This window comes from Hirundo rustica, chromosome 16 (assembly GCF_015227805.2).
Source record: "Hirundo rustica isolate bHirRus1 chromosome 16, bHirRus1.pri.v3, whole genome shotgun sequence".
Taxonomy (NCBI): domain Eukaryota; kingdom Metazoa; phylum Chordata; class Aves; order Passeriformes; family Hirundinidae; genus Hirundo; species Hirundo rustica.
In genome coordinates, this window is record NC_053465.1 from 8,884,918 (window position 1) to 8,994,459 (window position 109,542).

The 109,542-nt window shown below is 51.1% G+C and overlaps 4 protein-coding genes across 4 annotated transcripts; 3 read left to right on the forward strand and 1 right to left on the reverse strand.

The window, feature by feature from the left end:
- Window positions 1-18,729: 18,729 nt before the first annotated feature.
- CCN5 (cellular communication network factor 5) lies at window positions 18,730-24,019 on the forward strand. The gene is made up of 5 exons (XM_040080117.2): window positions 18,730-18,807; window positions 20,897-21,113; window positions 21,739-21,990; window positions 22,187-22,368; window positions 22,895-24,019. Exons 1-5 carry the CDS (start codon window positions 18,748-18,750, stop codon window positions 22,916-22,918), a joined length of 735 nt encoding a protein of 244 aa, XP_039936051.1. The 5' UTR covers window positions 18,730-18,747; the 3' UTR covers window positions 22,919-24,019.
- A 4,042-nt stretch (window positions 24,020-28,061) lies between these two features.
- LOC120760187 (P2Y purinoceptor 1-like) lies at window positions 28,062-29,265 on the forward strand. The gene has a single exon (XM_040080168.2). It carries the CDS (start codon window positions 28,062-28,064, stop codon window positions 29,109-29,111), a length of 1,050 nt encoding a protein of 349 aa, XP_039936102.1. The 3' UTR covers window positions 29,112-29,265.
- A 14,599-nt stretch (window positions 29,266-43,864) lies between these two features.
- Window positions 43,865-49,854, forward strand: KCNK15 (potassium two pore domain channel subfamily K member 15). The gene is made up of 2 exons (XM_040080102.2): window positions 43,865-44,156; window positions 47,535-49,854. Exons 1-2 carry the CDS (start codon window positions 43,874-43,876, stop codon window positions 48,446-48,448), a joined length of 1,197 nt encoding a protein of 398 aa, XP_039936036.1. The 5' UTR covers window positions 43,865-43,873; the 3' UTR covers window positions 48,449-49,854.
- Window positions 49,855-55,997: 6,143 nt separating this feature from the next.
- On the reverse strand, window positions 55,998-108,452 carry RIMS4 (regulating synaptic membrane exocytosis 4). The gene is made up of 6 exons (XM_040080104.2): window positions 108,156-108,452; window positions 76,905-77,046; window positions 62,462-62,574; window positions 61,719-61,820; window positions 61,329-61,468; window positions 55,998-59,442 (listed from the first exon to the last, which is right to left on the reverse strand). The coding sequence occupies exons 1-6, from the start codon at window positions 108,250-108,252 to the stop codon at window positions 59,224-59,226; spliced, it is 813 nt and encodes a 270-aa protein (XP_039936038.1). The 5' UTR covers window positions 108,253-108,452; the 3' UTR covers window positions 55,998-59,223.
- Between the last annotated feature and the right edge of the window lie 1,090 nt (window positions 108,453-109,542).

The window sequence follows — 109,542 nt, forward strand, 5'->3', positions numbered from 1 at the left end:
AGCTGGTATTTCCAAAACCACCGCAGAGTCAAGGACCAGGTTCAGTTCTGCATGACAGGAGTTCACCTGCCCAGGTGAGGCCAACCCCAGAGCACAGGCCGGGTCTGCAGGGAGACAAAAGTCACTATATCAATGAAAAATACTATTGTTGCTTGCTCTGGTGCGTAAGCAGAGAAAGCGCTTGGGGCTGTAGTTGTGAACACTACTACAAATGGTTGCAAAATAAAGTTTCCTCGTCTCCTTCCCCAGCTGTGTTTACTCCAGATGGACACTGTTTGTGGAAGCTGGCAGCAGGGGATTAGCTACACTGAGCTCTTCTTGTGGGGATGGGGAAGGCTGGGTGCTCCTCCAGCCCTGTGCTGTCACAGCCAGGTGACAACAAACAGCCAGGAGAGCGAGCAGCTCTGAAAGCAGGGGCTGCAGGCTGGTGCTGGCACTGCTTAGGGAGTGCAGGACATGCCACAGGCTCACTGCTCCACAGGGAAATGTCACTGGCCTCCCTTGTCACTCCTCCCCAGCTTTGCCATGAGAGCAGAGATGGAATTTCTGCCCCAAAGCCAAGTAGGCATTGAGAAAACAGTAGTTTTTCAGCTCAGATCTCAAGGTTATTTGGGTATGTGAGCTGCAGTGGGAATAGCTCAGGGCTTGGCTGGTGTGGAAGGTTCGTCAACATGTTCTCTTTTATTAAATACAACTTTTCAGGGATGCCCTGACCGCATCCATGCTGTACAGGCAAAACCTATTAGCCACAGCCAGCAGGCAGAAATATTATTTACAAAACAGTGACTGGCATGGGAAAGTGTTCATTAGCTGCCAAATATGGGGCCAGCACCACTCAGGGCTTCCAGGAGACTGAGGGGTGGAGCAGAACGAACCATGCTTATGAAAAACCAGCAGGAATAAACAGAATGTATTTTAAAACCATTTCAAGCTTCCAAAGCTTTGAAATTGCTGAATTTGGAAACCACACCCCTCCCCTCTCTGGGTGTGCATAGATTATCTGGGCACAAAAAAATTGTCCAGGCAGCATACAAATTAGCCACTGGGTGTGAAACTGCCTCTGAGCAAGGAGAGCTCTGGCTCACATGGACCATTTCACCTGCATGTTGCGGGTTTTTTTTTTTTAGCCACCTGAAAACCCATCTATTTTGCATAGATAATGACTCACAGCATCACATATTTGAGGTCTGACTTGTGGTTCAAAGCAATTACAAGATAAATTGTCCTGGTGTGAGTAGACAGTGCTTTCAAAGCATCTTTTGTGGGCACAGCCCTGCTCGGTGTGTCAGGTACACTGGGAAGACAGAGGTCAATTAGAGCATTTATTAGAGATTAGAGGAAATTACAAGGTAAAAAAAAATAGCCTGCAGGTAATTTTCTGCTGGGAGGAGAGTTGATAGCAAAGGTCAGAGAGAGGTAAATGGAGCTGAACTGGCCCCATCGACTGGGAATGGTGCAGTAAGGGTTTTTTGATGGGTTTTTTTTTTTCTGCTTAGCAAATACACGTGTGCTGCAGACTCAGCTCTTTCCAGGAGTGTCAGCACAGTGCATTCATTGGACACAAGTGTGTTGCAGAGCCTTAGAAACACGGCTTGGGCTGATTTTAATTGACCTGACCCTGATCCACTTTATCTATCTTTACCACTGGCTTAATCGGGTGGTTGCAATAGCTGCTGTGCTGTTGGTATTAAATCTGTGTTTCCCTATGGGAACACCACATCTCTCTGCAGCCAGGAGGCTCAAGAAGAACAAATCTGTCTTTTAATGGTGAATTCCCACTTGGGAAACCAGAGGGGCACAAACAGGACCCTGTCTGGACAAGCACCAGGATGCTCTGGAGACATCCTGGAGGAAGGCAACTGCTCCTCTGCACATGTGTCTGTTCCCTGAGGTTAATTGTTTATCTTTTGTATTTTTAGGGAAAATTTCAGGCAGCAAAGTAGGGGTAAAACTGATCTTGGAAGCTATCCCAATGCTTATTTCCCAGGAGCTATATTTAAACCTGTTCCCTTTCTCTTGCCCCCAGAAGTTAATACCAGCTGTGTGTCAGGGTTGCTGACACCTGAAAACAGCTTTCCAAAAATAATAAGAAGTGTGTTTATGCTGGGCTTAGATCTTAAAAAAGGCACTTTTCTATTTTGGTTTGGGGTTTTTTTTGTTGGTTTGTTGGGTTTTTGTTGGGGTTTTGGGTTTGTTTGTTTGTTGGTTTTTTGGTTTTTTGGTTGGTTTTTTTTTTTTTTAACCAGATATCAGCATCTTACTTCAGCCCATTCTAAGTGGCTAATGGAGGAAAATGTGTTTAATTAATTGTATCAGCATAAATGCCACTGTCATGTATAAATATGACAAAATGCTGTATTGGTCGACTTTGCCAGATGTGACATTCTCAGCCCAAACATCCATTGCTTCTGCAAAATTTTTCGTTTTGAGACAAAGCCTTAACTCATCTCAGCAATTCCCATTTAATTTCTGCAGCTTCCCTGCAGGGCAGGGAAAACCTCTGCCCCTGGGTGAGCCATCACTGGAGTCACTGTGGGAACTCAGCTGTGTCCCATTTGGCTCCTGCTGGGCATCACGGGACTCTGTGGCCAATGGGAAGGGCAAAAACCCCACTGAGGATCCCCCCTGCTCCCCAAAGGAACTTCATTCCCCTCTGCTCTCAAAGGAGCTGGAAGCAGACACAACTCTGGTCTCCAACAGCAGAAGCAGATCCTGCATTACCCCCTGGTCTCAGGCAGACTTTCTCCCAGCTCTCCATCAGCAGGGAGTGGGTGCTGGGCTTTCCCTAAGGATATTCATGCAGCTGCAGGGCCAAGAAAGTCAGAGAAAATAGACAGGGAGCAAGCAGCTCCTCAGAGGGCTGATGACACTTCAGAGGCACCACTGGGCAGATCCCTCTGAGGGGCTCACATGGAGAACACACCCCTCACACCCCTAACACAACACCAGCCTGAAAACCTATGCAGCAGAACCGCCCTGGGACACACCTCAGGGAAGGGGTGAGGCTGCCCTGTAAGCACTTCCCCATTTGGAGGCATTTTTAAACAGCACAGAAATTCACACCCAGCTGATGATATGCCCAGCGTGGGCACAGCCCAGGGCACAGCCACAGGCAGAGACATGTGGGCTGCTGCAATCCTGCTGCACTCATCCCCTAACCAGATTAGGGCTGTAACACAGGTTTGCACCCGGCATCATGAATTTCAACCTATTCTGAGCATCTCCTGGACAAAAAGGCTACGTGAAATGAGCTGGGGGGGAGTTGGACTGCTCCAGACCCCACCAGACAAGTATGCCGTGCCCCAAGATTGGTAGAGACACAGATTTGGAAGAGATAAAGCAGAGAGAAGGCAGAGAAACACAGCTCAGTGCTTTGGGCTGTGGGAAAGAGCAGTGGTCTGAGTCTGGCAGTGTTTCAGACTTGGAAATGCCTCCAAGGTCCACCCTGTGGGATGTCTAAGGACAAAGGCAGCACAGCAGTTTGGTGAGAGGAACACTCAGTCCCTGCAGTGCAGGGCAGCCTCACCTCAGCAGGGGCACCACCCTGCCCTCTGCTCTGCCTGCTTGCTCAGCCTTTGTCACTGTTAAAATCCGGTGTTCAAGTTCCAGAACAAGGGCATTATCATCGCAATTGGGAGCAGGGTTCACCTTGCCAGACAGCTCAGCTTCTCCTGGGCTCTTGGGCTCTGGCTGCCCTTGGATTCCTCTTGTGGGTAAAGACAAGGAGCCAACTCCACCCGATGGAAAGATGTGGCCCTGTTCCTCTTGTGCCAGTGCTGTCAAGAGGAGCTGAGAGAAACCTGAGCCAGCCACAGCGGCGGAAACAAAAACTTCACCAGGATGTGACCTCTGCCAAGGACAGACCAACATCATTTTATGCCAAGATCATCCTGAGGAGACCAAGAGATAAGGGCTGGATGGGTACCAGGCTTCCTTGGCCACGTGCACCCACCACTTTCACCACAATGGATGATGCCTCAGGCACTGGGGAAAGGTTTTATTCCCAGGGAATTACTGAACCCACTGCTGCTGGCAAGGCTGGAGCCACCTTACTTATGGTGGGGTGATACGAGGTTTCCCCCCTGCCTGGGTCAGTGCCCAGAGACCCCCACCACGCAGGACAGGGACCCTGCTGGTGCCTGCACACCAGGGGACTCCAGCCCAGGTGCACACCAGCCCCTTCCTGTCCTGACCCCAATTTTCACAAAGAGAAGCCCAGAGAGGAGAGCCAGGCGTGTTCCAGCGTATCCCAGAGGGTTCCACACCATGCTGGGAAGGTCTCCGTGCAGCTCGGTCTGATTTCCAGCAATCAGGACGTGGGGACATGTTCCTCTTTTGTGTTCCTTCAAAGAATAAACACATCTCTGGGTGTGGCAGAGCTGTGACTCAGCAACGCGGATCTGCCACCCTGTTTGCCCTCCTTGTTAACACCACACACCAACAGAAACAAGATTTGCACTCAGATTCACCCAGTCTGGCACAAAAAGCTCCTCCCGAGGGTCTTTAGCACCATCTCAAATGGTTCAGCTCGCCTGCAGATCGAAACCTCCACAGGAACAGCACTGCTGTGTCCGAGCTGTGGCTGGAACATGACCCCAGTGCCCCGCTGTGCCCTTCCTGTCCTCTTCCATGGAGCTGGGATAGCCCTTCTGGCCCTGAGCACCCTGCGCCCACAGCAGCCTATTGCTGGTGGGGAGGGGTGGAGGGAAGTGTTCCAGGCCCCATCCAGGACACATTCCCCCACACCCCTTCCTGCAGCACTGCTCTTGAGGGAATTCCACCTGCTCCAGCAGGGTCATTGAACAGGGCAATGCAGATGCAGCTCCCAGGCTGAGCACAAGCCCAGCTGTGACCAGCTAACACATATCTCTATTCAAGTCCACTTTTTGAACGAGGACCAAGGGACATGTGGGCTGACACCCCTGATTTTATCTCTGCAAGGCAGGCCCAGGGGAGCCAAGGCTTGTGCCGTTTTTCACGTATGCAAAGCTCCACAGCCCCAAACCCACGGTGCCCCTGAGCTCTTCCCCCCGTTATCCAGAGCTGTACGAGGAGCGGGTCTCCATCCTCACAGACAACTCACAGCTACATCCAGCGAAGGAGCTAGACCCGATGTCACACGGCGTTCCATGGCCAGGTGCTGCCTGGAAGTCGCAGAGTCACTGGGCAGAGCGGCAGGGATCCCCAAGGAAACCTCTGGCCAGGGTGCTGTCTGCACACCCAGCAGCTGTGGCCAGCAGGACAAGCTCCTCTGGCCCCAGAAGGGACTCTGATGCCCGGGGTTTAACAGCACATGTCACCCTGCGGGGCTGAGCTGTTCTCCAGCCCTCGGGGTAAGCAGGTAATTGGATTATCAGCACACGGCCAGACGCTGCTCCCCGGGCCACGGAAGGACAGAGAGGAGCTGAGGACAGCGTTTCTCAGGACTGCGGCGCCACAGGTCAGCACCATCCCTCCCATCCTCACTGCAATGGCACAAAGAAAAAGAAAGGGAAAATGCTTTTGCCAGGTCTGACCTCCTTAGACACAGTTTGGATGGGATGGAGCACCGGGGAACAGAAATGATCAGCATTATATTGCCCCCATCAGACTCTTTCTAATATCACAGCCTCGGCCCAGGCTGCTGCCGCAGCAGGAAACCCCAGATCTCCCCAGGTAAAACACAGCACATCCCCTGCCCAGGGGAATTTGGGAGCTTCCAGCTGAACCAAATGCTCTTCTCGCCTCCCCGCAGGGTGCCCAGACAGCACCTCCTGGAGCCTGGTTTGTTGGGTGGTGGATTCCCGCACACCCCAGGGATCCACAGGATCAGCTTTGTGCTTCCTCGGGGATTTTAGCTGAGCTCTCAGCCCTTCATCACACACTCGGTTTGGGTGGGACTGGGGGAAGAGGGGTGGCAGCAGGGCTGGTCAGCTGCTGCCAGGATGCAGGAGACACAGCTCACGCGTGGGGAGGTGCTCTCTGTGCATCCCTCAGTGCTGGGGAAAGGAGGGCATTTCATCCACTCAAAACCCCACCTCACCAGGGATTTAATGCTGGGTAATTCCACAGATACAGGCCCTGGCCAAGCCATCCTGCTCAGGCTGTAATGTTGGGCCAGAAAAGGGAGCAGCACAGACCCAGATGTGGCAGCCAGGTCCAGCCAAGAGCACAATGCAGCAACGCCACAGTGATGGGGTGGGTCCCAGGCCAAGCCAGGAAGTCAGTCTGGACATCAGGGCTAGGATCAGGTCCAGGAGCACCAGCAGGTCCAGAGCAATGGTGCAGGGATGACACCGAGGCAGGAAAACCGTCAACAGGGGGAAGTCAGCACAAAAGGACCCACGGCCAGGCACCACTGGGGCTGTACTGGAGCCCAGCATTGCCCCAGCACAGCCAGGAAGAGTCTGAGGCTCTGGGCTCAGCTTAAATACAGGTCCTGGGCCATGGGCATGGGGCAGGTGAGCTGGTCAGGGCCATGCAGCCCATGAGTGTTCTCAGAGCTCTGACACTTGCAGGTCACATCCTGCAAAGCAAAACTGGGGGATTGTCCCCACTCTGCCACCCTGACCCTGCAGAGCCCTTAAACCTGGCAGACAGCAGGGCTGGTCCTGGCATTGGTCCATTCCTGCTGCTGCTCCACCCTGCCTGCAGGTGATTTTGGTTCTGGAGCTGTTCTCCTGGCCAGATTTAGGATCTGAGGAGCAAAGCCGTAACTTAAATTGTCCTCCCTGATCCCAGCTCAAAGATGCCATCCCAGGATGTCCAGATCACTCATCCTGAAATGCAGTGAGGGTCTGGCTGATCCCAAGCACCCATATGAGTTGTTGACTCCTCAAACAGGGCTTGCTGAGCACCACCAGAAATACGAACACCGGGAGCTACTGCAGGTGAAAGGGAGAAGAAGCAGGGGGAGAAGAGCAACCAGATGTTCCCACATATCTCCCCAGTGCTGGCTCCTGGCAGGACTGGTACTACTGGGCTGTACTGGGGCTCTGCCTGGCACCTGTCATGGCAAAGGTGGCTGCAAGCCCCAGGACCAACTGGTCACAGCCTCTGCTTCAGAAAAAATGTTCAGAGAGAAATCAGTCTTCACTGTTTCGAGCTGGAATTTTCTGGAACATCTGGAGATGCTTTAATTTATCTAATCCAGGGCCCTGACCCAATTAATATTCTATAAGATATCCTAGAGCTCTTGTTTTGTTCAGTTATCAGCTTCAAGGGCAGCAGAAGAAATTGAAAACAGATTATCGGGAATAAAACAGCTTCAACTTTTAGGCAGCTGACTCTAGTGAAGTTGGCTTCGTTTCTAACCAGGCGTGATGCAAGACTGCCTAGAAAGATTTTTCCCCCCCCCAGTGGCAGCAGAAAGGATTTGCTTAAAAGCAAGAGGTGAGTATGGAGAGAGGCTCTGGTCCCGCTCACAGCTCCAGCACCCGCCGGCTCCGGCTGGGATGGAGCCGAGTGTGCCCAGCGAGGGGCACGGGGAGGCACCGCGGCTGCGGGGGCACTCGGGGAGCCCGCGGCGAGGCGTGGAGAGCTCCCGGTGAGCCCCAGCACGGCCGCCACGAGAGGGAGGCAGAGCCCGTGCGCTGCGGAGGGACCGGGGAGGAGGGATTGGGGGATGAGGGACCGGGGATGAGGGATTGGGGTGAGGGACTGGGGATGAGGGGTCGGCGATGAACGATTGGGGATGAGGGACTGAGGATGAGGGATTGGGGATGAGGAATCGGGGATGAGGGGTCGGGGCTGGGGGATTGGGGCTGCAGAATCGGGGATAAGGGATCAGAGCTAGGGGATTGGGGCTGTGGGACTGGGGATACAGGATCAGGGCAGGGGGATCGGGGATAAGGGATTGGGGCTGGGGAATTGGGGATAAGAGACTGGGGATGAGGGACTGGGGCTGCAGGACCGGGACTGCAGAACTGTGTATAAGGGATTGAGGTGAGAGACCAGGGCTGCAGGGCCGGGGATAAGGGATTGGGGCTGGGGGACTGGGGCTGTGGGACTGGGTATTAGGGATTGGGATTGCAGGGTTGGAGCTGTGGGACCGGGGCAGCACTGCCACAGACAGACCATGGGTCCTGTCCCTTGCCCTCCACCCCAGGAACCCTCAGTTTGTCTGCTCAACCTGGCCAGGTGAAGAGGCCAAGCACCTGAACATACAAGTTGTGGCTAAATCCTTCCCAAGGGCTGTTTTCTCCTCCTCGGATGCCGAGGCTCTGTCTCACTCCCAGCTCACATCAAGACATGGGTTGTGGGTAGGACACCTTGCAGGCCAGCAGCAGGACCAGGCAGAGAGGAACACCTGGGAAATCCCTGTGGTTGTGCTATCATCTGTAAATCCAGGGCTATCATCCCACCATGCGTGACAGAGGGACTGTCAGGCAGCTGCATTCAGCAGGGCAGGAGCTCGTGGGGATGGGCTGGCAGTCCCCACTGTCCACCCTGTGTCCATGGTTGTGCCTCACCCCCAGTTAACACCATGGCAGATTGCACCAGATGGGCTCAGAATCCCAGTCCTACCACAGGTTTGGTGCTCAGATGGGCCCCAAAAGCACAGTCAGGAATTCCCCAGTGAAGCCCATCATGGTCACGCTCTGTGAATGATTGGTCCCTTTGGATACTGCTGACACAACACTGCTGAAAACCTGAACACTCACTGCCAGCAGAGACTGGGCAGCTTCAGACTTGCCTGGTCAGGACGAGGCAGCTGAAAAACTGCAAAAGTGTGTGGACTTCCAGGGGCCAGAAATCTGCCAGGGCAAGGAAACCTCTAGGGGAGGGGAGGGAAACATGGGGAAGCTTCTTGTTGTTTTTAAAACCACATCATGCCAGGTTCAAGCACAGATTTACAGTGACATACAGGAGAACTGTCTCCTTGACACAAAAGTGGCCCAGACAGTGATTCACAATAGTCCAGTGACATTTTAAACACCTGATTTCCAGCAAAGAACAACTTGAGGTCAACCTTGGAAGTTGCCACATTGTGAAAAACATACTCCTTGCAAAAGTCAGCCTTTTGAGGGATGTTGTACGAGGGGTGGCACCTGGACATAGCGGAGCCGGTCCTCTGGCCCTGTCAGCATGCTCATGTGGCCAGGACAGTGCCAGCAGCACTCCAGGCCAATGCTTGGCTGCCTCATGGATTTCCAAGACAGACCAAAAGCCCAAGGCTGCCCTCTCTTCCCATTCACCAGCTCAGGAGAGAAATTGGGGGTGGCAGAGGAAAGAAAACCAGGCCAGAGGAGTCATTCATGCTCCCGCTCCCAGCTTTGGTGCATTCCAGGCAGTGTTACTACAAGGCAGCGTTTTGTGTGCTGCAATCTATCCGTACACACGCCTGCCTCTCATCCCCTGCCAGGGCTCGCTCTCCCGAGGCACCTCGGGCTGAGCCTGTAATAAATCAGGCAGAAGCCTCCATCCAAGACACGCATTCCCTGTGTTGCTCTGCTGAGAAATGAGTGCTGAGCTTTCCATCTGAACACCTGCAGCAAGCAGGCAGCCGCGCTGACCCGGGGTGCGGGATCGCCTCCCAAATTAAAGGCACGTTGCCCTTCAGACACTGTGAAACTGTGGCCAGTCTGATGTGCTCATGACGGGGATTTGGCTCCCACGCCTGATCCTCCAGGTTCTGGGAATCCTGGTGTGGCTCAAAGCTGAATTTGAATCCATCAGCCTCTGAATTCAGTGATGACCATTGCTCTGTAACGAGCTGGTGAGAGACTGGGAGCAAAACCCTCCCAATCAAAGGAGGCTGGGAGGGAGACCTGGGAACGGGTACAAGCTGTGCATGCTGGAGGGATGTGCCACAGGCACCTGGAGAAATATCTCCAGCAGAAGAGGTGGCAGCAGGGCGATTTTGCCCCGGGCTTCTGTGGTAGCAGCCTGGCAGATCCAGGGCAGGAGCACAGCTCTGACAGCCATGGGAGGAGCAGCAGCAGCACTGCCCGGAGCCCAGTGATGCTCTTGAGAAAGTCAGGGGAGTGACCAGAGCCAGGACACAGGGTGCAGCAGGTGGCCACACTCCCAGTGAGAGTGGCCGGTTCTGCAGCAGTGGGGTCAGTGCCGGTCCCTGCAGGGACAGTGGCTGGAGGTGGGGAGGGCACAGCCTGAAGCTCCCTGCGCTCCACAGAGGAGCACAGCCCCACTTGGGGAAGCTGGAGCCAAGGCCAAACTCGTCTGGCTTTGCTTTGCGCACCGCTGAGATCTTTCTTGGGTTTATTTTCATGCAGATCCCCAGAATGCAGAGACAGGCAGGAAAGTGAGAGCTGAAAGCAAACAGGAAAAAGGCAGGTTCTCTTCGTTTCTATTTTTAACACTGCAAACAACATTAATGTCATATTTAGGAAAAAAAAATATTCAGAATGTTTCCTGCCTCCCCTTTCAGTACCTTCAGCTATTTCCTTGCAGATGTTTCCAGGGGCCAGGGCTCAGAGGCAGGAGGAGCCAGGCTGGGCTCTCACCCTGCAGACAAGTCCTGGGAGAGGAAATTCAGCTCAAAGCAGGTGCCCGTGGTCCTGCATGGGGACAAGGAGGACAATCAAGGAGGACAAGGAGGCCGTGGAGGATGTGTCCGGGTCCAAGCAGAAGCTGTGTGACAATGCAGGACCTTTGAGCTGCCTCTCTGTGGGTTGTGGCACCTTTGGTCCCGACGCAGGAGGCACAAGGCAAGTGTAATGCAGGGGAAGGCACAGCAGCACTGGAAGGTCGGGGTTACGGGGGGAGGCTGCAGCAGCTAAGGCTGGAGGCACAACTCTGCCTCTCTGCAGGGACCCTGGGCTGAGCAGAGCATCCCTGGGTAAGCTGCTGGTCGAGGGACTGCCCTGCAGGAGAAGTTGTGCCACGAGTCTGTGGTGAACTGTGGCAGCAGCAAAGCGAGATCTCAAAGCTGGGGTCGCACACGGAGAGCGGCCAGTGTCCCCTGGAGTCAGAGCCTCTGCACTTGCCCCTTGTCCACTCGCTCGTGCCAGGCTGGCTTGGCTTCTCCTGCACAGCTCGGAGGATCTCCCCTCTGCTCCGACAGCCCTCGGCACATTGCCTCGCGCTCGAGGGCTGCGGTTTGCCAAGTGTTTGTGTTTAATCTTCCCACAGATGATCCAGAGCAGGATTTCTGGGTGGCAGGCCAGCAGGATGGCTTCTCCTGCGCGGGTGGCAGACCACAGCTCAGCAGGACCACAGGATTTGAATGTGGTCAGCTTCTGGCAGTGGAGAGGGCAGCCGAATGCCGGGGAAACGGCTCTGCTAACCCCAACCACGCTGTGCCACACGTGGTTTGCAGCAAAATCACGAACCAGCATTTCTCCATGTGGCCTAGGGAGCTCTCTGCCCTGGGAAGGACATGGGGATAATGCTGCAAGAGTATCATGGACAGCATACACAGCAGTGAAATCACCTCAGAACATTCTCTGCAGCCTGGGCCAGCGGGGAGGGCAGCGGAGCAGCCTGGCTGCCCCACGCACACACTGCTCTCCACACTCCAGTTGCTGCCCTGGTTACAGGGGCTGCAGGCTGCATTTTACTTGCTGGAGCTTGGTTCATGAGAGGAGCTGCCTTGTGAGATGCTCCTCCGGGGCTCTGGCTGACTCCAAACTGGCTGGGAGCAGCTCCTGGGACAAGCTGAGCCATAGCCAGGCTGCCATCACCAGCCTTGGATAACCAGGTGCAGACAGCCACATAAGGCTAACACTAAATAGAGATATATTTCTCTATATCACTCTCCAAAACCCTGCAGCAGGTGGAAACTCAGCCCAAAGGGTCTTTATTTGAAAGTAAAGGAGGGATGCCTCACAATTCCCAGCCCAGCCCATCTTTCTGGGGAAGAGCAGGACAAAAAAGAGACTGTAACAGCCATACCTCCCTTTCCTCCCCATGCCAGTGAAACCACCAGTTATGGGAGACCCCCATGCCCCAAGCACCTTTTCCCCAGCCTCAGCTTGCTTTCACAGGGGGAAATTCCTGCTGCCTTCATATGGCCACAGGCATCATTCAGAGGGACCTTCTGCAGGGCATCTTGGAATCACAGGATGGTTTGAGATGAAAGGGATCTTAAAAACCATCTCGTTCCCAATCACTTGCTACAGCCAGGGACACCTTTCACCAGACAAAGTTTCTCAAAGCCCCATCTAACCTGGCCTTGATCCCCAGGGATCTCCCAGGCTCCTCCTCCTGCTGTCTTTCTGTAGGTGTGTGTCCCGGGGACACAGCCCTGCCCCTCGGGGGGAAACAGATCTCCCAGGCAGGTGGACCCCACGCTTGGCACAGCTCGGGCTCAGGCAGCAGGAGGTGTGAGGACACCGTCCTCTCCAGCTGCGTCCCCCTGGTCCTGCAGTTCTCCGCCGCCTCCTCAGTGCCCACGCAGAGCCCCTGCCTGGGCTGTGCTGGGTTCCAGCCCACCAGAACCTCCCCACACTGTGGGAGCCACCCTGAGCCTGTAAGAGGCCAATCTTGGCTGTTGCTTTGTGGTCAGAGTGCAGAAGAAGCCCAGCCAAGCAGGCTGGTTGCTTTTCTTTAGACTCAGGGCCTGCATGAGGCGGTCCCCTCCCTGTTCCTTTGGGGGATTCTCATTTGGGGGCCACCAGGCTGCAATTAGCAAATCTCTGCTCTCCCACCTCCCACAGCACCAGGTCACTGTGCCCTGGGCAGCCCAAGAGCCAGGGGAGAGAGCACCCAGCCAAACACCTTTTACAAATCATTCTGCATAGTTCACATTCCCGGCTGGTTTATGAGCATTTTAGCTCCTCATATTGATCAGGGCTGGAGCCGAAGTAATTACATTAATCAGAAATAATTTCCCATGATTTTGAGTCACATTTGAGCTGGTGCCCAGCTCCTCTGCTCACCCCTCTGCTCTCTGCTCTCTGGTACATACTTTCCGGGCGACATCGCTGCTTCCATAACCAGAGTGAGTCCCAGAGGTTTGTTTTTCTCAGCTGGATCCCACACGCACTCTAAAGGTTTCAGTCGTGTCTTTATTGATTTGGCTGGGGAAAGGGACAAGTGGAAGTGGGTTTTGTGAGGTTCATGCTTGAGAAATGTCTCCAGATGTCTCTGGTATCAGGAGGGGGCAGAGGGAAGGGCTGGGGGCCTGGGACTCAGCAGTACATGGAGGCATCACTTGCTTTAGTTTTCCAGTCTTGCTCAGAAGATGGAGAGCAAGCCCAGCCATTGCTTTATTCCCTGGGGTAGAATTTAGAAGTGGGACTCACCTGCAAAGCCTTTGACTGAGTGCTGGGGAGAAGCAGCAGGTCCCCTTGCCGGGTGGCTCGGGTGGGGACCAGTCATTTGGGGTTCTCAAGTGCTGGGTGTGAAGGGTGAACTGGCAGCTCATCATTGCCCCCCAGCCCTGCTGCCCAGCATGCCCAAGGTCTGTGCTGGAAGCTCCTGCAGGAGCCAGGCTCCTTCCAGTCATCAAGGACGCTGAGGAATGCCCACTTCACTGCCTTTGGGAAGGTGCCAGCCACGACCAGGGGTCTGCAGAGCACCCACTGCAGACAGGCCAGCTGAAGAGAGCTGTCTGCCCCAGGTCACTGTCCCCTCCCCAGCACTGCCCTGTCCCCACATCTTGGATTCACCCTGAGCTGCTCCTGCTGCTGGCGAGCCAAGAGCAACCCTGGGGATGTGAAGGGCTGTGACATTTGGGAGCAGACACAGCCTGTGTCACCCAAACCTCTTCCAGCACCACACACTTCCCAGGCACAACACCAGCTGCCTCGTGCATGCAGCAGCTGCATCCTCAAAAGCCTCACCAGTCACAGGAAGCAGGGCTGGAAGGGAGCACACCAAACCCCTCTCTAGAGCAGAGCTGGCACAATTACAAGGTGAGTTTGGAGACACCTAGAAGCATCACTGGCTGCACCTCGGGGAGTGCCTCAGTTTGCAGGGAGGCATTGCATTCCTCTGTGATGCTGCAGGGGACATGGCAGCTGTGTGAGAACACACAGCACCCTCGAGCAAAACAAGAACTGAAGGAAAAACGTTGTCTATTTTAGCCTGAAACCACGAGTGAAAAATACAGATAGTCAAAAAAATGAGCAATTTGATCAGGAAACATGAGTGAGCCATCCAGCTCCATGGAAAATACAAAGGGTCTGTCAGTAACCACACAAGGTCAGGGTCTGGGGATTATGTCTTGTCTGGAAGATAAAACTTCCAGTGATGTTTTTTTAAAGAAGTTTATGTTTGATGATGTTTGATACTCAATAAACAAATAAACTCCCAGAGGATCACAATATTGAATATATGATGATTTCTGACATTGTTTTCCAGATAATAATGGAAAACCTCATCTGGCTGAAGTTTCCAAGCTTGTTTTACAAAAGTCTTATTCTTTGAGTTATCTGAATGTTTAACTTAGTGGGACAATTATGAATTGCTCTTGTCTGGACTGCAGGGAAAAAAAAAAAAACAAAAAACATACAAAAGTATTGTCCGGGGTTTGATGGGTTTGATCTTTCTCTGTTGTTCCTTCACAACAGCTGACGCAAGGCTGAAGTCTGAAGGATGAGCTCTCACTAGAGTTTTGGCTAAGCCAAGCCTTTTCTTGGTTGTGATCATCCATTTGCTCCTCATGTAATCACACAGCTCCTTCCTCTTGGCAATGTCGGACTTTGAGAGCAGAACCAGCCCCAAGCCCCATTTATCAGCGCTTCTTTCTAGTGAAACCCACCTAAAAGGGTCTGGGACACGGTGAAGGATCAAGTGTCCCCAGGCATGGTTCCTGTCTGCCTTGCTGGCCTTGCCACCGTGCCTGGGAGCCTGGAGGGGTCAGCTGGTCCCAGATGTAGCCAAGGTTCCTGATGCAGTTGCCTGACCATCAGAAACTGGACGGCAGCCCTGAATTCTTTTCTCACAAGTCACTTGGCCAGGCCCCAGATGGTAAATACTTTCAGTCCCTGTGTGCTGGCTCTGGGGGGGAAGCAGTGACCTCAAGGTAAAAGACTGCCTGGCCCATCCCTTGTCCCTCGGGGTGGCTGGTCCTCTCAGCCTGGCTCTGCTGTCCAGTTAAGGTGTGAGAACCAGAGGGAATAAAAATGCCCAGACAGGGGTGGAAGTAGCCATCACCACCTCTCTCGGCTCTTGCTGTTTGAAACTGGAGCCAGATTCATTCTGGGTAGGAAACAATTCTCCCATCCTGCCAAAAGCAGAGATATTTCAAAATTTCCCAAAGCCATGGTGTTTTCCAGACGTCTCATGAAAAACCTCCAGCAGCCACCCCAAAGTGTCCAACAGTCCAAGGAGACCTGAGGAATCTCCATTTCAGCGCAGGGCTCTTGGTTTTTCCAAGCTGGATGTGTGTCCAGCTCTCCACCAGTGCTGTCCACCCTCCCTGGGCAGCCCTGCTCCTCTGCAGTGGGATTTGAGCCAGGAGTGGCCAGGAGCAAAGGGAATGTTCTCCCCACTAAACCACGGAGCTGGGATCACCCTCAACCCACATTTCACTGCCAGGACATCCTCACTGCTCCCTGCCAGAAATGGACACGCAGGCCCTGCTCTGACTTCCCCAGCTCTAGGCAGGGTGCTTAACACATGATGTAAAGAAGGGGAGTCTCCTTTAGGAGAGGGAAAGGCATGAAGGGAGAATATGCTCAATATCCATCCCAGATGGATGCAATTTCAGCTGAGCAGGGTGTGCAAATGAGAGCTTTTCTGTGTTATTCACGATGTCACGTTAAAGCAGCAAACACATGAAAATCTCAGCTCTCTAAAATGTATATTCACTGGGGCAGGTCCTTCATTTCTATAGAAACAGCAAAGCTTGCCAGCAGCTAACTCAAAGGAGATGTATTCAGTTCCCTGTATCAAATATTTTCTTGCACAACTGACCAAAAAAAAAAAAAATATTATTTATTTATTTATTTATTTATTTATTTATTTATTTATAAAACCCCCCCCCCGAATCTTGACAATAATACCATGGAAACTACGGAGATAGACATATGGACTTAATTACTACCTCTGAAATCACATGTATGGTACAGAACACTTATAGGTGCTCCAGAGGGGAAGGGCTATTACTGGGTATTTATAAAGTGAACTGCTAATGTGCCATTCAGGTGCGGCTTTGCCCATCAAAACTGGTGCAGGGGCTGGATCCCTGTGCCAGGCTCTGCCTGCAGCCCCTGCAGTGCCAGCACAGCCACCTGGGCGGGCACGTGGCACCCAGAGAAGTGAGAGAAAAGCTGAAGCCCATGTCACTCATGGAGAATCCTCTTTGGGAAGGCAGATCATGGGAGACTTTGTGGGTGCCCCTCCAGCCAGCTCCACTGGGCACCCCCAAGACCCAGCGAGGTACCCGTGAGGATCGCCAATGCCATGGGAAGTGTGGGCAGCTTGCCGGGCATGGGATGCTGGGTTCGGCCCCGTCTGGCTGCTTGACTTGGAGCTGTTGACTTGACTCAGGCTTGACTCGGGCTCTCTGTCACTGCCTGAGCTCTGGCAGCTTCCTGGTGATGACCAACCATCACAGTGATGTCACCTTACTACTGCTATATCTCAGTGACGTCAGGTGTGGGGGGAAGCAAGGTCCCCTCTTGTTCAGAGCTGAGCAGAGAGAAAAGAAAGGAGCTGACCCCGTAGCCAGGACACATCAGGTGACAGGGGTTTAGTGTCCCGTTGGCTCCCCTGAGCCTCAGCCCGTCCTGCTGCCCCCTGAGACCTCACACACAGCTCTGTCAGCTGCTCCAAGGTCATTCACCGTGGGAAATGAGAGGCTTTTATTTCTGTTACCAGCACTGGCACCTGATTGTTAACTGGGAAATGAACTCAAGGCCATTAATCAGGAGTCCCTAATAAACACAAGACTGAAATAATTAATTGAACTGTCCGCATGTGGCAAGGCTGGATTGGCACTTTGGCTCTCCCAAGCCAGTCCCAGGATGTTCGGCTGAGCCGGGGCCAGTGGGAGGGCAGCGGCTGCGGAGCAGAAAGTGGAAATGAGAGGCGTCTCCAGCCTTCGCTATCAAACCCTGGGGCTTGTGAGCACCTGTCAGTGGGTGCTGATCCACCCCCTGCCAGTGAGTTCACAGCAATGCGCCGTCCTCATGCCTCCTCTGCCGCGGGCAGGCTGCCAGAGCAGATCCCTGACCTCCAGGCACGGCCTGGGTGATGCACGGAGCTGGGGCTGCAACATGCAGAGCGGAGGCTCCGGTGCTTGCATGAGTGACAGCAGCCTTTGGAAAGTGTCCTGGCATTCCCAGAAGCTGCCGTGAGCTCGTTAACAGCCTGACTGCAGCTAATGCAGCAAAGCCAAACGGAGATTTGGGGTGGTAATGTGAGAGATCAGCCTGCGCCCCTCCTGGCTCCACACCCTGCCTTCCAGGCTCTGGCAAGAGGGAGCTGGGGCCAGGACTGCTGCTCAGGTGACTGAGAGTTTCACAAAAGCAAAACAGAAGGGGAAAAGGCCAGAGGGAGAGATGGGGCATCACTCTTAGTTGTGTGGTTTTGGTGTTCATATAGCAGCCAGCAGCTCCTGTGAGTTTGCCAGCACAGAGCTGATAGCTGGCAGCAGCTCTCATCACTCCTCAGTGATACCGGGAGTCTGTGCAAGCCGCCAGGATCCATCCCTGCACAGGAGCAGTAGTCCTGGCCCCAGAACACATCCTGCAGGCAAGGGGCAGGGCTGCAGGAGAGGAGCCAGGCAGAGCTGCAGGACATCCTGCATCCTTATGCTCAGGCCTCTCCTTTGAGCTCTGGGCTCACAAATTGTCCTCTTTCATATCTTGTGATAAAATCTGGGGAATGGGAATATGGAGAAGTGGCTCTGTCTAGTGTAGGTCTTGAGGTGCTTAAGTTTGTCTTTCCTGAGAGCCAGCCTCACCTCCTCAGTCACAGGGGACAAGAGAAAAACTTGCACAGGGCACACTGAGAAAACATTGGGAGAATCGCTGAGCGCCTGCTTTTCTTCCCCAAACTTGGATTTCTAATTCTCACAGTTGATTAAGGGGATCATAATACTCCAGGGGCTGAATCTGCGTTTACAAAGCTTGAAAACAGCAGGGTCAGACTGCAGCCTTCTCTGCATTAGGTACCCAGGGCAATGCAACACGATATGCATCCAACCACCCCACCCCACCCCACCCCAGCAGCCTCCCCGGGTGGCCGCAGTCCCTCTCAGGATGAGGGTGATGTGGCAGCAGCACCATCACCACAGCACATCCATTTCCAGCTCCCTTGTGTGACTTACCCCTCTTCCACAGCCTGCTGTGCCCTGGGTGCAGCAGTAAATACAGAGGTGGGTGCCCTGTTGCTGCCTGGTCTGGGCATTGTCCCACAGCAGCAGCAGGGACAGTCCCACCAATCCCTTCAAATCCCACGAGGAAGATACCAGCTCTGCCTGGGCAGACCTTGATCAGTAGGATCAGCATGAACCTTCCCTCCCAGGCTAAGAGAAGGGAGCTGGATCATCCTGCCAGCCAGGTTCCCCATCCTCTCTGCCCTGCTCCTAAGGGACAGCACAGCATCCCTTCCCTTCGCTCCTCATCTCCGTGGACAGCAAATTCTCACCTTGAGAAGAGTGGAAATGGCAGCTGGAATGTGGGCTGGGAAAAAAAAAAAAAAAAAAAAAAAAGGCAGAAAGGAAAAAAAAAAAGAAAATCTTGAAGCTTGTCCAAACCTACTCATGTTTATATTGGAGCCTGTGAGTGACATCAGAGCAGGGAGAGTATAAACACCAGCAGGACCTACCCTGGGCTTTAAAACCTGCGAACACGGCGCTGCCTCCAAACTGCCTGGGGGGTGATGTGCTGAAGGGGCACGGGGGAGAGCATCATGGGGCTCCAGCTGGAGAAGCAGCTCCTCTTCCTCTCCCTCCTCTGCATTCTCTCCAAGGTAAGGGAGATGGGGCACCGTGGAGCACCCGGTTCTGGCAAGGTGTGTGCAGGAGGGTCTGGGTGTCACCACCAGCCCGGTGGCTGTCGCCGGCCAGCAGCCAGGCTGTGTGGATTCAGGGGGCAGAGCTGTGCTCGGGAGAGGTGTTTGAGATGAAGCAGCAGGGTCCGAGCGTTCCTGAGCCCAAAGCTCCGCGGTGCGGGTCCCAGGGGCACACAGGAATGCCAGCAATGCGCTGCTCGCTCGCCGTCCCTGCGGCTCTCCGGGCCCCGCCAGCCAGCGAGGAGCAGCTGGGCGGGAGCGGCTCCTGCAGCTCCTCCAGGCTCCTCCAGGCTCCTCCAGGCTCCTCCATCCCCGCCCAGGCTCCCGAGGCTGGGGCCAAGCCACGAGCACCAGCCCTGGCATTACTCAGCTCTCCCCACTTCTCGGAACACTCACACCAAGCCATTGCCTCCGATGGGATTTGGGTTGTTGTAGAGATTTTTTTTTTTTTTTAATCTTGGACTCCGTGTGAAAATATTTGCCTGTGCAGAGAACAGGAATGTTAAAAAATTCGGGGCATCTCAGCTCCAAGTTCTAATTGCAGCTTGAATCCCCGAGCAGGGATGTCGTGGCAACGTCGTGCCTGTTTGACTCTTTTCCCAGAAAGTTCAGATCTCTGACAGGAGCCACATTGTCATCTGAAGACGAGTAAATTACAAGGAGCAGGGGGAAATGAATTTATGGCTTGGCTAATCTTTCTAAAACATCGATTTGTAATAGCAACCTCCTGAAAGATGAAAAATGCCTTTGGCTGCCTGGGTAAGCTGTAAGAGAGCAATGATTCTTGCCCCAGGTGCTAACGGGCGTCTGGAGAATCACCAAGGAGCATCGTGCTGCCAGCCCAAACCTGGCCACCACAGCCAGTCCTCGGTCCCTGCCACATTAATAATGCTGCTCACTGACAGAACTAGAACAAGACCCAAATTACCCAATCCATTGTGGATATATTTTAACTCCAGTTACTGGCACTGACACTTCTACAGCCCCACGAAAAGCATCTGAACTGCTGCAAATGGGGAACAGATAGAGCAGCAGCAGCTCCCCTCTCTGACTCATCGTGTCAGACCTGGTGCCACTGGGAGAAACTGAAAGAAGAAGAAAAATGGTATCTAAAACCTACATGGTCTGGCTGAACCCATCACTCTCCTGGCTTCAGACTGTGTGCAATTGCTCGGTCACATGTGACATGATGGGAGCTCAAGAGCTGCCTAAAATGAGCTGTTGGTGCCAGGGTGGGAGTGCAAGCAGGATGAGCTGAGGGTATAAACACCCACCTGGCCAGGTGAACTCGTGTGGGCACATCCCTGGCAGACAATTGGCTGAGCAGGCAAAGGGCTGCAGGGCACAGCCCTGCCAAAATGATTACTGAGGCTAGCCACGAGGGAAAACAGCTCCTATCTGTGCCTATCTCGGGGCTCCTCGCCCAGGAGGCCAGGCCAGGTGAGGATGCTGCAGCCAGGGACAAGCAGAGGATGCAGCTGGACCAGTGAGGAATGCAGTGAGGTCTGCCTGGCTTCAGATCCCACTGCTGGTGCAATGTCCTGTTTCTGGGCATGAATGAGAGCTCTTAAGACTGTTAGGAGTGAGGTGCTGTGCACTCACAATGTGAATTCAGTCCCTCGAAGCCACCTCTGCAGCTGGGCACAGCCTGCTGCCTTAAGGGCAGATGTGGGGGTGGGCTGCTTTCCCTCCCTCCCTCTCTCCCACCGGGCTGCTTGGGGCTGCTGACCTCATTAAATAACCACCACTGCTTGGGATGTTCACCTCGTAGCTCCATCCTCCTCCTGTACATTCAGAGCAGTGGCACACCAGAGTCCCCATCTTGCAGAGTGCTCTGAGCATCCTTGATTCCCTGTGGTTTTCCATAAGTACCCTTCAAAAGCAACAGTAGCTTTCCAGGATGCTCTGAGATATTCCCATGGATTCGCTGAGCCTCCCTCCACCAAAAATCTGCCCCCATGGCTGAGACAAACTTACCTGGCTGTCCCAGTGACAAAGCAGCTGTTAGCCAAGAAGCGCCTGTAAGGATTCAGCTTTGCCTCCACAGGTTTGTGCCCAGCTGTGCCGGAGACCGTGCTACTGCCCCTGGGTGCCACCCCGCTGCCCCCGCGGGTCCCCCCTGGTCCTGGATGGGTGTGGCTGCTGCAAGATCTGTGCCCGGCGCCTGGGAGAGCCCTGCGACTTCCTGCACGTCTGTGACCAGAGCCAGGGCCTCGTCTGCGACTACAGCTCAGCATCTGCAGGGACGGGAGGCACCTGCCACTGTGAGCACAGGGGTGCCCATTTCCCCCGGGGATACCCCCCCACACCAGCCCAGCACACAGCCCAGCTCCAGTCATCATCTCACATGGCTTCCCTGCAGCACCACCAGGGATGTGGTTAAGGCTAGGAAAGCAGCTTTCCTGAGGATGATGAATGCAGCTTGGCCATGGGGCTGTGCCCCATCTCCTGCCAGCTCTTGTGCTGCTTTCTGACTGAGAATTCAGGGTGGTTTCAGTGAGCACGAACAGGGGCGTCCCAAGGACACTGCAGTCACACAGCCAAGGCTGGAGCCTGGGGGTCCTGCAGAGAAATCTCAGAGAAGATTTTCCGAGCCTGGAAATCCTGAAGGCAGGGTCAGAGCCAAAGGGCAGGGGAGTTCTCACAGCCTGTGAGCCGTTGCTTTGACAAAACAGAGAGATGAGGAGAGAAGGCAGGGGAGGGGAGGAGGTCGGGTGATGATCGTGCTGCTGCACACCCATGTGTGCCCTGCACACCACTCAGTCACTTCTGGGGTCCCCCCACTTCAATCGCTTTGTTCAGCCCCACAGTCACCCCCAGCACTGCCCCCTGCCCTCCCCATCTCTCTGTCGCTCTGTCCCTGACACGCTGCCCGGCTGTCCCTTGCAGTTGAAGACGATGAGGAGGGCTGCGAGGTGAACGGCCGCCTCTATCGGGACGGGGAGGTTTTCCAGCCCAGCTGCAAGGTGCAGTGCCATTGCTTGGACGGGGGCTTCAACTGCATCCCGCTCTGCCAGGAGGATGTCCGGCTGCCCACCCCGGACTGCCCCTACCCCCGGCGTGTGGAGATCCCAGGGAAGTGCTGCCCGGAGTGGATCTGTGAAGCCCGGGACCAGCACCTCCTCCGGGATGCCCGGGCAGGTAAGATGCAGGGCAGCTTCAGGGAAGGGGTACCCACACAAGTCTGAAGGTGTTTCACCCCTTTCACCCCAGGCTGTGAAACACCAGCAGGAGACACCTCACGCGTTTCTCTGCCACGCTATGCCTGCAGCGCCACAGGGCAACTGCGCAGCACCTGCCTCCAGCCACCCTTTCCCCCTCATGTCCTTTCTTGCAGTGTCCCCACTGCTGCCATCCCCCTGCCAGGAGTGGGGCACGGAGTGGAGCGCCTGCTCGGCCACCTGCGGGCTGGGCTTTGCCACCCGCGTGTCCAACCAGAACCGCTACTGCCGGCTGGAGACCCAGAGGCGGCTCTGCATGCTCACACCCTGCCCGGCCCTGCCCGCAGCCTTCCCAGCGGTGAGTGAGGGCTGGGGGGAGCTGCTGCCCCTGGGGAACGCGTCTGACTGACAAAGGGAAGCGCCAGCCGACACGAGCCACGGGATCCCTCCTTACCTGTGGGCTCCCCATCAGCCCTCCTCAGCCATGGGCTGACCGGGTCACAGGGACACAGGAACCATCTCCCGAAACTTTGCTTGGAAAACAGCCGATGGCAGGTGCAGACCAGAATCCTGGGGTCTCTGGATGTCTGCATCCAGGAGCACTGTGGCTCCCACACAGGTGAGCTCGGCCATCCCTCCCTATGGCCGGAGATGGATTTGCAGCTCCTTCCTGGCTCCCTGGGCACACCCGGGAGGTGGTTCTGCCACTCCTTTATTAGCCTGGCACAATCCCAGTATGGACACAGAGCGAATCTGCCTTTCTGGCATGCAGGTGGCACTTCCTGCCCACTTCTTTCACTGCCACGTGTCCCTGCTCCGCAGCTGTGGGGGACACACCACCACCCCACTCCATCTCCCCACTGATCTCCATTCTGCCTTTCCAGAGGGGAAGAGGAAGTAATTTGTAGCTGCGCCCACCCTGGATTCACCCTGGAGCCAACACCTCATCCCAGCAAAGAGTCTGGCACACACCCATGGCACTGTGGTTATGGTGAAGATGGAGGATGTTTCCATTGGGAAAACAGAGAAGAAAGGATAGATTTTGGCTGCAAAGGAGGCTGGAAACAGAGAACAAGATCCCCGTGTCACCCCTCATCTGCCTCCTCTGTACACCTCGCTGCCCCAGAGGGTATTCCTAGGCAGCATTCCAAGTTCCTTAGGCTGAATGAAATGGGGAATGGGGAAATCCTGCTCCAAGCATAAACCCACCCAAGAAACCAGGAATTGTTTTCCTTTCCTGGATCAGTGGGGCTTCTGAACAGGTGATGCTGCTTCTCTGCCACACCACGCAGCTCCGCTTTGCAGGGACTTCAAGAGAGACCAGCACCTGAAAGCCAAAATCCCTGGAGGGAACCCTCATGCCCTGGCCCCCTAGGGAGGGAGCACATCATCAAGCTGCACCCCACAAGTCACTGCCACACCAGGCTGAGCTGCTCGGCCGTGCAGGAGCGCAGCCAGCCCACGGCACCCACCCTGCAGCCCAGCAGCCGCCTCCCCGGGCATGGGCAGCGCCCTCCTGATGGCAGCTCTCATCCCCCTTCCCCTCATCCCTCCAGAACAAACACGAGCCTTCCCGCTCTGCCTGGCCTCCTCCTCCTCCCCAAAGCGCTGGTGGTTTGGCAGAGCTTCGGCAAGCGAGGAGCTCAGACACCGGAGACTCCGCTGCGCAGCACCAGACATACCGCCTGCCATCCAAGCGCATTCCCCGCGAGCCGGGGCCGAGGGAGAAGCAGGAAAAGAAGGGAAAACAAATCTCAAAGATGAGTCGGGGCCGTCGTCCCGAAGGGCTGGAGCTGCTCCAGCCGTGCAGGAGTCGGCGCAGGAGAGCCGCTCGGCTGCTCTGCCTCTACTTTCTGCCGGTCAAAAGTCCTTTTGGGTGGTGGAAAATGAAACCCAAATGCCCTCTAACGGCCTCGCACAAACGCGCAGAGGGAAGGCGCGTTCCGCCGCGGGAAGGGCGGCTGGAAGGAGCAGCGGTTTGGGTGGCGTGTCCAGGGGAGAAACGGACTTTTTAGACGCATATTTCTAGAACTGAAAATAAAGATGTGCTCATCCAGGTGTGGAGCTTGTCTGTGCAGAGTGAGGCCAGCCCTGCTGCTCAGGGCCAGGTCGGTGGGTGCAGGGAAGTCCTGGCACAGGATGGGGCAGCTTGGAGGCACCTCAATTCAGGCTGCTTGGAGTAAGAGAAGGAAAAAGGAAAAAGGAAAAAAAAAAAAAAAAAAAAAAAAAAAAAAAAAAAAAAAAAAAAGTGAAGCAAAGCACTGAACACATTATTACAGTTTGTTATATTCGGGGTTAAACCCTTCACTCTTACCCAGCCATAAGCTCTGCTGATGGCACCAGCCCTGGCCACAGCCGTGCCCAGGTCTCCAACATTGGGATGTGCAGGAGGGCAGGGCAGGGCATGGCACGGGCTGCGCTGCTGCTGCATCTGCAGCCACAGGCACGGCCTCTTCTCAGCCTCCCAGAAACCAATGCCCAAACTCCCCTGTAGCTCATCCCTCCCACTGCCAGGCCCACGCTCCCTCCAGTTGCCCTGGACTGGGATTTCCCCAGCATGATCCATCCATCGGCACCTGACCGTGCTCCTGACCAGGGCAGATCTGGGGGTGAAGGGAAAAAAGCCCGAATGGCAGGGGCACCTCCTCTCTCCAGCCCAAGGAAAAGCCTCTCCAGCAGCAGCAGCAAAGGCAGCAGAGCCAAGGCAACTCACCCACTCCCTCAGGCCCTGCAAGAAACTGAAAATAAAATGAAAGTCAAGGATGCGGTTCAGTCACCTCTTGGGGGAAAAAAAAAAAAAAAAAAAAAAAAAGAGAGAGAAAGAAAAAAGGAAACTTCACTGCTCTTGCAGTAAAACATTGAAAACATTGCCTATAAAGAGAATTATTTACTGCAATCATCTGGTGCTCAGCCTGAATACAAATCATTAATTCTGTTTGATACGGGCACATGGTGAACCTCCAGCAGGCAGCAAATCGCAGAACAAACATCTTTGGTTGGCTTTTTTAGTTCTCTGGTGGCCATGCCAAACAAGGGGTGACCTAAAGCTCATGTAGACTTCAAAACTACCACGTTCCTCGACTAGCGTGGATAAAACACATTGTGGGTACTGAAGATCCTGATTTTAAGCCAGTTCTTGTTCAAGCATGTTGGGACTCAGCCACCAAGTCTGGGTGAGCTGCCAGGGCTGTCACACACTCCCAGATCCTGCCTAGCCACCTCTGGGTGATGCTAAAAATCAGAAGGTCACTTTTTAGCCAGAAACCTGCAATTCTCATCTGAAACAAATGACTCAACACACCTCTGCTATAATTATCTTTTTTTTCCCCTGCAGAATGTCTCCCTGATTCACTAAGCATCTAAATAATGAATTAATGATTCCAAATAAATCAGAGTTATTTTTCCCTATGAATACAGGGAAATCAACTCTTGCAATTTGATTGTCAGTCTCACAATATTTCCCTCTAAAGCCCTGCTACCCTGGAAACGTGGTTATTTGAGGCAATGACGCAGGGTCCTGGCTTTGCCTGCTCATGTGGGGCAACAGAGGAATATTCCACCCCATCCACAGGTAATGTGTAAAGATAAAAATCCCCAAACCAAAAGAAAATTCTCAAGGCATAAGGCCACATCTGCATACAGCCTGGGATCTGCTGCGATGAGCAGCAGAACACAGCTCATTTCTGTGCAAGCACACGCAGCAGCTGAAGGAAAACTGTCCTAGTGGATGAGTAAACAACATGCATCAGAATTTCTTTTCCAAGCCATTCTCATGACTGATGATTTTTAAATACACAGAGCTGGCGGAGAGAGGGCTGGATGAGCCCCTTATTAAGGCGAAACATTTTCAGAAACCAAGCGCAGGAATGCAGCGCTCAACTGGAAAAAAAAAAAAAAAAAAAAAAAAAATCAAGTAGATCAAATGGGTTTTTTATTTTTCCTGGAAACACATGATTCAGGTTATGCGCTTGCAGAGCTGTCTTGGCCCTGTGTTCTCATCCTGACATCAGCACTGCTGTTGCCTGCCAGAGCCAGGAGCCAGAGGGGAGTGTCCTCATGCAGGATGTTTGGGCAGAGCTGGCAGTAGCACCCGTACTGCGAGGGAAAACGTGGGTCAAGTGAACACCTCAAACACACAGGAGGCAGGCACAAGAGAAAAGCTCTGTGACTGCACCTCCAATGGGTCCAGGGAACGGGAGATGTGGAGGGCATGGAGCTCCAGGCATTCCTGGGCAGCTCTCCCCATGCCCTGCCCTGCTCCTCTCTTCCCATGGCAGGATGCACCAGCTCCAAGCTTTCATTCTCGGGACAGGGAAAGCTTTGTCTCCTTTGCTGAGAGCACCTCATGACCCTTCCCATGATCACAGAAGTCCTCCCAGCCAGCTGCTGTCTCTGCCTCAGCTTCCCCAAAGGTTGATGCTCTGCAACAGAGAACTGCTCCCAGTCTGTTCCTCTCCTCTCGCTGCCCTTCCACATTTCCACAGAGTTGTTCTGCAGGCGTCACCCCAAGCCCAGGCTGCAGGAGCAGCTGAAGTGCACAGAGGTGAAGGGAGCAGGAGCAGGGCAGGATGGAATCACTTCCCCGAGCGCACCCCCGTGGAGCCCCTCTGCCGCTGTCACTCCAGGAGCACAGACCCACCAGAGCCTCTGCAAACCGCAGCAAAGCCATGCCTTCGCCACATGGAAACAGCTTTTACACTTCATCTTTTCGGTGGCACACCCACAGTGGTGAGATTTTATTACACGGGCAGGAAATAACACACAACGTTTCCCACCGCGTATCTGCTCCAGCAAGCGCTTTCTAAAGTCTACAAACAACTGGCGCTCTCAACACGCAGCTCCCACCGCCCCACCGTGTCCCGCAGTGCCGTGCCCGAGCGCGGTCCAGCGGAGGTGTGCAGCTGCTCCCGAGGAGGGATGGATGCGCTGCCGGGATGGCTGGGCAGGACTCACCCTCCCTCCTCCTCCTCCCACCCCCTGCCCGGATTCAATTCCCGGAAAGCAGGCGGACGTGGCCCTTCCAGAGCCTAGCCTTTCACCTCTAGTCGTTTCCCCGAGGTTCTTTTCCTATGACTTATGGGGGTAAATCATCTCCCTGCTGATTGTTTCCTGTTAACTCCCGCACCTGCAGATGGAGTGATTTCTGGCCCCGTTTAGGCTGCTCAGCGGTGCGATCGGGGCTGCCCTTCCTCGGGGTCTGCTTTGGGGTGACCGGTTTTAGCTCTTGCCTCCGTTTCACAGTGTCTGGGTGTCCCACGGCCCCTGTGACAGCACAGGAGGGGCACAGCCCATCTCACGTCCTCCCTGCGCGGCTCCGGACCGCTCGAAGGAGGGACGGGGAAAGGGTTTTTGCGCTTGGGGAGGGAGATAGAAGCAGGCAGCAGGAGCGGCTGTAGGGAGGGGGCCGCTCTCGAGCAGGGCGCACTCTGCCTGTGCTCGGGCAGACAGCCTGGTACATCTCTGCCTGCTGGCACTGCCTGCGGCACCGGAGACGGCAGCCTGAGCCCCATGGAACGCTGCCGGTCTCCTCCTCACCTCTGCTCCCGGTATTCCTGAGCCTTTGAGCCAGGAAAAAGGGCTGTCAGGAATAGCAGGAAGGGCGGCTCATGGGGGTGCAGCCTTCCAGCCCCCGGTATGGAAAACTGGGAGGTTTCTCCTGACCGCGAGTGGGACAGAATAGAAACGGGCTGAAAGCTTTGGCTCCCCTCCTCAGGCATCCCCTCTGCCACCTCCCTGCCCTCCTGCTCCCTCCAGGCACTTTCAGCGCCCAAAATACCCGAGGGGCTGCGTGTCCTGGCGCCCGGCTCCGAGCGCCTCAAGCGGGCTGGGGGAGGCGCCGAGGGAGCGGCGGAAGCCGCTGCGCTGAGGCTGCTCTCGGCACATCCTCCCCGTGCCCCGGGGGAAAGTACAGCGCCCTGAAGTCCCGGGCCGGGCTCAGCAGGAGCAGAGAGGTGAGAGGAGCCGCAGCTTGTGCCAGGGGATTGCCGCGGGCACCGGCTCCTCCGAGCGGTGCCAGCCGCCGCCGCCCCGGGCAGCGCTGCCGCGGTCCCCATGGCCGCGGAGGCTCTCTCCACGTGGCCCGGCAACGGCAGTCGGGCTCCTTGTCCCGTGGATTCCGCCTTCGCCCAGCGCTTCCTGCCCGCCGTGTACCTGACCGTGATCCCCCTGGGGCTGCTGGGGAACGGGCTGGGGCTGTGGCACCTCTGCACGGGGCCCCGCGACGCTGCCCGCCAGTCCCTCAGCCTGCTGGTGGGCAACCTGGGGCTGGCTGACCTGCTCTACGTCAGCACGCTGCCCTTCCTCGTCAGCTACTACCTGCGAGGCAGAGTGTGGCTCTTCGGGCAGGCCTGGTGCCGCCTCACCCGCAGCCTCTTCCACCTCAACCTCTACGCCAGCATCGGCTTCCTCACCTGCATCAGCATCCACCGCTACCTGGGCATCGTGCACCCGCTGAGGGCGCGGGGCAGGTGCCAGGGCGCGGCCGCTTCCGTGTGGCTCAGCGTGGCGGTCTGGGCGTGGGTCCTTGCACAGATAGCTCCCGATCTCGCCTTCAGCAAGACGAATGACGCGGGGACGAGCTGCCATGACACGACAGGACACGAGCGCCTGGGCGTTTACCTGCCCTACACCTTTGCTGTCACCGTGACTGGGTTTGTCGTCCCCTTCCTCATCATCATCGGGTGTTACTGCCACGTGGTGGTAGTGCTCTGCAAGAACGACAGCGTGGAGCTCAGCCTCAGGAGGAGAAGCATCGGGCTGGTGATTCTCGTGATGGTTCTCTTTTCCATCTGCTTCCTCCCCTACCACGTCTTCAGAAACCTCAACTTGTTTTTTCGCTGGCAACCCCGAGGGTCGTGCACACAGGCTTCAAAGGATGTCTACGTTTCCTACCAGGTGACTCGGGGCCTGGCCAGCCTCAACAGTGCCCTCAACCCCCTGCTCTATGTGATTACCAGCAAAGACTGGAGGTCACGGGTGAGGAGCATCCGCCAAAGCGCCAGGTGGTGTCTGAGGCCACCCATCCAGCAGAAAACCTCCTGCCAAGAAACTGAGGAGAGGAACATCAGCCTTTGTACGGGGAAGGCTTCTAATGAGCTCTGACGTACCTGACACCCCCACTTCTGCCGCATCAGCTTGTGCTTGGCCCTGCCCTGGGGGGAGCCCCCCACCTTGGCACCTGCTTTGCAGAGATGGTGACAGAGATGGAGACCGTTTTGCCTACAGCACGCCTGGAGATAGGAAGAGATGATCACGTTTGCTCCAGTCCAAAGCGTTTCCCTGCAGGCTCTCGTGCAGCAGTCTGAGCTGGTTAGCATCCCATTGCTTCCCAGCTCCTCTATGGCTGAGGGATGGCAGGCGATGTCCCTCCACTGCATCCTCTCTAGTGCACATGGCTTTGAGACTGGATTCCCTCTTTCACCTAAGGAGAGGTCCTGTGCTGCAGAACAGCTGAGAGGGTGAAGTTTTGCAGCAGGGGGAGAGCTTTGGAAATGGAAATATTCATTTAAAAAATCAGATTTTAAGTGCCTTAGTAAGCTGTGCCAGTTCCTGGGTGACTGAGCTGTTTCACGATCTGTGGGATCCTCTACTGCCCACCTCCTTTGCAGAAGAAAAAGACATTTTTGGCATTACTCCCTCTCTTTTGGAAGAGCACATAGCAGAACTAACAAATGGGCATTTTAAAGTTTTTGGAGGCTGTTGGTTGGGGTTTTATTTTGGAAGGTGAATGGCTGCAGTAGCCTGTACTGCTTTCAGTGGGAAAATGCCAGGAGAGTTTGCAAATCTTCAGGTGGGTGCTTGTATCTTGCATCCAGCCTTGTGAGGGCATTAGCTATGACTTGTAGAAATCAGATGTGCAAATAAAAAGAGAAGCAGCACTGGTGTGATGGCCTGTAAAGGCAGGATGTGATGGCAAGAGCAGATTATTGTAATCACAGAGGGTGACAGATCTCTGCTTTGGGATGAGCAGAGGTTCCCAAGCAGTATTTTGGTTTTTGATCTTGGTGCTACCCACTACAAACAGCTCAAACATTTCAATTCAATAATGTCATTTGCAGCAGCTTTTGGAGCCCAGCTGTAGGAAGCGGACTGTGAGTTAAAATCAACCCTTTTCGGGGAAAGCACTGGCCCACGGACGGATGTTGTGCTGTTTCCCTGACATTTATCTGTGTCAGCTGTTCCTCACACAGACCCACCTTAGCTGGGCAGAGGAAGGAGCAGGGGTGGCTTTCAGCGCAGTTAATGTGCCTACAGTGCAAATAAACCCCTCATGCTTTCAGTTGTGAGTCGTCTGGCTTCTTTTAAAGCTTTATGGGAACCTGGGAGCCAGCTGGCCTGCGGGTTGGGGCAGGGGCCTGCCTGCTCAGGGAGTGGTGATGATCTTCCCAGTGCTCCGCAGACAGGGAACTGCTGGGAGACTGCAGGCAGGCGGTGGAGAGTCATCTGTGACAGGCACACACTGAGGAGTCTGCTCAGCACCAGTCAGGGGACCAGCAGAGCCTGAAGTGTCCAGCTCCCACCTCATCCAGAGGAAAACCAAAGATAAAGCATGAATTCACCAATGAAATCTTCTCTGTCTGACATTAGGATCAGACCTGGTCCCTGCTTCTTGCACACATGCTCCAGATCTGGGCTTCTCCAGAGCTCTGAACTCTTCTCCTTTCCTCAAAAAACACCCACGCCCCTGAAAGCTGTCCAGCTCTTTCATCTTCACACATGGGTCCTGTCTGAGATGCTGTAGCTCCCCACAGAACCAGCCTTGGCTCCCACAGCCCATGGGAGCTGTGACACCCTGCTGCTGCCCCCACTTTGGACAGGATTGAAGTAGAGCATCACTGCATGCTGGGGAGGGAGCGCTGTGTGGGATGTGCCAGCAAAGTCTGCTCTCACCCCCTGCCCAGGTGTGTCTTCTTGTCTTCTCCAGTGACCCCTCCCTTCACTTTTAATCATTTTAATTATGATTTAAAGATCTGTGTCTTAAGAAGCATCTCTGAGCCCCAGGGACAGCTGCAGGCATAAATCTGCACATTTTTCTGTGTTCTGAATCTGTCAAAGCAGCAAAAGCCAGTAAGGATCTGTGTGTTGGGCTGATGTCCGAGATATTTTGGGTGGGATTTTTAATTCTTTGTTAATCTATAACTTCACAGTCCCCTGGATTCTCAGACAGTGCTGCTTCCCATGTGAACTGGAGGGAATGAGCTCTTTCTCTTTATTAGGTGTGTGTGTAATTAAGGCTCAGCCCCTGGCACATGAGCCTCTTCACAGCTGGTGAGGGGGCAACAAAAGCACTCTCCTTCCTCCAGCCTCCTCTCCTCCATCCCTCCTTCCTTCCCTCTGCCAGGGAGGTTCCTTCCCTCCCAAAGAGCACCTGCTGTCCTCTGTGGGACATGCAGGTGTGTGGTCACCGCAGGGATCCTGCTCAAAACCTGTGGGCACTGCTCCCCCCTCAAAACCTCCCAGTGCTCTTTATCCCCTGGAACCAGAGGGTGGGACTGTCCCTGGAGCAACCAGCATGGGCAGCACCCAGTCTGCCCCAGGTCCCGCTTGTGGCAAAAGAACTTTTGGGAAAGGATAAACAGGCAGGGAAGGTGGGGAGCTGTCATAATCCTCCTTCCCCTTCTCCCAGCGCTCTGCCAGATGCTGGCAGGGCCACACACAAACATTTGCTGCTGGCAGGAAGGGGCCCGTGCCACTGTGCCACGGTTATCTCCTGAATCATCACCCCTTTTGGGCTCCTGGCTTATGACGAGTTGAACGTTTCTCTTTCCCTCCTTTGGCCATTGCCAGACTCTGAAGATGTCTAAAAGCGAGTGAGAGGAATCCCACCTGCACTCTCTGCTTTTCCCACAGCTTCTGTGGAACAGCAGCTTGGAGCAATGGTCTTGTCTGCAAAATCAAGCTGAAAGCAGATTTTTAACTCCTTTACCAAGATTAGACCCAACCGATAAATCAAACATGGTGGGAATTCTCCTCCTGACACTAATGAGATCAGGATCAAGCCTGGAAATTTGGCAGCATTTCTTGCTTCATTAAATAAACTGCTCTTGGTTGAGGATACGTTGCAAACACAGTCAAGATTTGTTATGTTACAGAGAACTTTGGAGCTGACAGCCCAGAGAAGGCAGTCAGGCAGAAATAACAGGCACACGTACAGACGCACAGATGTACAACCACTTTCTTCCTTCAAAATGCAGAACTGTGGGGTTTTTGGCATGCAAAACACTCCAGAAGAAGAAAATATTGCTATCAGCAACATCTAAATGCACAGAGCTCAACTCTGATTAATTCTTTATTTCATTTTGCACACATTAGCTGAAATCTGGCTCTGACTCAGTTCAGGGGTGTTGGTACGGCCAGTGGAGCCCCGATTGTTGAACAGCTGTGGATTGGCTGCTCTGTGCTGAGAACGTGGGCTCGTGCCTTGGTGTCAGAGACTTCCACAGCCCAGGAGAGTGGGAGCTGCTGCACACGAGGGCTGGGGGTGCTGGGGACATCACTGTGGGACTGAGATGGTGCAGAGGTCCCTGTTGGACAAACAGACCGCAGCCATAAGAGCCCTCAGGCCCAGGTGAGGTGTGAAGAGTGTGTGCAAATCTGGAGGAGAAGCAGCCAGAGCAGGAGGCTCCCGCAGGAATGGCTCCCCATTACTCCAGGCACTTGGCAGAAGGACTTTGGAGCAACTTCTACAGTGTGGTGGGAGGCTGCAGTGTGCACACAAAAAGGGATGAGTCACTCAGGTCACTAATGAAAGGTCACGGCATCCTCAGATTCTTTGAGAGGTATTTATTTCTTCGGCAAAACAATTTCATTGCTAGAGTACCTTTGGCTGCAGTGACAACAGACCTGACAGGTTATCTTATTTACCAAGGATATCGATCAGTCTGGGAAGGAATAGTAGATGCAATTATCCAGGTGAACTGGGAAAAAAAATGGTAAATTTACCTGCCACCGGGGTGCTGTTGGTGAATGCTTTAATGAAAGGGAAAAAGCCGAGTCTTTGTCTATACTACGTGGAGTGCTTTGGCATCCGAGGGACCAACAGCTTGTGCAGAAGAGAGCAAATCACAGAAATAGAACAACACTTAGCGTGCCTGTGTGAAGCCATCGGGCCGATAGTGCTCCTGCAGTGCGTGCAGTTATAAATAGGCGATGCCGTGCTGCGCGGGACCTGGGGAGCTGAGAGCTCCGCCCGCGCCCGACGCGCGTTGGTATGTGCGCTACAGAGCGGCTGCTGCTGCACCCTGCGGGCGCGGATTTGTCCTGGAGGACTCGCCGAGCCCAGGTATCGAAGAGTTGTGACGGTTTTTACGCCATTCCTTTGAATATCCCCCCTCAGCAAGCGCTCCTTTCCCCGGATCGCTGCTTGAGGCAGGCGCCAGCACGGGAGCGGGGCAGTGAGAAACCCTCAGGAGATGCTCAGTGCACCACGACCTGTGCTGCCTCCTCAGCATCCTGGAAGGAAGCTAGCATTTGAATTTCGCCCAACACCTCCACTCTGTCAGGAACAGGAGACACTCAGGTCCAATCTGGCTCCCTGAAGAGCCCTTCGTGCCAACGCACTGCCCAGCCAGCGTGAAATTCTTTTGCTTCTCTGGGCTTATGGGCAAAAAGTTTACCCTAAGGAGCATCAGAGAGCTCCCAAGCTTCCCAAAGGCACCACAACTCCTCCTTGGAGAGGAGCTTCCACGCTGTGCTCAGAACATCCAAGGACAGGAGACAGATTAACTCTGTCCTGGCTGCCTTTGCTCACATGTGGAGGTGCAGAGGTGCACATCTGTGCTCAGCAAAGGTGGGGAGAACCACCCAGCACAGCTCCCAGTCTGCTGTTACCAGCACAGGTCACCCTGCAGAACCTCCATGTCTTCAGCCAGGCGGTGAGGAGACAGTGCCATGGCAATGGGAAGCTGCTGGCACAGAGGAGAGCTCAGGGCTAGATTCACTGGTGGGGATGCCAAGAGCCAGGATTCTCACTGAATGAGGTGTTACTTGGTTTGGAGGCAAAATCCCCCTTTGAAAGTGCATGGTGCTGGTTGGCCACACAGTGCCATGCTGAGAGTCCAGAGGAGATGGGGATGGAGTTCCTTGGGGATGCAGCTCATCCATGACCCCAGGGCTATCCAAGACCCCAGCAGGTCTGCACTACCCATCATGAGATGCTGCAGCTTCCTCAGGGCTGTTGGAGGAAAGAAACTTTCTGTGTGCAAAGCTGAAACAACAGATCCATCCCTGTAACCAATATCCCACTGCACTGAGCTGGGATGTGGGAAAAGCTCTGGCAGGTGCCCCAGGGCAGACACCAGCAGCACAAGGGGCACAGTGAGGGAGAGGGGCTTCATGAGCTGAAATGTTATTTTCCTTTCCAGTGGGGCATGTAGAAGCAGAGGGTGGCGCAGAGGGTGGCTCAGAGGGTGGACAAAGCAGCAGGCTCAGCCTGGGAGTACAGGACACATCCTCTCCCGAAGGCAGAGCACAGGCATGAGTGCTGGACTTGCAGCCACGCCTGCCAATCCCAGCTTGGGGAAGTTCTCACTGCCTCCGTGGAGGGGGCTGTTGTTCACACGTGGTTCTCAAACCAGAAACCCCCAATGGCCATGCCCTGGGTCTGTGCCTGCTCCTGTGTGGAGATGCCCAAGGGATACCCAGAGCATCATCTCCTGTCACTGCTCAGCTCCTCAAGCTCCCACCTCAAGAGACACTCAAACAAAGGACCTAAAACTCAGTTAAATGTTTCAGATCACAGAGAAGCTTCTGGTTTATTTTCCCATTTACCTCAGGTGGTTTTCCTGCCTCCAAAAAAGCCTGTTGGTAATTTGATTCCCTCTGACTGATTCATGGCAGATCTGGCGTCCCAATGCCTGGAACAGCTGTGATCCCTGTGCCACCATATGCTGTGCCCCAGAGACACCACATAACCCCTGATCACGACTGGAAGAAAGGGCCAGGGCTGGAGCAGGGTGCCAAGCAGCTGGGCCAAGGGAACACGGGGACATTTTTGCATTTGCAGTTCAGAGAGGATGTGACTTATCTCTCCAGTTAGTCCTTCCGGAGAAAAGCCTGTAGAGAAACAACAGGACACTCTTTGTATATAAACAAGACTTAGTAAAATCTGCAGCTTTAAGGTGGAGGAAGAAATAAGTCCCTAACACGGTGCTTACACTGCAAGAGAAAACAACTATTTCATTTTGTTCTGCTGATTCCCCACTGGGGACCTGCTGTGCTCTCAGGCATGGGCAGCAGGAACGCTTTCACAGGGCATTTACAGCTCCCTTGGCCGGGAAATCTCTCGTGGCCCCAAACCCGGAGCCATTCTGGCCAGTGGAGTGTGGGACCAGCCACAGAGCATGGCCAGCAAGGGAAGAAAAATGAATCTTGGAGAAATCAAACCCTGCATTGAAATAAGCCGGTGCCCGGCTGGGAAGCTCAATCAACCTCTCAGCGCCGGTTCTCCAGAGGAAAACAGGAAAGGACATCTTGAGTTTTGCTAATAAATGCACTTTTCTCCAGCTGAAGTCTTGGGGCCGATTTGCTTCCTAGCGGGTTATTTTTAGCATCGAAAGGAGCCATTTGCTGTAAACTGTCTGCCCGGGAAGCGGAGCTCCGGGGGCCGCAGCCGGGACTGCGGCAGCGCCCGCACCACCGGCTCCGCGCCCCGGCTGCCGCACGGCCCCGGAGCGGGGCTCGGCTCCCCCCGGCCCGGGACCCAGCTCCACCTCCGTGCAGGCGGGCACCGGCGCTGCCTCCTGCCCCAGAGCCCACGGAGGGGGCACTTTGGGACGGGCGGTGCCGTGGGACCCGGTCAGCGCCCCCACGGTGCGGGCAGGCACCCGAGGGTGGCGCTGAGGTCACCCAGCGCTCCCGGCACACGGCGGGGCACAGCCCGTCCCTCTGCCGGGGCTGTCCCACGGGATCCCTGCAGCTCTCCGGGGCCTTTCCAAGCCTTGCAGTGCAGCGCTGCCGTGGCGTGGGCCGCCTCGCAGGACAGGGGCGAAGCTGTCACCGGGGGAACTCTCTTCACGTATTTGTAATTCCTTCCCAGAGCCTTTGTCCCCCGCCACCCCTGACCTTCCTGGCAGTCGCACGGGCTGTGATGCAGGGAAGTCATTTACAGCACGGTGATCTCCCACCCGTGGAGGAGCAGAGGCACGCCCGGACCCGACCCTGCTCTCTCTGTGGCTCTGCTCTCTCTGTGGCTCTGTTCTCTCTGTGGCTCTGTTCTCCCCGTGGCTCTGCTCTCTCCGTGGCTCTGCTCTCCTTGTGGCTCTGCTCTCCCTGTGGCTCTGCTCTCCCTGTGGCTCTGCTCTCCCTGTGGCTCTGCTCTCCCCGTGGCTCTGCTCTCCCTGTGGCTCTGCTCTCCTTGTGGCTCTGCTCTCCCTGTGGCTCTGCTCTCCCTGTGGCTCTGCTCTCCTTGTGGCTCTGCTCTCTCTGTGGCTCTGCTCTCCTTGTGGCTCTGCTCTCCCTGTGGCTCTGCTCTCCTTGTGGCTCTGCTCTCTCTGTGGCTCTGCTCTCCTTGTGGCTCTGCTCTCCTTGTGGCTCTGCTCTCCCTGTGGCTCTGCTCTCCCTGTGGCTCTGCTCTCTCTGTGGCTCTGCTCTCCCCGTGGCTCTGCTCTCCCCGTGGCTCTGCTCTCCTTGTGGCTCTGCTCTCCCCGTGGCTCTGCTCTCTCTGTGGCTCTGCTCTCCCTGTGGCTCTGCTCTCCTTGTGGCTCTGCTCTCCCCGTGGCTCTGCTCTCCCTGTGGCTCTGCTCTCCTTGTGGCTCTGCTCTCTCTGTGGCTCTGCTCTCCCTGTGGCTCTGCTCTCCCTGTGGCTCTGCTCTCCCTCTACCTCTGCTCTCCCCGTGGCTCTGCTCTCCCTGTGGCTCTGCTCTCCTTGTGGCTCTGCTCTCCCTGTGGCTCTGCTCTCCTTGTGGCTCTGCTCTCTCTGTGGCTCTGCTCTCCCTGTGGCTCTGCTCTCCCTGTGGCTCTGCTCTCTCTGTGGCTCTGCTCTCCCTGTGGCTCTGCTCTCTCTGTGGCTCTGCTCTCTCTGTGGCTCTGCTCTCCCTGTGGCTCTGCTCTCCCTGTGGCTCTGCTCTCTCTGTGGCTCTGCTCTCTCTGTGGCTCTGCTCTCTCTGTGGCTCTGCTCTCTCTGTGGCTCTGCTCTCCCTGTGGCTCTGCTCTCCCTGTGGCTCTGCTCTCTCTGTGGCTCTGCTCTCCCTGTGGCTCTGCTCTCTCTGTGGCTCTGCTCTCTCTGTGGCTCTGCTCTCTCTGTGGCTCTGCTCTCTCTGTGGCTCTGCTCTCTCTGTGGCTCTGCTCTCTCTGTGGCTCTGCTCTCCCTGTGGCTCTGCTCTCCCCGTGGCTCTGCTCTCTCTGTGGCTCTGCTCTCCCCGTGGCTCTGCTCTCTCTGTGGCTCTGCTCTCCCCGTGGCTCTGCTCTCTCTGTGGCTCTGCTCTCCCTGTGGCTCTGCTCTCCCCGTGGCTCTGCTCTCCCTCTACCTCTGCTCTCCCCGTGGCTCTGCTCTCCCCGTGGCTCTGCTCTCCTTGTGGCTCTGCTCTCCCCGTGGCTCTGCTCTCCTTGTGGCTCTGCTCTCCCCGTGGCTCTGCTCTCCCCGTGGCTCTGCTCTCCCTGTGGCTCTGCTCTCCTTGTGGCCCTGCTCCTGTGTTCGGTCTGTGGCAGCTCTTCTCCGGATTCACCTTGCCCAGAAGCAGGACCCTTCTCCACACACACTCCCAAAGCCTCTGTCCCTCATCACAGGGACCCAGGATCTCCTGGCAGTAACAGGTCCACTCTGGCACCGGCAGCAGCACCACAGAGCCTCCAGCCCCAAAACCCAATCCAAACTCGCTGACAGCTTTGATTTAACAGGCCCTCAGCAAATATTTCCACAAATTTTTAAGTAGAGGCATTGTGATTTTATCTTATTATCTTATAATTAAAGCCAAGATCCTCAAACAAAATAAAAGAACCAACTAAAGCACCCGAGATCAAGAACTTGCTGAAGCAGAGCAGCACCTTTCCCATTTGGTTGTGGTCCAGGAGCTTTATGGCAGGTACTTTGTGCCTGGCTGATGTTCAACTGACAGCTTTCCAAGCATATAAAAAACTTATTAGGCTGAAAATAGAGTTTGTGACCATAAACTGTCAGGAGTGCTGTCAGCATTTCCAGCCCAGGTCTGCTTTGTGTACAACCACTGGCAGATCAGGCTGCTGGGGGGAGTGGGGTGGGAGGATGGGGCTGCGTGTCCCCTCACAGAACCCATTCTGGATAGGAAGGGCAGTTGGGAAAGGCTTCCCGCTGAGTTCTGGGGTATTCGGAGGTGGCATGATGAGGTTTAGCATGGCTGGTACTGGGTAAGGTGGTTGAAGACAGTCACACATGGAACTGTGTCCAACCTGCTCTGGGGCTGGAAACCTGGAAGTCACATCCATGGGAGACCACGCGGAGGCAATCTGCATTTACAACCAGTTTACAGCCAATGCTTCATTAGTTCCCTTGCTGAGCTTCCACATCACAATGCAGAGCAAAGTGCCTGCAGCCATCCGAGCTACAAAGAGCCCAGGAGGGAGGCAGCAGGGATTCTCAGAGCCCAGGGAAAGCCGTGAAGTTCCTGAACCTGCAGTAACTCTGAGCATGGCCAAAAGGCAGATCCGAGGCAGCTCCAGCACGCAGGAGGATGTTTCACAGGATGATTTGTAGAGCCATGGGACAGGAGCAAACACTACCTCCGGCCTGGATGCACTCAGGGATGCTGTGTCTGCAGAGGAAGGCATTGCCACGGCCCTTCAGCAGAGAGGAGGGATGACTCCTGTGCCCAGCTCACGGTGCTGCCTGGCTGGGGCAGCCCGGCAGTGCCCGCAGTCTGCTGTGCTTTCAGGACATCATCTGGGCAGCTGCAGCTGGTTGTTATTCATACTCTGATACTGAATAGTTTTTACAAATTTACTAATACTCTGTGGCTTTGCTAAGCTATCTATAATCTAACTATTAATGGCATTAAAGCTAGAATAGCTGACGCTTTATCTAAGGCAAACAAAACCATCAGTTTGGTGTTTAAAAATAACCAAAAGAAGCAGGGTACATCAGGATGGTCCCCAAGCCCTCAGAGAGCTGGAGCACCTTGCAGCTGAAACCAGGGAAGGGGCTGGCACCTGGTGGGGCTTAGGATTGCCTCAAGCAGACCCACACAACTGGTCCCTGTTTAGTGCTTTTCGTCTGAGGCTGCTAAGCAGCTTTGCTTATTTCAATCCATTAGAACTAGAAAAGCTTTTTAATAAACTCCCTGCCAGCCTGGAATTAGTAGATGTGGGCCAATTAGACACATTAATTAGGCAGTGGTTTAAACACAGATGAGGTTTGACTTTGTTTACCAGCCTCAGAGGAAGCAGCTTCTCAAAGTTCACCTCCAAAGGATTGGGAAAAAAGACAAAATTGCTCCCAGTTGCAAGCGGCTCCCCACACAAACAGCACGTGGATTTACGTTTTATTTTCAGAGCTCCTGTTTTTCTTTGCCTCCCCATGCAATAAAAATGAGACATTTAATCTCATAATGCAACTTCTCACTGAAAATCAATGATAAAGTACATTATCTTGCCTGCCCTGAACCCACGGCTCCAGCTTGACCTTCCTCAAGCAGTGCGAAGTCTGGAGAAACACAAAAGCTGAGCCTTACGGTTTCCCAGCAGGGAAGTGTGAAATTTTCCCATGCCTCAGGAGGAACAGGACAGGATGACCCTCCACAGCAGCCCTCCGGCACAGTTTGGTGTCCCTCATGCCCTGTGATCACTGCAGGCAGGAAAAAGCAGTGTGTGAGCAGTGAGAAACAGAGCAGGCTGAATCCAGCCTGAATTTTGGAGCCTCCAGTCCCAGTCCAAACACACTTGTGGCTTGTTACACAGGAGGTTTCTCATTAGGGGATGGATGCTGTTACCCTTTTTCCTGCTGAGCAGCGTTTATTCTACAGGAGCCTCTGACCTGCAAGTGGAAGTGAAAGGAGAAATCAGTGACATCCCAATCTCTGTAACTCCCAGTGTAGCAGGGAAAAGCCATGTTGAGGGAAGACCCATGTCCCAAGACTCTGCAAGGTAAAGATTTCTTCTGGGGTCAGGAGATGACCTTGAAGCCAGCCAAGGTCAGGCCACCACAAGCCCCATAGAGAACAGGGCTAGCAGAAGGGAGCACTGAGAGCTGCTTATGGGGGAAATGCCACCCACAGACCCCTCCCTGTGTAGGCAGCACCTTGGGAAAGCCTTGCTGTGCCATCTCTGCCCGAGCACTGCTGGCTCTCATCACAACCATGCCTTTGGAAAGAAACTGTGCAGGATTTAGTTCATGATCGGCCGAGGTTGATGCTGCTCCTAAAGGAAACTGGGCAAACACCTTGTTGTCACCTGCTGGTGGAGAGCTTCTCCCAGGGCTTTCCATGCTGCAGCCTACAATGGCATGTTGGCCCAACATCTGCACAGAGCAGCTGGCTTTCAGTAACAGGCTACAGCATCAGCTTCGCCCTCCAAATATCACCCAGGGACCCCGGAATTTGACCCGCACTGGAGGCCTCAGAACCCCTCCTAAAAGACGTGTGACAGGCACACAGAAATGCAATCCTCGTAAGATCTCCTTCCTCTGTGATGGAGCCAACAGAAGCTCAGTTAGAAGCTCTGTCTCCAAGGTGGGAAGTCATTGCTGACCAGTGGAAAAGATCACCAGCAGCAGGTGAAGTGCATGCTCATGAGCAGGGAGCCCCACATGGCTCTGGGGCTGGAGGTTTGACAGAATCCCAGGCCCCGTTAGCAGGGCTGCAAACACACCCCGGAGGACACAAACCACACACATTCCTCCAGCAGAGGCTCCGCCACATGATTTAGGAGGCTGCAAGCCCTGCGATGTCGAGCGGCACGCCGGCAGCTTGTGCCGCTCCTGATGGATGCTGGAGTCTATTTTTTCTCCAATAACAACTTTCACTAATGGTGCTGGCACGGAGGCTCAGCAAGGAGGAGGGAAGTGGCAAGTGGCCAGGGTGAAAAAGAGTTCACAATTACAGTAGGAGAGGCCACTGTGTCCCTTGTGCTGGCCGTGGAAATGCTGAGGACAGGGATGGAAGGGGCTCTAGGGGGCTCATTGTGTCACCCCCTCCTTCAGGAGAGCGCCCACTGTACCCAGAGCATTTTCAGCAGACACCCAGACATCTGCTTATCTTATTTTTAAACTCCTCAAGTGACAGGGTGCCACAATCTCCCTCAGCAGTCTGTTCCAGTGTTTCACTGTCTTCATGGTTAAAAAGTTTTTCCTATGTCCAGTTCAAACCTTCATTGGTGCAACTAAATTCCAAAGCATCTTCTCCTCTCCAGAGAGAGAAACAAGATGGATGCAGAGGGATGTAAGCCTCATGGGTTTTTTTCACTTGTGTGCTTTATTCCCAGCCAAAAGAAGAAGAGTTTATTTTCCTGAAAGAGATGCTATCTCCTGCAACACACAACTCAGAAGTATCTTGCTATTTTTAAAAGTGAAGTATAGGAGTTACATAAAAGCTATGGTAACCAGGAATGAGAAACAGGGTCTTCAATTTGTGGGCTCTGCCTCCTACCACAGCTAATTTCCCTGCTCCTTGGGGCTGACCTGGGCTGTCCACAGCACAGCAGTGTAGAGAGGCTGAGCTCACTGCCCCCCACACCAGCACAGGGTGGACAGGCCCCAAATCCCCTGTGCCTGCAGCCTCTCACCAATGCGCCAAACAAAGCAGCAGAAACACTGAGTCTGTTTTTGTTCCTTTCTGCCCTCTTAAAACAGCACTGGACACAACAGGCCAGACTCTCTGCTCTGGTAACCACCTGGGAGAGGATGACACAGATAACGCAGACAGGTAACACAGCTAACACAGACAAATAACACAGATGACACAGATAGATAACACTGGTAACACAGATAACACTGGTAATACAGATAACATTGATAACAGACAACACATAACACAGATAACACAGATAACACAGATAACACAGTTAACGCAGACAAATAGCGCAGATGACACAGATAACACTGGTAACACTGATAACAGATAACATAGATAACATAGGGAACACAGATAACACAGATAACACAGTTAACGCAGACAAATAGCACAGATGACACAGATAGATAACACTGGTAACACAGATAACACTGGTAATACAGATAACATTGATAACAGACAACACATAACACAGATAACATAGATAACACAGCTAACGCAGACAAATAGCGCAGATGACACAGATAGATAACACTGGTAACACAGATAACAGATAACATAGACACAGATAACATAGATAACATGGCTAACACAGACAAATAGCACAGATGACACAGATAACACTGGTAACACAGATAACAGATAACATAGATAACATAGAGAACACAGATAACACAGATAACACAGTTAACGCAGACAAATAGCGCAGATGACACAGATAGATAACACTGGTAACACTGATAACAGATAACATAGATAACATAGGGAACACAGATAACACAGATAACACAGTTAACGCAGACAAATAGCACAGATGACACAGATAGATAACACTGGTAACACAGATAACAGATAACATAGATAACATAGGGAACACAGATAACACAGATAACACAGATAACACAGCTAACACAGACAAATAGCACAGATGACACAGATAGACAACACTGGTAACACTGATAACAGATAACATAGATAACATAGGGAACACAGATAACACAGATAACACAGTTAACGCAGACAAATAGCACAGATGACACAGATAACACTGGTAACACAGATAACAGATAACACAGATAACATAGGCAACGCAGATAACACAGTTAACACATTTACTACAGATAACACAACGCAGATACCATAGACAAAACAGATAGCACAATACAGATAGATGACACAGATAACATAGGTAGATTGCACAGGTAACACAAATAGATTACACAGTAGCACCACTAGCAGTGTTCCTCAGTGCCATGGGGGTGAAGTGGCCCAGAACTGGGCAGAGCAGCAGGAGCGAGGGCTGCCCGGGCAGGGATGATACCACAGGTGTTTCGGCACAGCCGCACAGCCCCAAAGGCCCCTGCTTTCGGGAGGGCAGGGAGAGAGGCTGTAGGCACGAGAAACTCCTCCAGCCTGAGAGCATCCCGGGGCAGCTTCGGAGAACGGGGCTGTTGCTGCTGTCACTGGCACGGGAATGAACCTTGGCCTCGCTAGGGCTCACCTGACAGCCGGGCGCTGCCCGGGGCTGCCAGGCAGGGAGGGCTCGGGGCACACCGGAGCAGCCTAGGTGTGCATGCGAGCTGGAAGCCGCAGGAGCCGGTGACCGGAGCAGGCAGGAACTGCTGCCCGGAGCTCGCAAGAGCCGGCGCCTGGGCTCGGTGCGCCGTGCGCAGTGAGGGGTGCGGGCTACGGGGTGAGCCGTGCGCGGTGCGGGGTATGGGGTGAGCCGTGCGCGGGTGGTGCGCGGTGCGGGGTGCGCGGTGCGGGGTGAGCCGTGCGCGGTGCGCTGGCGGTGCACGGCGCAGGGTGCGGGGTGCGGGTGCAGGGTGAGCCGTGCGCGGGCGGTGCGTGGTGCGCGGTGAGCCGTGCGCGGTGCGCGGTGCGGGGTGAGCCGTGCGCGGGCGGTGCGCGGTGCGGGGTGAGCCGCACGCAGTGCGCTGGCGGTGCACGGCGCAGGGTGCGGGGTGCGGGTGCAGGGTGCGGGGTGCGGGGTGAGCCGTGCGCGGTGCGGGGTGAGCCGTGCGCGGTGCGGGGTGAGCCGTGCGCGGTGCGCGGGCGGTGCGCGGGGGGCGGTGCGCGGTCGCGGGGGTGCGCGGGGGGCGGGCGGGGTGCGGGGGCGGCGGCGGGGCCATGCGGAGCCCGGGCTGAGCGCGGCGGCCGCCCCTCGCCATGAAGCGGCAGAACCTGCGCACGGCCGCGCTCATCCTCTGCATCTTCTCCTACCTGCTGGTGGGCGCCGCGGTCTTCGATGCGCTGGAGTCGGAGGCGGAGAGCGGCCGCAAGCGGCTGCTGGAGCAGAAGCGCGGGGAGCTGCGGAGGAAGTACCGCTTCTCCGCCGACGATTACCGGGAGCTGGAGCGGCTGGTGCTGCAGGCCGAGCCGCACCGCGCCGGTCGCCAGTGGAAGTTCGCCGGCTCCTTCTACTTCGCCATCACGGTCATCACCACCATCGGTGAGTGCGGGCAGCCCGGCCGGCGCGCCCGGCGTCCCTCTATCCCTGAGCCTCTGCACCCCGAGTTCCTCCATCCAACCTCCCTACACCCCGTGTCCCTCCATCCCCGCATCCCATGTCCCTCCATCCCCACGCTCCTGCATCCCACGTCTCTCTATCTCCATGTCCCTGCGCCCCATCCGTCTCCAGCCCCACACCTCCAGTCCCCCAGGGGACAGTCTGGGGGGTGGCCGCATGGCAGAGGCAGGTGCCACCCTTGGAAGGCTGGAACATCTCTTCGGGCCACCCCCGAGATGACCCTGTGGGGCTCGGCGGTGGGAGAGGCAACCCACGGTCAGGCTGGGGCCGCCCTGTCCCGGGGCTGCCGCTGTGGCTGGGCCCGCAAGACGCGCTATTGTCCCAGGGAGGCAGCAGCTTGCGGAGCTTCTGCGGGAACCCTTGGAGCAGGCAGCTGCCGAAGTTGGCAGGGTGCGGGAGGGCAGGGGTAGGGGCCGCGTCTGTGCCCTGTGCTGGCTGGTGAGCCGGGTGAGGAGCTGCGCGGGAATTGTTGGCTTCTTTGTTGGCTCAAAACTCTGGGTGTTTGGCCGTGTGAGAGCTGCTTCACGGAGCCAAGAGAGCCACAAGCCACTGCCCGCTGCTCTGCCTGCACAGAAACCTGCAGAGACAGCGGTGTCAGCCTGGAGGGGAGTGATTGAATCACATTAAACTCCCCCATAGACCCACTTATCCATGCTAGAGCCCAGTGCCTTGGTTTGTCCTCTTCAATTTTCCAAGAGAATGAAATTAAATTGAATGAGGATTGCCTTAAATTAGGTGAGATTAGCCACATGGGAGTTGAGCATTGTTTAATTAATCCACTTTGATTAATCCATGCACCCTTGGCATCCCGTGGGGGTAGACAGGGATCCTGTGCTTGTGTCACTGCTTGTGCTGGGATTTCAGTCAACAGATGTGTTTTGGAGGCAGAAATCCTGAGGCTAAATCTTGCCCTGGGACAGCCAGCAGCTGCCTCCTGTTCTCCAGGACAGGACTTTAGCCTTACAAAAGGGCTTGGGATGGGTGAAATAGCTCTGGTACCTGGAAACATCATCCCTCAGGACAAGGGTTGGAGGGATCAACTGCACTGTGTTACCAGAGGACAAGAGGTGGAAGAGGGACAGGTATCCTGCAGGCCTTGCCTGGGGTCTCCATCTGCTCCCATGGGATCAGTGTGGGGTTTGTGCAGCTGGGAATACACATGGTCAGCAAACCACGGTGAGCTCAGGGCATGGTTCAGGTCAGAGCCCAGCAGGAGGGAAAGATGAATGGCTTCAGCAAAAATCCCCATCATCACCTGACAGGTTATAGCTTCATTTACATGATTTTCTTGTTGGCTGTGACAAACAATGGTTGTGCTTATCACACACCCCGTGTGATAAATAATTTCAGCCCAGGTGCCATATTTCTCAAACGCTGACATGTTGGATCTTTTTATATTGAGCTGTGCTCCAAATCTCAGTTTTAATGTTATTGTAGCTGTGTTTACTCTTTCTAATTCCCTTTGTCATTTTGAAACCATCAGTCAAACACTCCTGCAACAGTCTCTCAGGGTATAACAATTGTTTTTCCACTTACTGCTCTTCTGGATCATTATATTTACATCCTCATTGCTGTCATTGTATTATCTCGTAGCCTGGGACTGGTGATTGCACTCGGTTATTAAGCTTGGATCTGACTGGGAGGTTTTGCCACTGCAGTCTCCTGTCTGCTCTCTATTACAGGAAATGTGGCATGCAGGCATTAAATTCATCATTTTTTTGTTGTGCGAATTTGTGAACGGGGAGAGCAATTAGAAGCTGGTCCCTTATTGCCTGCTCGCAGTTCAGAGCACAGCATGGTGGAGGGCAATGCTGTCCTCAGCCCCTCAACCCTGTCCCATGCAGGAGTTTCCTGGAGCAGGAGGGGTGCTCAGGAGCCCAGCTTATCCTCCTCTGGTCCTTCCATCACTGGGTGCAGCACCTTCCCCAAGTGTCCTGGAAATCCATGGGCAGCAAGGACTGAGGTGAAGCCAAGTCACAACGTAGAACAAGACTGGGGGGGTAACAAGAGGGTGTTCTCCCATGTTCTTCATGCAAAATTCACACAAATTCCTGCAGAAAGTGAAAATACAAATAGCTATTTGTGAAAGGCCTGGTAGCAGTGCAGGAAGGAGCCAGCAGTGCTCTGCAGGCGCCTTCAGAAGGGAAGTTTTAGGCCCTGGCAGTTTCTTGTGAAAGCAACTCAAAAGGCTGAGATGCCTTTGGATGCCTTTGGATGCTGTTACTCCCCACATCATGTGGCTCCCTTGCACTGAATTTGTTATTCATCCTCTGAGGTCAGGGGCCGTGGATTTCTGCTAAGCTGCTGTAATTGAGGTGGGCACAGGATCTGGAAGACTGCAGTGAGTACCTCACTGTGCCTCACAGTGTAATTGTGTGTGTCCTTGAGCCACAGCTCTGAAACTTGGGCCAAGGTGGAGAAATTAAATCTCAGAAGGCGTTCAAGGAGAACCTTGTCCTCCTGGAGCTCCTTGTTCCCAGGAAAAGGGCTGACAGGGCTGCAGTGCCGTAAATGCTCCCTACCCAGCATCTAAACAGCACAGCCCTGTTGGAACCCTGGACTCCCCAGCAGTCTGGTGGTGCTTTGGGTCTGTGTCTTAGTGACACTGTGTAAATCTGGAGCAGGTCTGCAGAAGTCCTTCCAGACTTAGCTGCTCCTGTGGGGACTGTCCCCATAGCACAGGGTTGCGGGGTCACTCTGGCTCCAGTCCAACAGGCCACAGAGCAAGTGCTCATAGAGCTGAAACTCAAATGTGCGTGTGACACTGGATGGCTTGGGAGGAGGAGGAGCAGGTGACAGGGGAGGTGGCAATGCCCCTGCAAGGGCAGCTGTGGATGGTCCTGGCTGGCTGTGTACTTCCCCACAGGGTGATGCGATGCTGTTGGTCTCAGCTCTTGCAGAGCCTCTGTTCCCCCCCTGGCTGTGGGGTTCAGGTTACCCTGCACACCTGGCACTGGCACAGCACCATGGCCTATGAATTATTCATGAGCTGCAGGAGGCTTGCAGACCCCAGTCCAGCTCTAGGCCTCCTCTCACCTCCGTGACACTGGAGGCTGTCAGGAGGGTACCTTCTCTCTTTAGAGGTCAAATGAGGTTCTGCCTACACGATACAGCAATGTGCTGTCATCCCAAAGGATGGGCATCCCATGGCTCCTTTAGCATTGCCTACAGTTCTGTTACTGAGTCATTTTCCATTCTTCCCCCCATTTTTCTACTGCTCCTCTTGGTCACAGGGCAGCCTTGCTGGAAACCCCAGTGAAGGCTTGACCCCACCCTTCCTCTTTCCGGTGTCCTTCACAGGTTATGGGCACGCTGCTCCGGGCACAGACGCTGGCAAAGTCTTCTGCATGTTCTACGCCATCCTGGGCATCCCCCTGACGCTGGTCATGTTCCAGAGCCTGGGGGAGCGCATGAACACCGTCGTGCGGCTGCTGCTCAAGAAGATCAAGAAGTGTCTGGGCATGAGGACGACCCACGTCTCCATGGAGAACATGGTCCTGGTGGGCTTTCTGTCCTGCATGGGCACCCTGTGCATCGGCGCCGCAGCCTTCTCTTATTTCGAGGGCTGGACTTTCTTCCATGCCTATTACTACTGCTTCATAACCTTGACCACTATTGGCTTTGGAGACTTTGTGGCCCTGCAGAAGAACGAGGCTTTGCAGAAGAAGCCCCCGTACGTGGCTTTCAGCTTCATGTACATCCTGGTGGGCCTGACCGTCATCGGCGCCTTCCTCAACCTGGTGGTGCTGCGGTTCCTGACGATGAACTCGGAGGACGAGCGGCGGGACGCCGAAGAGCGAGCCTCGCTGCGGAGGGCCCGCAACAACATCCACCTGACGCCAAAAGGGGACAGCCGCAGCAGCAATGCCATTTTTCTCCCCGCGGAGGACAGGACGAGCCAGATGAACCTGATCCCGCTGGTCCAGGAGGACGCGGAGAGGCAGCGGCGCCAGTCGGCCGCCTCGGCGGGCGCGGTGCCGTCCTTCTGCACGTGCCTGTGCTACAGACCCCAGGTGTGCGGCAGCCCGGCGCCCTCCCACCCCGAGACCCTCAGCTGCCACACCAACCCCGTGTACTACAACTCCATTTCCTACAAAATCGACGAGGTGTCCCTGAGCACGCGGGGTCAGACCGGCTCTTCCCCGGGGAGCACTTTGTCTTCCAACAGCCCTCGCTGCCGGCAGCACCCGCGGCTGCGGAGGAAATCCATCTAGGAGCACGTGCCGAGCCGTACTCGGCGCTCGAGTCTTACTACGGTGATAAATTAAGAACAGAGATGTCAGGTTCTTCTTACTCATTTCTTCTGTTCCCTCTCCCTCCCCCCCAGCAGGAGCCTCTAAATCCTGTCGGGAAATGATTCCTTTTTTGCAGGCACTGAATGACTTTGTTAGTTTTTCTTTGCTTTTTCCTCCCAAGTAGGTTCAAGCATTTGGGACTGGCAGGAGCTCTCCCCACCCTGATGTGAAGCCCAGTGAGCTGTAGGTTTGCTCTCCCACCTCCCTGCTCCCCAAAGGGTGCACTGCTGCCCTCCCACCCTGTAGAGCCTTGCCCGTGGCTGCTGCCAGCACACGACTCTTGCTCCATGGGCTGGGTTGCATTTCCTGAGAGCATCAAAAGCAAAGCTTTTGTGAGCAAGCCTTGCAGGGCTGGGGACCTTTAAATTGCCCCCTGGCACCAGGTGCAGGTAAGTCAGTGCCACACAGTTGGTTTGCAGCTGCTGGGTGGGCAGGGAGAGGTGGGCAGGAGGGAGTGGGCTGCAGTCCTGTAGCTCAGCACACAGCTTCATGGACGAACTTCATCTCCTGTGAGCAGTCCTCTGGGTCTGAGCTCAGGTTTGTGGCTGGCTCAGTGCTTTTGGAAGCTGGAGGCCCATGCACTCACCCACTTGCCCACCAGCACACCTCTCCCCTTATACCTCACTGCCACAGGCAGGTCCTCCTGGCTGAAATGGCTGGAGGGACACTGTGCCCAATTCCCAGGGGAAGCTGAACTCCTCCAGCCCAGCCCAGCCCAGCCCAGCCCCAGCTCTCCTCTGTGCTGAGCCCAGACTGTACTAAGGGCAGCCTCAGGGAGAGCCTTCCTGAGCTACACAAACCTGCAAAGGGCTTGGTCCTAAGGAGATTTTTTTTTTTCCCTCTTAGCTAAAATCACCCCTTCCTTCCCCACTTTTCCTCCAGCTGGCAACCCAGCAGCTGTGCCGGCTCCTCACCTCCTCCCAGCCCCTGTGAGCCCATGGGTTTGTGCTTGTTGCTGCTGGGGTTATCTGGGGTGGGGGTGGTCCCATCTCCACGTTCATCCCCGTGGGGGATGTGGTACCTGCACAGCCACACCTGGGCAGCTCTTTCCAGCTGCTCACCCCAGCGTGGCCTTTGTCCATTCTGTCTCATCTGCATGAAAGCAGAGCCCTGACAGTGGTAGGAGCTCTATTTTTTTTTTTTTTTCCTCCAATAAGGGACATTTTCACTCTCAGTTCTATCTAAAATACCCTGAGGGTGTTTTTGTGGAGAAATAGCCCCTTTTCCTGGTGGAGAAGGCATGCATTGGCAGGAGTTGCCAGCATTGGGAAGGTCTCAGGGCAGGCTTTGCTCTCTCCTCTTTTTGTTCTGGGTGGCAGCTTAATAAACGGTGAATCCATCCGGTGGTGGTTGATTATTTGTCACAAGGAGGAGCAAAGGGAAGTGTCCAAGCCCCAAACCCAGGCTGGCCAGCTGTGGGCAGGCTGCACACCTTGGGCACGCAGGCAGAGAGGAGGATGCAGGTGCTGCTGGGCTGCCACCAGGGGCTGGTTTGTGTCACCTTCACCTGGCTGCTCCCCAGGCCCTTTGGGGTGTGTGACATTCCAGGGGCTGGGAGGTCCAGCGACTGCCTCTCTTTGCACCAGTGGGCCCAGATCTGCACCAGCTGGGTGAGCCTTGCTTTGAAGAGAAAGGGGGAGGAGGGGGGGAACAAAGCAAGCTGTGAGTGTGGAAAACAGGCTTCAAAATGAGGCTTTCATCGGCTCCTCAGCTCCTCAGTGTGTCACTTCATGCTGATCCCACCAGCTCAGCCCTTTTGCTGAGCCACGTCCCATCCTCCCCACCCTCCCCACGGATTTCAGCCCAGGGTTCAGCTGTACTGTGCTGCCCTTTGCCATCAGAACTGAGCAGATGGAGATCTCTCCCTCTTTCCACGTTGAGCTTTGGACATCCTCCCAGTGGCCGGGACGGAGCTGCACCTCTCACCCTCATCCACTGTCATGGAAAGAAGCAAGTCTTCGGTTCCTGCTCAAGTCAGACCTGCATGGCATTGCCCTGGTGAAACCCACCTCTGGTGGAGCTGGAAGCAGAGGGAAACCTGAATCCAGAGGCTGAGCAAGCCTTGCCCTCTCCCTCTGGATCCAGCAGGGCACTGCCCAAGCTCAGTGGCTCCGTGGTTGTGTCACAGAGCCCACGGTGCAGCCGTGCAAAGGCACAGCCCGGCAGAGGCAGCAGGGCTGGCGGTGTCACCCCACACCCTGGAGGGCAGCGCTGGTGACGAGGGGACAGTGCAGAAAGTCAGCCACCTGCTCTGGCTGCTGCTGCTGCTGCTTCCACATGGCCTGAGCTTCCAGGCAGCACTGCTTGGCTGCTCAGTGACAGCCTGAGCCCCATCCTGCTTGGGAAGCTGGTGGTGGTCTGAGGGTGGGAGATGCTGGGCTGCCCCCGACACTCGAGAGAAACCCTTCTCCTCCTCCTCCTCCCGCTCCCATCACTGCTCACCCAGGGGCTGTAGCTGGGGCAGGTGAGAAGCTGCCCCTTGGTCTCCCTCTGATGACCTGCAGAGGGATTTGGAGGCAAGACAAAACATCTTTTAAGAAATTCGTACAGAACTATGACTTTGTGATCCCTCATTCCCACGGGAAAAGGACTCGCAGTAGCTCCCCAGAGAATGGTGCCTGTTCTCAGCACCACCACCACCTCCTCCAGCAGGATCCCCCAGACATTTCCCACCCCCCAGTCATCCGGGCAGCAGCTACACACCCAATAACATGAGGAGGGTCTCCTTTCCCTGGGGGTCCCCAGGCTCCCCTGCACCCACACTGGATGTTCCCAACAGCCTGGGCCAGGGGTAGTTTTCTTTCTGCCAGTAGAGTCTTCACCTCCAGGGTTTCAAATCACCCTTGAATGGCCAAGGCTGACCATGAAGGGTCTTAGAAAGAAAACAGCGGGAGCTTTAGACTGGGGTGGTGAGCAGAGCACAAGCGGGAGCAAGCTTGGCTCTGTGCCTGGAGATGCCCACGGCCAAATTACACCCAGAAGGGGCTCAGGGAAATGCAGGTTTGAAGCTGGGGCTGACTTTGGGAGCTGAGTGACAGCCCTTCCACGGAGCACTGGGACACAGCAGGCTGAGCTGCTCTCATTCCCTACAGGCACAAGGAGAAGGAAGGGTCCAGCTGAAATCCTAGGTCGAAGACAATGGTGGTGGCAACAGAGAGAACAGAGACACTCCACAGAAAACCTCCAACACACCGTAGGAAAAAAAAAAAGGTTTTATTATCACCATTATCAACGTTTTCATTAGCTTAACACTGAATTGTAAATCACTCAATCATTACATATTGTCTGAATAAAACCTACAGACAGGAAAAAAGTATAGCAGAATCCTCTCCTGACTACAGACGAGTGGCCGGCGTCCCACCGGCGCTGCCGGGACCGTGTCCCACCTTCCACCCACGGCAGCCCAGCACCTCGCCAGCCACTCGCCACCTGGGCAAGCAGGCTGCCCAGCCCCATTGCCTGTGACCCCTCCGGCTCCACAGAGATTACAGCTCACCAAATGATGTTAAAAAACCTCCAGGAAGTTTTGGAGAGGGTTACGGAGGCCAAAAAGAGCACATCTCAGCTGCCCCCACTCCTAGGGAAAAGCACGAGGAGCGCTGTAGCGCGCCTGCGAAGTTGCTGGGGTTTGTGGAGCAATTAATGAAGTAAAAAGGTTTAACCTGTGAAAGCAGATTTCCCTACAGTGGCCAGGCCCTGGCAGTGGGGAACAAGGCAGAGCTCAGCACGGTGGCAGAGTGGGGTGGGAGCAGGGATGGGCTGGGCTGGCCCCATCCCCGAGCAGAGGCCAGCTCTGCTGCACCGCCCCGGGCTCCGGCGGGCAGCGGGGATGGAGCTCAGTGCAAAGAGATGCCGTGGGCAGCCTCAGTCCCCTCGGGCTGGAATAAGGCCTCGTGTCGAGAGGGAAGTGGGGACCCATGCAGGGAGCAGAGGGTGCTGGGGAAAGCAAAGGGAAGGCGGAGGAAAGCTCGCTGGGAGCACCCCTTCTCCCTGGCCAGCACAGAGGCAGTTCCCGGTCTTCTCCTGGCCGTCAGTAATGGCACATCCCGCCTGCCTGGGCTGCTGAGCCCCTGCAGAACACCCCTGGCTCCTGCCAAGGATGGGAAAGGAAGCGGTTTGAATGGGCACGGGCATCCCTGGTGGGTGGCAGGCCATGGCAGTGCTGCGTGAGGGGGTCTCAGGGGAGGCACTGCACCCCCAGGATGCCCTTTCACCACGCAGGGAGCAGGAGAAAGACAATCCCAGTGTGCTGAGGCAGGGGAACATGCCTTAGGATTCACCCTCCAAACCTCACTTTCCCTGGTTCCAAAGCCAAAACCAGCTCCAGGTCAAGAAGATGGAATCACCAAAGTAGAGAACAGAGTGCAGCACTGGGTCACGAGCAACAGTCCCCAAGAAAAAAACTGCTGAAGGATGTGAAGCTCCAGGCAGGCATTTAGTGGAACCTGGAGTCCCAGTGGGCAGATACCCTGACATTTGGTGCCCAAACTACAAAAACCAGCTTCTGCAAAGCTTGTGGGATGGTTGCAGCAAGGTGTGCCTCAATCACTCCCTTGGCTGGTTCTGCTCCCACCGCGGCTCAGTGAGTGGAGCCCACGGCTGCCTGGGCACAGGGTGTGCCCACATGGCCAGACACAGCCCTTCCCTGCCCCTGCACCGGGGGTTCAGCCCATGTAACATGCCCAGAGTAAATGCCAAGGCTGTTCACGGACCTGGCCAGACTGGGATTAACAATACTGCTTTGGCTGCCGTTTTAGCTTCTGGAAATTCACAAAGGGAAAGTCCTTGGGTCATCGCCTCTGTTTGCTGGTGCTCTGGAAAGGGCTGGTGTGGGGTCCTTCTGTTTCAGCCACTAAAGTGCAAAGAACCGAATGCTATGAAGAAACTCTCCCCAGTTCCTCTCCTCCACCAGGATAAGAGCAGCCACCACGGGGAAGGGAGGGCAGAGGGTGCCTAAACTGTGGGAAGAGCCTGAGGTTCCCCAGGGATGAGCGTGATGCTGCTGTCGTGGGTGAGCAGCAGGGGATGGACATGAGGCTGCTTGGGACGTGGCCACTGAGCAGAGGAGTCTGGCAGTGAGAGCTGAAGCCACATTTTGAGAACACCTAATCACCTGCAAACTCCCCGTGGAATTACCGTGTCCACAGACCCACACCTTGGCTGGTGTGCACTGGGGTAAACACAAAAAGCCTTTCGCTGATCATCCTCTTTTCTAAATGCTTGGCTCAAACCTGGCAGCTGCAATTTCATTTTAGATGCTCCTTCCAGGTCACGATACATCCTGTACTCCTCCACTGATGGCACTTTGCATTTACTCATCTCTCTCTCTTCAAAGCATTTCATAAAACCCAGGAATTCTTCCAGCATTCCTTGGGGCTCCCAGCACCACTGGGACCTGCTGCCTGCAGAGCCAGCAGCCTGGCAATCTTGAGAACAACACAGACACACTGTGGGAAATGCTGGGAGGAATCCACAGGCAATGGACCGGGATGCTGTTTTGAAGCTCTTTTATTCTATGCACTGCATCAATGATGGAGCCGACTTAAAATCCAGTATCCTGACCCTGCCACTTTGGAAAAATCAGAGAGCCCAGAACTAGCACATTTCTGAGGAAAGGCACAGAACAGCCTGTGCCTGCTTTACACCTTGGTCCCCCGTGATCCCCTGCAAAGGTGCAACCTCTCTGCCTTGGGTGGAACTTTCCAACAAAATGGACAAATACCACCTATGAAATGGACAAAGTAACCCACAGAGCCTTTAAAGAAAAGCAGCTCAATCTGCTGCTCTGAAAAAACCCCTCCCTTTAGCCTGCCCCAGGCGTCTGAGGAAAATGGGCAGCTGTCAGGCAGAACTCAAGTGGCCCCAGAGTGCAAAGGCTTTTTTGCTTTATCAGGGCTACAATGGCAGTGGGAACCATTCTCGTCAAGTTACAAACACTAGATAGCCTAAGAAAAACAGGAGATTGAAACAGTCATGAAGTTTATACTGAAACTATTTTTTACCTCTGTAGTATGGAGTCACCTACAGCTGTTTCTTTCTTCAGCTAAGAGAGATCTCATGTCGATGGGCACAGACACTCACAGAGAAGTCTATAGGATGAATATATCTCACAAGGCAACAGCCCAGTCTTTGCTTTTTACAATCAAAGTTAATATGGATCTTTTTCAAAAGTGATGTTGCTGAGATTGAAGACAATTATAAACTGTATCAACAATATGTACTACAGCCTGCAAGTCACAATCTGTGCACACCCAATGGAATATATTATTGCTTGGTAGCCTATTAGACTTTGTTTATAAAAAGATTTTTATACAGAGTACAGGATTATGACAAAACTAGCTAAGTAGTTCTCATCTTGAAAATACAACATCGATTCTTTCAACAAAGTAGCTGAGAGTTAATGAACAATAACAAATATTTACTAATAATTTAATGGCCAGTTTGAACAGAATTTCTTATAGGACTCTTTTCTGGTGTTTATTTACATATGCCTCTTTTCTTTTGGAAAAAAGTTGATAAAATATAACAAGGAACATAGAAATCAAAAGAATGAGTAAACTTCATACCAAGAACATCAAACAGTTTTGAAAACACTAAATTATGTTACCTGTTAAAAAACATACATATCATTTTGTCTTTAAAGAAAAATATTTTTCCTGTTTTAAAATATTACCAACAGCATGTAATAAACTAACTTAAAATGAGTTTCATAAAAAAGTTGTCTTGCTGTCTAAACATTACTAAACATGCTTAGGTTGAGATTCTGTTAACTGCCTCAACATCTTAAAAACAGCTCCTTTACAGGAACTTGTGATATTCATACTCCAGAAGACCTGCAAATTTAGAACAGTACAATGATAAAGGATCTGGTAGCTAGGAACAATAAATATTTTTTTTTCATTCAAAGCAAATAATTCTGCAATGTCCTTTGACACAATCCATGGCCGAGAAACGCCGGCGCTGACCCTGCCCACAGCGCCTGCAGCGCAGAGGGATGCTCCAGCAGCTCCAGCTGCAGGATGAGGACCCATGGATTGAACTGCAGAGTCAGGACCTTGGCCATCCCAGCTGCGTTGGGGCAAAGGGAAAGAAACAGCAGGAGACCGGGAAAATATCGCATTTTTTCGCCTGAACAAACCACGGTCGTGGCTCCTTTTTGCTCAGAGCACAAAGAGGACAAAGCCACGTGCGAGGCTGCTCTCCCTGTGTGCGGGGGATTCCCACTGGGGAGAGATCATTCTGCTCTCAGCATCAGGATTTCTTTGCTTTCCATAATGCAGGTAACATTTAGGGATTGGCTCTCCACGCGTTTTTTTGGCCAGCAATGCTCCCATTACCTTGACAGTGCAGCAGTTCATGTATGAAGAACAAAGAATCAACCCTGAGTTGGGCAGGTATTTATTTCTCCTCGGTCTCATCCCTCATAATCATTCACCAATCAAAAAATACTGTGACACCTTTTTATTTATTTTATTTAAGTCTCCTGCTCTTTCTCTCTCCCTCCCCAATTGAAACCAACAGCAAGACTCAGGCACTGGAAAAGACTCAGCCAGGACTTGCAAAGGGGACAAAAGTTCACTTTTCAGCTGCTCATCACTATGGCAAAATGCTGCTTTATACACAACCACACTGGTAATCCCAACTCTCACATCACATCACCTTAGACAGAAACTGGCCAGCCAAATTTTTTTGGGGAAAAGTGGGTTAGGCTTTATAAAAATAGGCTATTCCAGACTTGTCTCGGATGCTACACTGAATTAAATCAATGGGCAACCAGAAGAGTTCTTTTTTGACTACACTACACCATGGCCAGTGCAGGAATCACGCGGATGAGTGAAGCAAGAATTTCAACTGCAGGGTACCGTGCAACTCCCCTGGCCTCACTCTGTGTCCCGTGGGCACCCGCAGAAGGGCTCCTGTGAGCCTGCTTTGGGAAGGAAGCTCACCTGCACTCGCCAGCTCACAGACTGTGCTGTGCTTGGCAGCCAGGGGTTGCAGTGTTCACTTACTGGGGAGAAGCAGGACTTGGAGTGAGTAAAACAAAAGCGAGAAGCACTGGACCACAGTCAACCACGTAAAAAATGCAGAAGAAAATAGGACGGAGCAGACTGTGAAACTGCCTCCAAATTACAGAATTGGAGATGTTGACAAAAATAACACAACTAGAACTTCTTTATTTTACCCTGACAGTGACCTTTCAGCATGATTAAAACCAGATGGAAGATAGTCCTCGGTGCTCAGGAGTCCTGTGGTAACTAAATTGATCATCACTGAGCCTGCAGAGCTTTCAGAGGGGGCAGGAAACAGAGACACTTTGCATCTGCCAGGCACACAGGAACCGAGCTTTTTGACAGACAGTCGTTAAACAAAGTTTTCTGGGGAAATATTTTTGGCATGTATAGTCTCTTACTCCCCATTAAAAACTGCAGAAACGCTGCATTCATCTTACTGGACGCAGGAAACTCAGGATTAACTTAGCTCTTACTGGTAGACAATGTCCAAGCTGAGTTCCAATACAAAGCTTTCGGCATAATTTAAGACAGAAGCCCTGCTGCCAGGTGTGCCATGTACCTGGAGCTCCCCACAGTCCTTTAAAAGTCATAGTTATTAAAAGATCCAGTGCTACAAACCACTAAATCTACCTAATCTATTCTAGTTCATACACATATTGTACAATATTGCCTAGTACTCACTACATACCAAGAGGAAAAGATGCCGACTTGAATTACAGTAAATGTGCTTCTTCTTCAAAAATAAAAATAAAAGAGAGAGCGCCACAACATAGTTTGACCAGCATGCAACAAACTTTCTTCAGCTAATATATAGAAATTGTCTAATACGATTAGAAAAAATAATTAGTGAGAGGCCAGAGACACATTGAATCAAGGAAATTAAGATATTTATCTGAAACGTTGAGGCTTTTGCCACTGAAGACTCAAAAACCTAGTCATTCTATGTCCCTCGTCCTCCTTCCCTTTCCTTTATATTATATAATTCTTTACAGATTATTGTAAGGCCTATATAATTTTTTGCATCTATCCTGTATTTTATCTCAAAATAATTTAAAATGCCACAGACAAGCTAGGACCAAAAGCAACCGCTTTTACCATCCACTCAACACTCATGCTTTTACTCTAAAAAAGCTGAGGTCCACATGCAGAAATAAATGCTCAGTATTTCTCTAGGACAGGCCAAGAATCTGCTCATTCCTACACGGGACACGGGACCTTCACTTTTGAACCACAAAGTAAAACACCTCCAAAAGCTTATTCTGGGACAGCAGTCATCAAATCCTCATTTAGGAACTAAGACAAAACCTAGCCAAAACAGAGCTATCAACAGAAAATCTTTGGAGATTCTCTGTGATTCTGGGTAATTCAATTGTCTGAAGGATCCAGCACACTTCCTCCGGCACGTGGCTCTGCTGGCAGCAGCTGCCAGAGCTCAGCAAATGTGCTTTACTCATTTAAGGAACAGAACACGTGTGCTGTGATCACTGTGTCATCACATTCCTCACCCACCACCTCTCTGCACTCTGGGGATCACGTCTCTTGCAGGACACTGGACAATGTCTGCGTAGTACCAACACTGCCTAAAGCTCCCCTCTCTCCACAAGGAAGGTCGTGGGCTCTCCAGCACCTTCTTCTCAGATGGCAAACTGAGGTTTCTTTCTCCTGCACCCCCAGAAGCCCTCATTTCCTCTCCCATGGCAGAATAAAACAGTCCTGTTTCAGGTCTGGGAAGGAAGGGCAGCATCTCCAGCAGATATGTACCAGTATCAAGGAGATGAGGGGAAAAAAGCAGGAGATGCAAGACATTGTGACAGAAGGATGCACAGCAACAAATAAGGGAGTCAGCAAATTGCAGAAATGTCTCATCTGACAATACAAAACACCTCAAGCTGCAAGTGTGATGTTCAGCTCCCACTTCTAGCGTTTTGGGGTTTTTTTCTGAGCAAAATTGCGGTTAATTAGCCTGCTAAACTCGAACTCTGTTTAAACTGTCTGCTCTAAGTAGGCGCTACTTGTTCTCCCACCAAGTATACTTCATCAGCAGTGTTAGACACGTAATGCAGTAAAGACACTTGCTGGTAATTTGGCACAGTTTGAAAACACAGCAATGACAGTGTTACAGCTAACATGACTCAGTGACAGGGAACTGATTCTAAAGAAAGAGTTGCAGATTTCTTTCTTCTTCTTCCTCTCAGAAAGAAAGGCATTACAAAAAGACCTAATGCTTCCTCTTAAACTTTCTGTTTCTGCTCTTTTCAGGCCGGACAACGAGCTCTAAATTTTTCAGGTACTTTCTCGTGAAAGAACTCATATCAGAAATTTCTAAGACGCACAGCTAAGAGAAATTCATTCCTTACTCCCCCCGAATTCTTTCGAATGCTGCAACTTTCCAGGGTTAATATTGATCTGAAACAAGGGTCCAAGAATGACAGCGAGAGAAGTGAAACAAGAGGTGTATGTCTAATTTGACAACTAGGACTCATGCCCCATGGCACCTCCTCCTCGGACAGAGAGGGCACGGCGCCCTCCCCCTCGTCTTCTGTCTAAGGTCACTGGTTTATCCTCCTCTTCCAGCTCCACAAGAACTGATTGAACATGCATTGCGCTTGAGGTCAGAGTTCCAGCAAACAAAACCTTGACAGCATGTTTAAAAAACAAAAGCAGTTCCCCCTTCCTTACTCACTAAGACCTGTCACAGCAGGGTCCCACTGTGCTCTCCAGGGAAAGCTGTGAGGACTGACGCAGGAGCGGGCCTGTAGTGGGATCTACCATCGAGGAAGTTGGGAAGAGCTTGTACCAGCCGATCGCTAAAGTTGACAAATCCAGTTCTTCCAGGAGAACCCTGGCGACTCCCATGAAGTGCTTGCGCTCCATGCGTCCATAGTTTCCCCAGACTATCACCTTAGGGACAAGAGGGGGGAGCACAGTTAATCCTCCAACTTTCACACTTCCTTGGGAAGCACAAGTCTGACCAATCCTTTGACTCATCCAACTTTCTGGAGCTTTACTACAGCCTGAGGAGACCAGAAATATTTACTCTACCAACAGGTGACGTGAAGCTCTGGCCGATGATATTACTTTTTTATTTTAAGCACGTGTTTACAAATCCTAATTTGTAATGTTATAGGATTTCCCCCGCCACGGAAAAAGAGGTGAATGTACATGTGGATAAGAAACCATTCTGCTGGGCAGGGGCAGCACCTGCACAGAGTATCCTCAGGGCCGCAGTCCAACACCTGCAGGTAAAATCTGGTCCTGGCATATGACTGGCCTCAAAAGGGGGCCAGGGGGGAAGGGCAGGAGGAGCTCCTGAGAAAAATAAACCAACAAAAAAAAGGTGGGCAACAACTTGGGCCAAAAGCCAACAGTTTGAGGAGAAGAGCACATTTTAACTTCTGCACACGGAGCTTGTGTCACAGGGCAGATGGAGAAGAGGCATGGCCACTCACCTGGAGGAAGGGCAGGAGCCAGGGACACCACACGAGGGGCACACGTGAGGGACGTGCGGGGCAGGCAGCACAGACACAGAGAAGGGCTCACAGACACAGAGGAAGGGCTAATGGAAGAGCTGGCAGAGGAGCAGGGAAAGCTGAATCACACTTACGACACAATGGAGACCAGTGGGTGGAAGAACAGATGCAGTGAGGGTCATGGGCTTAGGCATGCTGGAGGTCTGCACGTGGCCCCGTGGCCCTGTGTGGCTCAAGACAAAGGTGACGACTGACTGCAGAGTGAGTCCGTGTTCTGAAGAGGAGAGCATGAGCAGGACGGGTTATGATGACAATTAGTGATCTCTGGCTAATCCTGACAGCTTCTTTCCCTAGGCTCCTAACGACCACAGCACTACAATTTTCTGTAAAATGAGGTAGGGGGGACAATGAATGCCAATCAAAAACCAAAAATTCACACTCTAGGCCAGCAGGAGATGGAGCAAGCCACTGCACAAATCTGGTTTGGTGACATGGGCATCAGCAAGAAGCCAAGCTCCTCAGTCTATTTGTGGAATAAGTGCCTTTCCTGGCAGCAAGGCAGCAGGTAAGGAAACCCACAAAAGGCAAGAGCAGACCAAGCCAGGTCCCACTCCATTTCAGTCATAAACGTGAAGTCTTGTTGTATCAGGGGAAAATGCTTCTAATCAAGGTAAATGACGTAGAAGTCACTAAAGAAAAGGGTCCAGAGGGTTAGCTGATAATTCATACGGTGGTGGAGGTAAAGAATAGAAACTCATGGATTAATTACATTAGTATTGCAAATAGATTTTATCCAGGCTTTATTGGATGGAAATTATTTTTATATGATTTAACAATACAACTCACTCTTTGCTCTGGAAACATGGGGACAGAGTTGGAAATACGAGTATGGCAGAAAACATATGGCAGTAACAGAAAAGAGGCAGAAAAGGGTAGGATATGTGATGGCAAAGCAGAGTGCCCTGAATGGGTATAAACATGGAAGGCAACCCATGCTGCAAAATCAAAATCATGCAAAGCACCTACAGGTACCACCCATCTCCTAACTGGGTTGGAAAAACAAATCTAAAAAAATTAAAAATCAATCCTTTCCTTGTAAGCACTCATGGCACCTGGCAGGGTGTCAAATAATCATCAGCTTGAGTATGAAGAAAAAGGGATTCCTCTCCCTTTGTTAAGTTCAGATCGAGAGCATTTGGTTCCATGAAAACGTTGGCTTCTTCTCATCTATGTTAATTAACGAGCACGACAGGACTTAGCACCTCCCACGAGAGGTGGAAGAGAGAGAGGGGCAGAGCTGAGACTTGCTCATCTTACCTGTAATACTTTGCCCTGGGGACTCTCAGCAAACATTAACACCTGATTGTACAAAGGGTCCAACGACTTGCGAGCCACCTTTGTCTTCTTTTTCGCGATGCACACGCCATTCTCCAGCAGGTAAGCTTTGATGTAAGCAGCTGGAAAAAGAAACATGGCCAAATTTGAAGCAAAATCTTCGTGCTCACTTTAGAAAAGGCAGAGTGCCGTGTCTCAGGTGTTTCTAAAGAAGGCAGTTACAGGAGGGAAAAGATCTGCCCGAGCAGCCTTGTTTTCAAGCAGCACAGGCTGCTTAGTCCCGCCAGGTGAAAATTCGAATTTTTCCCTCCTCACAAGCATTGTGGGAGGCTGAGGCTCAGGGAAGTACTTTAAGAGATCAAAGCATCCTACCTGGCAGTGTTTTGGAGCCGGGTTTTGGTGTCAGTCCTCGAGCCTGAATGATATCCACTTCAAGCTGCCCATTTCGCTCTTGCAAGCCAATTTCTACGTCCCCTAAACCAAAGTGTCAAAATATATAGAAGACTTTCAAAATAATACATCCTCAGGTAACAAAAATGTTTAAAAAACAATCTTCATGTCCCTCCTGCACAAGCTGTGACAAACTGTATGTGCTGCATTTCCTCCTGTATGACTCTGGAGCAGCTCCACAGCGATTCCAGGCCACATTTTCAAAAGCAAACTTGACTGGGAGCCCTCTAAAATGGCTTTGGTGGCTCAGTCTCCTACTCTTTGTGGCAGCAAACTTCTCATCTCTCACAAATGGAAGAACCTAGGACTGCAGGTTGCTTTGGAAAATGCAAGTAAGGTGGACCATAACAAAATTCTTACAGAGCCTGGTGGGCCTTAGAGAGAAAGAAAAACCCCACAGGATGCATTTTCAGGATCTTAGCTCCATTTAGCTCTTAGTCTATGCCTTTCAGAGCTGATGGAGAAAAACACAAAGCTGCTGCTCTCCTCCTAATGCCACATTTGCTGCAGTCAGCAAACCCTTTCAGCCAAGCTCACTCGATTTAACAGGGAAATGGAGCAGGACAGCGTTAGATCAGCAGATGCTGGACACGTTATTAGGTGCCTTGTAGGAGCTGTCTGTTCAAGGCTCAGTTAAAGCCACCCAAGTCCCCTGTGTTCCTTACCCATCGAGGTGGTGGCCAGGGTCTGACGGCCAACAAACTGTGCAGGGCCCATGCTCCCCAGGAAGTCACTAAACTGCCCAGCAGATGCCAGATGGACTCCACTGAAATTCAAGCTGCAAAAGAAAATTATGTTGGCAAGTGGTTCATCTGCATTTTGAAGCAACTCAGTAACTAAAGAACTACATTTAATGTATCTTCGAAGTGAATGACATCTATGGAAGCCTTTTTTTTTTTGAGAAAAACTCTATTTCCACACAGTTTAATTACATGGAATCCATTTAAAATCTCTTTCCTCATCCAAAAAGCCCAGTAATAGCTGCAGTCACCAGCTGGTCAATATTTGTTTAGCCATAACTAATTTTCTCTAAGGAAAATCTCTGCCATCTCAGGCTCATATCTAGCCTGTCACTGCTTCTGGTAACAAATTCCTAGAACTGCTTATAGGATCTCTCTCGGTAGCCACCCCTTCCCAGTTCTCATTTCTGGGGAGGAAATAATCCATTTAGAGCAGTAGTTAAAAGTGAGAAGAGCAGGGCAAGCATCAATCCCCTTGGGACTCAATTCCTTATTTATTTATTACACACACAGAGCAATACATCTCCTTTTTGATCAGAGGGTCCCATTTCCTACTGCTCAACACCAGAAGCCTCCACTCTGTGGTTTTCTTATCTGCTTCCATGACTGAAGTCACAAAGAGGATCCGAATATGGGTGGCAAGGCTAATAGGACAACATCCTCAAACACCAGCAGCGCCTCTGCCACGGTCACCACAGCAAAACAAAAGCTGTTGGGAGGACAGAGCCTCCAAATTTCATCCCCAGGCACTGAGGCTGGCCCATGGCAAGCTACAGGTGCTGGTCACTGCAGCAGGACGCGTGTGTAGGAACACAAAAGCGCCAAACTCTGCGGTACACCGATACAAATCGAGATTTACCCTGTTGCGCCCTGATTTACGCAGCTGTTTCGGAGGTTGTGGAAGAACTTGCTGCAAATGGTAAGGAGGAGGCTTGAGGCCAGCATTTGACACCTACATTTGTCCCACAGGCATCTGCCAAGCCACGACACAGCTGCTGAGACGCACGTCAGGAGCTCTGTGCCGGGATACCCACGCTGCCGCGCCGGGCGCTGCTCTCTGCCTGCTGCGTGCCAAAGTCAGGCACAATCACAAACCTCCTCCACTTCTCCAAACGTCCTTGGAGGGGGGCAATTACCCACGGAATGATGCAGCCCCCTGTTCCCAAATCAGCCTCTCACAAAGGATGCTCTGAGGAGGCTGCACGTTGGGTACAAGTGACAGCAGAGAGGAGCCCTGCCTGCGGGGTGGGCTGGGGACCGCAGGCTCTCACACGGCTGAGTCAGCCACAAAGACCTGGTGATGCCCCCCAGCAAGCCAGTCACATTTAGAAGACATTAGAAAGAAAAGAAATTCTTTTCCAACCCCATTCAACCAGCAGCGTGTTAATTTCAGGTTGAGATTTCAGCTCTCATTAGCTGTTTCAGACCTGCTCTCAGCCCCAGGGGAATATTTATTCATTCTGACAGGGAAGGAGGATGCCAGCACACGTACCTCAGCATCTCACCACACATGGGGACTGAAGAGGACGTGTCACTAGCACGGGTTCGTGGGGTGGTTTAGCTCCCTGTGACAGGGGCACTGCATTAAATGGCCCAGCTTTTCCATGGAATATTGTACCTCCCCTCCACACTGACCTGGCTCTTCGAGAAACCTGGTTATTGCTGCTACACAGGGAGAGCTGCTGAGCCATCAGCATGGAAACTCCTGCCCTTGAGCTCTTTATGAATGTCACCTTTGTGAAAAGGGGTGAGGGAGTCTCATCAGCCTGGGTGACAGGCTTGGGAGGGGCTCTGCTTGGGCGTATTTTCCTCAGTTCAGTGTTTTCTTCACCCTGCACTCACTGTTTGCACCAACACTCCAGGTGATGTTTTGAGATACAACAGAAACAGCAGCATTTATTTGGCATTCGTTGCAGAGAAGGCTTAACATTTTTCTCAGTTCCCTGTGTCACATACTCCTCAGGTGCATCCCCAGTGTCCAGGGCCACACTCTGCTCCCTGTGGGCACACAATTCCTGCTCCAGCACCCTCCTGGCATCTGTCAGCCCAGCCATCTCTGGGACCAGGACAGAGGGGCTGGATTTGTGGCCTGGCTCCCCAGGATAAACTGTGCACAGAGAGAGAGCCCCAGGCTGGAAAATCTGCAGGGACATGGGATGGGGGAAGCAGAGGAAGAGGGAGCCCAGAGCCAGACAGGCTTTATCAGGCTCGTGATTTGCCCATACAAGGAGAGAAGAAGTGAGTCCTGGTGCACATGAGGACCAGCGAGACTCTGTGACCCTGCTGGCTCAGGCATTTTGGGCTGCACACAGAGAGTCAAAAAAGGATGAAAACTGGTGCCTAGAGAACTCAAAATAGTGCAGGAAAAAGGAGACCTGACAGACAAAGACATAAGATTCAGCAGGAGATGAATGGACCATCAGCCAGAAGGTAAATGTTTTCTTTATTCTCTTCAACTCATGGAAGATAAATGGGCCAAACTCGGGTCTCGCTCCTGCCCTGGGGAGCGTGTGACCTGAACAAGCACGTAAATAACAATCTGGCAAGACAACTCACAGCCCTTCAGGGAAATGTTCACTGCTGTGCACAGAACAGATGCTTGGGCTAATTAGCAAGATGCTGAGGACCAGGACAGAGGAGGGGAAGCCCAGGATTGAGTGAGGCAGAGGGCTATGAGAGTTCACAGCACACCCAGAACCACATCTTGGAGCAATTCCTCTCTAGGAGGAATCCAGCCATATTACTGCAGAGGAGACACAAAGGTGGGAGAAGATCACCCACAGAAACCCTGCATGCTGCAGGACAGCAAAGGAGAGAAACTCCTCTGGCCCCTGAATACTCAAAACAGTTCACTAAATCACCTCCTCTTACCTGCCAGGGAGAGAATCACACCAAAGGCTGGTGCCAAGCGTTCCTCTGCACTGCACCTGTGTGGAGGGAAGGCTCCTGGGCTCTGACACCAGCCCACCCCTCCTCTGGCCTAGCAGGACATGTCCCTGCCCATGGCAGCAGGGCTGGAACCAGGTGATATTTAAGGTCCCTTCCACGCCCTTCTGTGCTGCTATCCATGAATGCTGCTAGCAAAGGCTCTGTCCAGCAGCCTGCACCAAGGATACAGAGGAAAAAAGCAGCAGAGCGTGAAGGACAGTGTTAAAAAGCACAAGAGCAAGAGCTGTCGGGCTAAAGGTGAACCAATGACAAATGGAAGAGTTTACAGCATAGCAAAGGCTGCTGTTATCCTCCATAAATTCCGAAGCCAGAGCGCTCTGGATGACCTTGGAATGATGAATGCTCTGCAGTGCAAACTACAGCGAGAGGGCAGGACACTGCTGCAGGGACAGCCTGGCTGGGCCACCAGCACAGAGCCTTGCAAGGAGGGCAGCAGAGCTGCTGCTTGAATGAAGCTGCTGAGCCCAAAGCTCACTTAGAAACACAGGCCAAGGTCAAGACTCCATCAGTATGGATAACAGGCCTAGTTAATGGGTTTACTAGCACTATAAGAAACTCAGCATTAGATTATACAGTTAATGTTCCCCACTGTTGTTATATTTGATGGGAAAGAGAAGACATGGGGAATTACTTCTGTAATAGATGATGCCATTAACTGGTAGAACTGGCTGCTATGTTGCATAGAGGCTGACCTTTTGCAGCGCTGCTTTATTAGACACTAGAAGCAGCAGCTCCAAATCTTGGCTTTGACCAATTCCTGGACATATATTTGGGTATTGCCAATAATCCTGGAATGGAAACAAATTCCCTCTGGAAAAATCATAAGCTATCTCCAGGAAAGCCACTGCTTCTCCCTTGAAGGGAGAGGGAAGGGGAAAATGAAACAGCAGAAATTCAGTAAGAACGTGAATTAAAAACAGCAGGAACCATTTAGCAGAATATACTAAATTTCAGATGCTCAAATCCATCTTGGTGAGCTGTCTGTCAAATGCTCAGAGAGAAGCTGGGATGGTGAGGTGAAGGGGACATGTTAGAGTGGTGGGTCAGGCTCTCCCCATTCACTCATTTGTCTTGCAGTTGAAGCAGGGAGGAAAAGAGCTCCAAGGAGCACTGTGACTTCTTTCAACTGTTTAAATGCAGCCCTGATGCTCCCAAGAGCCCTGCCCTGCCGCTCTGGAGCACGCTGCAGGCTCAGCAGACTTTTCCTGCCTGCCCTTTGCATATACTGAACTGTTTTGACCCACCCTTGATCCAGAAACCAGCCCTCCAGCTGAACCACCACACACTGGATGTGCTGGAGACGAGCTCCTGAAGGGATCTGCTGCAAACGACAGCGGTGTCTCCACCCTGGGTGACAGCCAGCAGATGTTTCACACACACTGGAGCAATCCTAGAAAGCCCTTCCCCTCCCATTGCCCAACACACCTCTCCCTTAAGGGGAACAATCACTACAACCTGGTTATCACCAACAGAAGATGTCTCTTTTTTTTTATTGCATCTAAAAAGAAATGCTAAAAATAGCCCAAGGAATAAAGAGGGAGTGTTTTGCAGCTGACTTGCAAATAGCAGCTGTCAGAGGCAGCAGGGCCCTGTGACAGGACCATCTCACGCTGCAAAGAGCTGCACACAGAGAAGATTAACAGGTGACACCTGTCAGCCTTTTGTCTAAAGGGCACAAATCCTCCACAGAGCGAGGGCAGCGCAGCCTTTGAACAGCACAGCGAAATTAATTATCTCTTCCCTGGCTCTTTACTTTCACTAATCGTGATTTACAGACTCCGCTTTACCACAGCCAAATGGGGATGATTTTAACGGAGTTAAAGATTATAGGTTTGCTGGGGAATTGGTCGTAAGTTGAACGCAACGCTGTTATTGACCGGAAGGCAGAGGGAGAGCACGGGGAGGTCAGCGATGCCTCCAGCGCGTCAAGGACAAATGAAGGACGTTCTGCTGGAGATGCTCAGACCAGGGTCTTTAGCTGCAGGCAAGGAGGCAGGGCAGGGACAGCAGGGAGATGACACTGGATACTGTTGATCCTGGGATCTCGGAGCCCACCAACGCAGCAGGAACTGCATGAGCGTTAACAGTGCCTGCACAGGCACCAGCTCCGGCCGAGGCTGGGCACAGCCTGCCAACGCCGTTCCACCAAATCCATCAAATCGCCATTGGTGGGGCCGAACCGCCCCCGGCACAGAGCCGGCAGGCAGGGCACAGGGGACACACCGGGTCAGGGGACACGGAGTGTGACAGGGGGGACACGCCGGGTGACAGGGGACACGGCTTGTGACGGGGGACACGGCGTGTGATGGGGGGGACACGCCGGGTGACAGGGGACACGGCGTGTGACGGGGGACACGGCGTGTGACAGGGGGGACACGCCGGGTGACAGGGGACACGGCGGGTGGCAGGGGACACGGCGGGTGACAGGGGGGGACACGGAGTGTGACAGGGGGGATACACCGGGTGACAGGGGACACGGTGTGTGACAGGGGGGACACGGCGTGTGACAGGGGGGACACACCGGGTGACAGGGGACACGGCATGTGACGGGGGGACACGGCGTGTGACAGGGGGGACACGGCGTGTGGCAGGGGGGACACGCCGGGTGACAGGGGACACGGCGTGTGACAGGGGACACACCGGGTGACAGGGGACACAGCGTGTGACAGGGGGGACACAGAGTGTGACAGGGGGGACACGGTGGGTGGCAGGGGGGACACGCTGGGTGGCAGGAGGGACACCCCGTGTGACAGGAGGGACACACTGTGTGACAGGGGACACCCCGTGTGACAGGAGGGACACGCTGTGTGACAGGGGACACCCCGTGTGACAGGGGACACTCCGTGTGACAGGAGGGACACGCTGTGTGACAGGGGACACCCCGTGTGACAGGGGACACCCCGTGTGACAGGAGGGACACGCTGTGCGACAGGGGACACCCCGTGTGACAGGAGGGACACCCCGTGTGACAGGGGACACCCCGTGTGACAGGAGGGACACGCTGTGTGACAGGAGGGACACCCCGTGTGACAGGAGGGACACGCTGTGTGACAGGGGACACCCCGTGTGACAGGAGGGACACGCTGTGTGACAGGGGACACCCCGTGTGACAGGAGGGACACGCTGTGTGACAGGGGACACCCCGTGTGACAGGAGGGACACCCCGTGTGACAGGGGACACCCCGTGTGACAGGAGGGACACCCCGTGTGACAGGAGGGACACCCCGTGTGACAGGGGACACCCCGTGTGACAGGAGGGACACCCCGTGTGACAGGGGACACCCCGTGTGACAGGAGGGACACCCCGTGTGACAGGAGGGACACGCTGTGTGACAGGGGACACCCCGTGTGACAGGAGGGACACCCCGTGTGACAGGAGGGACACCCCGTGTGACAGGGGACACCCCGTGTGACAGGAGGGACACCCCGTGTGACAGGAGACACCCCGTGTGACAGGAGGGACACCCCGTGTGACAGGAGACACCCCGTGTGACAGGGGACAGCCGCGAGAGGGAGCCGCGAGCCCGCAGCAGCGCCCGCAGCTCCCGCACGCCGTCCCCACGCGGAGCAGCTGCCAACCACCAGCCCGGCTTCATCGCACACATGAGCCAGCCCATAAACCATTCCCGTCCTTCTGTGACACGTTTACATGCGGAATAAACCCGGGGGTGCGCACAGACTCGGGAACGAGAGGCTGGAGAGCAGCACTGTGGAGAGGGACCTGGGGGTCCTGGTTGGTGGCAAGTTGAACATGAGCCAGCAGCACCCTGGCAGCCAGGAGGGCCAGCCCTGTCCTGGGGGCATCAGGGACAGCATCGCCAGCAAGGGAGGGGATTGTCCTGCCCTGCTCTGCACTGGTGCAGCCTCACCTCCAGTCCTGGGGGCAGTTTTGGCACAACAATATAAAAAAGACGCTGGGTTATTAGAGAGAATTCAAAAGATGCCAGGAGGATGGTGATGGGACTGGAGGGGAAGCGTTATGGGAAACACTGGAGGTAACTTGGTTTGTTCAGCCTGGAGGAGACTGAGGGGAGACTTCATGGTGGTCTTCAGCATCCTCACGAGAGGAAGCAGAGGGCCAGGCACTGATCTCTGCCCTGTCATGTCCAGTGACAGGTCCTGAGGAACTGGGATAAAGCTGAGTCAGGGCAGGTTTAGGCTGGATACTGGGAAAAGGTTTTCATCCAGAGGGTGGTCAGCCACTGGGAACAGGCTCCCCAGGGCAGTGGTCACAGCACCAAGCCTGTCTGAGTTCTAGAAGCATTTGTACACCTCTCTCAGGCACAGGGTGGGATTCCTGGGGCCAGGAGTTGGACTTGAGGATCCTTGTGGGTCCCTTCCAACTCAGCATATTCCACATTCTATGGATCCTAGAAGCTATGTGCTCAAACTGGGGCTGAAACTGCCCAGGCCTTCTTCTTTTAAACACAACATTCCTAACCCTGATTATTTAGAAAATCTGTGCAGCCTCTGAAGACTGTGTTCTTGTGCTGCATGCTGTAGGTCAGGGTGTATGAAATCTGTCCTCTGTAGAGTAATTTAAGAGTGGCTTAAAGGCTCCTTGCCAGCTGCTTGCTTCCCTGCTCGTCCAGGGCAGCAGCATTTCCTGACCTACTCCTTGCAAAGATCCGTGTCCTCCCCCTCTGTGTGCAAATCACGCAGTCGCTTCCTTCACGGCACAGCAGCTGCTCCTTCCATATGACTGGATGGAGAACCAGCTTTTCGGAGTTTGCTTGTAAACTGATCAGGATTTGAATGCCTAGATGGACAACGCCGATTTCAATGCAAAACGCTATGAAGAAAATGCAGAGCAGCTGTGCTGATCCCTCGCACACAGCATATGTGGCTCTGCTCAGTCCCTTCTGCACTCCAGCCCGCTGGTGGCTGCTGATTAGCATGCAGTGTGCAAAGGCAGACACATTTAGGGAAAATGTATCATTAATTTCTTTTCCTGTCCGTGCGGAGTTTGTCTGACCTCTTTTCTAAATCTATTTTTAAATTGCTTCTGGGACTCTGTATGCCAGGTACCCCATTATGCTGTTGCGAGCATTTGCAGAATCAGCTTGTCAAAAATCTTGTAATGCTCGCAGGAAATATGGTCAGAATGCATCTCCACAGGTCGGCAAGTCCACACCCAGGTCCCAAGGCCAGGGCAGCCTTATTTACACCATCCATGACAGCCGTTTTTCTAACCTGTTCTTAAAATTCTTCCCTGAGAGTTTATTCCTGTGCTTTAATTTTTCCTTACAAATCCTTTTCAGTCCTTCTTCTTTACACATCAGTCCTGAACATCATTTGTGAATTATCAGTTTGAAAAACAGACCACGTATTCCCTTTCTTCTCCTCTTGATACCATAATTTTTTTAAAGCATTCTAAGACTTTGAGACTGGTCTTGATTGTGTTAACATGTAATAGCCACACGCTGCTGTGCCTGTGCAGCAGAAATACAGAGCGAGGCATTCATCTCCTCCCTTCACAGGCTGGGTCTAACATCCTTTTGTCCAGGAGCTCTCTCACGGGAAGAGACTTTTGTGTCCTCCCCCTTGGACCAAATCCCCATTCCTGCCTCTCTGTTTCCCAAGCTGCACACCTTGACTCCCATGGAACTCCACTGCTGTGGGGTCAGCGAGGTGGGGAGGCCAGACAGCTTCAGCACAGCCACCCTGGGCACACCCAGACAACAGAAATTTCCACAAGATAGCTCTTTGTCTTGCTCTTTTCATGGATTCACTTACACTATCCACACAAACATCTATCTGCCATCATCTCAAGCCTCCAGAGGTGATACATTCTTAAAGAGCTGCTCTGCTGCGTCTGGTATGTGCACAGGATGTGTCTGGGCCCAGGGTTCAGAAATTATTGTTCTGTTCTTGTAAATTAAAAAGACTTTTTTTTTTTTTTTTTTTGGTCCTCCCATAGCACAGACGTGCAATTAATAAGTGAGTTGCCTAAACACAGCCATGCATCTCAGTGGTTTGACTTGCACAGCTGAACTAACAGATAAACCACACGTCTACATCTAACACGGAGCTAAACTCTCCAGCTCTATCTTTAAAAAACAGGGACAGCAACACATCCCTTCAGCCAGAAGAAATGGGGAGGGGGAGGTCTCCTCTGAGACTGATAACAGATTTGACAGTTATTTTATTCGAGCATTAAAAAAACCCCATCAGAACTCCAATTTCAGGGAGCAGTAATGTTCTGTGTAACAATCACACTCATCCATATTGCATGTTAACGTCTTTTAAATCGCATCTCACAGGCAGGAGCCAAGCAGATATCTATCAGCTAAGGAGGAAGGCAGAACTTGCCAATGTCCATTACCCCATCTTTCAAATATTTATGGTGTGCACGAGGAATATGCATCCAACTGCACTGCCCAGGGACTGGGCACACAGCCCCTCAACCTGTCAAAGTCGATGTGAACGCTGCAGGAGCCTTCACTTTGGCTGGGAAGGTTTTCCATGAGAATCTATCCCTGCAGGACCCAAACCCACCCTAACCCCACCAACTGCACACCTCTCCTCTGCCAGGCAAGATCTCCAACTCTGCCTCTCAACAAGCTCTGTTTCTCTCTGGGCCACTCCACTTTCTGTAGCATTTTTAGCACTGTGACGTGCTGTCTTATGTGCTGTAACACATTGTACTCCGCTCGCGTATCCCGTTCCTTCTGCTGTATGAATTCTGCCACCGAAACAGCGCTATAAAAACTGTGCACTGAATTCTGTACAAAGACCTCCCCCACCTTGCCAGGCTAGCTCCATTTTTAGCAATCACTAGTCATCTCAGATGCACTGAATAAAAGACAGCTACCTGTCTTCAGTGAGCAATTCTGTCTGTACCCAAGAGGATGCTGAAGGTGGGATTCACTGTATTTCCTGCTGTAACTACAGCTCTCAAGGTCACATCTTTGCCCAGCTGTGCTGGTCAAGCTTTGCCAGCACAAAAGGATGTGCTGTTGCTGAACAGGCTAAGGAATTTCTTGATATATTACAGAAATAATCTCCGTGCCTTTTCTGGTTTCCATCTCAAAAGACACTGATTTCTTACATCCTGAACTGATATTAACAGCAAGTTCATTGCATTTTTTTAAAGGACTCAGATAAAAAGAGGCCTGAAGATAATCTATTATAAAAGAGTCTAGAAGTCTCCTGGCTTTGGAAGTCAAAAAAGAAACATTCAGGGAATAGCTGCAACGCTAATCTCCTGAATGGGGCATTCAGGAATCCAAGTCTTTTGGTTATTCTTGAATGTTGATTGGATAATTTCTGGTGAAGGGAAGTGAATTTCCACATAGCCATGTGGTCACAACCCAGCTCAGTATTTTCTCCTGCCTCCTGTTAATAATTATCGTTCCACAGTGAAGCAGAGAAGGGTCTTAGGCAGCTCCCCCAGCCTAAGTCCCAGTGTTGGCTCACACCAGCCCAGCAGAAGAACTGGTACCAGAGACAGAAGGAAGCCAAGAGGTGCGAGATGCCCGTGCTGGTGGCACTTGTGCCAGGCTGTGTCCTGCCTCCTGCCCGGGGCACAACAGGGCAGAGCTCAGGCAGCACTGCCCTCATCATGGAGCAGAGAGGTGAGATGGCTACAAACAAGATGTTCCTTGCTGGACCTGCACACTCATCTCAGGTAATAGGAGAACAATCCTCCAAGTCTTTGCTAGCCACCACCTGCTGTGCTTTTCTGAGGTGAAAATCACCTGATCTCTCCAGAACTTAATCATCTCAGCAGTAGCCAGCAAGAACAAAAACGCTATGAGTACCACTCACTAGGCACTATGGCAGCTAGCAGCCTTTTGTTCCAGGTCCATTTTTATCTTTCTGCTCCATTTTCAGGAAGAAAAGTGTTTGGCAGGAGCAAGTTACATGCAAGTCCAGAATCTACTGCTGTTTGAATGCTGTACATGGTCTCGTGCAGCTGCAGCAAAACCCAGCCAAAACAAGATGTAGATCATGCAAGAGCCAGGATGGAGCTGAGATTGTGCTGAATCTCACAGGGCTGTTTGTGAGTTATTCCTATATTCGGAATTGTATCCTTGCAGCAATCCTGGCGTCCTGAGACTACCCCATAGGCACTTACTACAGTGGCAACTGTTTTCTCAAGCACATCTTTAAGTATAGACATAGAAGAAAATATTCACTGCTGTAGAGATTTGTAAGCAGTGCTAAGATCGTTCCGGATGAATTATGAATGGAAACATCTGTGTATGTGAAAGCACAACCAACCTGGCTGCAGCAGAGCTGCTCTCCAATGACAGGGGAAGGACAGACAACAAGGTTAGAGAGCACAGCAGTTCCATGCCCTGACTGAGGGCAGACTGCAGCCATCAAGATCCCCCCAAAAAGGAAACAAAAAGGTGGCAGTGCTGCTTGAGATCTAGAGAGATGGGAAAAGAGCGAGACCCTGAGGTGAAAGATCACTCCAAAATAGCAGGTAAGTCCTAGAAAGTGTAAGAAAAACATAGTCTTAGGAGCCAGTCTGTTGTGAAGAACAACTCAGCAGACACAGCGAGGGCTTGACAGATGGTGTCCCATGTCCTCCCTGCAGCACACAACCCAGCCTGGCTCCAGCACCTGATTCAGGAGGTTTGGTGCTGCATGGGCTGGTGAGAGCGAGAGGGAATGACTGAGAACAGTTTTGTTCAGAGTAAATATCTACTTCTCCTTCTACAAAGTCTCACACTGAGTTATATTAATTTCCTATACCAGTGCACAGCCACTGGGCAATAGAAAATCTGGGTAAGAAGGTTGGAGGGCTTTTTGTCTGGCAAAAGTTTACATGAAGCAGTGCGTGGACAATGTCAGTGTTTCCTGGCATGCTGTATGAGCTTTAATTCCAGGAGATGCATCATTTAGCCCAGCTCATCTCCAGTATACTTCACCTTCAGGTAAAGGGAGTACTCAAAAGAAGGCCTAGCATACCTCGGAGGTTTAACCCTGAATAATTAGCCTCTCCATGAAAAAAAATCCGCATTTTAGGCATTCTGGTGTTCACATGAAAGCAGCATTGCTCAGAACCAAGCACTCCAAAATATTCTTTGACTGTGATACCTTGCACCAGCACAGGGCAGCTGTGGCAGCTGCCACCAGCTCCCTGCAACAATCATGAAAAAGCAGTGAGTGAGCAACACTTCCTAAAAGCAGTTTGTACGGCTGAGGGCAGGTATTTAGGCCTGCTGCAGCAAAGTTTCACCAAATCCTTGATTACTTCAGCGTGCCACCTTTGGAAGTTGTCCTTCTAGTCCTTAAATTGATAAGGATTATAAAAACACATGGAAGTTGAGAGGTTTTGAATCCATCTTCTTCCAGGTGTGAACACACCAAAGGGATTCACGGGTGGAAAGAACTAGAACAGCATTGCCTTGCTGAAAACCATGGGTTTGACACTCACTGGTGAAAACTCTCTGACCTGGGAGTATCTGCACCAGTAACAGCTTTTACTAGAAAGAAAATCAACTCGCTGCAGCTAACAGAGACATACGAATCTTCATTCTGCCTTCCTGGGAAGACAGCTACAGTGAACGAGAGAGGTCAAGAGAAATCTGATTTAGGAGAACACATTTCTGTTCCTCAAAGCTATTCCCCAAACAATTCCATTCTTTGCTGCAGGAAAAGAAAGCAAAGAAACTCCCCTCCCACCATGTTTCAAGAGAATTGAGCCCTCTTAGCTCTTTGTGCTCTCAGCCCTATTTGCTTATCACTTGTGGCTCAGACAGATAGCTGCAATTCCCACCGGGCTCCCAGAAGAGATTAATTATCCCACCTAGGAACAAAGCATCCAGGAAACACTTAATCACACTTTTCAGAGAAGAGAAGCAACTACCCCATTGCTGGCTGAGGTGCTGGCAAGGATGTTCTGGCAGCGTTCAAGGCCGGAATACCAAACGTCAGGCTCCTTCTAATAAAGACACTTGGATTGCAAGACAGGCTTTCCCTTTTCCTGCGGGGCTGATAGCTGCGTGTCGCCTGCCTCCAGGGTGAGACAGCACTTGTAGGGCTGCAGTATTTTGTTGGCAGGAATACTCCCCCTCCATGAGAGCCCAACGAAGCAGCTGGTGTATGCAGTGAGAGGACACAGACCATTCAGGGAATTGCAGCCCTTCCCAGGAGGGTAAGCTATGCAAATAGAAAAAGGAAAGAATTTTGCTCTGCATGAAAGCAGAGTCTTGCTCCTCATTGCCCAGAGACTGAACTTAATCACTAATCCTCTGCATCTAGTAGCGGAGGCAGAACTCCAAGCCACAGGACTGTGGTGGTGTAGCAGGAATATTTCCCTGGAGACAGCAGCTCACAGAAGAGATAAGGTACATCACAGCTTTTGAGTGACAAGATTGCTATCGCAGTCTGTGCCTCATTACTATTTTGAACCTTCAGCACAGATCTATGATGCCTTTCCAGGATTAGCCTACTTCTAAAGCTAAAGAAAGTCTCTCTTAATTTACAGAATGTTACTTATTTAACACCAGAATCACATTAATTGAGAGTGCCTTTGGACTGTCTCAGCATTTTAGGTGTACAGTGTACTTGGATTATCACACGGGACTAGAGAGAGTGTACAGAGCGATGCCAAGTGTGGTCCTTGGCTTAAACAGAACACCTTTTAGGTACAGAAACATTTTGGCCTCACACCTAGAAAGCACAAAATCAGATGGTATGTACTGACTTCTTTAAATACTGTGCGTTTTTTGCTTCCAAAGACTCCCATGAACAGTCATCTCAGTAAAATTATTAAATTTCCATATATGGCTTCAAGTAACGGAAATACAAAAATCAGAACTGGAGACAGGTCAGAAGGTTCTAGCCTAAAGATCCCCTGCTTTGCATTCTGGTATAAAGTCTAAATGCAAGCGTGTTTTAATTTCTCTTGGGATCAAAAATCTTTTCTGAAACATATTCTTTAAGAACGCTGTAACTCAGATGAAACAAAGTTTTATACCGAAGTACGCACAGGCTCCAAAATACATATTTTGACATCAGGATTTTGCTATGCTATCACATATTTTATTATTTTCACCCTTTACAGCACCTTGAAACTTCCGCCTGCCCCAAACCAAAGGGCTATTTTGAAACAGGGGAAATGGACAACTATTGTGCAACATTAAAAACTACTGGGCTTATAATTTACGAGCAGTAATGAGCTGCTGCTATTGACCCCGAATTACTCATGCAAAGGCAAAGCAGTTAAAAGTAATGGGTATCTGCTTCGGCTCAGAGTAATGAGGACACCAAAGATAGTATATAAACAGTCGAGTACGTGCCAGCTATGCAGGCAGAGAGATCTGCTCTAATTGGATGGGCAGGACACTTGCAGCACAGGCCACTCAGAAAAACACGTTGTCCATCTTGCTGGAGGAAAACTAATAGGTACAGGGACAGCACATCCCACGAGTGACTACCCAGCTCCCTTTTGGTGACTTACTTTCCCTCGGAGCCATAGCTGTTCATGCTGTCCTCGATGGACTCGTGGCTGGCTTGACGGACGGTCCTGCTGGGCATTTCCACGGCCAGGCCGGTCTCTGTGCTCCTCTGGATGGCTCCTTTCAGCCTCCGACCGTCACCATCTAGGAACACAAGGAGAGAAAAGGCAGTCAGCCTCTAGTCCCGGAGCCTTCTGCGCTGACAGAGCCAAGGAGAAGCAGAGGAGGTCTTTTGGAAGACCAGCCTGGCATCTGTCACACGTTTCCCTCGCTCAGCCCTGCCGCATCAGCAGCTCCCAAGTCACCTCTGGAACACGCTCACGGCTCCGCCAGGCCAGGCCCGGCAGATACAGCATGCACACCCTCCCTACCTACTGCAACCATTTGTCCCAATTAATTATCCACTGAGCAGGCAGCCACACCCAGAGCTACCCAGTCAGGGAACACAGCAGCAGCAACCACGGGCACAGCTGAGGTCTGCAGCCTGATGCCTCCAAGCCTTCCCCAAATCCCACGTTGCTGCCTCAGGTTGTGTGGAACAGCACAAAGAGTGGCAGGTCCTGGAGAGCATTGAGTGAGCAGAGGGGAGGAAAAGGCCAGGCAGCACCAGAGGTGCTGTGAAAGCAGGAGCCCTCCCAGAGCGGTCACGGGGGAATAGCTGGGCACAGCCAAAATGTTCCCTGGTGGCACTGGAAAGGCACCAGCAGTGGAAAGCCCTGGAGAGGACTATTCCCCTTTGTACACGCCCTCAGCCACAGCACAGAGGGAATTAAGTAGGTTCTGCTTCCTCCTGGGTGCAGTCTTCAGAGGCTCAGCCCTCTGAAATTAACAGCTGCTATTTTCATCCTCCATCTCAAGCAGTCTGTTTCTCAGAACAAACCATGTTATGTAATGAATATGTAATGAATACCATTACTATTAATTGCTGTAGCTGGTGTTAGGAAGCTCCAGATATCATCCCACATAGAGCACTCATCCTGAAACACATCTGCTGCAAGTTTACCGAACAAAGCAAAATTATCAAAATCCTCTAAAGATGCCCAGTCATTACCCTGGATTCAGGCAACAAACCTCTGACCCATGGTGCTCTCAGAAACCTTCCAGCTTTTTTGAGTACCACCTCCAGAGGAGAAATGACCCAGCTACTGAGTCTGGAGAACTCAGGATCGCCAGATATTAAAGAAAGCAAATCTTTCAAAGAATCACAGGATGGGTAAGGTTGGAATGGACCACAGTGGGTCATCAGATCCATCCTCCCTGCTGAAACAGGGTCATCCTAGAGCACACTGCACAGGATTGCGTCAAGACAGTTCTTGAATATCCCCAGTGAGGGAGACTCCACAACTTACTGTGCAACCTGTCCCAGTGCAACCACACAGTGAAGAAGATCTTCCTCATATTCAGGTGGAACTTCTCGTGAATCATCTTCTGAACTGCTTTGGGAATATGAGGGTATCTGTAATAACCTGCCTAAAATACACTGTTATTTGTAGCAGGCTGCTTGACTGAAAATACTTTTCTTTAGATCTTGGTGTGAAGAGGGACTTTGGGGAAAAAAAAAAAAAAATCAATAAGATATGAGAAACGCTCCCTATCCCACTTCCCCAATTATATCTACGTGGAAATGCAAAGACAAAAGTTCTCCTATAAAAACAGCTGTAAAGTACCTTCTCCTCTACTATTGTGATGTTTCCTGGGTAAATGTGCTGGCCCCAGGGCTGTGTACCAGCTGCTGTCCCCACATATGGTGCAGCCTGTGTACACACGTCCCTGTGAGCTAAGGGGATCGAATTTGCACGTTCTGGGTTAACATTAACTACAGTCTGTACTGTTTGTGTGCCTAGAGCAATGCACGAAGCACATCGTATAAATCAGGAAGTCACACAAATGGAAAACATATTTCTCATGTGCTTTCAAAATCCAAACCTTCAGGCAAGAATAACAATATGGGCATCGACAAAAGCGAAGCTTTGGGACATGGCTGTGCCTATTCTCCCAACCAGGGCAGAGCAGCATCCCTTTGATGCAGCCTCTTTAGCCTTGTGCAGCTCACTGGAGCCTCTGATGGGGTTTGTGGGCGCCTCTGAGGGCACATCCCACAGCCATGCGGGCAGACTTGATGGTCCATTTCATTTGTCTTGCATTCACCTCCACAAACAATCCCTGAGTCAGCCACACGCACCAGCGCCCATCCCTCCTTCACGTGTGCACTCAGAGCACTCATCCTCCTGCCCTCTGAGGTTAGCCCTCACAAGAGCTCTGCTGGCAGCCAGAGCCAGAGCATCAAATGACATAAATTAAAAATGACAAATTAAAAATGCCCCATTGCCCAGCCACGCAACATATTTTAAAAAAAAAAAAAAAAAAAAAAAAAAAATCTCTTCTCTCCCCAGTCTAACGAAATGTGCCTGGAGACACTCAAAATTAAAAGCCTATTCTTCCACAGCTGGCAACAAACGAGAGGCTTGGGACAGAGCAAGCGTTTGGAGCAACACAAGGTGCTTGCTCTATTCTATCAACCATCTCCTGACTGAAAGCCAGGGAAATAAAGCAGAAGAGCCCAAAGGCAGGGAAAGGCACTGTGGGAGCACCAGGGCACTGTACCAGAGATTCACATGGCACAGGGCAAGTTCAGCCGCAGAGCACTGCATGCACAGCTTTCCACTGCTGGGTGGGTCATTTTCTAGTAGTCCTGATTGCTTTTGCAGATTAAAAAAACACCAAAAAACACACAAAAAACCCCAAAACAGACAAACAAAAAAAACCCCACAAAAACAAACAAACAAACAAAAATCCACAAAACCAAAGGAAAAAAAGGAAAGGAAAAAAATGGCAAAAGTTTAATCGAAAATCTCTGTAAAACAAGACAATGGGAATAAAGGACAAAAATCCTTAGTTCCTCCCCCTTCTTCCAGACAGAGATGCACAGCAACTCCTGCTTCTTACAAATGATCTCTCATTATTCTGGAGAATGGATTTTCCAACCTTTCTTCCCCTACAGTCTCTTTTTGCTGAAAGAGAACAGAACGGAAGAGGAATAATTTCTTTTGCCAAAAAGGCAAGCTCCCAAACCACAGCAGCCAGAGGCACGACTGAAACAGGGTAAGAGATCACCATAAGCACCAGAGATGCCATCAGAAAGGAGATATAGGTTCCTGAAATATCCACCCCCATCAGCTGGGAGAGGAGGACAGCTCAGGGACAGCACACCTGGAAAGGAGATAAATACAGATGACACTGCACTTCTCATCTGTGAGCCAAGCAACAGTCACCTACCATTATCCTTCCCTGGTCAGTGTGGAGCATGGCACAGGGGCTGCGCCTCCTCCCCTCCCTGAAATCTATGTGCTTCGACACCTTTGCCAGCCAGAAGGTAAATGATATGCATCTACGTGGGTGCTGCCTGGCAAAATCATTTGTCTTAATTTGTCAGTGGTATCTAAAACAAGTAAGAGCAGTATCGACATTTTCTGCAGCGTCACCAGATTTATTCCCTGCACCTCTTCCAATTAAGCTGCAAACAACAGAGGTTAAGCAGTCAGTCAAGCCTGCAGTGCAACACACCACTAAGAGAGGATTTTACTTCAGGATGACCTTGGGGAGAAGAAATTTTTTGGTCAAATATCCAGGATGAAGACACACAGCACCTTGCTGATGCCAGCCACCAGAAGGGCCCAGCAGTCACTGCCAAGTTCTCAGTGTTGACAGGTGCTTCGATTTTGCTCTGTTCAGCCAAACAATTTATGCTTGGCTAAAGAATATCTTCTGAAGCACTATCCACTCTGGGTTTGAAGATATCGAGAGATGAAGAGTCTGCCATTTGCCTGCACAGTTTATTTTATTACCTGACATTTAGAGACGTGGCTTAAGTTTGCCTGGTTTCAGCTTTTGCACATCAGGGTTTTTTAGTGCCCTTCTCCACCCCAAGAGCTGCTTTGTGCTCTCCCTATGAAGACTTTTCTGTAGTGCATATGAGTTATCTCTCAATCTTATTTTGACAAGTCAAACAGACTGAGATCTCTATGTCTCTCATGCTCTGGCATTTTTTTTTCCTCTTGGCCTTGAATCTTTATAACAATCTCCCCAGGTTTTAAACACCCTTTTGAGAACAGAACTGGAGTCTTCATTTTAGTGCAGAAATGCATAGAGAGGTAAAAATCAGCTTGTGCTCTCATCTTCACTACTTCTGCTGGCATCTCCCAAGACCGCAGTGAGCTCCTGGGCACATCACACCTCGTCTGGAGGCTGTGCAGTCCCTTATATTAAAATTCCCTTGCAGAACCTTACATTAAAAAATATGTAAAAAACCTAATTTTATTTGAAGAGAAAGCAAGCAAAACTCCAGACAGCTTTATACAGCTCTCCCACCCTCAATACTATTTATTCTCTTTCTAATGTCCACATTGCCCGTGAATTGAGGTTTAAACTTATGCTTGCTCCAAATCAAATGAAAACACTGAGCACCACCAGGCCTTCAAAAGAGCCCTCCTGCTCTTGAGGCTTTTCCTTGACAACTGCTTTTTGATATGTGAAGCAAGTTTTTAATCCATTTATCACAATCACATTTTTAGGGTCATATTGTTCTAGGACAGAACCCTAACATATTTATCACATTTACCCAGATATCCGTGTCTTCTAAAACTTGGGAGAAAAAGAAAAATTCTCACAGGACCCATTTTCCCTACATTCTTCTTGACTGATATTAATTATATTCCATCATTTTGTTCATTGTTAATTAGATCTCATTATCACGCTTCCCCTCATCTTTGAATGATATCAGATCAGCCAACCAAAAGCTGCTCCCAGACAGCCCAGCTATGAACAAAGAGGAGCAAGGTGACCGTGCAGGTGCCCCGAACAGAGCAGAGAACCCTCTGGAGAGCTCCCTTAGCTAAACTTCCAGCTGCCAACCACACCGAGAGGCAGCCCTTCTCAAGGATGGTGCCTCTCCTGTGGAAGAGCTGCCACCAAGAACTGGATTTGCCTGAAATTATGGGGGTGGGAAAAACAAGAGCAGCGCTGCTCCCTTCTCTCCCCCAAGGAAAGAGTAACCACTTGTCCTCTCCTACATCACTCCCACACACAGCTCTTCAAAGCTCCTCCTCTCTGCTACTGACAGGGCTGTCCATGCTCAGCGGCCAGCAAGTCTTGAAAAATCTATGTGAGTCCTGCAACAGCTCAGCACAAGGTCATGATTACATAATTATTACTCCTACACAGAATTACTCTACAATAGATGTTTACTGATGGCATTTCTAAGCACGCCCCTCTCACTGTTACCCCTACATCGTCTTCTCTCTTGTCACTTCCTTTTCCTGCACCCAGGTACTTGTTACCATCTTTCTCTTTTCCACTTCGCTTTCAATTTTCTCCTCCATCGCAGTTTGCTACCATCACAAAAAGAAACTAGCCTGATGCATGTGCTACAGACCCTCCTGTTACTTTAGAATTAATTGGTATTGATTTAGCCCTGAGATCAGGCATTGACTGAATTTCAACTCCATCAGCCTGGCTCCTAAATTACCCAACTGCTTCCAAGCACGGAGCACAGTGTCACCCAAAGCAAACGGACACACAGCACCAACATGGGCCACCCAAGACACCAAGGGTCTGGCAAAACAGCGTGGGTGGCTGTTATCCTTTCCCAAACTTCAGCTTGAGGTTCCAGGAAGAAAATCAGGAGGGGAGATCAGCTGGATGCTTACTTTTATTTGTTCCTATTGCAAAGCCCTGGAAAATAGAACATTTTTTGTGTTTTCCAAGAAAGTTAGCCCAAGCTTGAGTGAAAAGACTGCATTCCCACTGCTTTTCTTACCCAAGTGTAGCAGTATGGAACAATTCCCATCCAAACACGCTGCGGGGCATCAACCTGGGCAGACTCCGCTCTCTGCATTCACACCTGGGTGCCTCAGCACATGAACTGCCTGCTCTGCTCCAAAATACAAACCTGCACTTATGAAGCATGAAGAACTGCCAGCTCCAGCAAGGGAACACAGAAAAACCCATCTGGCAGAGTCGAGGAAGCCTTCAGAGCTCGCTGTGGATCACGTAGAAAGCAGAGACGGGACAGGACCCAACTGCCTGCAGAGGAGATTTGCCCGGAGCTATCTCCTTTCAGTTCCTGCTGAATCTGCTCTACCCTTGGCTCAAACATACGCTCACAAGCCCTCTCATTTTCCACAGCCACTAACTTCACTCTTTGGTTTTGAGCCCAAGAGTTTTTTCTATCTTTTGTCCTCGTGAAGATCTGCCCCTGAGAAAAGATGAAGCAGGTCATTTTGGGGCTGAAAATGAAGGGAAAACATCAAGCACCCATCTGGATAATATCACCTGCTGAGGTGAGGAATAACACCTTAAGTCCAACAACTGGTCTTTGGCATGTTTATGGGCAAAAAGCAGCAGTGAGATTCTCAGCTCAGCACCCCATCAGACTGCTAAAGCACTGACCACTTCATCTCCTATCTATTTTCAGGTACTCTGAGAGAAGAGTCAGTACATTAACTTCTCCACTTGAAACTTTGTCACTGCATTGTTGTTTCTGAAGTGTTTAAAAAAATACATATATTTTTCTCCTGTTTAGTCAGATGCTGACTCCCTGTGACACGTACTAAGACCTGTGTGCTATGAATCAGTTCTGAGATGAATAAAAATTCCATTGTTCAGCTTCAAAGGAGAAAAAGAGAAGTCTTCCCACAGCCTTGCATGAATACCCAACACCCGTGACAGCCTGGCACACGCTGAGCTGTGGGCTGTCAGGGCGGGCAGCACAGGCCCCTTCACACGGGTGTCTCTGCCCAGAGCAAGCCCTGATGCTCTCCTAAGGGCTGCTTCTGCTGAGGAAAAAAAAATAATAAATAAATAAGTACTGGATTGTCACTTCAGAATGCAGTTTAACGAGATGAACTCAATCTCATCATGCCTGGAAGCCCTGACATCCTGCCAAGCATTCCCCACATCAACATCCTAATGGAGTGTGAATTATGAGCACCTAAAGAGAGGCTGTTTGTACTGTGCTCCAGAACATGCCAGGCTATCATCACAGCCTGAGTAATCCACCAGAATGACAGAAAATGGCTGGGGATAAGCAGGGGCACTAATCAGCCCGTATGCCTCATGCCCCTTGTCCTAGTTTCAGACTCCGACAAAATCACACCCCTTCTTTCCAAATTAAGCACAGAATCTTCATGGGATGGGAAAAAATATTTCAGCGTGTTAATTCTTAATCTGTGGAAGTTAGGTACATTCACAGGGTTAGGAAAGTCCAATCAACTCTTCTTGTGAGAGCCAGAAAAATAGTAAAATTAGCAACTATTTGCATTGATGTTACAGCTACCGACTCCAGCTGAACGCAGAGCAGGGCCAGGCCATGGGAAACCTCTGGAGATGCCAATGAGACACCTCCAAATTCCCACTGCAGCACAGTCCCAATACATCCCAGTGCTGATCCACAAGGCTATTTCAGCACAGAAAAGCTTCCTCTCATGCCAGAGCTCAGACTGGCCTGTCCTCACCCTCAGCAATGGGCGCTGACACCCACGCCCAGAGGTGTGGATGTCAAACCAACTCCCCCCGAACCCAGAGGTTTCTGTTCTTCCCCACCCCTCACCATTAGAAGAGGACCAGAAATCATCCACGGGGTTATTTTCATGAACAGCCTCTGAGGCTGCCCTTCCCTAGCTCCCCCACGACCCAGCTCAAACCCCAACTCCTCAGACTCTTAAAGCAGCATTTTTTCCTCCATTCTGGCCTGACCTGCAGTTTGGTTTAAATCCAACTGCGCCTGTATTTAAGCAAGTCTCCACCCCAGTAGATGTTATCATCTCTTGTAGCTTGGCTGGGGCATGGGTAGAGCATCAATTTTTCTTCCTTTCTTCATGAGCTCCATTTTTATAGTTTAAACATATTTTTTTCCTCCTCCTTTTGAGGTTAAAACCAAATGGTTCCCATGAAGCTATTTTTAATTTTGACCTTTTTGATAATTCTATATGAAAAAATTTAATGGCCAAAATTTTCATTAAAAGTGTCTAAAGAAAAAGTTCTGCAACAAACATGTAGCCAGGAAAATCACTTGGAGATTTTTTTTCCTTCCCTGTCAAAAGACAGAAAGCCAACAGCCAAAAAGGTAAACACATATGTTCCATTGTCAATGACTTTCAAATGGAGTTTTTGACTACCATAAAAATTGTTTAGCTTTTCACTATTAAAAAAGTTGCAGTACCATAACACTAACAAAAACGTTTGGTTCAGGGTATTTCATGGGAACTACTGTGCAGCTAGACACAGCTCTTCAAAATTCTTTCCATGTCTCTATTTTGTTTGCAGCAGGAGGATCCAAATAGCTTCATCTGATGGCTGCTTTTGCATTTTTATTTTTATAAGAAAAATGGAACACACTGCCCCCTTCTCTTCCCCCAATCTGCCAGGCTTTGCAGCAGAGTCTGATTAAGTGAAATGTCCATAGCCATCCAGAAAATTCACTGCTGTAATATTTCTGCAGCAACCTAGCAATGAAACCTGAACACTGCCCTGTCTGCAGCCCAGGTCTCCAGGGAAGGACAAGCACGGAACTGCTGATGCTGCACCAGCTGTCTGGGACATCCCACATCCCAGGACCTTCTTCACCTGCTGCTTTTGTGCTTGGGCAAGGGGTGATGACTTAAAAATGTAATCTTACTGTGATACTTATTGTGCAATAAACCACAGATATACACGTATTCTCACTGCATGGCAGTTAGGGGATTCAGTCTTTCCACTGCAAAAGATTGGATTTTGGGTTGTAAGCCTCACCAAGAGTTAAACTCCCCTCTGACATCAGCCCACCTGCGAAGTCCTGGGGGTCTGCAGTCCAAGTATGTACCAAGTCAAGGAAAATTTAGCTGATGGGCTCAGAGAACATGTACAATTCGCACAGGCAACTAATTTAACTGATTTATTTAAGCTACTACACTGTACTATTTACTCCCGAGAAAGCTGAGGGAAGTGCCACGCATGGAATCAACAACCAGCGGTGCTCTACAGGCTCTCAATTCCAAACTCTTAGAACTCTGCCAGCTACCAAGATGTGGGTATCAGGAAAGCATCAAAGCAGAAAGATGAGTGGCTGGTTAGTGTGCCAGCACCATCCCAGGGCTTTCCTCCTGTGAATTCACAAGGAGAATTAGAGGTCGAGCCAATTTGTGTCCCCGTGGCTGGAAGCCCTCCGGCTAACCAACGTAAGTTGTGAAGGCCAGGTGAGGCTCTCTACTTAATTACAAGAGAGTGGAACCAGAGCGCCCTAATGTCCTAATTCTGCCATCCATCTCACACTATTAATAACTGAGGATGTTGCTTAAGTCCAGGTTCTGAAATATGAATGAGCCTGAGCTGCAGAAAACCTCTTGATTTAGAAAAGGATCACAAAAATGAGGTGAATTCACAAAAAGAAAGCTACTAGAAAGAGCCATTGTAGAGAAGGATGGCACGAGATGAAAGAGCTGCCCTGCCTACGCTTCACTAAGCCAAGAAACTTTGCAGGAGGCTGCTGTGCCCTTCCCGAGCCTGCTGGACCTGCCCGCTCACCAACTGCCCCTCCGGGCAGAGCCCAGCACCAGGCTCTTCATTTGGTCACTTCTGGGAAGCAAGCAGGGGTAAAGTAACTTCAGCAGCTTGTTTGCAAGCTGTGCTTTCCTGCTGCAGAAGAGGACTCAGGCCATGAGCCTCCTGAAGCCACCAAAACCTCCCAGAGGCACTGACACACCTTTCTGTCTCCAGTGGTCTGCTTTCATCCACAGGGGGAATTTTGAACTGACATTAGGTATTGGGCCTCTTCTCCCAGGGGCACTATTTATGTCTCTCTCTATACCCAGATCCATCTTTTCCAGCATTTTTAGAGTCTGCACATCTTGGACTTCTCCCCCAGATTTGGCTGAAACTAGAAAGTATCTCCTACATAGTAATGATGGGAAGAGAGTCAAGACAGCAGCTTAAGCACTGAAGAAATATTTGCCTCCCTCAAAATCACAGCTACTACACTGCAGGGAAAGTTTAGTTTTAGTACAGACAAAATTCAGAGGAAGCAGTTGACAAGGCTGTATCTATTAATGAGATCTCTTCCCTTTTCTTCTGTCCTATTGACACTCTTTTAGGAGCAAGCAGCTCTGTCAAGACCACGTGTGTGTGAGCACAGAGAGCAACAGTCTTGGCACAACGAATGAGTCATGCAACCTTTTGTTCACTCGTTATAAATACAATTAAAAACACAGCCCCATTTCCTTAACAGGCACAAAGCCACAGAACCCTGGAGTCATTCATGAACTATAATCCTGGTGCAGAATTGCATCTGGAACAGCATTTGATTTGTGTTTAGCTTGGGTTATAATTACTTCATCATATTTTCCTTAAGGAAATGAATTATCAAATTCACAAGGAGTTGACTTTAATTATACACACTGCTTAATAACTTGTGTCCATTTGGAAGCAATTATTTGATCCACTGTGGAAGCAGAGAGGGGGGAGCCGATGGCGTGGCTTGCAGAGAAGTTAAACAACTTCAGGCATTGAGTTCCTAATTCCAAACAATCTCACCAGTTATTACAACTACCTGTGTCAGGCTTCACCAAAGGTGCTTTCATGGAATACCTGCAGCAAATGCTGGAGGAAGCAAACCAGCATGTTCTTCCCCTCTAATTGCTTTGACTCACATGGAGACATCCCGTGACAGGTCCATGGCTATGGAGCATCTGTTGTGCCAGGCAAGTACCACAGCCCACCAGAGGTGCACTGAAGAGAACCCTTTTCTTCCCAAATGGTACCAAGAACTGTACAAAATCCCATTTATAGCACACTTGTGGTGCTGAAGGGAGAGCTCAGAGTGACTGCATTTCCCAAAAGCCTGCAAATGGACCTGCTGCACTCATACTGCTTCTCTCACATAGATGCCTCTCCAGGATCAAGGTTCTGGATCAAGTGCTGGGCTCTGTTCGGGTGGAGTGAAAGGAGAGGACCCTGCCCTTCATGACTGTGGGAATTTTACTGCAACATCTCATGACAGCTGGAAGAGAAGGTCAAGCTTCAATGCCCAGAAGCAGGACAGGAGCAATGGCTCCTTATGATGCTAAGTCATTCACGGTGACCAAGAAATCAGTTTGTATCACTGCAAACAGCCCTGCCAATCACACATCATAAATATCTTCAACTGGGGACAAGTCAGGCCGCTACACATGGAAAACACCATCCAATACCAAAAACAGAGGCGCTGGAATTTAACTAGCAGACACCTAAGAAAAAACATTCAAGCAAAATTTTCACAGCCCAAATCCTGAAGAGACACATGCAAGCTCTCCTCCGAGTGACACACTCTCCCACAGACGAACATGGCAGACACATAACTGCCTCCTACATCTGCTTGCTGCATGCACAAAAGCTGCACTCAGATAGAAAGAAACATCCCAGATTACTTGAAGTCCTTTGGGAAATTCAGTTCACCATTTGTCTAGGCAGAGTATTGAGCTTTCAATAGAGGAGAAAAAGCCCTTTGGCCAGAGCTGGAAAATAAACATAACGTGTTCATCTCTGCTGAAAGATACTGCAGAATGTGGGAAGCCAACCAAAATATCATGCCTGGCTGCAGGTTACTGAGGATGGAAGCAAAAAGTCATCAGATTAATACAGATCAATTAATACAGGAGATTAATACACTTTAGGAACAATACCACAATCTCATTTTCTCAATTATCAGCAACTAGATGCAGTAAGAATCAGTCCTTTGTGAAGAAGAGGCACACCAGAGCTCAATTTTGTATTGAACAGAATTTGCATTAATCTCTCACAGTGAGCAACAGCCACGCACCAGCACAGCACCCCGAGGAGCAATGCCTGTTTGCAGCATGGCAGAAAGTTCACCAAAATCCCGTGATCTGTGCCAAATATTTCTGAATGAATTCTGCAGAAGGAGCAAGGATGAACAAAACGCTTTAGAGTGCCCTGCTCATCTCTCTCTACTATGAGAGCAGAAAAGAGAACAGATGAAGAAGCAATTGTGATACAGCCAGCATCAGCCTTGCAGGCAACACTGACAGTTCAGTGACATCAAACACGCATTAAAGGGCAGTGTGTGAGTGGAAAAACAGTTTTAATGTAACCACAAAAGAAAAGTTTGATGGGAATCTCTTTATAAAATGCGCAGGCAACGACTGCCCAACAGTACTGGGAGGAGGTCAGGAGAGGACACCACGCTTACAAAGCACCTGCATCACTGTCACTTCCACCCCTCTGATACCTGCAGGTAACTTTCATGTTTCTGTTCTCAGATTTAACAGCTGGGCTGACACAAGGAAGCCTTGGGATTTCTCAAGATGTTACTGGCAAGGTCAGAGAAGCACAGTCCCCTTCCATCACCGCCTGTGCTCCCAGCGCTCCCTTCCGCTCCGCTGTACAGTAACTGTGCCAGCCACCTGTGCCAGCCACCCACCCCACCAGGCTCCACCCTTCACACTCACTTCAACAGGGAAACAAACAGGAGGAGGTAGGACACACAATTCTGAAAGTGAACTTGAAGGTGAGACCCTCCGTCCCAACCCATTCACAGTCCCTGATCACAAGTCACAATTACAAATCGAGCTCAGGAGTGAAATTACATCCTTTCCTCCTCCTCCTCCTCCTGCCTGCAGAGACAGGAGTTCAGGGCTCTGTTTCCTTGGCAACAAAAAAGAGCATCACAACAGCCTCCTCGCTAGCAAATGACATACAAAAACGTGTCATTTTTTTTTTCTCTCCAGTGTCTTTTAGCACCAGGGAATAAGCCTGAACTCAGAACTCTCCACTCAGCAAGAATGGAAATAGATATCCATTAATGCTATTTAAAATGCAGTATCTTTGGAGCCTTTAAGCTTGCGCAGAGGTAGGTAGCAAGTAAGGGATTTTCATTTACTAAGTTAAGCAAAAAGAAGAAAAAAAAACCAAACCCCAACCCTAACCTTGCTGAAGTCCACCTTTTAAGACAAATTACAGAACTTGAAGAGTTTGGGGAAAAAATGCAGCTCATAAATTTATGTGCTACATTTTATATTCTGTTAATATTCATTTTTGAAAAGCATTAGAAATGAAGATTACAAATTTAATAATGCAACACATGGGAGGAATTATCCTCCTCCCCATATAAAAAAGCAATTTGCTCTTGCCTATAAATTGACTTTCTATTACTGTCATTAAACCAGCATAATGTGCTATAATTAGGGTCTGCCCTGCCACAGCTCTGTGGCAATCCACAGCCAAGAACTCATCATGCCATCTTTAGCAGACATCCTCACGAGGGGACAGGGACAGTGGCACTGCTGAGTATCTCCTCACTGCAGGAGTTTGGGATGCTCATGGACATTTATGAGGAGTCAAAAAGAAATGGGATTAAATCAATGAGGAAAAAATCCAAGAGTAGAGAAAGTCCCTAAGCCACGAGTCAATGGAAGCTGGGCCAGCATCCTGAAGAAGCATCCTAAGAAACCTTGCCATCTCCCTGACTTCCTCCAGATACCTTGACACACACAAAAATCTCTTAGCCCTTCCCTTTTGCCACAGCAGAGAAGCGAGATCACAGACTGCAGTATTTTCCCATCCATTTCCTAAGCCGCTTCCAGGTTCTCCTCCTCTATAATTTGTGCAAAGTGGATGCCCTGCATGGTCTGCTGCAAGCCCTGTCCCACCTGCAGAGTATCTTCCAGTCCCCTCTCCCCACTCAGCATGCTCATGTCTAACTCCACATCTGTCTGGACCACCAGGGATGATTTTGGAATGCCCATGAGAACCTTCTGAGCAGCAAAAGCATTAAAATCTATATTCAGTAGTTTCCTCAAACAGGCAACTACATTTAAACAGCTCAACTGAAAGAGCATTAAAAGTGTGCTGGCAGGTATCTACTGTCCCATTTCCCCAGCTCTTCCTCCATCTTTAAGTTACTGATGAGTTGTGACACATCGAAATAACAGAAATCGCAGTAACAGAAACCTCTTTGCCACTTCTCGGCACTAGCACCATTCCTCTATTTCACCAGCCATGTACCTAAACAGCTAGATGTTAATTCTGTCATCTGCCTGGGTTTTTTAACTGTTTTCACTCATATTTTATACAGCAGGCAGCTGGAAGACTTGCTCGCATCTCAGTTACTTCTGGAACAAATCTGAGCAACTAGCACGGAGGAGTGAGTTGACAGCATCTGCTGATGGTTTTTGCCCTTCCTTTGCTCATGAATTGTCCGGTGTTTCAAAAGAAAAGCAGCTGGTACTGGTTCAAGATTACCAAGGTATCGGTGGTCAGTGCACACCCCAGCAGGTCTGTGCCTGAGGAAGCAGGTTGGCAGGCACTGCTCCTTCAAGCACCGCTGGCCAGCTTTGACAAGATGTGCCCTTTGACAAGTCAGTTCTTAAGATTGCTGGATGACAGTTCACTTAAAAACTTCTCATTTACTCAAATATTCATTCAAAGGAGCTTAATGGTTTGGAAGGAACACGAAGGGGACTTGTGATAACCGAAGCGAACCCATTTGCAAGTCTGACACATGCACAGAAAGCACTTTGCACTCTCTACCAAAGCCTGGTTTAGTTTCCCTGCTGAAGCAATTTTTAGGTCAGAACATGTGCAGATGTTTGGAGGTCTGTGCTTTGCCCTTGGCCTGCTTTAGAGAAGGATGTAACATTTTGCTTCTGCTCCAACTGCACATTTTCATCAGAGAAACCACAAGGCCACACAATTTGAAGTCACTACTGAATTTGATTCCTCTGGATCCGTGAATGACTAGCACATCCTCTTTCTATCACATAAGCTATATTCCTGATTGAATTGTCCTCCTGTTGTATCCATTCTCCTTAGAAATCTCCCTTTATGAAGCATGACTTGGCTCTTCTAAACATTACACAATATTTGTCTTTCCCATGTATTTTCTGCTACAGATACATGACTTCCCCATATTTTACTGTCATATGGAACAGCTTTCCCTTTCAATAGTCACAGCTGCTTAATGAATTCAAAGTGTGACATTTTGTTTTCCACGGTGAGGTGTGTGAGAGATGTAAACCATGCCTGAGAGATGAACTAGAAAACACACCATGCCTGAGAGATGAACTAGAAAACACAGAGGGCACTGAGCCCTTCCCACCAGCCAGACACAGCGCTCTCAACAGCACTCACTGCACCCTGCAAAACTCAGCTTCACTCAATTAATTGACAGACTTCCCTAAACAAATCAAAATGTCAACTTCAGGAAGTATATACAAGCTTCTATACACAACACAGTTTCACAATCCCCAAAGAGATCCTCTCGTGCTTGATACTTTATGTGCTATCCCACCTGGACACTTGGATGCTTTGCTCAAACAACAGTTCCAGGATCCAAGGGGATTCAAAGCCTCGAAAGACTTCCCAGAGCACTGCACAATTTCCTCTGATGTCGCCCACACGGGAGGCTACAAATTGGCACCAGTGGTTGTCAACACTTTGTTTTGATCTTCTGGCAAACAAATCCACCCTCTGAAATGTTTGCAGGATGCCGAGATAAAAAGCAGCAATGAATAAAACCCAAAGAAGTTTGAAGGGTTTATTTTTACCAAGTAATCAATACCTTCTGGCAGTCTTCCTCCAGCTCTAATAATACCAGTGAGGACAGTGACCCTTGGCTGGTTTTGTACACTGCTCTACAAACGTTATCTAATTAACCATCACAATCCACTCCCAGAAAAAGAAAGCATGATCTGAAGTTCTTCTACAAGGAGAGAGAGAGAGAGAGAGAGAATGAGTGTTGGGAAGGGCTGCTGATAACAAGGTTATAGTTTGGGAGTTCCAGCTCTTGTATATCCAAGCTCCAGGGAAATGGTGTGGTTTTCACTCAATCTGTGCTCAGCACAACCCTTGGTCTCACTCAGCTGTGAGAAAGCACTAGGACAGTGTCCGAGCCAACTCATTAATAAATCAAATGACAATAAAGCAGTCGGAGGGAGACAAATTACTGAAATCAAAGCAACTTAGTGCTCAGACACAAAACTAAACTCTGTAAACTTGGAACTACTGAACACGGAGCTTGATTTTCCTCAGAACAGCTTTACTGACATGCTGCAAACTGCTAGTCCAGTCCACCCACCCCACAGCTCAGAAGAGGATTCAGCATTTCAGAGGGGTGGTGATACCTTGATGCTGATCATCAATATCAAAGATGGAAGAGGAATCTCATGTCATCAAGACAACCACAAAAGCATCTAAGGGGATGCTCACCTAAACCAAGTCTAAGAAACAGGTCTAAATCCGGAGTCAGCATATGTGTCAATATAAATCCAGGTCTGGATTCTTTCAAACAGTATTTTTTTATTACTTTGGGGCAGCCATTACAGAGTCACAATATTTAGTCAACCTTTTACTTCTACAGTCATTAATCATGCACCATTTAACTACTGGTTTGTCATTTACTCTCTTAATCCTTTTCAAATCCTTCTGCTTATTTTCACATCTTTTTTCAATCCCATTCTATGTGTCTTGCTAATTACACTCCTTAACTGTCATAGGCTGTTTCAACAGACATGTTGAGCCAGACGTGGTTTGATCACTTGCTGTGTTATGTGCCCAATGAATCGTTTGCCGTTGAGATGTTTAAAATATAAACAGTGTTACTGGAAGATGATCGATTGTACTTAATTTTCTGGACAGCTGCCTATAACTCCAGGGAGGAAGGGCAAATGACCATTTAACGATGTGCTCAAACCCAAGATTTCCAACCTTCTAAAGAAGAACAATCAAAAGGGCTTCCATCTTCCCAAAATAAGGAATTTTGCCTCCTTGGTGGACAGTATTGCTTTCAAAGGAACGTTATTTGCAGTTCTGCTGTTTCCTGAGCCAACCTTTCCTACCAGTCTCAGATGACTCCATCTCCAGAAGTCAGCACACGACAGCCTAAGAGTCACAGGCCATTAAAAGTATGGTCACACCCAAATGAGAGATGCCAAAACCTGATGGCAGATGAATGAGACAGAGCAGACATCACCTGAAAACTTAAAGAAAAGGGAATTATTCATGTCCAAAAGGAAAAGAGGAAAAGAAGAGGTACTGTGACATACATGGGAAAGATGGAACTGAGGGAAGTAGGTGGCCAATCATGATGAAACAACTCTCAGAAATACCCATAGCACTGGAAATGTCAGCCCAGCTTTACACATCCACACATTCACTTCCAGTGACAAGCCTGACTACGCAACTTGACACGGAGCAAATGGCACCCTGAACACTTCCTCTCCTGAATCTCAGTCTTCACTCCACTTCTACAACCATGTCCTGACCTGCTGTGCTGGGGACACAAACCTTAAAACCACATGTGTAATGAAGAGACGAGTTTACGAAGAGCCTGGAAGAGTAACCAACTCATTCAGCCCAGAGGAGAGCTAACAGAGGCAGGAGAGGGCCATTATATGCCATCATTGTTAGCTACTAATTTGGTACCTTCAAAGATAGGAAGAACTGAACGCTTCCTTCTCTTCCACACCCATCTCCTCAGACACGGATATCAGCCCACACCGAGGAAAGAGCGCAAAGCTCAGAGGGGAGCAGAACTCCCTGCACTTGGTACACCTTGGAGAGTTCTGTCTAGGCATGGTTTGCCACACCCACTGAAGCCAAAATGTGCAGCTAAAACAGGTGAAGGCACAAATACCTTCCCAGACATCATCAGCACGATGCGGAAAGGTTGTGCAGCTTTCACGTGCCACGAAAAACGCCATGGACACCATAATCCCCAAATACACTCACATCACGCAACCCTTAGATCAGCAGCTCCTAATTAATTCAGAGTGTGGATCAGTCCTCAAACACCTTTTGCTATCACTAAGACCTACTGAAAGTGATGAAGAGGAATCATTATGCATAACACCCTCAAGAACTTGCTGTAAACACATTTGGCAGCACGGGGAGGTTCCTTTATGGCATAATCCATTTTTATGTACACCTAATATTTTCAGGTTTTCAACTGATTGTCAAGAGTGTTTGTAGAGGCTGTTAATGAATCTCACTGCTAAAAGCAGTTACAATTCTGTAGCTATTAATACAACGTGACATCAGTTATATCAGCTTCCGAGTGAATCACAGTTTGCAATCTTGTAGGTGTTCGATAGCTGTTGTCACATCGAAATAGAACATTGTTAAATATACTCCAAGTCTGTCCTAGTTCCGCAGCTCTTTCCCCCCTTTCTGCACTGCAGCCTTAGTGGACTGAACACCTGCAGGTCTGAAGAACTAAGCAGAGGAATGTCAAGAGGAAAAAACAGCTTGACTGTTAGACCGCTCGGATGAGCAAGTTTTAAAATGTTCACTTTTGACTGCAATTTCCTCTCAAGTCTGATGACTGTAAGAGGTTAAAAGAACAGGTCATCAAATCTCTTACGATGTCTAAACCCTCTAAGATGCAAAGCTTCTTCTTTTTTTTTTTTTTTTCCCCTCTTTGTAAACTTAAATAAAGGGCTGATAATCTTTCTGGACATAGTAATTTAGCATTAAAGCAGGCAAAAACCAGTTTTCAAACCATTAACTGAGTATCAGATGCCAAATGCTGCTTTAATCTGCGTAACTGACATTCACAGAACACTCCTGTCTTTGTCAGCTTGCATATAAAAGCACATTTTTAATAAAACTGGCATAAGCCTGTGAAGTTTTTAATATTTTGCTCAGTGAAACATTTTCAGACCATCATGAATGTTGTCCCTGCTTCAGGATTCAACCTCCCACCAACATTTTTCATGCAGGTAGTACCTTGTATGGGCAATCTTTGGACACCCAGCCCTAGAGCTCCAGATCAAAGATGTGTTAGAAAATATACAGCTTTCTAGATTTCAGTAAATTAAACAAAAATATGGCTTGAAATAAGACTTCCTGATTTTTACAGTCACTCTGTCCAACAAGCTCGCTGCCTTTCTGCAGCAGACAGCTGCAGTGAACAGGCTGTGAAAACAGTCGAATTCACCAAATAAAATGGACTGTGGATAATTTGCCTGGTATTATTCCTAGAGCAACAAGCCAGATTTTGCCTCAACTGATCATGCAATATTTCACAGAGTGTTTTAGTAGGTAAGCCAGGCAGTACTGAGACAGAAATAGAAAAATATTGAAATAGGGCCCACACGATGCCAGGTTTAGAGGCACTTGGCTTGGACTGGGTCTTGGGAAAAACTGAGTTTAGGACATAGCAACGTCTCCTGTGCAGGAGCAGTAAAAGTGTTTCTGCAGAGAATGAGCAGCCAGGTCACAGGAACAGACCTACTCCTATTACTAGGCAGATGCCAGGAATTCAGTGGAAACAGATGAAAAACAAGTTTATAGAATGATTAACTTGGGACTCTGGCACAACTCAAAGCAGAGCACTGGGAGAGCTGAGAATTATTGTTGTGAAACAGTTCAGAAGTGGGTCCAGACAAACAGATACGACTGAGAAATCAAATTCTGCTCCTTCCCCTAGCCTCAACAGATACTTTCTCAAACCTCACACTTACCCTCTCAGACCCTTTAGACCAGATGTGAAGATCACAAGTTCTGGGTTTTATCACATATGATCCCTTTATGCTGTAGCACCACTGTGTGAAAACAGCTTTGTTGTGTAGCCACATACCTTGAATTGCACATCCACAGCCTGTACACACTGGGTAGGCAAATCCCTAGTTAAACACCTCTTTGCCTCTGCCATCTGCAGAATCTTCACATGCACAATAACTAACCCCAGATCCTCCCTCTCCTGCTCTAACAAAATACCAAGCAGAAATGAGAAACGTGCACTGGTGGAAGGTCCACAGGCTGCCATACAGGAAACATCTCCACCTTCGTTATTTCTTGCCAAGGCTCTAGCTTATATTGAGAACAGCTTTCCCTAAGTCAAGAGAAAAGAGCCAATATACGTGTGAAAAAACCCCATGATGCTATTTTTGGAATATTTTACCTGGCAAAAATACAGAAATATAGGAAGACAAGGAGAAAATAAACCTTGGGGAATACTGAAAGCCCTGGCGGGACACAAGAGGTATCAGGAAAAAACTGGAATATTTTTAGGCAGGCCCAAAACACCGATCAAGACATGATGAAACCTCCAGGTAGCCATGGAGGAAACTCCACCCAAAGGGGTGAGGCAGCTGTCCAAAACCAGCCCCACAGCCAGCTGTGCCTGGGGCAGCTGATGGCTCCTGCTAAGGAAGGGGAGGAGGGAGCAGACCACTGCAGGCTGCACATGGACATCAGCCACAGGCTTTCTCTGGGCTGAAAGGACTGGCCCAAAACAAGACCAGAGCGTCTTTGCAACTCGAGCGATGTCAGAGCTGCCTGATAGGAGTGTGGGTGCCTCTGACGCCAGGCAGGACACAGCTACTGCAGCGACCATCTGATGGAGGGAAAGCTGCTTCCTCAGCGCAGCACAAAGCAAATCCAGGTGCTTTTGACCCCAAACATGACCATGAGAGCGCTGCTACGCTAAAAGAAGGAATCATTGCCTTACTTAAGCCACCCAAGTGAGAGTGTCTCTTCCACCCTCAGCCCCATAACTGAACAAACCCGTATGATCCCGTACCACAGCACTCCTCGGGGCCCCAGATGGAGGAGGAAAGTACATCGACAGCGTGCGCTGACACCGCAGTACGAGAGCGGGTGTCATGGGATGCTAACGTTGCCATGGAAATGTCCTCACAGCGCGTAACATTTTGACACCGTCTGTTTTGCGAGCGGCGGCACCGATGTGGCAGCCTGCAAAGCCAGGAGGAAGCGGCCGCTCGGGTTTCGCCACGCTCCTTACGGCAGCCAACTCAAACTGTCCGGGCATTGGAGTTTGACCAATCTGGCAGCTCCGCTTCCCAAAGTGCACGAGGAGGCTTTTAACAGAACCCGTTCCATAAATCACCCTGATTGAACAGGCGCTGTCTGCCAGGCTGAGCGCTGGCCTGCACGCCCGCTTTGGGCACCGCCTGCCCTGCTTTCCGGCGTTTCCAGCGCTCGCCCCACAACCGCCCTGACCTGCAGAACCCCAGGGACGGTCCAGCCCTGCTCCAGCCGGCTCTGCACAACCAGAGCAGCCTCAGCCCCACACTCGCAGAGCTGTGCGGTGATTTGCTGAACTGCCAAAAGCAGACACAGCCCCAAATCCTGGAAATATACTTCCCTCTAGCCACCCCCCCGGCTCTCGCTAGCTCAGTTATTCAGGGGGTTTAGGGAAATATATTTCAGAGAGACAGAATAAAGATTTCAAAAGAGTGGCTCTCACCTCCAGGCTTCCGTCCAAGCTTTATTCTCGATGTGATGTTCCAGGAGCCCGAGAAGAGAGCGAATAGGAAAAGACAGACGTTTATCTAGTTTTGGGCCAAGGAAAGATGTTGGCCCTGAGCCAATAGGGTCAGGAGTAGGTACGAAAGGGAAGAATGGTTAAACTACATAGCACAGGCTTCAGGGGGATTCTGAGGGAAAAAAACATTCCTCAGAGGAACACAACAAAATCCCATTCGCTTTCAACAAATACCAGAGACAAAAACTCACAGGCATTTTTGAAAAAGCCCAACTTTGCACATTTAACATTTAGAACAAGTACTGACTCTTGTAGAAACTGCTCATGGCAGAACGCTTGTTTTTATCGCAAGGTACACTGGATAATGCAATCTAAGCCTTTCCTCTTTACTTACATTAAACAAAAATCCTGTTATCTGGAGCAGATGTACTGTGGACTATGTGATCCACAAATGCAGATGTGGGGGACCAACCCACACAAAAATGCCTGGGGTTTTGGCAAACATACTAAATTCACCACTGAAATGCAACAGCAGGTTGTGACAGCAATTCCTGCAATTCCTTCTGGATTCAAGGTATCTGGGGGAAAACAGAATACTGACAAGCTTCAAAAGTTAGTCTGGAACACTGTCTACCCTTACTGTGAATTTAATTTAAACTGCTATAAAGGTGGAAGGGCTCTGCAGAAGTGGTGCAGAGCAGCTGCTCTAATCCCACAGGCCACTGGTGAGATCTCATGACAGGAGACAGCAGGGCTTCAGCCAGAGGGACAGCAGCACAACCTGAATGTAAGGGACAGGGAAAGTTACTGGGCCTGAGCTGTGATGGTATTTTCAGGAATTAATCAACTACAACAGCTGAAAATCCAGCAGGCATTAGAAAGGAAGCGCCTTCTCTTTTCTCCTTCTGAAAATCTGATTAAAACACAAATAAGGATATAAAGCAACCACCTCAAAATCTTGAGTTAAGGTTTCTTAACTTTTCACTGGAGCTGTGATGACATGCATAAAATACAAGAAAGGAAAGGTAAATAGTAAAATAAAAGAAAAAAACCAAAAAAAAAAAAACCACCCACACAATCCTCCCAGGATGCTGAGAAGTGCTAAACAGGGAGCTGGATTTACAACAGGGAAAAAAAAAAATCTTAATCTTCTTAGACATCTTGGCTGCAACACAATTAACATGTTTTCCATCCACGTGGCAGGATACATTCCCTGCTAACTGTAAATATGCATACTGCTGGTGGGCAGCTGGCAAAAGTCCCGCACCGCTGGGAAACTGTCACCACCGGGAAACTGTCACCACTGGGAGATGTCAGCCTCATCCACACTGCCCAGGGAGCTGAGCGAGGGCCAGCCTGGCCCCACGCTCCTGTCCCTCGGTGACACTGCTGCTCCCTTGCTAAGGTGGGTCATTCTGCAAGCCTGAGCCCACCAGAGGATGGTCAGCTCCAGAGAAGGACACAGCCACATGTTCCTTGGGCAGAGAGACCATAACCTCCTAAATCAGTCACCAATGTCAAGCACAGTAAGAACCACTATTATCCTCATTGCAGCTGCTAACTGTGAATGACATCCTGGCTCTCCCTCGACCTGAGTGTCACGGAATGAAGTGATGAGAAGGTGCCTGATAAAACAGGCCACTCTGGATGCACGGAAAGCAAAGGTTTTCAAGGATGCTGCACTTCGTCCATGGATCCTCAGTTACAAAGCATCTCCTCCAGCTCCCCAAATAATCCACAAACATTGCTGTATTCCTGGAGCCCAGGGGATAAAGCATCTTATCACAAACATTTACCCCACTTCCCAATCCCACAAATATCCCATAAGCACGGGTCTTGCTAAACAACAGATACTGAATTCAGACCAATACCCATGGGATAAAATAGCTCAACCCTCCAAATCAACACAAGGAAAACCACTAAAGGCACGTGTAAAAAATAGTAATTTCAGAGCACTAAAAAAATTAACATACAAATGCCAGAAAGGGAATGAGTAACCCACAGCACTCATGCTGGGAATGATCTGGAAAACAGCATGGATCATAGCCTGAGTGTTAGCCAGGAGCAAGAGCGTGTATTTACAGGAATACTGCATACAAAGTGTGGAAACAGATACTCCTCACTGCAAGGGGCCAGACAGCAACCAGGGCATTGTCCACACTGCTCCTCCTGCACAATCCCAAGTCCAGCAAGAAGACCAACTTGGGAAACTGCTTTATGCAAAAAAACCCCAACAAAATAACAACAACAACAACAACAACAAAACCCAAAAAAACCCACCCCCACACAGAACAAACAAACCAAGACACCCAACGAAAACAAAACTATCCATCATGTTTCTTTGGTCCAAACATCAAAAGGAGGAAGAGAGATGCCAGGCAGCAATGGCTGTCATTACAGTCATTTTTCCTGGCCTGGAATTACTGGCACAAGGAGGAACAGTTCTGTGATGTGAAGAGTTGCTTTGAAAAGAGCAGTGATCAACTGCTTCCCATGTTGCTGGGAGCAATGCAATAGCAATCCACTATTTCCATTCAGATTTAAGCTAAATTTTAGGGTAAACTATCCTTCTGATTAGGAATAGATTAGTTACTTGGGGAACAGATAAAGTGATCCCCCTACCTCCATATTTGCAAGAATAAGGACACAGATAATAGCTAAAGTTCCTCTTAGTCATAAAACAGTTTTGAGAAAAAGGTTTCATTTACCTCTGTACATGGTGTACTCTCCAAATTGTTGAGCACTCAAACGTTTTAGACTGGTTTCTGCAAGGCTGCATGAGTGCTTTGTGGTTTGGACAAAGCTGATATAACACCTGATGGCATGAAGGTGGAACATTATCCATCTCAGTGATTTAACTGTGGCTGCATTTGACTAAAAGGTAGGGCTACAGACCTTGCTGTACCCCTGTGTGGTGAGGCTGTATCAGGGCTACTCAGCCTTTACAAGTGTGCTGTTTTGCAAAAGCAAAGCCCAAGGTACAACTTAAATACAGATTTCAAGGCAAGCATGGTTTGACAGAAAGCAGAGAGTGCCTAATTTGTGTGTCATCAGCAGATGACTTAAGCAATGGCACAATGATGGATCATTGTGTTGCAGAACCCCAATCGTGACACGTGTTGCCATACACTACAGCATCCTCCCAGAAAATAAAACCAAACCCCAAAGGAACATCATTTGGATAGATGGGATATTCAAAATGTGTCGAACACTTCTGCAGAGGAGCAGAAATCCTTATTCAAGTATGCTAATGGCGGTTCTCAACAGATGTCTGTGGGAGAGAGGAGGAGACGGCAGGGCTGAGAGTCTCCAGTGAGTCAGGTCTCACTGCCCCACCAAAACCATCGACGACTTACAGACCATTTCCTAAATTAAACTGTTCACATTTCTAATCTAACTGAAGGCATTTAAATATAAGCAAATAGTGCTCCAGAAAACAATTGCACAGATAAATTATTCCTCAAAACAGCTACTCCAATCAAACTTAATTCTTCCCTACACAAAGCAGATCCACACATTCTGTCAAACAGAAATGTTGAAGCAAAGTAGTTACAGCATTTCACAACTTGTCCTGACGCAAGAATCTGACAGGACAAAGATAATTTTCTTTTGCCTGGAGAACAGAGTGCTTTTGAATTAATAAATGTTGCATTAGAATTAACTGCACATGAAATAGAAGCAGTAAGAAAACAGTGTCTCCTAGATAGAAAGCTTTCCAGGGACAGATTCTTCTATTCGGAAATCAATTGACAGCAGAGTAAGAGAAAGAGATACGCTTTTCCTGTGGCTGGCAGTGATCACATATAACCCACCCTCAACAACTCCAGCACACACTACTGGAATTCAGCATCATCCTCTGAACGATGGCCTCTGAATCAGGCCGCCTTCGAGGGAAGGAGACACAAAGTTGTGCTCCGCGTGGCTGCAAGTGCGCGCTGCAAAAGCTGAGGGGACAGCACAGAGCCACCACCACGGCCCACGACCCCATCCACACCCCTCTCCCCTGTAAATCCACACCCAGACAAGCACCAAGGAAACTCCCAGGCAGCACTCTGTGGCGCAGCGCTTGAGACCCCTGGGCTAGCCGCTGCCGCTCTTCCTCGCGCCGTACATCAGCGCTTCTGGCAATTCCGAACACGGCACAGGTGGATGCTGCAGGCTGGGGCGTGCTGGAGGACTCTGCGGGACGCCCCATGGGACACAGGAGCGGGAAGCAGCTGGTGGCCCAGGAAGGCAGGCTGGCACGCTGAGCGCTGACCGATGCCACGTCACCCCTCCCCGTGCTCGCCCATCTGTCCCACCGTCCCCATCTGCTGGGTTCTGCCACGGACCGCGAGCGCCCTGGGACTGACGCTGACATTTTGCTTTGCCTTTCCACAGGCACAGCATGAACTTGGCCCAGGACCACGGCTCTCACGTGCAGCCACAACACCGAGAGCAATGCAAACAAGGACAAGGTTTCGAATCCCTTGCTCCTACTGCTGACTCATCCTCAGGGCTCCTGCTCTGCTCCAGTCTCCCACCAAAGACAAAACCCGTTGTCTGTAACTGCGATCCTCTGCTCACACGTGCAGCAGCAGGGCCTGAGAGCAAAAAGCTGCCTCCAGTGCACAGGGCAGGTAAGGAACAGCAAGGATTGTTCAGCTTTACCTGACCAGGTGAATGCACGGTGTAAGAATCACTCACTGGATTTAGGATCTGGATTAATTCATAACTGAGTCTGGGATCACCAGCCTCTGCAGATCTTATCAGCATCTTCTTCCAGGCTGCTGGTCCCTTTCATACTCTTCTGTCTGATGGAAGACTGATTTGACAGCAGCTCTTCCAGAGCTGTTCTCATTTTTTATTTCACCTTAACCCATTTATGAAACAAACATGTTTACCGAGAGCGAGAATGTGCCCAGCGGGGAGAGAGGTATTTCTTACAATCACTAAGATAACCTACAGCCAAAGATACACTCCTCTCTGGGCAAGAAGAGGGAAAAGCCCTGGATTTTGCTGCCTCCTGCACCAACCAAGAGAGCTGGCACCCATGGGGTAATGGGTAATGCACAGCCAGGTGAGTTCTAGGGGCTATCTTTGCAGGGTTACAGGGATAAATTATCCTTTCATTTCTAAAAGATTGGGAAAAAAAAAAAAAAAAACCTAACATTCCAGATGGACAAATTTCCTGTTTTCTGTGTATCTGCCACATGAACATGGTTACGTACCTTACAAATAACTAACAAAACTGGCTAGAGGCTTACAGAGCTCCAAAAATTAACTTTGGATGAAGAAAAACCAAAGTAAGCACAAAAAGTACTTAACGCACTTGGGCTATATTTAAAAAAAAAAAGTAAAAATGGACTAGTTAAGTCTTGAATCATAATTTTCTTTTAAACCATATGTACCCCAATACAGTGCTGCAGCTGAGAAATATCCATGGCAACATGAAAACACACAGAGGGGCTCTCTATTAAATAGCTTTGTAAGGCTTTAATGTTTGAAATTATAGAGAAGGTCAACGCTTAAAATTATGAGGAAGTTCAATAGATAAAACCCAAACAAAAGAATATTCTAAACTAAACATCCACAGCCCCTTCTTACACCCCAGCAGTTTCAATGTTTTTTATAAATCCATTAAATTAGTATTTCACATACTTTCTCTTCAAAGCAATTGATCGTAACACAGTGCCTCTGCCAGTACTTTATAATGTGTGAAAGCAGCAGCCTGGGCTGAATTTTATCTCTAATTCAACTCTTTTCTGAATGAGCAGCTGACACGAGGAAGGCTCACTGTCAGTATCTAGGAGACATTTTGACTTTGGAAACCATTTTCTTTCTGCCAGACACTTGGTCCAGCTGGCTGAGACACGATTTGATTCTCCTGTCTTGCAGCCAGGACAGGGGTCTGCCAAGCTGGACAGTCGCTGTGCTGAGGTCCTGACCAGGGAGGGGACACTCACAAGTCCCTCACAGCTGCCCTGTACCTTCCCCTGCTTCCTGACCAGAGCAGCCCTGCTCTTCACCCTTGTGCGTGTAAGGAACCGTGTGTAGATGCTCAAGCTGGATCTGCATTCCAGGGCAGCTGTATTTGCAGTGTGGCCCACAGCTACAGTTCCACACTTCCAAACCTGCTTCCCTGTCAGGGCGTGCTTCAGATGCCTTCTGCCAGTGCAAGAAGGCGTCCTTCCCAAGAAAACCAGGATGGAGGATGAAAGGAGCACTACAGTGTCTCACCCACTTGGGCCACAGCACAGCTGGGGCACACACCCAGACCCGAGAAGTGCTGCTGGGTCCTGCAGTTTAGGCACAAGAAAGGAAACCCCATCCCTTTCCAGTGACTGTTTGCATTTCCCTACCTGTCTTGCTTTAGGTGTAGCTCTTGTCCTCTGTAGTGCTCGTCTGGAAGCTCTCTCCCCTCCAGAGCTGAGCACTGCTTCTGACTTCCCAACTCCCAGCAGGTTCCCCACTGCTACACCAACTGTCCCAGCTACTCAAACCACCTCCTCTCTCCTGCTCAAAGCTTGCTTCTTCTGCACGTGCAGCTCTACGTCAGTTGTTGTTACTCTCTACAAAATCCTTACTTTCTGTTCTGCTTTAGCCAGAACATTCCTCATATTCCACACAAGGAGCAAGATGGTTCTCCTCCACACCATTAACCTTAAGGATGACCTTCATCCTCAGCTGGGGAGGGCTGTGCTAAGACCACCATTCAGTCAAAGGGGGATGTCACACACCCCATCCCTTCAGTTTTAGTTATGAGCTGCACCCAGGTGCACCACAAGCTGCCTACAAGGCAGGTGCCCACAGTCATCGTGGATCCTGCCACTTGGCAGTTCAGTTCTCAGCAGTTTGGTTCCTTCTGATATGTTCCCACAGGAATATCAGCATTCCAAACGGTTGATTCCAGCCAAGACCAAGCGCATGGCAGCTCCTCGGAACAGCTAAGATTTGTGTTCACAAGGTTTGTGTCAGAAACAGGCATTCCAGAAATGTGCCCACAAAGAGTGCATGACTGACTTTTACCTCTTCTTGCTCTACTACTCCATAACCGACATGTAGGATAGACATTTGCATAAGTTAAACCAACAATTATTCTGATAATAACTGCAGTTTAAAAATCCTTAAACTTCACTGACATTGCTGGGGACCTCAGTGGAGCAAAGACAGTGGCACTCAGCCAGCAGGAAGGCCAGCAACATTACCATGCTGAGATCAAAAGAGTTATTAACCCCGAGTCCTTGAACTACTGAGTGCATTTTGGCTATTTCAAAGCCCCACTGCAACTTCCTGGCAAAAAAAAGCTCCGCATTTGCTCCGAGCATCTTCTTTGTAGAGGCAGCTGAGGAATGAAAAGGGTATTAGAACACTGAAGTCCACATCCGCCTCTTTGGAGAGACACACGGGCATGACATATCTGAAACTCCATCACCCCCATGCTCTGGAAGCACTCACATGCGATCCTGTCTCTTGCTCCAAGCCCTGTTGCTTTCCTGCCTCCACTGGCTGCTTGCTTCTGCACACTAAGAGATCATCTGCACCCAGTTCCCCGCCCAGAACTCTGTCCAGGCACACTGCAGGTGTACCAGGCAAAGGAATTGTGGAAGAGGAGGAGAGTCTTCTCACCTTATGTCCACAAGGCAGACAGCAAAGAAGAACAGAAGAGCCATGGCAGAAAAGGAAACAGCGTACAAGTAGAAGTATATTCTGAATTTTTCATAAGCAGAGTCATTTTTCCAGACTAAAAGGGTGAAATACTGGAAGCCAGAGGTATTGTTACTGCTGCTTAAACGTGGCCACAGCTCTCAGCACATCTGTAAATTTCCTTTTAGGCTCCTTTGATACAACCCACCCATAGTAACTTAAATGAAACACCACAAGAATTTTTCCTGTTTGTAGCTATAAGCTATCATGAGGCTGTTTTTCCTCTTTCAGAGGAAAACGTCAGATTTCCTTTAAGTTTGGCCATTTATCAGCTCTTCTCCTTTTTCTGTAGGATGGCTATTCTCTTAAAGATGTGGTTCTCAGCTTCAGACAAAATGGATGATGTGTCTGTTTGAAATAGGATTGTTTACTTTGTCAATGCCCCTGGGATCAATTTCATTTTTTTTCTGCCACCTCCTACAGAGAACATCTTGCCAAGTGCAGTATTCATCTCCCTGAATGAGCTATCGAGATCTATTTTTTTGACAGAAATCATGCTGCAACCCAAACTGGTCAGAATCTCTCACAATTTCAGAAGCATGCATGGGTATGAATAATACAGAATCTTATCTGTCACAATTTCAGCATTTCTCTTATAATTTCTCTTTCAAGTCATCTATTTGCTTGAGAAAATTATACACCTGTAGTTTTAACACCAGAAGTAGAAAGCAGCACACGTTCCTCCTGGCTGGCTGCTCGTATGTGTCTGAACACACACTCACAGCCACGAAATACAGGAGCAACGCTGCAACATCTCCATCGCACTGAATCCACCCTGAGCAGATTCACTAATGAGACAACTCATACAGGCAAGATCTGCTCACAAGCTGCTGGAGAATGAGGCCCTAATTCTATATTTATTTAATTCAGAGACGAGTCCTTGTGTTGTATTAAGAGCAGCTTATTATTACATTCATGCCTGAACATTCACCAGGTGTGAATAAATACAATCCAGCACAAAAGTGGGTTTTTTTAAGCGCTGGAAGAGGAAGCATTCACCTAAACTATCACTTTGCTCAGAGCAGGAGGGGCTGGACGCCAGGGAATGAAATGCTGTCCCAGGTATTATGTTGGGCTCTCATACTTGAGCATGTCTCACTATCAATCATTCCTGAAGCAACAGCGCTGAGACTTCCCAAAGCTCCCGTTATTGTCTCGTATGCTCCTCGGCATTCGAACCACATCTGAAGAGCAAACAAATCGTCAGCAAAATTTTTAGACAAAAATCTGAAAAACTACATCTGTTGGAGGAGACAATCCTCTGCCTGCCACCCCTGCATGATGCTGATGACAAGTCCAGGTTAATCACACCGATGATGAATTGATTCTTACGTCAACTCCTTTAAAAACAACATCGTTACAGGTGTAGCAGCTGGCGGGCTGATGTATTCCTGCTGGCATCTGCACATCTTGAGATGAGCCACTAGACAAAGGAGCATGCCGGCATTTTGAGGGATGCAACCATGACAGTCGGTGTTAAAATACCTCTTAGTTATCAACTTTCATTATTTGCCACTCACAAGGTTCAGTCTCTGGTGCAGTGTGCACTGGGAAAAGCAGCCCTCATCTCCCGGGGAGCCACCGGGAATGGACAGAGCGCTCTCCGACCGCTCTCCATCCACTCCCGCACACCTCTCCCTACCCAGGCAGCGCCTGTGCTGCCCTCTCCTCCCAGCACCTTCTCCAGCACCCACCACCCTTCCCCTCCCGTTCATCCCAATGCCTTTCCTACTGTTCCCTACCAGTGCAGTTCTTTAAGCTTGGTCTCATTTTATGACTACCGCCAACTCTCTGAAGCCAGAAAGGTCTTCCTGATGCCGGCAAAAAAAATCACTGCATCCATTCTGAAAGGCCTTTGTTACGGGATTTACATTGCTCTCATTTAAACTGAATCCCTTTATTGCCCTCTCCAAAAGCAGTGCGGTGTACGGCGCTAACAACCCCTGGGAACAATTATCCCGAGAGCTGATGGTGTATAAATCAGAGTGGACACACCATCCGGCAGAACGGACGCCTTCCCCGAGCGCTGCCCTTCATTCACCCAGGGGAGGATGGAGCGTGGGAGCCGCTCCATTTGCAAATAAACCCGTGTTTCCCATCGATTAGCGGTCGGAGCGTGGCTCACCGCCGGAACACATCCCCAGTTTTAACCTCCTCAGGCACACGCATCCCCTCGCCAGCGCTCCCCAGCACCCCTCGCACACCCGCCGGGACGAACCCCCTGCCCCCCGAGCCCCCGGCGGGGCCGCGGATAGCGCTCACCGCCGCACGGCCACCCCCGGCCCCGAGCGCCGCCCGCCCCGGGCCCCCGTACCCGCGTCCTCCTCGTCGAAGCTGTTCATGCAGGGGAAGTAGATGGCCAGGGCCTCGAAGGAGGCGGAGAGGCTGAGGCGGCTCTGCGACCGCTCCATGAAGAGCCCGGGGCCGGGGGCGCCGCCGGGGGTCTCGCCCGCGGCCGCGGGCGGCTTGGCGAGCTTGGCCGCCCCATTCTTCACTCGGAGCACGGCCCGCGGCGTCTTGGCGGCGGCGGAGCCGCGCTGAGGCGGCGGGGAGAGGAGAGGAGAGGCGAGCGGAGGAGAGGAGAAGAGAGGAGAAGCGGGCGCGGCAGACGGCAGCGCGGAGCGGAGCGCAGCCACCTGCTGCCGCCCGGCCCTGCGCACCGCCCGCCCCCGGCACGGCCCCAGCGCCGCCAATCGCGGCCCGAGGGCGGGACGGGCCCCGGCACCGCCGGCTGCCTTCCCCGCCCGGCCCGAGCCCGGGATGTGCTCGCCTCGTCCGAGCCCCGGGGATGTGCTCGTCTTCCTTGCCCTGCCCGAGCCCGGGATGTGCTCGCCTTGTCCGAGCCCCGGGGATGTGCTCGCCTTCCCCGCCCTGCCCGAGCCCGGGATGTGCTCGCCTTGTCCGAGCCCCGGGGATGTGCTCGCCTGCCCCGAGCCCCGGGGATGTGCTCGCCTTCCTTGCCCTGCCCGAGCCCGGGGATGTGCTCGCCTGCCCCGAGCCCCGGGGATGTGCTCGCCTTCCCCGCCCTGCCCGAGCCCCGGGGATGTGCTCGCCTTCCCCGCCCTGCCCGAGCCCCGGGGATGTGCTCGCCTTCCCCGCCCTGCCCGAGCCCGGGGATGTGCTCGCCTGCCCCGAGCCCCGGGGATGTGCTCGCCTGCCCCGAGCCCCGGGGATGTGCTCGCCTGCCCCGAGCCCCGGGGATGTGCTCGCCTGCCCCGAGCCCCGGGATGTGCTCGCCTGCCCCGAGCCCCGGGGATGTGCTCGCCTGCCCCGAGCCCCGGGGATGTGCTCGTCTTCCTTGCCCTGCCCGAGCCCGGGGATGTGCTCGCCTTGTCCGAGCCCCGGGGCTGTGCTCGCCTTCCCCGCCCTGCCCGAGCCCCGGGATGTGCTCGCCTTGTCCGAGCCCCGGGGATGTGCTCGCCTTCGCCTTCTCCGCCCTGCCCGAGCCCGGGGATGTGCTCGCCTTCCCCTTCCCCGAGCCCCGGGGATGTGCTCGCCCTCCCCGGGCCGGAGAAGATCCTTTGCCTGCCGAACACAGAGATAACGCGGGTGGTATGTTTGCTTGTGAGTTGGTCTGAGAAAGTGAAATAGACAGAGGGAGAGATGCGGGAGGAAGAGCGTGGTCCTGGTTTTGATCTCGCCGAGTGGAACGGTAAAAAACAGCCTTGAAGCTTTCAGGAGTAGAACCTTGAAGCTTTCTA

Bases quoted from the DNA above. Each gene is read 5' to 3' on its own strand.
- CCN5 (XM_040080117.2), top strand. From the start codon at position 18,748: ATGGGGCTCCAGCTGGAGAAGCAGCTCCTCTTCCTCTCCCTCCTCTGC. The intron at 21,991-22,186 runs GTAAGATGCAGG...CCTTTCTTGCAG, and splicing joins CCTCCGGGATGCCCGGGCAG to TGTCCCCACTGCTGCCATCC. The intron at 22,369-22,894 runs GTGAGTGAGGGC...CTGCCTTTCCAG, and splicing joins TGCCCGCAGCCTTCCCAGCG to AGGGGAAGAGGAAGTAATTT.
- KCNK15 (XM_040080102.2), top strand. From the start codon at position 43,874: ATGAAGCGGCAGAACCTGCGCACGGCCGCGCTCATCCTCTGCATCTTC. The intron at 44,157-47,534 runs GTGAGTGCGGGC...TGTCCTTCACAG, and splicing joins CACGGTCATCACCACCATCG to GTTATGGGCACGCTGCTCCG.
- LOC120760187 (XM_040080168.2), top strand. From the start codon at position 28,062: ATGGCCGCGGAGGCTCTCTCCACGTGGCCCGGCAACGGCAGTCGGGCT.
- RIMS4 (XM_040080104.2), bottom strand. From the start codon at position 108,252: ATGGAGCGGTCGCAGAGCCGCCTCAGCCTCTCCGCCTCCTTCGAGGCC. The intron at 77,047-108,155 runs GTACGGGGGCCC...TTGTGTTCCTAG, and splicing joins CTTCGACGAGGAGGACGCGG to ATGGTGACGGTCGGAGGCTG. The intron at 59,443-61,328 runs GTAAGATGAGCA...CTTGTCCCTAAG, and splicing joins CCCAGGGCAAAGTATTACAG to GTGATAGTCTGGGGAAACTA.